We start from the raw sequence: 144,179 nt of genomic DNA on the forward strand, positions 1-144,179 counted from the left end.
CCCTTACACCTTAAACCTATGCCCCCTAGTAATTGACTTCCACCCTGGGAAAAAGCTTCTGACTATCCACTCTGTCCATGCCCCTTATAATCTTGTAGACTTCTATCAGGTCTCCCCTCAACTCCGTCGTTCAAGTGAGAACAAACCAAGTTTATTCAACCTCTCCTCATAGCTAATGCCCTCCATACCAGGCAACATCCTGGCAAATCTTTTCTGTACCCTCTCCAAATCCTCCACATCCTTTGGGTCGTGTGGTGACCAGAGTTGAACACTATATTCCAAGTGCGACTTAACTAAGGTTCTATAAAGCTGCAACATGACTTGCCAAATTTTAAACTCAATGCCCCGGCCAATGAAGGCAAGCATGCCATATGCCTTCTTGACTACCTTCTCCATCTGCGTTGCCACTTTCAGTGACCTGTGTACCTGTACACCCAGATCCCTCTGCCTATTAGTACTCTTAAGGGTTCTGCCATTTACTGTATATTTCCTATCTGTATTAGACCTTCCAAAGTGCATTACCTCAAATTTGTCTGGATTAAACTCCATCCGCCATCTCTCCACCCAAGTCTTCAACCGATCTATATCCTGCTTGTCCTCTGATGGTCCTCATTGCTATCCACAAATCCACCAACCTTTGTGTCGTCCGCAAACTTACTAATCAATCCAGTCCAAATCATTTATATGTATTACAAACAGCAAAGGTCCCAGCACTGATTCCTGAGGAACGCCACTTATCATAGCCCTCCATTCAAAAATGCACCCTTCCACTGCTACCCTCTGCCTTCTATGACCGAGTCAGTTCTGTATCCACCTTGCCAGGTCACCTCTGATCCCTTGCAACTTCATCTTCTGAACCAGTCTGCCATGAGGGACCTTGTCAAGGGCCTTACTGAAGTCCATGTAGCCAACATCCACTGCCCTACCCTCATCAATCATCTTCATAAATTGATCAAGATCCCGTTGCAATCCGAGATAACCTTCTTCACTGTCCACTACGCCACCAATGTTGGTGTCATCTCCAAACTTACTAACTTGCCTCCTAAATTCTCATCCAAATCATTAATATTAATGACAAATAGCATTGGACCCAGCACTGATCCCTGAGGCACACCACTGGTCACAGGTCTCCAGTTTGAAAAGCAACTCTTTACAACCACCCTCTGTCTTCTGTCGTCATGCCAATTTTGTATCCATTTGGCTACCTCAGCCTGGATCCCATGAGATTTAACCTTATGCAACAAACATGTCAAAAACCTTGCTAAAGTCCATGTAGACAACATCTCTCATCTACCTTCTTAGTTACCCCTTCAAAAAACTCAATCAAATTTGTGAGTCATGATTTTCCACTCTCAAAGCCATGCTGACTGTCCCTAAATGCCTGTAGATCCTGCCTCTCAGAATACCTTCTAACAGCTTACCCATTATAAATGTTAGGCTCACCAACCTGTAGTTCCCAGGCTTTTCCCTGCAGCCCTTCTTAAACAAAGGCACAACATTTGCCACCCTCCAATCTTCAGGCACCTCACCTGTGACTGTCGATGATTCAAATATCTCTGCCAGGGTACAGGCAATTTCCTACATGGCCTCCCACAATGTCCTGGGATACACTTAATCAGGTCCCTGGGATTTATCTACCTTGATGCGCTTTAAAACTTCCAGCACCTCCTTCTCGGTAAGATGTACACTCCTCAAGACATCACTATTTATTTCCCGACGTTCCCTAATATCCATGCCTTTCTCAACAGTAAATACTGATGAGAAATATTCATTTAGGATCCCACCCATCTCTTGTGGATCCGCACATAGATGACCTTTTTGATCCTTGAGAGGTCCTACTCTCTCCCTAATTACTCCTTTACCCTTTATGTATCTATGGAAGCTCTTTGGATTCTCCTTTGCTTTATCTGCCAAAGCAACCTCATGTCCCCTTTTTGCCCTCCTGATTTCTCCCTTAACTCTACTCCTACAACCTCTATACTCTTCAAGGGATCCACTTGATCCCAGCTGCCTATGCATGTCATGTGCCTCCTTCTTCTTCTTGACCAGGGCCTCAATATCCCGAATCATCCATGGTTCCCTACTTCTACCAGCCTTGCCCTTCACTCTAAAAAGAATGTGCTTACCCTGAGCCCTGGTTAACACACTTTTGAAAGCCTCCCATTTACCAGCTGCCTCTTTGCCTGCCAACAGACTCCCCCAATAAACTTTTGAAAGTTCCTGTCTAATATCATCAAAATTGGCCTTGCCCCAATTTAGAATTTTAACTTTTGGGCCAGACCTATCGTTCTCCCTAGCTAGCTTAAAACTAATGGAATTATGGTCATTAGTCCCAAAGTGATTCCTCACTAACACTTCTGTTACTTGCCCTTCCTTATTTCCCAAGAGGTCAAGTTTTGCCCCCCCCCCTCTAGTTGGACCATCCACACACTGAATGAAAAATTCTTCCTGAGTACACTCAACAAATTTCTCTCCATCCAGGCCTCTAATATTATGGCTGTCTCTGTCAATGTTGGGAAAGTTAAAGTCTAATACTATTACCACCCTATTTTTCTTGCATCGCTGTCTGTTCCCAAGACACTGTCATACCATTCCCAAACCTTCCGCACATTTCCAGGATGTTCAAATCCCTTGGCCACTGTCCATGAATCTTTACATATTCCGGAAAAGTCAGCCTTGCTTTTCCTCAGCTTAGGGACAATAACCTCCCAAATCATTGCACGTCAAGGACAACCTCTCATGCTTCTAGGTATGGTCCCAAATTTTCTATTTTATGATGAAGTATAAATGCAAATAATAATGGGCTGAATTTGTAAAAGGCTCTGGAGACGGGGCTGCTGGTGGATGGGGTGGCAATTTCCCGCCACCGACCAGTGAGCTGGATTGCCAACATGTTCCCAACTTGTTCCATCACATAAATGTGCACACGCCAATTAGACATTATCTAGGGCCAATTAAAGACACTATGCCAGTGTCAACTACAATCTCACTTTTTCAAAAAAATCTCCCATCTTGTTGCAACCTCTCTCTTTCCTGCTGACATTGGCAGCTGCCACCTCTGGCAGGCTGTGGATGCGGGGACAATTGACGTTTTCAAGGCTGAGATTGATTTTGTTTCAAACAAGGTAAGGTATCAAAGAATATGGAGCACAGGTAGGTAAATGGGATTGAATCACAGATCAACCACAATCTAATTAAATAATAGATCAGCTGAATGGCCTACTCCTATTCCACTGTTCTTGTCTGTGTCTATAGTAGAATAGTAGTGATTCAGTTAATTTTCAATTGTAAATTAAAATTAGTTTTGCAGGAACACTATTTTTATTTAAATACAAATTAAGATAGAAAAGTAAGTCCCTGCTAATATCATCATATATAATCCCTTCAGTGTGGATGGAGATCATTTTGCCCATCGAGTCCGCATCTGCAAGGAGTTCCCATTCTCCCGCCTCATTTGGGACTTGCGGTACTGGAAGCTGGTAGAGCTAGCGAGATAAGATGCATGGGTTTCTGACTGGGTGCAGGTGGGCCTAACTGTGCACTGAGGGATCTAGATGAGAGGAGTTAGCTTGAGGCATGAGAAATAAGTAAAATAACGCTTTTAAGAAAATTTTGTTTGGCTTCCTAATGAACTGGTTTGAAAGGTACATACATGGTGGCGGGTGTCTGGGGAATTCTCCTCCCCTGCTGCTAGACAGGTGCTTGATTTCCCTGTTGGAGGGGACGGGATGGCACCAGCCATGTAGCTGCCATAACCTCATAAAGAAATGTTGCCACCCTCCTCCGAAACCCATAAACTCGATCGAGGATGCTGCTGACGAGCATCAGTGAGTGCTGTCATAACTCAGGATCATGGTTCGCAAGTTGTCAGGGTCTGTGTGACATTCTATATTCTGTAAGCACTTTGAGTGGGCAGGAAGACCATCAAACGAATACAGGGAAAAATACACATATAAGCTGATGATAAAAATGTAGAAGGGAAAATGTTTTTGACCCAATGAGTTACTCGTTTCAATGAATTATATTTGTTTTGTATTGAGATTGCTCTAATTTCTGTAATCTGTTGCTGGTAAATAATGAGAGATAATAAGCGCAATTCTCCCAACTAGCCCACGGCAGGTTTGGTGGAGAATGTGGCAGGAACTAAAAGGCCAGCATAAAATCATGTTGCAATTCTCCAAATGGCGGGCTAATGGCAGGTGGGTCTTCCTGCTGGCGTGTGGTGTGAACGTCATTTGCATTAACTTGCATCCTATGAATGTTCAGTAAAATAGCTGCCCACCGGCATCCCATCAAGCCTTCCAATCTGTGTCACGCCAGCAGGAAATCACGTTGGCACCTAATCCGATTGACCATCCTACTATGCACACGATGGCCCATAGAGGCTTCAAGGTGAGTGCAACAAAACCTTTCTGCTGTGCTGGTCCTGATGTGCTGTACACCACTCTGCCAGGGCAGACCTGTTCAAGCCTCCATTTCCATGCTGAGCTAGAACCTTTGAACCGACCACCTGATGGCAGGAGGCAGGATCAGCTGCCGATCAGCCAGGAGAATAGGAGGGGAATGTGTCTGTGCAAAATTAGTGAGGCTCCAAGCACTGAATCTGGTGCAGGATCTCCCCATTCTAGTCATTGGGACAGGAACCGTTGGAGCCGCCTGCCACCACACTTAGTCTGAAAATGGTAGAATTCAGCCTAATACTTCCAAGGAGATGGATAGTCAAATTGGTTCTTTTAGACAAAATCAATTCAGCAAATGATACTTTACGACCTCCCTCACCCCGAAACTGTGAAATCCTGCCCGAGGTCAATGAACCTTCCCATTGTCCACTCCTCTCCCACTACGATTCCTATGGCAGGTGGGGCAGTAAAATTCTGGCCATAGTTCCTTCTTAACTATTGTATCTATAAATGACATTGCAATGGTTAGAACAGAATTGGAATATTTCTCCATAAATTAATCATCTGTATATACTTAACTCCACAAACTTCATGTCATATCAAAATTCTGCTTCTTTCTAACCCATGTCCATCTATTTTAACCCTATTCTTGCCTCCTTTTCAGAAGCCTCTAGCCATCCAGCAATCCTCCAGTTCTTCAACCCAAGTATGAGAGTCCAGCCAGTAAACTCTGATTGGCAATGCAATGCAGAGTGCATGACATTAGTCCAATTTTATTTTCACTCATGTTTAATTTCCTCTCTACCTGATCTTTAATGTATTTTTGATATATTTCCATAAACTCTTCTCTGCAGCATTTTGACAGAAATAGGACAGATTAGCAAATGTATAAAAGTTGCACCGACATAAATTTTTCTAAATAAGTTACAAGTACCGTAAAAAAAATGTATCCAAGAAATGAAAGCCCCTCTTGTTTACCCGTGTATATTTTTTTGCAGGAAGCTGGTGTTCAGGCCAAGAACACAAATGGATTTAGTCACTTTCGTGCCCTGGAGTCATTGAGGTGTTTATCAGAACACACCATGATCCAGATATCTCAGCACAGATCAAAGATTCATTCTGGTACTTCCTTTCTTGGCTTGTTTCAATGCCTTGCAATATGATGTAGTTATCCACTTAGCCAATGTAAAAGCTTTTGAAAGGAGTTCTTAGAATCCCTACAGTGCAGAAGGAGACCATTCAGCCCATCGAGTCTGCACCGACCACAATTCCACCCAGGCCCTATCCCCATAACCCCATACATTTACCCTAGCTAGTCCCCCTGAAACTAAGGGGCAATTTAGCATGGCCAATCTACCTAACCCACACATCTTTGGACTGTGGGAGGAAACCGGAGCACCGCAGACACGGGGAGAACATGCAAACTCCACACAGACAGTGACCCAAGCCAGGAATCAAAACTGGGGCCCTGGTGCTGTGAGGCAGCAGTGCTAACCACTGTGCCACCCTGAAATCATTTATTGAAGTCAGTTACTTAACAAACACCAAGGGTTGAATTTCCGCAGAGGGGCCAGGAATCAAAATGTATCCTATTGCAACAGCAAAAATAAAATTCTTCTCATCTCTATTTTTGCTTGAGGCTCACCACTCATATTCTGTGAACAGTTTATTTTTTAAAAAACTTGTTTGCTCCTCCCCATATTATCCATCCTTCCCAGCACATTGAAGGCGCAGAATCATATGTCTTTTCAAATATCTCTTATAAGAGTAGCGTCAAATAGTTCTGCAGACGTTTTCTGAATAAATGCACTTAAATCCTTTGCTGGTGTATTGCCTAGGAACTTACGTGTATTGTTTCTGATTTGACATTTATTTATAATAAATAAAAAGGAAGAATATTCATAACATAATAATCTTAGCAAACAAGGGTGGCATAGTTGGACAGAGCTGGATGTAAAGATAATACTTATTATATTAGTTTAGTGACAGGCATACAGACTGCTGAGCAGTTTATTTGAATGTTCAAAAATGTTTTTATACCAATCTGATGAAGTACACTTCTTGAAAAAGCAGAACTGTTAAATGCTTCTGCTGGCACCCAGAGACAGAAGATAAATGTGGCTCGCTGGCACAGCGATTAGCACTGCTGCCGCACAGCACCAGGGATCCGGGTTCAATTCCAGCCTCAGGTCACTGTCTGTGTGGAGTTCTCCATGTCTGCATGGGTTTCCGCAGGTTAGATTGATTGACCCTTAGTGTCAAGGGAGATTAGCTAAGTAAATATGTGGGGTTATGGGGATAGGACCTGGATGGAATTGTTGGTGCAGACTCAATGGACCAAATGGCACTATAACCAAAGGAATTTCAAAATTTACAGTATTCATCAATGGAATTTTTTGAAGCAGATAAAATTTCTGAAAAATGATCTAAAGTTTCAGTAATAGATTAACAAAAAGGGGGGAAAAAACAGCAGCTGTAGCTTTGAGCTGTATGGTGAGAACCATGGTGACATGTTGATGGATAAACTGAGGGAAGAAGTTACCAAATTCGATTTGACCCATTCTTTATCTTCCCTTTAACATTCAGTGCGAATGGTTGGATTTTGCAACTTATGAACTTGGCTGAAGGTGCTACCCAACAAGACCTTTGGTAGGCTCTGAATTTTACCAGCCCTCTCACGAGGGTCTGGAGGAGACAAGGGCCTGTAAAATGTCAGTGGGGAGAGTCAGGCGGGAAGCTTAATACTTCCCACCTCCACAGAATATTCTTGGAAGCAGGGATGGCAGCATCTTAGTTGAGTATAGGGAAGCAGCCAATTAGTCCCATTGACTGGCCATTTAATGGCCACTTTATGGCCCCACCAGTATTGTACCAGTACCAGGACTGCCCCAACTATCTGTTGAGGTGACTGTCACACAGGCAGCCTCCCAGTGGCTCCCAGAAGGAAGGGGTGTCTTCCTTTCTGGCCTCTGTGGTCTATACAGGGGCCTGTATGGTGACAATAGCTATGCTCATGTCTGTGACTCCACCACTGGAGGGTTCACCCATCCAATCGCTGTGGCCTGCCTGGCTCCAGCACATTAAAAGAATTCTCACCTGATCTTTTGGGACGCCTCAACATGAATGTACCATCTCCTTTTACCTTCAGCCTGAGCAGTGGCCATCTCCATCGGTAGCACTGTTGAGGTTTCCGAGTTGCTTGCCCTCTGATTGGGCTGGCAACTCAGACAGGTCAACATTTTTAATTGGATGGCACTTCTGGTGATGTCCCATTATTTGGCCGCTCCTCATAAAATCACCTGCTTTTGGTTCTTGAGGCAAGATTTGCATTCTTTAAAACGCTGGCCTCGATTTCCTGAAAAATCAGTTCTTCCTACCAATATTGGAATATCCTCATGCTGTAAGTGCAATGGATCAACTAATGGAATTAAAATTATTTCTTGTATGCAAACAACACCCTGTACAACAATTTTATATATTTTATTTCCAGCTTTTTTTTAAAAAAGGCATAAATCTATTATATCGCCCTATACAGGAAAATATTAAGCTATAAATATTTCCTTGTCTGTTAGTAGAGAATATAATAGTGTTACCAGAATATGTTCAGTATCAGCTAAAAATTGAGCAGTTACAGAGACCTTTTAAATGAAATTCAGTCAGATAACAAGTACACAGAAATGTTTCTGCTTGGTAGAAGATGAATGGCAATAGAAATAACATGTTGCTCCCCAATTGTGAGGATGTCAAGATATGAAAGAGAAATCCAAAGTATTCCTTTCTTTGAGCCTGTCTGACTCCTATAAGCTTATCAAATATACATCCATTCATGTGTTCCAGTGCAGACTACTGGAGTCGATCTCTGTTAGAATTGGTTGTATTTTGTTCAGTAAAGAGGAATTTATAAAATGCGTTTACTAACAAATGGCCTTGCATTTTAAAATGTTTCATGTTTCTTGCAGACATATCTACTTAAAAAGGTGAAAGAGGATGGTGCAGGAAAAATATGTTTTTTTTGTTCATTTTAACACGACAGTTTCAAGTACTCCCAGTCAGCTATGGCAAGACTCAAATGCAATGTAGAGCACCCTCTGCTGTACTAGAGTGGCATTTCTCTCACTGTTCTTTCAGAATGCTTCAATGAGATGGATGAATTGGTATCAAATTTTAGGATGCATTGTGCTACGGTCACATACCTACAAGAAATTAAACTGAAACAGGCCAAATTATTTCCACTTTGCTTAAAAATACAGATATTTCTTCTATAGTCCTTTTAATCATATGAATTCAGATCATTAGAATCATAGAATCCCCACAGTGCAGCAGAGGCTATCCAGCCCATCGATTCCGCACCAACCCTCTGACAGAGTATCTCACCAAGGCCCTCTCTCCCCGCCTTATCCCTTTAACTCCACACATTTATCATAGCTAATCTATACATCCTGGGACACTAAGGGGCAAGTTAGCGTGGCCAATCCACCTAACCTCCACATCTTCATCTGCAGATCATCAGCTTGCTATGAGGTAAGTTATTATTTAGGTTCATTTTCATTTCAACAACAACTGAAACCACGCTACATGGCACACATGAACAGTATTCTGGGCTAGTGTGGGAAATGAGATAAGGTCCTGTTAAATTTTGTTGTATTCATATATCTAAAGGTCAAGTAGGTGAATAATCTGTTTAAAATATTGTAAATGAATTATTTCCATACTAAATGCATCCTGTTGCAGGGATCAGTTCCAGTATTGCAGTGATCAGTAGAATAAAGGATTCAACAAAAAAATATAAAAATATTGCTGATCGGAAAACAAAAAGCAGAGAGAGTTGGTCAGGCCATCTGGGGAGAAACAGGAATCAGTCGGTTAGCATTTCAGGTCTAAGGCTCTTCTTCAGGGCTGCAAGATTATCACACCTGAAGCAGCATTCAGAAATGACAAGAAAAGAGGGAAGGGGAAAGAGAAAGCTCATACATAAGAAATAGCACGAGACAACATAAAGGAGACACAATGGGGGAAATCAAAGGAATAAAAGACAAATATGGGGCACAGAGTGTGTAAAGAGCAATCGGTGGAAAGGAATCGCGAAAAACTAGCAAAGTGGCTGAGGAGTCTGATAGAAGTAACAAGAATAGGATATGCGTGCTGGCATTTCTGTGGATGGGGAGGTGGGAAGGAGGGGATTGCCGCTTGCAGTGAGACTCTTGTCGGAGCACCACTGTGGCTGATATGCCCCATTTATGTCAACCTGCTTTTAATTTCCATCATACTCCAGGGCCATTGTAATGTGCTCAGGCTTGCCTCCTTTTTATGCTTCCTTTCCTATTTACATCACTTTAGCTATTCATGTATGTGTTCCTAATTTCAACGATTTCTCTCATTAAGTATTATTTCAAACTGTGATACCTCTCTTTTAATCATCTCCCAGTCCCAACCTAAGCACTTCTCAGATCATTCTATTTCTCTGCCTGTTTTTTTTTCATCCTTTCCACTACTTCCTTTGTTCTCTCCTATTTTGAATGCCGCTCATCTGATATCACAGAACCATTGTCATACTGTACGGAAGGAAGGGATTCGGTCCATTATGCCCCTGTCACCTCTTTAACAAAAACAATCCAGATAGTCCCCATAGCTGGAAAAACATTTCCAATTTAAGTATTTATCCAATTTCCTTTCGAATATTATTACTGAATTAACTTCCACTATCCTTTCAGGCAGTGCATTCAAATCATGAGAACTTGTTGCCTAAAACATTTTTCCCCATCTCCCCTCTGATTCTTTTTCCAGGAAGGGTTTTAAACTTTATTAATTGAACTGACTTCTGCTTCTTCACAAATACTGCCCGACCTGTTGAGCATTTAAATTTAAATTTATTTATTATTGTCACAAGTAGGCTTGCATTAACACTGGAATGAAGTTACTGTGAAAATCCCCTAGTCGCCACACCCCGGCGCCTGTTCGCATACACAAAGGGAGAATTTAGCATGGGAGAATTTAGCATGGCCAATGCACCTAACCAGCACATCTTTCGGACTGTGGGAGGAAACCAGAGCACCCAGAGGAAACCCATGCAGACATGGGGAGAATGTGCAAACTCCGCTTCTTTCTGTTTTTGTTTTCAGTGAACCTGACTTTGCCTATTTGTGCGGTCGCTAATACCATTTAACATCCGTTATACTGTCAACAAATTCTGTTACTAATTGCTATTGGTTTCGTAAACAGTGAATGTTGCCATATTAATGAAAACAAAGTAAGTTTAATTTGAAAAATCTGGTAAGTAAAAATGAATGTTTTTAATGTTTGACAAGTTGTGCATGGATTGATAGACATCCCCAATTAAAAATAAAATAAGTTTAATAGCTGATAATAATTAGGAATATAGGATAAACTTATAAATATAAACAATATATATTTATATGTTATTTCTATATATTTTTTATAAAATTAAATAAAATCCCAGGTTCGATTCCTATCTGTGTGGAGTCTGCATGTTCTCCCTGTGTCTGCGTGGGTTTCCTCCGGGCGCTCCGGTTTCCTCCCACATTCTGAAAGACGCGCTGGTTAGCTGCACAGGCCATGCTAAATTCTCCCCCACTGCCAGAGTGTAGCGATTTTCACAGAAACTTCATTGCAATGTTAATGTAAGCCTACTTGTGATACTGATAAATAAACTTTAAACTGAACTTAAAAGTAAATGTCTTGTTCACCAGTTAACGGAAAAACAACATGTTTATTTTCAGGTAAAAATGAATGTTTTTTTTTGTTTGACAAGTTGTGCATGGATTAATAGACATCCCCAATTAACTTTAATAGCTGTAATAATTAAGAATGTAGGATAAATTAAAATATAAACTTAAAAATAAATTCTGTGTTCACCATGTAAAGGAAAAGCATTATTTTCAGGTAAATGCTATGCAGAGGCTTGCAACTTCATGGCTGCAGTCAGCTCCTGAGAAGGTTCTGGAACAGAAACCCGAGCTTACCAAAGTGACCTCCCATGCTGCTTCCTGGGTCATGTGATCCTTACTCTGCAGATTGATCCTTAAAGAGACAATCACCACATCAATGTAGCCTTGTTGTCATAGTGGTACTGTTGGACTCCCAATAGAATATTTGAATGAGAATTCCAATCTCAGCTGTTATTGGCACTGGGTTTCTTGTGAGGATGATTTTATAAGCCTTTACTTCTCATGTAAGGGGAGGGAAAAAAACTGTCCAGGGAGACTAACTTCCTGTTGTGCTCAGACATTTATCATGGCAAGTCAATCAATTACGAAGCTGGTTTTAGTTAGTTCCAAAGTCTCTCAAATGGTGAGGATAATGTGAATGCGGAGCAGAGAGCAACCAACACTTAAAATAATAATTGATTATTCCTTGTCCTGAGAGGACAAGGTCTCTTTAAGTTTATTCATATCAGCTAAAGCATTACAGACAACTATTTTACAAGCGTCACTACTTTACGTTGGTCAAATAATTAGGCCAGAGCGATTACCCTGTGCCTCTTGGAACAGACAGCACACAAACCTTATGCTGCCTTCTCATCTGAATGAATTCAGAAGACAGCCCAGAGCCAAACACACTGCTGGCTTGTCACACGTTGAACAAAGTGGCAAGCAATATGTGTGGCCCACATTTGGTTCAGCTAACCTCCAAATCTTAAGGCAGCCTGCCCTTTTTAAAGGGGAGCTGTAATTATTGTACAGAAGTTGCTGCTGACCATTTGTCGAAGATACAAGATGAAGCACAACACATGAAGCAGCAGAGCAGAGAGGAGCTGCAGACTTTCTGCTCCAGTGCTAGAAGCACAAGAGATGCTAAGGATGAGAAAAGGGGTCAAGGTACAGACCGAGAAGTGCCTTGGTGCAAGTAGCCAGGTGAGTGAAGTCCTGGGAGTCTGGCAGATACCTGTCCTCACATGGATGGTTAAAATCAGTGAATCCATTTTCAAAGGACACTTCTTACCCACCACAACACCAACTTCTCAATGCACCACAGCCCCATCGTTCACTCAACAGCAATCAGGACTCATGCCTGACATTCAGTGACTCCACTTCACCCTCATACACACACCAATATTTCCAGTCTCATATCCACCTCTTGTTGTTTCCACATACCTCCAGCTATTGAAATATGACGGACACATCACCCAATATATTGCACTGCACTAACCGACATTCTTCCCTCTCTTTTGCAGGGTAATGTGGCTCATACCAGGAGGAAGCAGAGCAGAGCCAGAGGTGAACACACATGTCTACATCACCTGAGCCCTTTGGAGAAGAGGATACTGTACATCACAGGGGCAGTTGTGACAGAGGCCGGTGCATCTGATATCTCTGAGCACATTCAGGATGACAATACATTTCTGCCTTATCCTCATCTCAAATCCCCACCTATCCTAATCCTACTCTTCGGCATGAATAGAAAGTAGATAATGGCTGAAATCTTCCAGTCCTGTCCACCATAGGAATTGTCATGGATGGGACAGTAAATATGTAAGACAAGCCAAAGGTCCATTGACCTCGAGTGGGAATTTCCAGTCCTCGGGCAGGCAGGACCAGAAAATCCCGTCCGATATGACCATGGATCTCTTGCTCCCCACCCCACTTTCCTTTCCTCACATCCATCCTCCCCTTCTGCATTCCTGCTTTTAGATATCCAAGAACTCATGAGAAAAGTTGAGAGTTGCTCCAAATCTCCAAAGAACCACCATTGCTTGTTCTGACAACCGACAGCCATCAGCTCAGATGTTGGCAATGTACATGTCTCAGAGACCAGTTGTGATCCACACGTGGTGAGTCACTGAGTATGAGTGATCTGCATCCAGGCCAGGGTAAAAAGACAGTTTGTGTGCCAGTTCCCCAGAGGGTGGGATCACAGATGAGTTCTGTTGAAGGGGATGGCTTACTGGAAAACATTGATGAGAGCGCACACAGAGATGCCTGGGATACTGGCTAGACTATTAGCTAGCTTGTTGTCATTGTTAAGAGTGGAGGGAGTTCCGTTCCATCTTGGTATCAGGTCCTTGCACAGAGCTTGAAGACCAAACAACCCAGTGTGGAAGTGGTGACTAACTCCATGACGATGATGCAGCATCTGGTGGCTGAAGTCTCAGCTTCTATTGCTGCAAAGACAGAAAGCAACGAACACCTGAAGAGCTGCACTGGCAGCTCGGATGATCCTGAGACCTAAGCTTGCTGCCTTGCAAGCTCAGACTGCTGCCAGCGTGGGAGCAGATCTCAGTGTTTAAAGGATCATGCAGCTCTCATGGCAGTCCAGCAATCTGGCCTCCCAACAGATTATTAGGATTGCTGAGGTTTTGCCCCAGGGAAGCAGCGGTGGAGAACATGCACCCACTGTTCTCAGGATGACTGCTTTTTTGTCAGTGCCCCTGCTGTTGTCTATCAGCATCCTAGTTCAGACTGCTGTCACCCAGGCTGAGATTAAACCGTTCAAAGTCATGCGTTCTAGGCTTAGAACAAGTTGAGGTCATCCTGCAAAGCTGTCTATAGACTCCGCCACTGAAAAGCAGCAACTATCCAGCAGCCATGAATAATGCACAGCAAATAATATTGAGAGGGAATATTGGATAGCACTGTGTAGGAACACGAGGAGAGGCAAAAACATCCACAAGACTGGCACTAAGTGGATGCACAAGGGTGAATGGTTCAATTTTGTATGCCTAATTGGATAAAGTTGTTGTGGAAAAATGTTTGTTATTGGTTTCTACTTCAGGATCTTGGTCAAGTGGACGTTGTGATGGAAGATAGTAAATGGATGAAAGGTGGCGATTGTGGAACTATGGGGATGATAGGATTGTGTCTTAAAGAATCAGAGTCTGAGCGTCCATCGGAGTAAAAGCGTTCCGGAAGCCCACTTCATTTCTTCTCTTCCTCCTCCACCTCCTCTCCATGTGGCATCATGTGGACTGCGCTTTCATGATAGCAAGATTGTGGAGGATGCAGCAGACCAGCATGATGTTGGAGACATGCTCTGATGAGTACGGGAGGGCTCCCTGAAAAGTGCCCCTCTCACCCACACACACACACAGACACTGCTGAGTGCGCAGGCAATGGGTTTGTTTCTTCAGCATGCTGATGGATCACATCACATTCTTTCTGATGGCTGCATGTCTCCTGTCTTTGGCACCATTTCCTTGCATGGATGGATGACAGAGGAAAAGTATGAAGCTAGAGCAGATTTCCCTTATTTCCAAATTATCAGCCTATGGTTTGTCATGGGGGCCCACATGGGAATGACTGGCTGCCTCAGAATGGAGGACTGAAGGGATAATAGGCATGGTCCACAGTGCCATGGGCATGCAGTCGATGGCTTCCTGTACCATTTGACAATCCCATTATCCTGATGAAGCCACTTGCCTATTCATGATTCAAAAGTAGGCTCTGATGAAGAATCATCTAGACTTGATTCTATTCTCTCCCCACAGATGCTGTCAGACCTGCTGGGATTTTCCAGCATTTTCTGTTTTTGTACCTATTCATCCTGCTTCTCTCTTGTGAGAGAGATTATGAAGTCTCTTCTTTTGGTGTACAGGCCTGCACCACATCTCTGATACAGCAATAGACAGCAAACTGGGATGTACTGAAAATGTTGCTGCAAGAAAACTCTGCTTACCTAGACACTGAGGGTTTTGGCAACCTTGGCAGCTATTGGCAGTTCCATCCTCACCCTAGGCCGTGGCTGTAGGGCCTGTTGAAGGAGGTGGCACAGTTCAGTGGCCCAACTCCTTGGTGAATGGTAAGCTCTTGTCACATTGTTCTTAGCTGAGATCAAGGTAGCACAAGTGCTCCTTCAAAATTTTGGTGTGTAGGCCCTTCTGGGTGAGAGCCTACCTTCTTCTCCTTCTGTGGACAGCTTCCCCTCTCAGCAACGTGTGTTCCACATCCCTGCCATGTTGCAACCCATGGGAACTGCAACTACACCCCCATAATTACAGAAGGCTTTCTATCGACAGGGCAGAAGCTCACCTTTCATGCCTGTCAGGATCTAGGAACACTACATCCAAAAATTCTTCCAAAAACACAGTGCAGTACTTCCACTAACTTGCAGGGGCAAAAGCATATTGCTGCAAGTTGGCTAAATGGACCCATAAGGGGATTGAATTGGTCCCTCATTCAGATGAATCCATGTTTAAATGTGCATGATTAGGAAAGGGACCTGTACAATCTAAATTGCTAGAACATGCGTCAAATAGGTCGAAGTGCCCGAGTGAAGTCACAATCTGCCCATTCAGACTGATGTATATCAGGCATGCCAGTATTTACATTCTGTCAGGATGTAGTGGAGGTAGTCAAAAGTGTTCCAGCCACTATTATTTGTCTTCGGGGCTTCCTCAGCACTGGCATCATGGAGCCCAATTTCACAGCCCATATATTTGGAGCCTCAATGTGCTATTGTCACCTTTAAAACTTAAAACATTATGTGAGTTATAAATCATTAACATGTGTTTATTTTAAAGGATAACCTACTATATAGAGCCTGGGTCGAAAGAGGTTTATGGTAATGGGAATAGCTGGACTCCTGTTTACCCACACCAGCTAAAGTCAGCAGATTTGGATTTGCAATATAAATATTATCACAAATTCTATACCATACAAATCATTTTTAAACAGTCTTTGAAATCTCACTATATAGCCTAAGAGGCAAAGGAGTTAAGTGCATTTATATTTGTTAATGTTTTGGTCTTTTCTGTAACTTTGCTTTTCATTTCTCTGTTTCTTGGCTTTGAATTTCCTTCTGTGCTGTAGGAGATTTTCTTGGCTTTTTGCAGGCTGATTTATCTTTAACTTTTTGCCTGCAGCTGTTTACTTGGTTGCTGCCTGTTTTATTGTATTTTAGTTACTTGTTCCCCCCCCCTCAACTTTGCAAAAGAAAATACGCTTTCAATTTATTTTCAATTACCTGAACGCTCGTTTTGGACCTTGCACAGATATTAGTGATCATAGCTCATTTGTACTGTACTGAGAAACAGTAATAATAATGTTAGCCATTGAGATTTTCCATGATACTCCGAGAATTTCAACAGATATTTTGAATTCATCTGGACAAACGGTCTTATTGAATAGCAGGATTTGCTATTACTTTGTAGAACCCTTGGTCAGGTAATGGTCACTATTAATCAAATAATTCGCTGCACAAGGCAAAACTGACAACAAAAGCCCTTTCTAATTCAATTCATTTAAAATATTCTTATTAAACAAATATAGGTGAAGGTCACCATGGACCGCTCTCTCTTTTAAGGTGGAAAAGCTAATGGTGGTGATTTAACTTGAGGATCACCACACTTCAGGCAAAGGTGGGCCTTCATGAATAACCTCAGCCAATACGAGAATTGAACCTGCACTGTTGCCGTCACTCTGCATCACAAACTAACCATTCAGCTAACTGAGTTAAACCAACCCCCCAACAAAACCCTATCGAATTCAACTCATTTATAACATTATTTTTAAGCTAATATCTTAGCATCTAGGTAAAGTTGCCATAGTCCCCTTTGAGGGGGGAGAGCTGACTGGTGGTGATTTAACCTGAGGATAGGCAAGGGGGCAAGGTTGAGAAGGCAGGGCCTTCATGAATAACCTCAGCCAATATAGAAATTTATGGGTGGCATGATGGCATAGTGGTTAGCGCTGCTGTCTCACAGCACCAGGGACCCGGGTTCCAGCCTTGGGTCCCTGCCTATGCGGAGTTTGCACGTTCACCTTGTGTCTGTGTGTGTTTCCTCCGGTTTCCTCCCACACTCCAAAGATGTACGGGTTAGATAGATTGGCCACTCTAAATTGCCCTTTAGCATCAGGAGGGTTATGGGGATAGGACCTGGGTACGATTGTTGTCAGTGCAGGCTTGATGGGCCAAATGGTCTCCTTCTGCACTGTATAGATTCCGATATTCGAACCCACTTGGCGCCTGCATTACAAACCAGCCATCCAGCCAACTGAGCTAAAGGAACTCCCAACAAAAGCCCTTTCTAATTCAACTCATTTAAAATATCCTTCTTAAACAAATATATACATATATATTTTTACATTAGAATCATGTCAAATCACCCGCTGATCATCAGGATTTGCATTAGACTTTGTTCATACTTATGGAATGCAAACAACAGAAAAAATAAATACTAGAATGTGAAAGATGCAGAAAGGGATATGAATGAAAGTTGCTCAAAGTCTGGCTTCTTCTTTCCAGTTTATGGGTAGAATTTTTCGGAACAGGAGGAGGTCATAATGCTGTTCTCATGAAGGAACTCTTGATCTACTTTGAATAAAAGTATGATGCACACTTTTTCACCAAAGAAGAGATCAAGCCTACAAAACATTCTGCAAGAAATGATCAATGGTATGAGACGTTTAAAAAACTGGGTCAGACAAACAGTGTCAGGCATGATTGCCACCTCTGGGCAATAATGGCTATTAGATACAGTGGGGCAGGGGGAGGGCTAAGTGAGTGATTTCAACTTGTTATAAAACTCATCGAGCACACTTGCTCAGGGAGCTACCCGGGCAACCTAAATAAAGAAATGAAGATTCATGGGAAGTCTACGGGATGGTTAAAAATGTTACACAGGCCATGTGTTTGGCATTCCTGATTGTCTCCCTCCAGAGATGCATTTAATTGACTTTTGCATCTACATTTACAGGTAATTTCAACATTTTCTTAGTAACTATTTGACAGCTCTATTATTATTTTGAGGATAAAGATCTGCTTGACTTCCTTTCTTATTTATAATGGTGAACATTTGCGCTTCCGGTAATTAAATCCTTCACTGTAGTTGCTGATTGATTTGGTGCAATTTTGAATAACTATTTAAGACATAAAGTTAAGGACGGAATATTCAGAAAATGATTTCCAAGGTTGTTAAATAACTCAGAAAGAAGCTACGTCTTTTCTCGAACAATTATCTCCAAATTTGCAGAAGATACAAAGTTGGGTGGGAGGGTGAGATATGAGGATGATGCAAAGACGTTTCAGCGTGATTTGGACAGGCTGAGTGTATGGGCATCTGCATGACAGTTGCAGTATAATGTGGATAAATGTGAGGTTATCCACTTTGGTAGCAATAATAGGAAGACAGATTATTAGCTGAACGGGTGTAAATTGAGAGGGATGGATACTAAGCGAGACCTTGATGTCCTTGTGCATTAGGTGCTGAAAGTAAGCATGCAGGTACAGCAGGCAGTAAAGAATGTCGGGGTGCTGCCAGGCCACTGACTGGGCACTTCGTTCTCCCCTGGGGCTATACATTTATGCCCCGGGGAGATCCCTACAACAGGTTCACATTTAGGTTTGTGTGATGTTTCTGGCATACTTTCATACACATCTCAGTTAACTAGGGTTATGAGCATACAAAATAGGAGAAGAAATAGGTCATTTGGCCCCTCGAGCCGGCTCCACTATTCAATAAGACCATGGCTGATCTGTCTGCGTTTTGAATTCCACACTTCCATCTATCCCCAGTAACCTTAGATTTCCTTGCCTAACATGAATCTATCTACCTCTGCCTTAAAAATATTCAATGACTGCCGCCCACCACTGCCTTGTGAGTTCCAGAGTTGTACAAGCCTCAGAAAAAGATTCTCCTCATCTCTGTCCTAAAAGAGCAATCTCTAATTCTAAAACAATGCCCCCAAGCTTTGGACTCACCCGCAAGCAGAAACGTCCTTTCCATCTTGTCAAGACTATTCAGGATCTTATATACTTTAATCAAGTCACCCCCTCACTCTTTTAAACTCCAGTGGAAATAAACCCATCCACCTTTCCTCATAAGACAGCCCGTTTATTCCAGGTATCAATCTAGTAAATCTCCTCTGAACCATCTCTGAAGCATTTACATCCTTTTTTAAATGAGATCAAAACTGCACCTAGCATTTGAGATATAGCCTCATCAATACCCTGCATGACTGAAGCATAACACTCTTACTATTATGTTCAATTCCTCTCATATTGAAGGATAACATTTCAGTAACCTTCTTAATTACTTGCTGTACCTGTATACTAACTATGTTGGGCGGCACGGTAGCACAGTGGTTAGCACTGCTGCTTCACAGCTCCAGGGTCCCGGGTTCGATTCCCGGCTCGGGTCACTGTCTGTGTGGAGTTTGCACATTCTCCTCGTGTCTGCGTGGGTTTCCTCCGGGTGCTCCGGTTTCCTCCCACAGTCCAAAGATGTGCAGGTTAGGTTGATTGGCCAGGTTAAAAAAAAAAATTGCCCCATAGAGTCCTGGGATGTGTAGGTTAGAGGGCTTAGCGGGTAAAATATGTGGGGGTAGGGCCTGGGTGGGATTGTGGTCGGTGCAGACTCGATGGGCCGAATGGCCTCCTTCTGCACTGTAGGGTTTCTATGATTTCTATGATTCTTGTAATCCATGCACCAGAACACCTAGATTCCTCGGCACCTCAGAATTCTGCAGTTTTTCTCCTTTTAAGAATGTTTTTTTATTCTTCTTGCCAAAGCGAACAACATAACATTTTCCCACATTATACACCATCTGCCAGATTTCGCCCACTCATTCAACCTATCTACATCCCTGGCTTGATTGTCATGGTAAAGTGATGGGTATGTTGGACTATGAGGTGTATCGGACCTTGATTGTGGTGGAATACAGTTCTGGTGCAAAAGGCTTCCTTGTCCGTGCCATACCTGATGCCATGAGACTTTATGGGGTCTGGAGTCAATGGTGAGGATTTCTAGATTCACTCCCCACCAACTGTACACCACTGTGCCCCCACCTCTGCAGGGCTGTTCTGCCAGTAGGCAGGGCGAGCCTAGAGATGGTGTTGGAGGTGTCCGTGATGTTGGTTGAAATGAATCAGTGAGTGTGACTATGTCAGGCTTTAGCTTGACCGGTCTGGGGCACAGCTTTCTCTCAATTTTGACACATGTCTCGAGACATTAGTGAGAAATATTTTGCGGGGTCAGCTGGATTGGGTTTGCCACTGCCAAGGCTGGTGCCTAGATCCTTGCTGTTTGTCCATCAGACTTATCAAAGTGGTTTGATACAACTGAGTGGTTTGCCAGGCCATTTCAGCTGGAGGTTAAGAGCCAACCACCCATTGTTGTGGTTCTGGAGTCACAGGTAGACCAGACCAGGTAACAATGGTAGACCTCCTTCTCTAAAGATCATGAATGAATCTGAAGGAGTTTTAATGACAATTCTATGGTTTCATGGTCACCATTACTGATACCAGCTTTTTATTCCAGATCTGGAGAGATAATTTGCATTTAAATTCCCAGCTTCCATGTTGAGATGTGGATTCATGTCTACAGATCATCCGACCAGCAACATATGCCATTGTTTTCTAAAGGAGTATAGAGCTAAACTGGTCAATTAGAAAGTTTGCTGCTCAGCTGAAAAAAAGATCTAGGGGGCGATTCAAGCGGAGGCTGTTTAGCAGGCTTCCCGCTGGGCATCACAGCCTCTGCGAATCTCCGGGCCCCGGATTTCCAACACCATCTGCTCTATACCAGAAATTGGCGCGGAGCTGTATAATGTAGTTAAATTAGAATTTACATATCATTAGTGGGCCCGGGACTAAAGTCTCTGGGCCTGCTAGAGTCTCCCACCCCCCGCCAGGAGTGTTTCATTCCAGCGGGGTTTACAATAGCACCCCATCCAGTCATGAACCCTTCCCTCCATTTTTTAATGGCTTTTTCCATATTACATGGGATCACCACAATTTTGGTTGATCATCTTTGGAGGGTGTCAGTTGCCCTTCCTGCCAACAATCCTCCCCACTTATCCAGCCTGGGGACAGCTGCCAATGTAATATCGGCTTGCCTGTACCAGTGGCTGTGTTCTCTCATTGCCAATTAGTCTTGAAGTGGGACTTGAACCAAGGTTTTCTGGCTCAGAGCTACTGAACCACTCCAGCTCCCCAAGTCCAGTCAGGAATACTGGTGGATAATTAAATAACTAACAGGAGGAGGAGGTTCAATACACTGCCCCATCCTGAATGATCGTGGAGGCCTAGCACATCAGTGCAAAAGACAAGACTGAAGTATTTACAACCATCTTCAGTCAGGAGGCTGTGAGGCACAAGACAGGAGTGTGATGGAATACTCTCCACTTTTCCGGATGAGATCAGATCCAACAATATTCAAGCAGTTCAAGACCATTCAGCCCAAGAGCTCAAGTGGATAGAGCTGTGAAGAAGGCCTATAGTGTGTTAGCTTTTATTAACAGGGGGTTGGAGTTTAAGAGCTGTGGGGTTATGCTGCAACTGTACAGGACCTTGGTGAGACCACATTTGGAATATTGTGTGCGGTTCTGGTCACCTCACTATAAGAAGGATGTGGAAGCGCTGGAAAGAGTGCAGAGGAGATTTACCAGGATGCTGCCTGGTTTGGAGGGTAGGTCTTATGAGGAAAGGTTGAGGGAGCTAGGGCTGTTCTCTCGGGAGTGGAGGAGGCTGAGGGGAGACTTAATAGAGGTTTATAAAATGATGAAGGGGATAGATAGAGTGAATGTTCAAAGTCTATTTCCTCGGGTGGATGGTGCTATTACAAGGGGGCATAACTATAGGGTTCGTAGTGGGAGATATAGGAAGGATATCAGAGGTAGGTTCTTTACGCAGAGAGTGGTTGGGGTGTGGAATGGACTGCCTGCAGTGATAGTGGAGTCAGACACTTTAGGAACATTTAAGTGGTTATTGGATAGGCACATGGAGCACACTAGGATGATAGGGAGTGGGATAGCTTGATCTTGGTTTCAGATAAAGCTCGGCACAACATCGTGGGCCGAAGGGCTTGTTCTGTGCTGTACTGTTCTATGTTCTATTCCCACCAAAGCCCACTGATTACATGTCATCCACCATCTTAAATATCCTGGCTCTCCACTGCCATAGAGTGGTGGTAGGGTCTACCCATCTACAAGACACAGAAACTTGTCAAGACTCTTTCGACAGCACTTTCTAAAACACAATTTCTACCACCTAGCAACACAATGGCAACAGGCTCATGGCAATACTACCACCTTTTACGTTCTTCTCCAAACCACACCACATCCTGACGTGAATCTTTCTCATCGTTCCTTTGGTGTCACTGGGTCAAAATTCTGGAACTCCTGGATGGTCAACTGGTTGAAGAAGGCAGCTCACAGCTACCTTCTCAAGGGCAATGAATGCTGATCTTTCCAACAGCACTCACATCCCACCACAAAATTTAAAATCTGATAGATTCCTACAAAATATTGCTAAAGAAAAATTTGAAGTAATGTTTACAGTTCAAACATTACTGAATATTTGAATTGTAATGGAAAGGACGTTAAAGTCTCAGAAATAACGCAGTGCAGAAGAAAGCACATGATGATACCAGCAATGGAAAACCCATAGCTGCGAAGGGATACAAACATTCATACAAAAATACAAATTAGGATCAGGAGTAGGCCATTCGGTCCCTCAAGCCTGCTCCACCATTCAATAAGATCATGGTCGATCTAATTGTGGCCTCAACTCCATATTCCCCTACCCCCAATAAGATTCAACTCCCCTGTTAGTCAAGAATCTATCTACCTCTGCCGTAAAAATATATTTGGGATAGTGGGGCTATTCATAGCAGATCAGCAGTAATGAAGAGGAGATGGCACAGTCATTAGCACTGCTGCCTCACAGCACCAGGGACCTGGGTTCGATTCCAGGTTGGCCACTGTCTGTGTGGAGTTTGCACATTCTCCCCGTGTCTGCGTGGGTTTCCTCTGAATGCTCCGGTTTCCTCCCAAGTCCAAAGGTGTGCGGGGTAGGTTGATTGGCCCTAGTTTCGGGGGGATTAGCAGGGTAAGTATGCAGGGTTACGAGGATAGGATTGTTGTCGGTGCAGGCTTGATGGGCTGAATGGCCTCCTTCGTACTGTAGGGATTCTATGATTTAACATGAATTTTTTGAATTATAGAGTATTTTGAGTAGGGAAGGGCTATTTCATTCGATTGGGAGTCAGTGCAGAGAGTTCAACAATTAAAATTGGCACAAAGAAATTAAGGAGAGACGTTTGGAGAAACATCTTTATGCAGAACATTGTTGAAATATGAAATTATTTTTTATAGAGAGTGTTTTCTATCTTTTAAAAAGGAAACTAGTGAATTATCTCAAGTACAGGAAAGCAGGAAACTATAAGAAGAGCATGAGACAGTATAATTAGTCTTCTAGCAAAAAACTGGCATGGACATGACAGGCTTACTATCTTGTTTATTCCATGAATAAGGATTTACAACTGAATATAAGATTTCTAACACAAGAAGCATAATAAAAATTGTAGCACTTACAAGAACAAGTTTAAACTTATCTTTGCAGTAGCATTTCAAAATACTTCCAATAATTTTTCATCAATGACCAAGAAATCTGTGGGTACTATCAACAGGTCTTCCCACTGAAGCAACCTGGCTGAAAGACCATGCAAATTATGACATTAAAGAGATTGTTTCTTGAACAAATATATCAAGTTTTATGTGTTAACAACTCTTGGAAATGTTTTGCATTTTTGTTATGCTTTCTAATGTATTCTAAATAGTTATCGCAGCTACATTTTTTATGTTTATAACTGAGCAAAAATTCAAAGCAATCAGGAACAAAAATTGTTATAGGTGGCGATTTCTAGGACTGTACCATTCTTCAAATTTACAAGGAGAGCCCGAATAAAAATATTGCATTCAAGTATATTTGAACAGAGCTTTTAGTAACACTTACTGGGTGAAGAAGGAAAGATATTAATTGATGAAATCTTTTCTTAGATTTTATATTGCTTGGCTCTCACTATAAAAATCTGCATATTAAACAGATGAGATAGATATCGGAGGTCAGAAATTTTCCACCAAATGTAACATGCATATTTTTTGCATAAAATTACATGTTTATTTATGTAACTGTGGTCTGTGGGAATATCTGCTAATGTTTTCAGAAATGTAGTGAAAGCAGCTACTGTGCATTATACGAGCGGAACTACATTTAAAAACAACATAAAAATGCATTTATATAATGCCTTTAACATAGTTGAAATGCCCAAAGACACATCATGGGAGCATTATCAAACAAAATTTAACATCAAGTACATTAGCCGTTATTAGGACATATAACCAAAAGCTTAGTGCAAGGTGGAGGTTTTAAGAAATATCTTATAGAAAGAGAAAGAGAAATAGGGAGACAAGAGGTTTGTGAGGCAATTCCAGAGCATAAGGATGAGGCAGCTGGAGGCATTGCCCTCGAATGGTGGACTGATTAAAATCAAGAATGGACAAGTGGGGAAAATTGGCAAACTGCAGAGATCTTGGAGGATTATAAGCTTGAAGGAGGTTACAGAGACATTGAGGGAAAAGATCATGGATGGATTTGAAAAATTGTTGAGAATTTTAAGTGAATGGGACTTAGCACAAATTGGGGTGTTTGTGAATGTGTGTGTGCATACACACATATGCACGTGCATGTGAGTAATTTGATTAAGCGGGGACAGAGTGTCTACAAAGTTGAGGACATCAAACAAGTTGGGTGTGAAAGCCAGGCATCTGAACTGAATAGGTTTCAGTTGGATGTTCTACAGGTAAATAAGACATGGGTAGAAATTTGCATTAGGAGATAAGTGAGGAATTGAATGTTTTGCAGTTGAATTTCAAAAGTAAGAAGGATTTACAACTTAGAATAGGTCATAAATAAATAAAGCAAAGTAATTAAATTTTATTTTACCTGAAAATAGTAAACATAAGGAGAACGTGAAATATTTTATATCCTAGAAAGGTAATTTCAAAGAAGGATAAGGACAATGGGAAAAGGTGAAATGGAAAAAAACATATTAAAGAGAGGTTAAGAACATAAGAACTAGGAGCAGGAATAGGTAATTCAGCCCCTTGAGCCTGCTCAGCCATTCATGGCTGATCTTGTCCTGGCCTCAAATCCATTTTCCTGCCCATTCTCCATAACTCTTCGACCCATTACTAATTAAAAATCTGTCCATCTCCTCCTTAAATTAACTCAATGCCCCAGCATCTACTGCACTCTGGGATAGTGAATTCCACAGATTCCCTACCCTTTGAGAGAAGTAGTTTCTCCTCTTTGCTGTAAATCTGCTACCCCTTATCCGAAAACTAATCCTTTATTCTAAATTGTCCCACAGGCGGAAGAATCTGCTTCTTGTCTACTTTGTCTATATCTTTTATCATCTTACATAGCTAAATTAGATCTGCTCTCATTCTTCTAAACTCTCGAGAGTATAGGCCCAAACTGCTCACTCTCTCTTCATAAGACAAACCCCTTATCTCTGGAGTCAATCTAATGAACCTCCTCTGAACTGCATCTAATACCACCACATCCTTCCTCAAATTGGGGGACCAAAACTGTACACAGTACTCCAAGTGTGGTCTCACCAATGCCTTGTATAGTTGCAGCAACACTTCCCTATTTTTATACTCTATTCCTTTAGCTATAAATGCCAAAATTCAATTTGCTTTCCTTGTTGCCTACTGTACCTGCATACCAATTTTCTGTGATTCATGTACAAGGATACCCAGATCCCTCTGCACCGAAGCACACTGAAGTCTCCTTCTATTTAGATAATAAGTTATCTTACATTTTCTCACCAAAATGGATAACCTCATATTTATCTACATTAAACTCCATCTGCCACATTTTGGCCCACTCACCTAACCTATCTATAATCTATACAAGTTGGGAACTGTGTTGAAATGTTGCCATGCAAGATATCCTGAAGAGAGTGCTACGTACTGGGACAGAAGTGATCAATCTTTAGCAACCCATAGAAGTGTCTGGTTGCTCCAGAAAGCAGGGTTTTGGCTTAAAGTTTTGAATTTCAATTACCAATTGAGAGCAAGAGAGAGAGAAGCCCCATGAATTACTTTCCATATAGCAACAGTCGGTTGTGCCTTGTGGAGTTTTACTGGAATTTTATAGAAGAAATATCTATAAAGAACTATTGCCTAAAGAAGTGTTTATCTGGGAGGCTAGCCAAGTAAGAATCCTTATCCACTTGTCAGCAAAAACCTGGATATTGTTTGGGCTTTATTGCATTTGGACATGGACTGCTTCATTTTCTGAGATGTTGTGGATGGTGCTGAACATTGGGAAATCATCAGCGAACATCCTATTTCTGACCTTGTGATGGTAGGAAGATCATTGATGTAGCAGTTGAAGATGGTTGGCCCTGGGACACTACCCCGAGGGACCATTGCAGTGGTGTCCTCTTTATTTTATACATTTATGGGATGTGGGCTTTTCTGGCTAGGCCAGCATATATTGCTCATCCCTACTTATCCCTCAGGTGGTGGTGGTGAACCGCCTTTTTGAAACGTTGCAGCCCATGAGATGTAGATACACCCACAGTGCTGTTCAGGAGCGAATTAGAAGATTTTGACCCAGTGACTGAAGATGCTGGGGAGCTGTGGAGGAGGCCAAGATGGATCATCCACACCCCAGTAATGGTTGAAGTTTATTGCAAATGCTCAGATGTGCTGGGCACCTCCATCATGGATGGGGATATTTGTGTAGCTTCCTTCTCCAGCAAGTTGTTTAATTGTCCACCACCATTCACAGCTGCGTGTGGCAGGACTGCAGAACTTAGATCTGATCCTTTGGTTGTGGAATCACTTAGCTCTGTCTATTACTTGCTGCTTGGCACGCAAGTACCCCTGTGTTGTATCTTGATCAGGTTGACACCTCATTTTTAGGTATGCCTGGTGTTGCTCCTGGCATGCGCTCCTACACCTTTCATTGAATCGGGGTTGAACCCCTGGCTTGGTGCTAATGGTAGAGTGTGGGTATGCCGGGCCATGAGGTTAGAGATTGAAATTGAATACAATTCAACAGTTCAACCTGGAACATGCACAATGATCAAAGTACACTCACTTTCTGGTTTTTGGCTCAATATTTTACCAACAAACACATAAAAAGATCACAGGTACAAATGCACATGCCATGAAAATATGCATATTAGTGTACGCCCAACAGTGTGCATTGTTCGTTTCTATTTACTAATCAGAAATGCACTTAGATCCGGGTTCCTAATTATCCACAGGGCACTGGTGGCTAACATATTAGAATTTTTTTGGGTCAAGTACCCTGAACCAGTCAAAACCCATAATCATAATGAAAGCAACACCAGTTTCATTAAAAAAAAGTAATTCAGTTGAAAATTAGCAGTGAAAAATTAGCAACCACTACAAAGACTGGTTATTTTAACATTCCCTTTTCTCAAGTTGGTCCTTCATCCACCTCAGTAGAACATAAAGAAGTTCGATAATTGTAGGGAGGAAAAAAAAAATCATGAAAGCGTGCCAAAAACTTACCATCCCATCTTCCAACATCCAACACGTTTGCATTGCACAGGAGCTATGTTGCCTTCTGCTTTTCTGATCGAGGGAGTCAGATCGTTCAGCTGGACCTATATCAGGCATCTGTGCACACGAGTCCTCTGAGCCTCTCTGCATCTGGCATGTGTAAGGAAGGACAGCGATTTGCTTTTTTAAAAAAAATCTGTTTTGAAATGAATAAATCTGTACTAGCAGTGGCAGTAGCCAGCTGTGTCTCTGGAATGTCAGCATTCAATTTCCTATGTTCTGTGGCAAACGTAGGTTTGCCAATGGTCTACGCATACATGGTTGCATGCAAGCTATCTGCCCTCATCAACTTATTTAATGTCAATTCTTGTCCTAATGTTTTATTACGATATCAGACTACACAAAACACAGCCTGTTGTTTCATTCCATGAAACATTCTGCAATGTGCATTCATCTCCGTGATAACAATCTAAAATTACATTGTTCTCTGTTGCTGTATGATAAAAACTAATCACAAAGGGCATAAAAATTATTAATTCATTTTTACTGTGATGTGTCAGTTCAGATCATGTCTGCGAAAGACAATCTTTAAAAAAAAAAGAGAGACTGCTAAATTTGAATGTAAATTCCCCTGTAATCAATGGACTTCTGAATGATCTCTGGTTCTATTTACACGATTCCATATCAAAGGGAATCATTAGAGTTCCATACAAAATTAAGCTTATCTTTACATAATGTACTGTGCCCTTGCGGACAGGTGCTGCAAGCATTGTGAACATTTGGGTCAGTGTGCTTGCAGTGAGAAGCTAAGCTTGAAGGGAATGATTCCAATAGCATTATGAATCTCACCCTGGTTCTCCAGCCTGCCTTCTCTTTAAGCTGCTGGGATCACGTGAATTAGCCTGATAAAAGTAATTTAGCTTTGTGTTACAGTGCAAAATAGGCGACAGCGATTCAGCCGCCCAATGTATATCTCTCCTAAACATAGGAAGCTAAATCAATATTGTATATTTAAGGCCCATGCAGAGTTTACAATACTTCACTGTTTTTGAACAGTCAATTTAGTTTACAGAGAGTACAAGATTATTGTACTGGGAATATTATTATTCCATGTATTTCTGCATATTATTTTCATTTGTGAATAAATGTGCACATTCTCTAACAGCATGTCTTTGAGGATAAGAAAAGAATGCAATGTGACCTTTGCGATTATCTCTCTAATTTCTTCACCCTGCCGCTCTTCAAGATCATCTCAGTCCAAGACAAATTTCCTGCTCCCTGACCCCATTTCCACTAAACCTTTGATGAACCCACATGCACTTCAGGACGTCCATATTGGAAATTGGTTGTTTTGTCGCCACCTCCATATAGTCCAATCATTAAATGCCATCAACCCCAGTTTCTCCTCCCCAAGTATCCGCTTATCTCTATAATGCTCCAAACCCCAAGCAGGCAGCCCCATTTTTCCCCATGGCCTGACCACTCCGAAGAGATCACATGCAGCACTCCCAACATTCACTCCCAGTCCTGGCTCCAAATACTTGCAAGGCAGAGACCTTCTGCATGGTCTCTAGACCCTGACATCTAGTTCTTGGCATCATCAGGCAGGTACAGCAAGCAATTATAAAGGCAAAAGGTATGTAATATTCCAATTCCCTTGAAATATTAACTAATGTTGGGATTTTTAGGTCTCTTTGTGGAGGATACGGCAAAACATTGGCCCCCGGCAGGAACCTCTGGTCCAGCTGGAGTCTATAAGCTTTTGCATAGCTCGCACACCCCGCCACCGGGGAAACGCAGTGAGGGGTCGACTTCAGCGGGACCAGAAGATCCTGGTGGAGGGTGGGACCAGAAAATCCCACTCTAGGAGTAAAGAAGTCTTACTACAATTATATTGGGCCTTGGCAAGACCATATCTAGAGTACAGTATTCAGGGATGGTTTCTGTACTAGAGGAAAGATATACTTGCCTTCAAAGGAGTGCAATGAAATTTCACCAGACCGATTCCTGGGATAAAAGAATTGTCCTACAAAGAGAGATCGAGTACACTTGGGGTGGGGGTGGGGGAAGAGTTGTGATGGGAGAGCACCCGGTACAAAACACCCAGGGCTCAGGAGCTAAGGAGCTGATTGCTGCAAATGGAGATCTTGTCGTAGTCCAAACTGAGCAGCCAGAGTTTCAGACCTGAAAGACCAGTTTTTTAAAAAAAAGGAACTGTTAGTTCTGATTTTCTTTAAACTGTTCAACCACAAAGCTGCCCAAAGTTCAAAGCAGTGATTGGAGGAACAGGCAAGGGAAGGAAATAGCTACTCTTCCAATCACAGATCCTGTTACTTCTACTTTCGCACTGGCCTCCAAAGATTCTTCTGATAACCGTCAGTGAATATAGATTGTTAGGGAGCAGATCAGAAACCCCAAGGTATATCTTGAAGCGAGCCTAGAACCCAACTTTCTTTTTGAATTTGGCATTAGTGCGAACATATGGTGTTTGCTCCAAATGTGATTCAATTGACCCACTAGGTCACACAAACTTTATTTAACAACACAGTCAAGATATAACAAAAAGAATTATTAACAAAAAGCTATTTTACGCTTCATCTGGGGGTCAGAAATGGGCTGCGTTTGTAGGGGTGTGATGTACAAGCCTCCAGATGAAGGAGGGAAGAACATACCCAACATTGCCCCAGTCCTGATGGCCAGCTGTGTGTGCGGCTGCATCAAGGTATGCAAATACCAAGTGTCACTATGTACGCTGGTTCTACCAGTCCCCTGTGTTGCAAAGGATGGGTCTGGCCATGCTGTTCCAGAATGCTCCAAGTAGTTGGACCATGCCATACCACCTGTCCCTCGTGGAAATATTTATGTAGAAAAACACTTTTGACAACAAGTCCATCAGGTAGTGGTCAGCATGCAACATCCCAAGTCAGATGGGATTATATTCACTGGGGTTTAGAAGTGTGAGAGGGGATCTCACAAAATTCTAACAGGGTTAGACAGGGTAGATTCAGAAAGAATGTTCCAAATGGTGGAGAGTCCAGAACTAGGTCATAGTTTGAGGAACCTTTTAGAACTGAGGTGAGGAGAAATTTCTTCATCAAGAGGGTGGTGAATGTGGGGAATTCACTACCACAGAATGCAGTTGAGGCCAAAAGGTTGTGAGATTTCAAGAAGAAATTAGATATAGCTCTTGGGGCTAAAGGGATCAAGGGATATGGGAAGAAGGGGGGAATCAGGATATTAAATTTGATGATCAGCAATGATCAAAATGAATGGCGGAGCAGGCTCAAAGGGCTGAATGGCCTACTCCTGCCTCTAGTTTCTATGTTTCCATGTCTAGAGAGCCTATGGAAAAAGGAGGTGGTGGATCCTGTTGGATGATTCCATGAGCAGACTCAGAGTCATCTGGCAGAATGCCTCATCACCAGAACTTTCAAATAAGCACCAAGACCTAGCTTGGCTGCTGGCGAGAAAGGCCATCCCCATCAGATCCTTCCTACACATGTCTGGAATCTCACCCCATCTGCCCATTGCCCTTGAGGCAGCTGTGATGGAGAAGAGACTGTTGTCTATGGCCTTGTGGAATGTGCCTTTGCAAAGAAAGTCTGGAGAGAGAGAAATTAGGTGGTTTTTATTGGGGTTCATCTGTGACTCAGGACTCTGTGTGCTACGGACTGTTCCCAGGGACACACTCCGAGACAAACATCATATGTTGCTGGAGGATCATCAACTTGGTGAAAGACACTCTTTGGTTTGTCTGAAACAGTTGGTCTTCCAGTACAAAGATTTGTCCCTGATCGGGCATTGTAGACTGGCATTTTCCAAAGTTGAGGACTACGTGCTGATGGATGCACTAAAGCTTGGGGCAGCTATTGCAGAGGCACAATGGGGAAGGTTGCTGTCTAAGACCTTTCAACCACAGTGAACTGAGGGGTGCAGAACCACCTCGGACCAAATGATTCACCAAATGCATCATGAATATTGCATGTATCTCAGTTGCACTGAAGCACCTTGGAGTGCAACTTGTTCTTTGTGGACAACCTTTAACACCTTTGCAACATTTATAAGGAGCATTGTAACAATGTCTGTAACATTTGACTATATTGAAACATCTCAGTGTTGCTTAATGTATGTAAAGGACCTGAATTTGACTGCATTTTGTGTGATGGTCATTTTGGAATGTTTGTAATATTCTTGCAGATTTCTTATGAATAAAGTATATTTTTGGGGAAAAAACCCAAAAAGAATTAGTATTACTTTTACCAATTAAAATACTTAAGCACGACAGCTAGTTATCTCTATAGTTCCAATTTAAGCAATATCCCCATAGACTTAAATCTCTCTTCGGAATCAGCACCAAAAACATTTAGGCTTGTGTGCATTCTAGATTTCCAGCCTTTTAACGCCACTGGACAGAGATACAGAAAGACACCTGTCTTTTGGCTCCCATACAGCAGCCTCCAGAAAAAGATCTATCATCAAACAGCAGAACGTCAAAGAAAGACACTTATTTTCTGACAGATCCCAGTCTCCAAATTCAGAAAGACAAAGAGACAGACAGAGAGCTACTTCTCTCTAAAGATCCCAAGGAGCAACTGAGCTTGGTCTTTCTGTGAGCGTAGCCCTGCCCAGTCACATGCTTTTCCCATCAATCAACCTAATCAAACCCTACTCTGAAAAATCCCTGGGGAAAATACAAAATAACAACGCTGCATTAGCCCAGGTTAAAAGAAATATTGCATCAATTATGCTGCTGCAGCATCAAGAGGGGCTGTCAGGTACAAAGTGGCACCAGTAAATAGAAAAAACTAAAAACATCCTGCACAAGAAACATGACACAAATACATTTCTTAAAGACACAGTATCATCGCAAGATTATTGGTTTTTTAAAAAATCTATTACTCTAGGATTTGTACATTCAACATATGGTAAAAAGGAAACAAGGGTGATCAGACAAGGAAGGTGGGAGAGGGGGATGGAGGTGGGTGTGTGGAGAGAAAGAGAGAGAGAAAGATAGAATTGGAAGTAAAGTCTCTGTCTATAAACACACCAGCCACGGCAAGCTAGAAGCTGGATGAAGGTTAATATGGAAATTATGCAGAGAACGAGAGGAAAAACAGCAAGGATTTCTTGAGCTTTCAGATTGTGCAGGTATCCTTTGAGGCGGAGGGTAGTTAAACAGTCTAGTCCATTTAAGATTTCAATGGAAAAAGAGAATCAGATAAATAATTGCATTTTGAATTTAAAAATACATTAAAAGAAAATTAAATTCTTGAGGGACCAGCACCAGAGGAGATTCGCAGAATCGTGTTTCCGTTGGTGTAAGTATTTTTTTCACCTGTTGTAAATCATTTGGGTTTTCAACAGCATCAAGATCACAGGCCTAAAAAGGTTAAGAGATTTTACTCTGCTCTTTTTAATGAAGGTTAATGTAACAAAACAGTGACACTGTCCATCTGCACGCAATAGATATATTAAATAGGAACCAAGAGGAAATATTAGAGAGGAATAACAGGATGCACAAAATACTGGGAGGGTCAGAAAGCACTGGTATGGAGAATAGTAAGTTCATAGGTGCGGTTGGAGTAAGGGAGAAAGTAATGATGTCTAAATCAGGGTTACTGTGCATCTATGTGAATGCATGAATTATGGTAAATAAAATTGGGGAGTTACAGGTGCAGATTGCCATGCGGAAATATGATTTTGTGGTGATAACAGAAACTTCCAGGAAGGGCAGGATGGGATGTTAAACATTCCTGGGTACAAGGTGTTCAAAAAAGATAGGAAAGGAAGAAAAAGAAGGGCGGCAATATTGGTTAAGTCGAGCATTGCAGTTCTGGAGAAAGAGGATGTCCCAGAGGATTCAAGGACAGAATCAATTTGGCTAGAGCGAGGGAACAAAAAACGGTGCAATTACATTGTTTGGTGTAGTCTATAGACTGCCAACTAGTGAGAAAGATGTAGAAAAACAAATCTTTAGGGAAATTACAGAGAGATGGAAACATTAGAGTAGTTTTAATGGGGGCTAATCACCCGCATGTCGACTGGGACAGTGGTAATGTAAAAAGGGAAGAGCGTCAAAAATTTCTAGATACATGTTTAAGAAACCTTTTCATAGCAGAATGTGTCCGGTCCAAGGAGAAAAGATGCACTGCTGAACCTGGTTCTTGGAAATGAGGTTGGCCAAGTAGATCAAGTATCAGTGGGGGAACATTGAGGAGACAGTGATCACTGTATCGTAAGGGTTAGGATGATGACTGAAAAGGAAAATAGACAATCTGGAGTAAAAGTAATGAACGGGGGAGAGCTGACTGCTATTGGGTAAGAACAGAGCTGGGCTGGTTAGATTGGCATGAAATGTTGGTGGGAAAAACTTTAGCTGATCAATGGGTACCTTCAAAACAGAAATGGCAGATATGTTCCGTTAAAATGGAAAGGGAGGGGAAACAAATCCAGAGCTCTCTGGAGGAAAAAGGGAGATAGAAATTAAGATATGGAAGAAAAAGCGTGCTTATGACCGGTGTCAGGAAGAAAATACAGTTGAGAATTAAGAGTAATTCAAAAGGTTCAGAGGGGAGGTGAAAAAGCACATTAGAAAAGTGAACAGTGATTATGAGAAAAGACTGGCAACCAACATAAAGGGGAATGCCAAAGCCTTCCGTAGGCATACAAATAGCAAAAGACTGGTAAAAGGAGTAGGTCTGATTAGGGACTTAAAAGAAAATTTACACATGGAGGCAGGGGGCACAGCTGAGGTGTTAAATGCATTTGTCTTTACCAAGGAGGTAAATACTACCCAGGACATGGTGATGGATGAGGAATCTCTATCCCTAAAGAAACAGAAAATGCTGGAAAATCTCAGCAGGTCTGACAGCATCTGTGGAGAGAGAACAGAGCTATAGTGTCGAGTCTGGATGATCCTTCGTGAAATTTGATAAGGCACCAGGACCAGATGAGATACATCTAAGGATATTAAGGAAGAAAGAATGGAAATTGCAGGGGCGCTGGCCTTAATCTTCCAGTCTCCTCTAGACTCAACGGACCTGCCAGAGGACTGGAGAATTACGCCCTTGTTCAAAAAAGGATTGTAAGGATAGCCTCAGCAGTTACATGCCAGTCAGTTTAACATCAGTGGTGGGCAAACTTCTAGAAAGAATTATTCAGGATAGAATTAGTTAGTCACATGGAAAAACGTGGGTCAATTAGGAAGAGCCAACATGGATTTCTGAAGGGGAAATTGTTTTTTAACTAATTTTCTGGAGTTTTTTGAAGAGGTAACAGAAAAGGTTGATGAGGGTAATGCTGTTGATATGGTGCATATGGACTTTCAGAAGACATTCAATAGTGTCATACAATGGACTTCTGAGAAAACTTATAGCTCCTGGAATAAAAGAGACAGTAGGAACCCAGATAGAAAATTGGCTGAATAATAGTATTCTGGGCTTAATTGATAGGGGCACAGAGTATACGAGCAAGGAGGTTACACTGAACTTATATAGAATAAAAGCAAATTACTGCGGATGCTGGAATCTGAAACCAAAAGAGAAAATGCTGGAAAACCTCAGCAGGTCTGGCAAGCATCTGGGAGGAGAGAAAAGAGCTGACGTTTTGAGTCCAGATGACCCTTTGACCCAAAGCTTTTGACAAAGGATCATCTAGACTCGAAACGTTCGCTCTTTTCTCTCCTTACAGATGCTGCCTGACCTGCTTAGATTTTCCAGCATGTTCTCTTTTCGGAACGTATATAGAACACTAGTTAGGCCTTCTGACAGCACACCACCACCGCGGCTTTTACAGCAGCGAGGGGTACATTCAATGGAAAACCCCGTTGACAACAACAGGAGCAGAAGATTTATTTATTAGTGTCACACGTAAGCTTACATTACCATTGCAATGAAATTACTGTGAAAATCCTCTAGTCGCACTCCGGCGCCTGTTCGGGTACACTTAGGGAGAATTTAGCATGACCAATGCACCTAACCAGCACAGTCTTTTGGATTGTGGGAGGAAGCCGGAGCACCTGGAGGAAACCCATGCAGACACAGGGAGAATGTGCAGAATCCACACAGTGACCCAAGCCGGGAATCAAACCCAGGTCCCTGGCGCTGTAAGGCAGCAGTGCTAACCACTGTGTCACCGTGCCATGCTGCTGCTAAATGGCTAACCCTGTTTGGTGATAGGTTTAAAATACTGGACAATCTTATGGCACCAAAAAGTCTCACTTCAGTTTTCAAAAACGATACAGCATCACAACAGATTGTGCTTACATACAGGTTTAAATCATGAAGTGAAATTATTACACAAACATCACAACTGAATAGGAAAATTATATATTGACAACAAAACATCTTTTATCTAAAGCAATGACTAGACAGAATAATAAAGGATTGCAACCCTACGAGCTTTGGGAATATTATCTTTGTTTCTCTTAATTCTCACATTCTGGCTCCTAGGATATTTCACCTCATTCCGAATGGAGAAAAATCTTTCGCAGATCCTGCAAACGAGATTGTGAAAACTAGATAATCAATACAAACTGCCGAAATCACAAGGTCTGTCGGAGTGTCTGAAAATTGTGCATTGCTCAAGCCTGTTATTGGAGAAACTTCACAAGGTTGTGTCAGGGTAGGCTTGATACAAGACTTTTAGCTGGCTTCTAATTTTCCCCAAAGCACCAATACTTGAGTTTTAAAGAGCTGGTGATTAATCAAACTGCATCATTCAAGGCACCATCATTCATAGGAATGTCCCTACCAAATGAATTACTGATCCCGTCACCGGCCATTGGTGGTCCATCTCCCGCTGCCACGAAACACATAGCACATTGCTCAGTAAATCCCATCCAATGTGAGATATCTTTTCACGCGAGTGGGTTCGGGTCTGGAATGCACTGACTGGAAGTGTGGAGGAGACAGATCCAACGAGGCAGTCAAAAGGACTTTAGGTGATTACTTGAATAGAAACAATGTGCAGGGGCACAGGGAAAAGGCACTAAGTCATAATGCTCATTTGGAGAACTGGTGCAGAATGGCCTCCTTCTATGCTGTAACAATTCTGTGATTCAGTGAAATTTAACAACTCTGTGCCATTCCTAATGACCTTTTTTTTGAGTTGTAGCATTTTAATTTGGCCATTTTTGCAGCTCCTAACATTAGAATGAGCTTCTGGTCTACAATATTAATATCTTAATTTCTTTGGGAAAGTTAAAATAATACTTTGCCACAGCAATATGTTGCTGTATGAGTAATGGTATTCATTAAAAAGCACCAATACTTTTAATTGTTGCATTTTTAATCCTTTTGACTTTCCTGACAAGCCATTTCTAACAGTGTTGAACAAGGGATATACTTGTTTCATAGGACTTTATGTCTATAGAAAACCCACACATACTATTTGCTACTTGCATTTCCAATCCAATTGCCATCCCACAGTAAAGATGGAGGTCCTCAGCTCATTGGTAGTCAGAGTGCTTCCTTTCTGTGGAGGTAAACCTGTCAGTGAAGCAGGCGCCACAGTACATTCAGGAGGTCGTACAAAATACTGGTCACTGGGATCCCACTTAATCTGAGCAGCAGATTTATTCACCTTTACCAAAGTGAAACTGCATCTCCAGCCTTGGGAAAACTCATGTTGGATACACATGGGGCTGATAGTGGACTTAGTCAGGGCTGTAAAACTGGAGGAATTGTTTCAGCTTCCCTTTATAACCGCACGTCACGTCTCCTGAAAGGAAGCGGAGTGTATAATGGGTGATTCAGTGCAACTCTGTCCAAACCCTTCAAAGGGCGGCACGGTAGCACAGTGCTTAGCACTGCTGCTTCACAGCTCCAGGGACCTGGGTTCAAATCCCGGCTTGGGTCACTGTCTGTGTGGAGTTTGCACATTCTCCCTGTGTCTGCGTGGGTTTCCTCCGGGTGCTCCGGTTTCCTCCCACAGTCCAAAGATGTGTGGGCTAGCTTGATTGGCCATTCTAAATTGCCCCTTAGTGTCCCGGGATGCATAGTTTAGAGGGGTTAGTGGGTGGATATGTGGATAGGGCCTGGGTGGGACTGTGGTTGGTGCAGACTCGATGGGCCGAATGGCCTCTTTCTGCACTGTAGGATTCTATGATCTATGAAACTCTTCTCTCATCCTTAATAACAAAAGCAGTCCTTATCCAGTCGACCTTTGGGGAGCCACTTCTTAAAAAAAAGACAATGTTGTGAAATGTAACAAAAAAGAAGTGTAATGATATCCAGTGTAACCTGTTGCAGTCCAAATCATGGAAATAGTTATGTAGTCAAAAATACATTTATCTGGTCCATTGATGCAATCCCCAAGGCTTCCACGCAGCTGAAGTTGAGGTTGCTGTGTACTGAAATGATCTGCTGGATAAATGCAAGTTCTTCCTTTCAGAATTTGATTTCTGGTGATGTGCTTGCCAAGCTGGTTTTTCTGTGGCTGTGTGCGGGATGGTGCTGTCTCATCCTCTGTCCCTCATGCTGATTGGTCTGTAAAGGTCATCTAACAATGCATTTCATTTACGTATGAAAAATAAATGAGCACGTTATGATGTATGAAGTGATCTGCAGGTGTGAGTGTACTGCTGAGGGCTTCCTTTTGAAGCTCTCATGTTATCCTCCCTTGAAGTTGTTAAGACCTGTTGAACGCAATCTATTGGGGAACCTGCTGAGACAAGACTGTACATTCAGTGCTCAAGTATGTCATTGCTCCAGGATCCCTCTCTCCCAATCTTGTCGCTCCTCCATAGACAGAATTGATGATTGGAGGAGCAATAAGGGCAGGAGAGAGGGAATCTGTGATTGGATGAGCTGAAACAGTTACTCTGGCCATCATGCAGGACCATTCAGCTGTGCTGAAGGATTTTTGACATCTTGCCAAGGCCAAGAAGAAGCAGAAAATTAAAAAAACAGGAGCAAATCGCCGCCATTAATAAGGCTGGAGCAGGCCTGGCAGAGCAGTTAACAAGGCTGGACCTGGCTATTGACCAATTTGCAGCACAATCACTTCCAGGAAAATGAAATTTAGTGACATTGACTTACCTTGAGAAAGGTGTGAGCGAGTGAAGTGTCAGTGTCCAGGGTAGCTCAGACAGCAATAACTGAATGGGATTGTCCTGTCCCATCCCATCTCCTCCCTCTCCAACAATAAAACAAGACAAGCTGCAGCATTGAGACATTTTTCTTTTCTATATAGAACAGGTAGTCAAAATTTGGGTTACAAGTATTGCATCTTCCCCCAAATTGAATTTACTGTCACCATCCATCCATATTGCAATGTGCAGAACATACTAATGAGGCAGTCATCGAAATCAGTGTTCTCGTCTGCACAACGTCATAAATAACTCATGGGATATTTTCCTGTCAAATTAAAATCGTCGCACAATGTTGTTAAACTAAAATTTGTACTCTCTGGTTTGTTTAATAATCACTGAGATCACCAAGGGGGCATACACAATTGCATTATACCATTGCTGTTCTTGAGATTAATGTCATGCTACATAAGTATCAGATGATATTTGTAACCAGATGTCAATAATGGGAGTTATCATTTTACTCAGACCTCTCTGAGATGGTTTGCTGAATCTTGTAAGGGATCAAAATAGGGTGAAGGTTAAAGGGCAGGGAAGGGATAAGGGGCCCAGAAACTGGAGAAGCACACAGTCAAATGATTTATCTTCTTGGCCCTATCCATATTCGCTATAATTATCAAGAATGGCAATTCTCTAACCCAGAGCATGTGACTGCTTAGTCATCGAGTCCATGCAAAAGAGAGATCAATTGTTTTTTTTAACAAGGGGAATTAAACAGTGATAGTGTCAGATAAGTGGACTTGAGGTACATGGTCAACCATTATCCTGTTGAATGACAGGGAAGGCCCAAAGAGCTAAATGGCCTACTTTTGCTCACATTTCTCATGCAAGAGTGCGAGAAAGAGGAAAAAAATCAATATAGGACAGGCAATACACAGTGATGGAACGAATTGGAACAGCTAAGAACAAAATAGTCACTGGGAAAGACAGATTTTCTCCCTGTATAATAACAGTGAAATCAATGAGTTTATGTAACAATTTCCTTTTTATGTTTGGTCACTAAATAGACAATTAATTACTATTTTTTGCCTAGTTGGCTGATAGTTCTCAACTAACCTTTTTTGGATAAAAACCTACATTCCTCTTTTTGCTATTTCTTGCAACAGCTTAAACTGGTAGATTTATGAAAATGCAGTATTCTGATTAGATGTGTAGAGCCTTTTGTACTGTCAGAGCCAATAATCCAATTGCTAGATTGAATATTATGAATCTAAGAATGAGGTTTCTAATTCCAGATTCATTTGCTACAAGGTAGGGATGAAATGTTGAATAAGTTATTAGACTGTGGTACAAAGATCTGTCAATTGGTTATTTTTACCCGTAGCTGAAAGAAGTTCTGATCCAAATATAATTCAGATCTAGCACAATTCATCCCAACAGGCTGGTCATGTACTCATCAGGATTACTACATACTCAATTATCAAGATTCATTTCCCATCTAGCTTCCAGGTCAAAGGAAGATCAGTAGAAAGGATTATCAATTAATACCCATTCTATAAGTTTTCAATTCTGTAAAGAAAAATTTACCATACTTTATAGTCAGATTTTTAAGTTACTAATCTTCTTCAAATACTTTGCGAACTATGAAAAATATTGCATATGCATGCACTTTCTATTGTCATGATTTTTGGCAATGATTTTGCTAACATTTGTAAAGTTAAAATGCTATGCAAGCAATTTTCCTACATCAGGCTTTGGCCTTAAGATAGTAGCATGGCCCAAGTTGCCCAAATTAAGTCAGCATTTTTCTCTCTCATCACACCTTCTCACCTCCCCTTCCTCTACCCACCCCTAACTGCTCTCCTCATCCCTCCCAAAGAGAATCAGGTAAATTATTTTAAATTATTTCCAAATATTAAATTTCACATTTCCAGCAATTAAACTCCTGCCCTGTTGCAGTGTTCCAGAGCTCTCCCTGTATGTGGGTATTATAAAATTCCCTTTTTCTCTCTGGTGCCTGCTATTCACTTTCATTTTGCCCGTTTCTCCTCCAGTCCCTGATCCCTTTGTGATGCACGACAGGGCTCACTCACTCTCCTCCATGAAGTTATTACCTTCACCAGTTTCTCAGCTCTGTCCAATCTGTACTTTACAAATGTCCTTAACATATGGTGCTTTGGTCGATTTGGCCTTTAGTTTCCTTCTTAACATGCCTTGAACCACGAGTAAATCTGTGATCTTCAAATCTTATCCCCTTCTGTTGTGGACTTTGGTGTAGCTTTTTATTTGATCCCAACTCTACCCTTCAAGTAACCAGACCAAGTCACAGAGTTCTCTTCAACAGCAATTTTAATTGCAAGCTTTAGCAAGGATGCTGGAAAGCTACAGTTCACGTTCTATAGCTAGCCAGAGTGAAGTATTCAGAGATACATAAGCAATTATGGTTTTCAAATTAGATTACAAGTAATTAGCATATACCAATCACGATCACTTTAGGCTTGCTTCATTTTAATATCCAATCAGCGTGAAGACTTAACACATTGGTGTTTTTTTTTAAACAAGTTATCATGGTCCAGCTCATTCCTGTGTCTCTGGATCACACTTTTTTTTCTAGTTACAGATATTTGATTTAATGCGTTTTGCCCAGACTAATAGCCTTGGTGGGTGACCTAATTCAAGCTGGTGAAGTGTGGCAATAGATTGTTCCTTGCCTTGTACTTCCTTTTCTAAGAATACTGAAAATGCTTTCCATTTTTCTTGGCTTTCTTTTGAGTGGCAGGAGATCCAGACATCCTCCTTGTAACACAACTTAATAAGATTTCCTCTTAATTTCAAAATTAATAGCTTTCTGAATTGATTTTTAAATTTATGAATTAATGCATAAATTAAGGAATTAATTGAAAGATTAATTTGCAAATTTATTAACTCACTTCCAAATAATTTATTTTATATTGTTGAATGTTAACTGAGAAAATACATCATATTTCAGCACTTATCCCTTCACAAGGCAGGGTAAAATAGTGTATAAAATGATAATTTAGTTAAATTGCCAACTAAGAGAGAATATTCCAACAGCACCAAAAAAAAACCGATTAAAGCTATTCCTCTCTGACAGAATGCAATTTCTATGAATATAAAATTCAGCAATTCTTAATATAAATGAATCTTGAGAAAATGATGGCTGGTATTCAGTTAATGTTTGGCTGTATTAACATATAAATTCAGTTAAGCGGATGCTTCACAAGAGATTTTGGAAATAGAGAAAGTAGTTGTTCGAAGGCTGTGATACATAGTGGGCTAATATTGTAAATAAAGGCAAGACTAGAATTCCTACACCTATTCAGTGGAACTGTCAACTGAATTGTAGTTGGTCTCTTCTAATAATGTGAAGTCAGAGATACAATTCAACTGACTAAAGCTCTAGAAGCAGTTTAAGGCATTTATACTTCATAAAAACCATATACTTAAACGTTTGGTAACATGGTACAATCTAAAGTGTTGAGAAATGAGTATTAATTTTCCAATGCTAGAAAATGCAGTATCTCAAATGTTCCAGCTCTTAAATTCAAGCTCCTGGTTGTGGTTCAAATAGTTCCCACTTCAGGTACTTGTGCTATTCAGCATATATAAATCAAAAAAATTACACAAATTATTTATAAAAGTATAAAAGATTTTCTCACTACACCCAGTTTAATAAGAATAGTTCTAAAGGTTTCCCAGAAACTGTAAAAATGTTTTCCAGGGATTTGCACTTCTAAAAATTGAAATGCAACTTGTTTTCAACGCAAACATTTTTACATAAGCAACTTCTTGATTTTTAATCCTTTGTACAAGTGTAAAAAAAGTAACAAGAGGGATGATATTTACTACATTAAAGGCACTATACAAATCCAGACTGTTGACTGAAGCTTGAAAAGGTGACCTGGCAGGAAAATAGATCTCGAATAGGATATCTTCATATGTATAAATTCAATTTCTAGCTGTCATCAATCGCCATACAAAGGGATTACTGCTCTCTTCAATTGTCTCACGTGAAGTAGACACCCGCCTGTCTCAGGTGATGGACTGTGTCCAGGGTGTTAAACTCAGTTATTGTGGCTGTAGAGGCTGACTAAGTGGCAGCTTCTGCAGCTCACACAGATCAACAGCACTGGCTGAAGTCAAATTATGTTTTTGAATCTTCTGCCAGGCTCTCTTTTCTGTCAATTGGCAGTTTATTTTTTGTCATCTGCTTTTTCCCAGCCCTTCCCAACTGCTGGTCTCCAGGCACTCCTGTCAGTAGCCAGGACTTCCCATGCATTGACTCCGATCCCAGTCCACTTGAGAGTCTTGCTTCCAATCATCTTTGTATCACAGATGTTGGTCTCATGCCAATAGCAACCATGCTATTCTGTTCACATGACCCAGCCAATGGAGTCACTGCTGACTCAAGAGGGCAAACATGCTCAGAATCCCTGCACGCTAGTGTACTTCCATTTTTGGCATTGTCACCTGCCAGGAAATCCTCAAAGTTCACCTCAAGGCTGTGGAGGTGAAAGCTTGCTTAAGTGGTCCATGCTCAGCTACTGTAAAGGAGGATGCTGAGAACATAGGCCTAGTACAGGTATTATCTGTTAGATTGCTGTTGGTCCACACTTGCCTTCTCAACTTTAACATGACAGTTCCAGCCTTGGCAATTCAATTCTGATTTTGATATCAAGGTACAGGTTGCTGGTGATCCAAGGTATACAAAGCTGCCAACAACCTCCAGAGTGAGAGTGTCAACGTTGATGGAAGGTGGAGTCTCTACATACTGGCCCTCAACTTTAAAAATTTTTTTATTTATTAGTGTCACAAGTAGGCTTACATTAACAATGCAATGAAGTTACTGTGAAAATCCCCTAGTCACCACACTCCGGCGTCTGTTTGGGTACACTGAGGGAGAATTCAGCATGGCCAATACACCTAACCAGCACATCTTTCAGACTGTGGGAGGAAACCGGAGCACCCAGAGGAAACCCACGCAGACACGAGGAGAATATACAGACTCCACACAGACAACGACCCAATCTGGGAATTGAACCTGAGTCCCTGGCATTGTGAAGCAGCAGTGCTAACCACTGTCACCTTCTTGGATCTTCTTGACACTGATAGTAAAAACTTGTTGCAAAAAGAGACACTCTGTATAGTTCTCTTTCCAATTTCCATAAGAAGCTTTAAACCAAGAAATACAACTTCATATCTAGTGGTCTAGCCCTTACATCCGCAAAAGTGAACAAACGCCCCTCATCGACATTGACAACACCTCCTCCCCCACCTCCCTCTAATTTTAACTTTACTTTTAGGATTATAAAGACTCCAACTGTTTCTGATCACATATTCTGGACTTCGCTGTATTCTTTTGTCCTTCATCTATTATTCTTTAACGATACAATGTCATTAACTAACTCAGTTTTTCCAGGATAATTTCTTAGTTACAGTCAAAACCAGTGAGTCACATTCGTAAGGCAAACCTCAACCAAAACCTGAGTATCACAATGCCTTCATGTAAATCTTTGCTTTCCTATGATAGTCATCTAGAAGGAAATAGCAGCAATACCGTATCATGGTAGCTTTGTACTGAGCATTGTTTTTTCAACAGAATTAGATTCAACTGCTCCACCACAAAAGGTATTAGGGATCAGGGTGATTAAATAATAGTTCTCAAATCATCACTTTTCTTTTTGGTATTGTTATGTATGGTCAGAGTGTTTTATGGAGCCCGTCTGGATCATAAGTTTTGCATCTTGAATTTGGCTAGGATAAGCCCGATATGTTTCACTTCAGGAATGATTCTAATGACCCACTGGGGCCTTTTTATATAGTTAACATGTATAGAAAGAAAATTAGCAAGAACTCTCATCAATTACAAAGAAAAAAAACAAACCACAATAATGTATAACCCTTAACAAGTATACCTAATGTGTTTCAATCAAACCAATCCCAGAGACAAAAGACCCTTTTCACAGGTTTAACACAATAAAGACTAATGCTCACGTGATACTGGACTTGAGACCTTTGGATGAAGTCTGCAGTTCTCTGGATAGACTCAGAATAGTTAAGTCAGAACACCTTCCAAAAAAATGCCAGGGACTCTAGGCAAGCCACCAATAGCCAATTCCCCCTCTTCAGAAAGGCAAGACCTTGCTTTCAGCTAACTAGCAGAATTTCCAAAACCAGGGAGAGACTTTTCAGCTTGAGGCCCCTTCTAAAACTAAAACTCAAACCTGCAGTTCCAAACTGAAAATGAAAAAAAGACTATCACCTGACCTGCCAACTGTTTTTTCTCCCAACAATGCAGTCATAAACATCCAAGTAAAAATAAACAAACCCCTGTTTAAGCAGCAATAAAAAGACTCTTGTAGACAGCCCTACAACAATGAGAAAAACAAACTGAAAAGGTTTGCTTACAACTGCAGAGTATATGACTAAACAAAAACTTCTGAAAGGTACACTAGCGTCACAGTATAGCTACTGTATTCAGCTGTGCGGTGCAGCATAATTTCAATTATCACAACACAAAGCTATTTTTGCTGAATAAAAGTTTATTTATTCGTTACATTCAACACTGTAATTAAGTTACTGTGAAAATTCCCTAGTCGCCACACTCCGACACCTATTCGGGTACAGTGAGGGAGAATTTAGCATGGCCAATGCGCCTAACCTGCACATGTGTCGGATTGTGGGAGGAGACCGAAGCACCCGAGTAAACCCACGCAGACACAGGGAGAATGTGCAAACTCCACACAGACAATGACCCAAGCGGGGAATTGAACCCGGGTCCCTGGTGCTGTGAGGCAGCAGTGATAACCACTGTGCCACCCCAATATTTTAATGTCAAGGATATTTGGGTGATTTAAACAATATTTCCCCAATTACAAAAAAACCCACAAATTGCATGTTAAAGGATACATAGTACTGGAGAAAAAGTACAATAAAACAGAATATTTCTTTAATTTCTAAAAACAAGGTTTTTAAGAGATATTTACCTTCAATCCAGTACGATGACTCCAAAGGATAACTGCAAATTTGCACTAGGTAAAGGATAGTTGTTGCTATTCAGAATAGATTTACAGATTCACCATCAGTTGGACTGCTGATGTTGGGAATGAATCCCTGTTCAGAACCAACATGAAATAATAAAACGCTTGAAATCCCAATAGCAGATCAGCCACCAACTCAGTCAGCCTAACAGCAGCAAAGTGGAAATCAATATTGCCACTTGATGCAAACACGTTGTGTTTTTTTTAAATGCATGATGCTTGGGAGGCTTCATTCAGAGGAATGAACTTTGAATAATTTTCAGTCCCAAAGTGCTTTTGTAGAACACAAAACCACAAATTCTATTTCCAATGTCTTCAATAACATCAGGGAGAAATAGTTTATAGAAGGTAGGAACTTGTCCTCCTCTGCCCTCGATCAGAAAACCTGACTGATAAACAACTCAATAAATGGCTCTATAGGCCTCCCTTGCCCTCTTAATTACTGATGTTTAAGAGAAGCAGGTGGGAAAGAGAATCTTGAGAATAAGTAAATGTGATGAACCCCAATGGAATTTTTTTAAAAATTCATAATAAATCAGAGTTCAAAGACAGGGAATCTCCAGTTCCCAGCAGGCCTCAGGATTTCTGTGCAGACTGGAGAATGGCCGCACATGCACTGAATGTGGAACGGCCGCAGGCGCAATTCTTTTTTGTTATTTCAGGAAGCGTGCCCTGTGCATAAGAAAAAAAAACGAAACAGCCTGAAAGGAGGTCAGGTGACCTGAAAGAGGAGTGCCATTCCAAAGAAAGTGCCCAAGTGGCAGGACATGAGAGCGGGACAGGGAGAAAATCCCAAGCCAAGAAAATGGTTCCAAATCAGGAAGTGGGACAGTAAGGGGTCCCAGGAGGAAGTCATAGTTAAGGGACAGGAATCTGAAACAGGTACTGTTAAGTAAAGTTAAAAGTAAGGAGCAGAGCAATTGGTTCTGAGTTAAAGAGACAGAACTGGAGGGAGCAGACTTGGACCAAAGTAGATTTGGGAGAAGCTGGAAGATCGGAGGAGGGAGCTGAAGGCTGGTAACTCCGTGTTGTGGGCTGCAAGGAATAGGTACCCTTTGGAGCAGTGGTGTTCTGCTCCGCATGGCTGAAAATCTGAATGCGTGTGAAAGGTGAAGCTCGAGTGTATGTGTAGATCCAGGAACACCAGAAAGCGAAACTTAAATCTTGGAGAGGGATGCTTATTGAAGATGTCCGAGAGAATGCTAAGGCGAGTTCTTTGAATGTGGAGGTTGGAAGTCCTAGTGAAAGTTTCAGAGAGACCAATTGGCTCACGGTGTAAGAAGCCTCTGGGGAATTGTTGAGAAATCTATAGAATCTGCTTTGATCTCACCTGCCATTTACTTTGGAGTGTAGTGTGTTTGACCACAGTTCACCTATTAGTTCAGATGTACCACATAGTTACCCTGAACAGTAGAGTACAAGACAGATATTGTAAATTATGTTATCTTTACAAATTTGTATGAATCTATAAAGGGAGAGTTGGAGTGAAGGAATAGCATGATTAGACTCATTTATTGGTGTTTGTATTGAGATCTTTCTGATCTTCTTGTCTAGTCTAATATAATTCATTTTTCTTGTTTAATAAATTGTGTGTTAAAAGTACACTAGCAGAATTCTGTGAATATTTTCAGCAAACTGCCCTCCGTGATTTAAAGTAAATGTTAAGATCTTTCAACCCAGGTTCCACTCTGGGATCTGACTTGTCCAGTAGTATCAGCTGGGATCTCAACAGAAAATTGTCAACTGATTTGATATGACAAATAAGCATTACACCTTAAATTACAGCACCCATTTTATTTTAGCTCAAATTTTAGTTAAACCTAAAAAGAGCCTAGAAAGCAAACATCAGTTAAATACAGCAGTAAACAGTAGATAAAAATGATTTCAACAGTACCAACTCAATTCCTACTGTAATCTGTGCAAAACTTTCCTTTCACGATACCAAAAATCACATGCCCAGGACATTTGTTTCAGGATAAGATTTTGTAAAAATCATACAGAATTTTGCACAATAAACTGTTTCAAATTACAATTGTTTGCAGAAGTGATACAAAAGTTTTGCAGATATTTCTTTAACATGATATGAAGTAAACATTTAGTATACAGCTTCCTGCTGAGGAGTATTTTTTAAAATACAAATACATATTCAAAGTGGCATCTAATTTTCAATCTTTTTTTCCTATTGTTAAAAAAGTATGAACACATTAAATATAAACTATCACAAAGTGATGATACTGGTGCCTGCCAGTTCAGCCAGACTATTGAAGACAAAAACAAAACAAAGAGAAAAATTTCTCCTCTGGAAAGAGGGAAGCAGTCTCTCCTTCCCACCAACCTGTCTCCATTTATAAATCAGAACACAAGAGCCTGAGCAATGTTCTGATGGTGACACTGGCTGAGACCTCCAAGAGTTCGCCAGTGCATCCTCCCAAGTTCAAGAACACCAACAGAAATGGGAGGAAACAAAATGGTTTACTCTAAAGATGATTTAGAGTTAGGGTTAGTTGGGGCAGCAATTCAGGTTTCACCGAATTTTGTTGCATGTCAAACATCCAGCCAACAGGGGGAAAAAATGACTTTTGCACTTCTGGGCTTGCCATCCTACTGGAAAGTCAATGTGTAGACATAATCAAGTTCCACTGTAATGGCTGTTCAACTTGCTGAAACACACTACCTTGGTTTACAAATGAAGAACGGCACTTGAATGGGTTGCCAGAACCCGTGGATTGTACACCAGCATTAGCTACCTTTTTCATTAAAAAAGTGAAGGAAAAGAAAAAAGAGCAGTAACAATCTGTAGTTTGTAAATGAAATCCTGCACTAAGTTATCTTCTGGCACGTAGAATGTGAAAAATGCAGAAAAAAACCACAATTAATTTACATTGTTTAAAACTAACATGGCAATAAACATTTTTCTTTTCAATAAGAAAATGAAGACTTTTCTTTTACAAAAATTCCTAAATGAAAAATAAGTGATTTAAAACTATTTTAGTAAACAGTACATAGACTTCAATTCTATACCATAACACTAATGTTATCACCATTTATTTAAAAGTTATAACTTTTCAGAAACGTATCTTGGTGAAAAAAACCCTACTCTATAATCGTTTAATTTCCTCCGACTAGAAAACAAAGGTGTTCAGTACAACAATAAACATTATTTATTAAAGAATTCAAGTAAAAAAGGCAATAATGCCAGCTGTTTTCATTAGGTGAATGTAGGCCAAGCTTGAAATCAGTGACTTGTAATATAAAATTATTAAGCAATTTGGACTTCTCTTGTAGAATCTTCATAATGGCACTAAAAGCTCTTCAGTTTTGCATGATGGGTTATTTATTTTCTTTTAGCCAATCATATGATTAATATGACCCTGAAACAGAAACAAATTCACAAATAATTTATAAAATTCAACAGCATCACTGGCAGAACAAGTATGCTTTTCCTTTGAAACAAACAACTTACAATGTAGAAAATAGCACATAACATGTCAAGCAAAAGTTGAAAACCTGTTATCAACCACAATTGGAAAAAGATAGCCATGTTTTCTGGGCATGGCCAACACTTAGAAAAATGTATAGTGTCAATTTCATACTTTCATTGGATCCTGGTTGTTTACACTTCTGTTGAATTTTACATTGCGGCTTATGCTAGTGACATTTCAGAAACATTAGCAGTAAATTGATAGTTCCAAAATGTGCACAAGAACGGCATAATTTTAGCTGTAACTTTCTACTTATGCTCTCTCAGGAAATTCCACCCATGTTCTGGCCGTTAATTGCAATGCTTTGTGGGACAATCTAAATTGACTGCTGTATTTCCTACATTACAAAATGACTATACTTCAAAAATTGAAAAAGTACTTTGGGACATCCTGAAGTTCTGAACAGTATTGAGTTCCATCTTTACAGATGCATTTACGTGTCAACTTGGCTCAGTTTTGAACGTTCCTGCCTTTGGTGGAAGGGTGTGGGTTTAAGCTCTACTCTGGTTACATAATCGCTTTAGTAAATAACTAAGGAAATGCTGTCATCCATACAAAATATTAAACTAAGATTTGCTCAAAAGAACTAAAGATAATTTATGGCATCCACGGAAGAACAGGTAATTCTACCAGTGTCCTAACGCTCTTCCTTCAGCCAACAGACCAAAACAGATCAAGTATCCATGCATTTATTTTTATATATGGGAATTTGCTTGCCACATTTGTCTACATAACATTGTTATAAAGGTCATTGATTGTAAAGGACTGAAACATTGAAGATGTGATAAAGCAACACCTCTAGATTTTTGGCCCTTCCTCAAAAAGGGAGTTACGAAATCACCTGAAATAATTAACTTTAAGTATTATTTTAATTAGCACCTTTAATGTGATAGGAGCAATTATAGAACAGAGAATAGCACAGAGCCACATAAAATTAGGTCAGATGACCAAAAGCTTGGTCCAAGAAGTAGTTTTTTAAAAAAAATAGTATTTTAAAAGACAAAAGCACAGCAGAGAGGCAGAGAAGTGTAACGAGGATTATGTTGGAACTTTATAAACCAACCTTCACAAATTCAATAGCTTTTTTTTTACATAATTTAATTATAAAATTATGGAATGTTAACTTTGCCTTTGGTGGAAGTTTGCGGGTTTAAGCTCTACTCCAAGATCAGGTTACATAATCGCTTCAGTAAATAACTAAGGATTATTGTGCTACCCAAATGTAGTTGCAACTTTCAACATGTTCATTTAATATTTTCAAAATGTTATGGTAAATAATCTTGCATTTATGATTTACCTTAGCAACTAAAAAAAAAAGGGATTTTTCTGAAGGCTCAGGGAATTCATCCAATGAATATATGAGTCAGTCGGATCCAAAGTTTTCACCCCAATTTGTGCTAAGCTGATTGTTGGGCTTGGCATCCGTACATTGCCAGATTACTATCAAGCAAATGCCTGCTAGGAATGTGCAAGTATGTAGCTATCAGTTTGGTCAGTATCTGATTTAGCTGCAAAGTTTCCTTTGGTCAGGTAAAATTGGTCAACTGGGTGCTTAAATCCAACACCTAAACAAGGAGTCTGTGCCTTCAGGAAAACAAAAAAAGTGGCAAATGCACTTTAATTGATATAATTGGCAAAGAACATTAAAAAAAGATGCATAGATAAAAAAATCTATTAAGCAGATAATATGCTCCAACTTACTCACACGATTGTGAAAATTCTATTGTTGGAGATTAATGCCCAGGTTCTTGCTCTCCATCACAAATTAAGGGTGTGAACCATTCAGTAGTTACATTTGTCCATAGGCTTTCTATGCATATTTGCACTGGAAATTGCAGTGATTAGAAAGCAATCAGAAGAGTCGTGAATAGTGCTGAACAATGTGAGGAGCTGAACAATGTGTTGGAGAAGATTCTTAGAGATAGGATATATACACATTTAGAACTGAATAATCTCATTAGCAATAGACAGCATGGTTTTGTACGAGGGAGGTCATGCCTCACAAATTTGGTTGAGTTTTTTGAGGAGGTGACAAAAACGATTGACGAAGGGCCGTGGATGTCATCTATATGGATTTTAGTAAAGCTTTTGACAAGGTCCCTCATGGCAGGCTGGTGCAAAAGGTTAAATCTCACGGGATAAAAGGTGAGCTAGCTAGATGGGTGGAGAACTGGCTTAGCCATAGAAGACAGAGGGTAGCAGTGGAGGGGTCTTTTTCCGGTTGGAGGTCTGTGACTAGTGGTGTTCCGCAGGGCTCCGTACTGGGACCTCTGCTGTTTGTGATATATATATATATATAAATGATTTGGAGGAAGATGTAGCTGGTGTGATCAGTAAGTTTGCGGACGACACAAAGATTGCTGGAGTTGCAGATAGTGATGAACATTGTCAGAGAATACAGCAGGATATAGATAGGCTGGAACATTGGGTGGAGAAATGGCAGATGGAATTTGATCCAGATAAATGCGAAGTGATGCATTTTGGTAGATCTAATGTAAGGGGGAGCTATACAATAAATGGCAGAACCATCAGGAATATAGACACACAGAGGGACATGGGTGTACAAGTCCACAGATCCTTAAAGGTGGAGAGGGTGGTGAAGAAGGCTTACCTTTATTGGACGGGGCATAGAATATAAAAGTTGGCATATGATGTTGCAGCTGTATAGAACGATTGTTAGGCCACATTTGGAATACCGCGTCCAGTTCTGGTCGCCACACTACCAGAAGGACGTGGAGGCTTTGGAGAGAGTACAGAGAAGGTTTACCAGGATGTTGCCTGGTATGGAGGGTCTTAGCTATTAGGAGAGATTGGGTAAACTGGGGTTGTTCTCCCTGGAAAGATGGAGGATGGGGGGCGACCTAATAGAGGTGTTTAAAATTATGAAGGGCATAGATAGGGTGAACAGTGGGAAGCTTTTTCCCAGGTCGGAGGTGACGAACACAAGGGGTCACGGGTTCAAGGTGAGGGGGGCAAGGTTCAACACAGATGTCAGGGGGACGTATTTTACACAGAGGGTGCTGGGGGCCTGGAATGCACTGCCAAGCAAGGTGATTGAGGCAGACACGCTGGGATCGTTTAAGGCTTATCTAGATAACTACATGAACAGACTGGGAATAGAGGGATACAAAAGAATGGTCTAGTGGGCACATGAGCGGCGCAGGCTTGGAGGGCCGAAGGGCCTGTTCCTGTGCTGTATTGTTCTTTGTTCTCGGCAAACGCCCCACTTCGGACCTAATGATGGGAGGTAGTTCTTTGATGAAGCAACTGGAGATGGTTAGGCCTAGGACACTACCTGGAGGAACTCCTGCAGTTCTCCTGGAACTGAGATGATTGACCTCCAACAACCACAACCATCTTCCTTTGTACCTGGTATGTAGGATTCCAACCAGTAGAAAATGAAGCAGCTGAAGATAGTTGGATCTAGGACATTGCCTCTAGGAACTGCTGTAATAATATGTCAGCTTTGGCTCAACTTCAGGGTCAGAAGGCTATAGTTTCAGAGATTTGATCACAAAATCTAGGCAGAAACCTCAGTGTAGCACTAAGAACTAAAATGGAAGTCTGTCTGTCCTCTTATGGGGAAATTAAAAATCCTGTAGCACTCTAAGAGCATATTGGTTTTCCCAGTATTCTGTCAAAAATTTATTCTTCAAATAAAACAGATGTAAAACAGATGATTTGATCATTTATTTAATTGTTGCTTGAGGGAGCTTGCAGTGTGCTAACAAATCAGGTTTCCAACATTATAACAGTGGCTACACTTCAAAAACACGTAATTGGCTGCATAAAGCACATCATAAAGACTTTAAAGACACTCTGAAGTTCTTTCTTTATGGTCTCAAGGCAGAGTTCAATGCTTCTAACAACAATAACCATCTCCCATTGTTACATGCCTGGTATCTCACAACGGTAGAGTTCTCTTACAACAATTAAAAATTTAAATGCTTTGAGTTCAGCGAGAGTAACCTCATTGTTCTTTACACATTTAAATTTAGATAAGATGGGTTTTAGAAACGACTAGGAGATCTGGTAGGCTTCCAATGCACTTTGTAGATTTGATAACGCACTACATTTAGACTTGTTCTGCAGGCTCAGGTTCACTACTCCAGGGAGGCTTCCTTACTCTTATCCTTCCCCTCCATTACTTGTGTTCTGAAAGAGCATGTCATTTCCATTGATAAATAAGAGATGTTGCTACTAGTTCCTACATTTCAATTTGTAGCAAGTGAAGTGCTGATGATGGGAGTTCCTCTTGGAGTCTCAAAAACACTGCATGATGAGGAAAACAGGTTCATGAGAGGATAACAAATGCAGGGGCAATGAGACGTAACCATCCTTATGCCAAGACCTGCATTTCCTGGCTCATCTGTCATTTCTGAGCTTGTCAAAAGACCCACTGTTGATCTTTTTCTTTCACAAAGGGGAAAAACTAAGCTACTGTTTGGATGTCAGCCTGCAGGCAATCTGTAAGACAAACAGCTAATTCCATGGGAATACATTAGGCATGTACATTTCCCAAATAAGTCAGTTGTTTAGATGCATGAAGCTAGTAAGAGAAGGCTTGTTTGCAAAATGCAAGGCTCATCATTCTTCCTGAGGAAAGGAGGCAAAGCTAAGAATGTATCTCAGTAACAGGGTTACCAACATTACAAGGCATTTTGGATGATAGCCATGCATTGTACAGGGCCATAAACATAGCCTTCATTTTCCCACAGGCAAAGTGCAACACTATCCTCTGGCATTTTGGAACAGCATCATCCAACAGGTTAATCCTCTTCATTCCCAACTCATGCAGCAGCACATCCACTTTTCCAGCAATAAACAAGGATAAGCTACACTGCGCTGAGAGCTCCCCCTCATTTTATCTTGTTCTAGGCAGTTCGCTCCTTTACCCAACAAAAGCTGACAATATTTAAATTTGTGAAGCATTAGACGAACAATATATTCCCCCACCTACCTTCAAATCTGCACTTATTCTTGCTGTTTCTTAGCTGCTAATGGAAGGCAAAAGCTGTGCTAAGAGCCATATCAGTAATTCAAATAAGCTGACCCAATGAAATTGAGTAGCTACCTCAGTGCATAGTGGGATAGCCTTAACTAGCCATCCCAAAAGATTTTCTTGACCTTTTAAAATGAAGGTTTCAGTGCCATTTTATTAAATTGACGATTAATTTAAAGAAAATATTTGGTATTTGATGATCAGTTTCAACCTTCATTCAGGTATTCTATCTTCCAATTATAAAGACAGCGGGGGCCAGATTCTCCGACCTCGCCTGCAGCAGTGAACTGCCTGAGAATTATGGCCAAGATATTTACGGGTTCAGTAGTTCTTCGGAAATAAAAAAGTACTTACAGATTCACCTGCCAAACATCGGGGGCAAGGCTTTGATGTGCCCACTTGTTCCTGGTTTTGTTGCATCTTTGAAAAGAAATGCTAATGTAAATATTAAATGTGGTAAGATAACGTCAACTGTTCAACAATAATCATTAATAGCCTTTTGGGGTACTTCGTTAAAAAAAAAAATCACTAATTGCCTGGAAGACTGTACATGGACAGATGTATTATGATGAAAGCTTATAAATGGTTCCTTATGCATTAGTGTGCCAACATACTATTATAGAGTGATATAGTTGTGCTATCATGGAGATGAACTAAATAAACTAAATAATTTTCTGCAGGAGAAAAAGGGTGCTAAATAGAAAGAGTGAGGGAAATGAGATTAGGAACAAGATGCCTACCATCTCCTTAGCTGGGGAATAGTCTCTGCTCAATAAACCAATGAAACAATTGGAAATAAATACCAGTCATGTTCACTAGCAGATGTGTGATTGACTTCACTTGTTTACTACCCACATTAAGAGGGTGAAAATTATCCTATATCTTTTGTTTTTAATTATGGGGAGAAGAGAAAGACATCCCTTTTCTTTTAGATTAATAGCCCCCAATAGGAATGACAAAAACAGAAAACACTGGAAATATGCAAGTTTCATCAGTCTACAAAGCAGACTGATTAACATTTCAGGTATAGACTTGCATTTCCTGGCTCATCTGTCATTTCTGAGCATGTCAAAAGACCCACTGTTGATATTTTTCTTTCACAAAGGAGAAAAACTAAACTATTGTTTGCAATCTGTAGGACAGAAACAGCTCATTCCATGGGAATACATTAGGCATGCACATTTCCCAAATTAGTCAGTTGTTTAGATGCATGAAGCTAGTAAGAGAAGGCTTGTTTGCAAGATGCAAGGCTCATCACTCTTCCTGAGGAAAGGAGGCAAAGCTAAGAACGTATCTCAGTAACAGGGTTACCAACATTACAAGGCATTTTGGATGATAGCCATGCATTGTACAGGGCCATAAACATGGCCTTCATTTTCCCACAGGCAAAGTGCAACACTATTGGAGCATACTAAATGGTTTGCATTCCCAATAAATTGTTTCTATCCTCAAAATGAGAAATCTGAAATGAAGAGGAAAAATTGCAAATATTATAAGTGTGGCACAGTATGCTTGTCTCAGGTGATAAATGCATAAAAACATAACTAGACTGCAACAATATTTGTTTCAACAAAATTCATAATTTAATTTAAATTGTTAGAATTTGCTTCTATTTATTCCATCCTTAAATATATTCAGTGACTTGGCTTCCACAGCCTTCTATGGAGAGACTTCCATAGGTTCACCACCCTCAACGAGTGAACAAGTTTCTCCTCATTTCAGTCCTAAATGAGACTGAGACCCCTTGTTCTAGACACCATAGAATACAAGATGATAAAGCACAGGCCATTCGGGACGCAATGTCTGCTCTGCCATTTAATGACATCATGGCTGATCTGATAGTCTTCAATTCCACTTTCTCATCCTATCCCCATAACCCTCGATTTCTTTACTGATTAAAAATGTCTGTCTCAACCTTGAACATACTTAATGACCCAGCCTCAAGTGCTCTCTGCATAAGAATTCCATAGATTCACTACCCTCCGAGAGAAGAAATTTCTCCTTCAAATGGATGAACTGTTACTCTGAGATTATGCCCTCCAGTTTTAGACCATCCCACAAGGGGAAACAACCTCTCAGCATCATCTCTGTCAAGGCCTGAGAATCCTATCTGTCTCAATAAGGTCACCTCTCATTCTTCAAAACACTAATGAGTACAGGCCCAACCAACTAAACCTCACCTCATAAGAAAATTCCTCCATACCTGGATGCCAGAGGAAACAACATCCCTGCATCCAGTCCTGTCAGAATTTTACACATTTCAACTAGATCCCCTCTCATCCTTCTACATTTCAGTGAATGCAGGCCCAGCCGATCCAATCTCTCCTCGTAGACAATCCATAGGAATCAGTCTGGTGATCCTTCGCCGCTCTCCCTCTATGACAAGTATATCTTTTCTTAGCCAAGGAGACCAATACTGCACACAATAGTCTAGGTGTGGCCTCACCAAGGCTCTGTACACCTGTAGTTAGACATCCTTGCTTTAAGATTTTTGGAGTGAAACAACTGAGATGAAACAACTGTATTACAAGTCAAAGGTTATATAGTAAAACAGGAGTGAAACAATAGCTACAAGAAAATATTTATGTCAATATACTTCAATATTGCACAACACCCTTTAATCAGCACCTCAACTTGCTCCCATGATTACTGGGAAGACTGCAACTTCATCCTGGTATCATGTATAACACAAAAAGTTCTCCAAACAGAGACTAGGTTTGGATGAACAAAAATCTAAAAATTGTACAAGACAGCTCAACACAACACAAAGCTTTTTGCATCCATCATTACGCTTTGCTTTAACCCTAGTGGCAACTTATGAATGCTTGAAGCTGTTGAATATTCCTTATCATGAAGTATTCAAAAATGCTTCATTGATTATTGATTTATGTTTTTATATAACGCTGTTTGAGAAATCAAAAATTAATTGAAAATAAGTGTAGTATATAGAACATAGAACATTACAGCGCAGTACAGGCCCTTCGGCCCTCGATGTTGTGCCGACCTGTGAAACCAATCTAAAGCCCATCTAACCTACACTATTCCAATATCATCCATATGTTTATCCAATGACCATTTAAATCCCCTTAATGTTGGCGAGTCAACTACTGTTGCAGGCAGGGCATTCCATGCCGTTACTACTCGGAGTAAAGAACCTACCTCTGACATCTGTCCTATATCTATCACCCCTCAATTTAAAGCTATGTCCCCTCGTGCTAGCCATCACCATCCAAGGAAAAAGGCTCTCACTGTCCACCCTATCTAATCCTCTGATCATCTTATATGCCTCTATTAAGTCACCTCTTAACCTTCTTCTCTCTAACAAAAACAGCCTCAAGTCCCTCAGCCTTTCCTCATAAGACCTTCCCACCATACCAGGCAACATCCTGGTAAATCTCCTCTGCACCCTTTCCAATGCTTCCACATCTTTCCTATAATGCGGCGACCAGAACTGTACGCAATACTCCAAGTGCGGCCGCACCAGAGTTTTGTACAGCTGCAACATGACATCATGGCTCCGAAACTCAATCCCTCTACCAATAAAACCTAACACACTGTATGCCTTCTTAACATCCCTATCAACCTGGGTGCCAACTTTCAGAGATCTATGCACATGGACACCGAGATCTCTCTGCTCATCCATACTACCAAGTACCTTACCATTAGCCCAGTACTCTGTATTCCTGTTACTCCTTCCAAACTGAATCACCTCACACTTTTCCGCATTAAACTTCATTTGCCACCTTTCAGCCCAGCTCTGCAGCTTATCTATGTCCCTCTGTAACCTGCAACATCCTTCCGCACTGTCCACAACTCCACCGACTTCAGTGTCATCCGCAGATTTACTACCCGATCTTTCTACGCCCTCATCCAGGTCATTTATAAAAATGACAAACAGCAGTGGCCCCAGAACAGATCCTTGCGGTACACCACTAGTAACTGAACTCCAGGATGAACATTTCCCATCAACCACCACCCTCTGTCTTCTTACAACTAGCCAATTTCTGATCCAAACCACTAAATCACCCTCAATCCCATGCCTCCGTATCTTCTGCAATAGCTTACCATGGGGAACCTTATCAAACGCTTTACTGAAATCCATATACACCACATCAACTGCTTTACCCTTATCCACCTCTTTGGTCACCTTCTCAAAGAACTCAATAAGGTTTGTGAGGCACGACCTACCCTTCACAAAACCGTGTTGACTATCCCTAATCAAATTACTCCTTTCTAGATGATTATAAATCCTATCTCTTATAATCCTTTCCAAAACTTTGCCCACAACAGAAGTAAGGCTCACTGGTCTATAATTACCAGGGTTGTCCCTACTCCCCTTCTTGAACAAGGGGACAACATTTACTATCCTCCAGTCTTCTGGCACTATTCCTGTAGACAATGCGACAAAGATCAAAGCCAAGGGCTCTGCATTCTCCTCCCTAGCCTCCCAGAGAATCCTAGGATAAATCCCATCCGGCCCAGGGGACTTATCTATTTTCACACTTTCCAGAATTGCTAACACCTCCTCCTTATGAACCTCAATCCTGTCTAGTCTAATAGCCTGTATTTCAGTATTCTCCTCGACAACATTGTCTTTTTCCTGTGTGAAGACTGACGAAAAATATTCATTTACTGCCTCTCCTATCTCTTTGGACTCCACGCACAACTTCCCACTACTGTTCTTGACTGGCCCTAATCTTACCCTAGTCATTCTTTTATTCCTGACATACCTATAGAAAGCTTTAGGGTTTACCTTGATCCTACCTGCCAAAGACTTCTCATGACCCCGCCTGGCTCTTCTTAACTCTCTCTTTAGGCCCTTCCTGGCTAACTTGTAACTCTCAAGCGCCCTAACTGAGCCTTCACATAAGTCTCCTTCTTTCTCTTCACAAGAGATTCAACTTCTTTAGTAAACCACGGTTCCCTCGCTCGACCTCTTCCTCCCTGCCAGGTACATACTTATCAAGGACACCCAGTAGCTGTTCTTTGAACAAGCTCCACATTTCAATTGTGCCCATCCCCTGCAGTTTCCTTCCACATCCTATATCACGCCTAATTGCATCATAATTTCCTTTCCCTCAGCTATAACTCTTGCCCTGCGGTCAATACCTATCCCTTTCCATTGCTAAAGTAAACGTAACCGAATTGTGGTCACTATCACCAAAAAGTGTTCACCGACCTCCAAATCTAACACCTGGCCTGGTTCATTACCCAGTACCAAATCCAATGTGGCCCCGCCTCTTGTTGGCCTATCTACATACTGTGTCAGGAAACCCTCCTGCACACATTGGACAAAAACTGACCCATCTAAAGTTCCAATCAATATTTGTAAAGTTAAAGTCCCCCATAACAACTACCCTGTTACTTTTGCTCCTATCCAGAATCATCTTTGCAATCCTTTCCTCTACATCTCTGGAACTTTTTGAAGGCCTATAGAAAACCCCCAACAGGGTGACCTCTCCTTTCCTGTTTCTAACCTCAGCCCATACTCAGTAGATGAGTCCTCATCAAACGTCCTTTCTGCCACCATAATACTGTCCTTGACTAACAATGCCACACCTCCCCCTCTTTTACCACCTTCCCTGATCTTACTGAAACATCTAAACCCCGGAACCTGCAACAACCATTCCTGTCCCTGCTCTATCCATGTCTCCGAAATGGCCACAACATCGAAGTCCCAGGTACCAACCCATGCTGCAAGTTCACCCACCTTATTCCGGATGCTCCTGGCGTTGAAGTAGACACACTTCAAACCACCTTCCTGCCTGCCGGTATATATGGTAGAATGACAAAGTATTTCTGATCTTGAAAGCAATGATATCCTTTATAAAATATTTCATTTTCTAAATAGCAATCACCAAGTAGATATGAACTGTAAAAATAAAAATTGCTCCATACCACAAAAGTCAACTTGTCCACATTCGGGACTGAAATTGTTTTCCCCATCAGTCCTGTTGGATCAACATGTTTTGGCAGATTCCAATGATCCATGGAACTCCAGTTTAGCTGTGTATATGGTACATCATTCTCAACTGGAAAGCTACCATCGAGTCCTTGGCAAAACCGTTTCTGAAATTGAAAAGTGTATTATACCAGTTATATATGTGAATATAAGTGTGAGCTTTCTAATAGCAATTTTCTGTAAAATGTACGGAATCATAGAATCCCTATAGTGCAAAAGGAGGCCATATGGCCTATCAAGCCTGCATTGACAACAATTCCACCCAGGCCCCATACCTGTAACCCCATGTATTTACCCTGCTAGTGCCCCTGACACTAAGGGCCAATCAACCTAACATATACATCTTTGGACTGTGGGAGGAAAAGAGAGCACCCGGAGGAAACCCAAGCAGACACAGGGAGAATGTGCAAACTCCACACAGACAGCGACCCATGGCTGGAATTGGACCCAGGTCCCTGGTGCTGTGAGGCAGCAGTGCTAACCAGCATGCCACCCCAAATAGGGCCATGGAAAGTAGGCCAAGAAAATCTCTCAAACTATAATTAAAGGAAAATGTAGTACTCTTAATGTGGAATCATGCATTAAGAACGCACAGGTCTGAGAATCAGGACAGTGTTCTACCCTTAACTCTAAATGGCAGTTCGTGCTGGTAGCACGGAGTTTACCATCAATTTTATGATGCAAGATTTACTTTTTGGATTGATATTTTGACAATCTTGACTTGGCTGAAATGGTGGAGACAGGAATTTCAGGTGAGAATGTTGGTTACTTACATGTTGGGTAAAACACAGCATAATTTCAGGTCCCCAGTTTGAAAACAGAATATTAGAAATAGCTCAAAGTTAACATGCAAATTTGAGGTTACAAATGTAAAACAATCTTTGACTTGGAATGAACTTTAAAAAATTTTTTTCTCTCAACTTGTCTCCTCGCCCCTGAAGACTCCAGCTGATGCTTGCGTAAACACCTGGCACCTCAAACTTCAGCATTCTCAAGGATATTATACCTTAGTGACACCTGTCTCCACCAATGTGCGAATAAACGTGCTGGACAATAGAAAAATTGGGTACCGAGAGAGATTGATATTCCTCTCCCCCACCCCACTCAGCTTGTTAGTCCAAAGCATAACAGCAAAATATTCAGTTACTGCCAAAATGGTGTAGCAGATAAGACCATGATACTAGAATTAATACTACTGAAAATAATGGGAGCATAGCTGCATGTGTTAAATCACTGGACTAGTAGTCTGGATTCAAATGCCTCCACAGAGGCTGTGGAATTTAAATAAAGCTGGAATAAAAAGAAAGTAATCGGTAATGGTGACCATGAAGTTATCAGATTGTCATAAAACCCTATCCACTGTAGTTCTTCATGCCTTTTAGGGAAGGAAATAATCCTTTCTTACCCTGTCCGATCTGGGTGTCCTTTGAAACTGTCTAGTCACTCATTGAATTCAGGACAGCAGCTCATCATCATATTCTCAGGCCAATTAAAAATAATTATCAATGACCATATCCCATGAATATTTTTTTTAAAAAAGTAGGTAGGACCTCAACACAAACCCAGTTTTAAATAATATATTCACTGCTTAAGCATATCAGTGAAATAGGTCTAATGAACTCAGGTCATTGGAAATCATTATCGCAGCCAAATACACACACTGAAAAACAGTTATATTGTATCTTTCAACTAGACTCGGAATGGCTGGATTAAATGCTAATAATGTAGGTGCCATCTTCCAGTTGTCTAGAGAGTACTAAAGTTCCTCAAGCTGTTTCAAATATTAGGAAAAAAGGCCCCTTTTAAATTCAATAGAATACTGATACCAATGATTTCTAATAAGCCACATTATATCTGGCGTTTGGCATTACTACACTGGATGAAGTTAATGCTTTTGCAATGTATTGACAAATGGCTCCAAGGAACAATACTAAAACTAGACATGATAATTCATCAATTCAGATACTATATAATTTGTGTTACATCATTACCCACTGCAGTAATAGCAGTGATGATTTGGCTAGAAATTACACACGTAAATGGGTCTTCTGGGGCAATTGGAAACCTTATGACATATGAAAATTATTTATCTCAAATATCAGGAGACTTATATATTTAACATATATTGAATATATTTCTGTCAGTTAGAGGCTTGCTTAGTGATGAGCAAATCCTTCATTTCTCCTGAAGACATGCACAAATTATTATACTGATCTAAAGTTGGCAATGCAAATTGTATTATTGCCTGTTAATAATAATGCACAATGCATAGATAAAGAGTTAAACCCTTAGTTGAAGCTGAATTCCAGAGGTTTGGTGAGGGCAAAAGTCCGTGAAATCAAGTCAGCATTTTACCGAGGGTTGTACTAAGGAATCCTAATGAAATTGCAATCAATGGCAATCAGGCAACTGCTTAGTGTCATGTAGCACAAAGGAAAATGTTTGCAGTTGTTGGAGATCAGTCATCACAACCCCAGGATATTGCTACAGGAGTTCCTAAGTGTCCTTGGCCCAACTTCTTCAGATGTTCAACAATGATCTTCCCTCCATCAGTGGGTCAGAAGTGAGGATGTCCAGCGATGATTGCACAGTGTTTAGTACCACCCGTGACATATGAGATATTGAAGCAAATCAGCTACATGCAACAAGAGTTGGGCAACATTCAGGTGATAAGTGGCAAGCAATATTCGTGGGCAGGCAATGACCAATGTTATGGCCTGGTTAGCAGGGATGAACAGACTCCTCTCTTTGTCCTTACTGAGATGGTTATCAGAGTTTTAGTTTAAAAGGGAGGCAATATTGCCAATTTGAAATATATTTAAATGTATATAGCTCGGTGCAAGAAGTAAGCCAGCCAGGTTCCTTTAGTTTAAAAAAAATTCCTTCATGGGAAGTGGACATCACCGGAAAGGGTGAGCTGCCTTCTTGAACTGCTGCAGTGTTGTGGTACACCCAGTGGGCTGTTTGGGAGGGAGTTTCTGGATTTTGACCCAGCAACAGGGAAGGAATGGTGATATATTTGGACAGGAACTTGGTGGTGCTAGTGTTCCATGTGATAGAGGCCACAGGTTTTGGAAGATGCTGTTGAAGAGCCACGGTGAGTTGTTGCAATACATCTTGTAGATGGTATACACTGCTGCCACTGTACATTAATGATGGAGGGAATGGATGCTGGAGGTGGTGGATGGGATGTCAATAAAGCAGGTTGCTATGTCCTGGATGATGTGAACTACTTGAGCTGCGCTCATTCAGTCAAGTGAAGAATATTCCATCAGACACCTGACTAGTGCCTTCTAGATTGTTATGATGTGGAGATGCCGGCGTTGGACTGGGATAAACACAGTAAGAAGTTTAACAACACCAGCTTAAAGTCCAACAGGTTTATTTGGTAGCAAAAGCCACACAAGCTTTCAGAGCCTTAAACCCCTTCTTCAGTTGAGTGGGAATTCTGTTCACAAACGGCATATAAAGACACAAACTCAATTTACAGAATAATGGTTGAAATGCGAATACTTACAGCTAATCAAGTATTTAAGATACAAACAATGCAAGTGGAAAGAGCATTAAGACAGGTTAAAGAGATGTGTATTGTCTCCAGACAGGACAGCCAGTGAGACTCTGCAGGTCCAGGCAAGCTGTGGGGATTACAGATAGTGTGACATGAACCCAATATCCCGGTTGAAGCCGTCCTCATGTGTGTGGAACTTGGCTATCAGTTTCTGCTCAGCGACTCTGTGCCGTCGTGTGTCGTGAAGGCCGCCTTGGAGAACGCTTACCCGAATATCATAGGCCGAATGCCCGTGACCGCTGAAGTGCTCCCCAACAGGAAGAGAACAGTCTTGCCTGGTGATTGTTGAGCGGTGTTCATTCATCCGTTGTCGCAGCGTCTGCATGGTTTCCCCAATGTACCATGCCTCAGGACATCCTTTCCTGCAGCGTATCAGGTAGACAACGTTGGCCGAGTTGCAAGAGTATGTACCGTGTACCTGGTGGATGGTGTTCTCACGTGAGATGATGATCCGGCACATCTTGCAGAGGTTGCTGTGGCAGGGTTGTGTGGTGTTGTGGTCACTGTTCTCCTGAAGGCTGGGTAGTTTGCTGCGGACAATGGTCTGTTTGAGGTTGTGCGGTTGTTTGAAGGCAAGAAGTGGGGGTGTGGGGATGGCCTTGGCGAGATGTTAGTCTTCATCAATGACATGTTGAAGGCTCCGGAGGAGATGCCGTTGTCAATCTTGAAATACTCCTTATCAGGCTTGGCTTCGACAAAAATAGATTCAACTCCAGGTAACTAGTTAACTTCTTTATTCCCTTTAACGACGTCTGGTCAGCCTTCCGTAATGGTGCGGGTTACCGAAGCCTGCAGCCATCAGAGAAGACTGAACCCAGTTCCCGCGCTTTTTGCAGTTTAAATACTGCTTCAGAACCGGCGCCAAAAACATCATGTGACCGCACCAACCGCACATTCAAATACTAGAACAGGCGCCAAAACATCGTGACTTGAGCAACACTCTGCGTATTTACATCCACACCGTAGCTTCTCCGCTCCGGGGAAGTACTGGACGATGAAGGGTATTCTGTCTACCGTGTCTGTCTTCTGAGGAGGTCGGTGCGGTTTTTTGCTGTGGCGCGTCGGAACTGTTGATCGATGAGTCGATCGATGAGTCGAGCGCCATACCCTGTTCTTATGAGGGCATCTTTCAGTGTCTGGAGGTGTCTGTTGCGATCCTCCTCATCCGAGCAATTCATGTGTATACGGAGGGCTTGTCCGTAGGGGATGGCTTCTTTAATGTGTTTAGGGTGGAAGCTGGAGAAGTGGAGCATCGTGAGGTTATCCGTGGGCTTGCGGTACAGTGAAGTGCTGAGGTGACCGCCCTTAATGGAGATGCGTGTGTCTAAGAATGCAATCGATTCTGGAGAGTAGTCCATGGTGAGTCTGATGGTGGGATGGAACTTGTTGATGTCATCATAGAGTTGTTTCAGTGATTGTTCACCATGAGTCCAAAGGAAGAAAATGTCATCGATGTATCTAGTGTATAGCATCGGTTGAAGGTCCTGAGCGGTGAAGAAGTCTTGTTCGAACCTCTGCATGAAGATGTTGGCATATTGAGGTGCGAATTTGGTCCCCATGGCTGTTCTGTGTGTCATTATGGCCCAGGATGAAGCGGATGAGTTGTAAAATTGCATCTGGAAACTGGCAGTTGTCGGTTGAGTACTGAGGCAGTTGCAGCAATGCCATCATCGTGGGGGATGCTGGTGTAGAGTGCCGAGACATCCATTGTGACGAGGAGCGCTCCTGGTTCAACTGCTCCATGTGTGCCGAGTTTCTGTAGGAAGTCCGTAGTGTCACAACAAAAGCTGGGGGTTCTTTGTAAAATGGGTTTCAGGATGCCCTCGACATAGCCGGAGAGGTTCTCGCACAGGGTCCCATTGCCCGATACGATGGGACGGCCGGGTGTGTTTGCCTTGTGTATCTTCAGGAGGCAGTAGAGATCTCCAATGCGGGGAGTACGTGGGATGAGAGCACGGAGGGTGCTCTGGAGGTCCGGATCAAAGGTCTTGATCAGAGAGTGTTGAATTGACGGGTGTGTTCTTTGGTCGGATCTGTGGGTAACTGTCTGTAGTGTTCCTTGTTGTTCAGTTGTCGGTACACTTCTTTGCAGTAATCCGTTCTGTTCAGTATGACGATGGCCCCTCCTTTGTCTGCTGGTTTGGTGACAATGTTGCGGTTGGTCTTGAGAGCGCGGATGGCGTTGCGTTGTGCTTGGGTGATGTTCGGGGCTGTCTTGTGAGTGTGGCTGATGAATTTGGTGTTGACGCACCTCCTGATGGCTTGGGCATACATGTCAAGTAGAGGGCAGCGGCCTTCCGGAGGAGTCCAGTTCGGCTCTTTCCTCTCCGGATGCACTGCGGATCTCTCGGTCGGCTGTTCCGGTTCATTCGCTGTCCCATTGGCCGGATCATCGACACAGATGCCATCATCTCACGTAAGAACACCATCCACCACGTACACGGTACATACTCTTGCAACTCGGCCAACGTTGTCTACCTGATACGCTGCAGGAAAGGATGTCCCGAGGCATGGTACATTGGGGAAACCATGCAGACGCTGCGACAACGGATGAATGAACACCGCTCGACAATCACCAGGCAAGACTGTTCTCTTCCTGTTGGGGAGCACTCCAGCGGTCACGGGCATTCGGCCTCTGATATTCGGGTAAGCGTTCTCCAAGGCGGCCTTCACGACACAGACTCACTGAGCAGAAACTGATAGCCAAGTTCCGACCACATGAGGACGGCCTCAACCGGGATATTGGGTTCATGTCACACTATTTGTAATCCCCACAGCTTGCCTGGACCTGCAGAGTCTCACTGGCTGTCCTTTCTGGAGACAATACACATCTCTTTAGCCTGTCTTGATGCTCTCCCCATTCACATTGTTTGTATCTTAAAGACTTGATTAGCTGTAAGTATTCGCATTCCAACCATTATTCTGTAAATTGAGTTTGTGTCTTTATAATGCCCTGTTTGTGAACAGAATTCCCACTCAACTGAAGAAGGGGCTTAAGGCTCCGAAAGCTTGTGGCTTTTGCTACCAAATAAACCTGTTGGACTTTAACCTGGTGTTGTTAAACCTTTTACTGTATTCTAGATTGTTGACAGGCTTTGGGGAGTCAAGAGGAGAGGTACTCGATGCAGAATTTCCAGTTTCTGATCTGCCCTTGTAGCCATAGTATTTATATGTTGGCTCCAGTTAAGTTTCTGGTCAATGGTAACTCCCAGGATGTTGATAGTGGAGGATTAAGCAATGGCAATATGCCATTCGGTGTCAAAAGGGAGATTGTTGGATTCTCTCTTGTTGGAGAGTCATTGTCTGGCACTTGTGTGACATGAATGTTACTTGCTGTTATGTATTTAAAGTGGTTACATCTCTTCTGGTACAATGTCACATGATCTGTAGTGATATAAGCAGACAGATTTGTGGGCTTTTACATCATTGTTCCTTTCAGGACCATATCCATAACTGGATTGATTCTGGTGTGTCTTTGAACTTGAGATGAAGTCACCAGTACACTAACCACTTGAGAAATATATGATGTTAACAAAGAGAGAAGGGATCTCATAAAACTTATAAAATTCTAACAAGCTTAGACAGGGTAGATTCAAAAAGAATGTTCCCAATGGTGAGGGAGTCCAGAACCAGGTCGTAGTTTAAGGATAAAGGGTAAACCCTTTAGAACTGAGGTGAGGAGAACTTTCTTCACCCAGAGAGTAGTGAGCGTGTGGAATTCACTACCACAGAATGTTGTGGAGGCCAAAACTTTGTCCGATTTCAAAAAGAAATCAGATATAGTCCTTGGGGCTAAAGAGATCAAGGGATATGAGGGACCAGGATATTGAATTCAATGATCAGCCATGATCAAGATGAATGGCAGAGCAGGCTCAAAGGGCCGAATGGCCTACTCCTGCTTCTAATTTCTATGTTTTCATCAGGTTCTTGCTTGATTTGTAACGACAATCTTGACAAAGCTTCAGCATCTGCCTGTTTTGCTCCAACTGACGATATTTGATATCATAGGTATGTGCCAATGATATCAAAGACCAAGGAACAGAAATCGTCGTCAAGGATCTGTGGTCTGTCAAAAGTGTAAAATAACACCCCTAATGGGAGGGATGAAATCCTTTTACATTAAATATTAAACTCAAACCTTGTTTTTCCAGCTGAACATAATTTGTTTCTGCACTAGTAAAAGTGTTCATGAAGCAAAGATTATCAGTCGCTCTTCTCCCGAGGACATTATGTGCAAGACAACTTTGCCTACCCCATACAGCGATGCATTGCAAGCAAGTTGTAACTTCAATTTGAGATTGAAATGGACCAGTAAATCTGACTTCCTTAAGACTTCTTTTATGTCTTTGTAAGCTCTTTCACATTTATCTGCCCAGTGCTATGCCTGTTTGACACATAGCAAAGTGTGCAATGGCTTCAATAGCATTGCTAAATTTGAAACAGTTGATCAATCTTAGAAACAATCTCAAGTTCCGTCACATTTTGAGGATGTGGTGTTTCTAAAATCGCTATCATCTTTTTCGGTTCCTTATGCAAGCCATCTTTGTCAATGATGTGACTGAAGTAATTTATAGAAGTCTTGAAAAAGTCGTAGACATTCCAATGTAGCTTCCAAGTTCTTCAAGTGCTCTAGTTCACTAGAACCTGTGATGATAATATCCTGATAACACTGTACACCATTTTGCCCACTCATAATTTGATCCATGGACCTCTGGAATACAGCAGGTGTAGAGGTTATCCTGAATGGCAGTCTCCTGTATCAAACCAAACCTGTGTGTGTCAACTTACAACCATGTTTATTTGCAAGTATACTTTTGAAAGATCTATTTTACTGATTTCTGGCCTCTAGGTAGTCCAGCAAATAAGTCTTCAATCAGCAGCAGTGGATATTGATCAGTGCACAATACCAGGTTAATCGTCATCTTGAAATCGCCACGTATCCTTTCTGAGCCATCAGATTTTAGTACAGGCACAATTGGTGTAGCCCAATCACTTGTAGTAACTGGTTCAATTACTCCTTTTTGGACTAGTCTTTCTAGTTTTTCCTCAGACTTTTGGACTGATGGCATATGGTACTGTTCCGGCTTTCATACATTTTGGCTTACTGTCTGGCTTAATTTTGAGTTAGACTTCAATTCCTTTCATTGAGCCCAGTGAGTTCTCAGACACTTCTGTACTTTTTCAAAAGTTGCTGTCGGTCAGTCTTGCCATTAACTAGTTGATTTCTAGTTCTCCAGTTGAGTTTGATTTTCCCCAACCATGTTCTATAAATAAAGCTGGAAAGTTTCCACGAACAATGTGGAGCAGCAACTCCACTGTTTGTCCATTCATTTCCAATTTTAATGTTAATGTATCCTTTTAATGCTACAACCTCTTTAGCGTACAGCCTTAGGATCACGTTTGATGGTTTCAATGGTAAATGCTTTAACTTCTGCTTATAGATTGTCTCAGATATCAATGATACCATAGTCCTAGTAACTTACACTTCCATTTTGATTTGTTTACCATGAAGTTTTGGAAAATTGTCACCCCCAAGGCAATTTTGACTGAATATTTGAGCTTGTTCTTTCCATTCAATCCTATATTTCTCCTCCTGAATGAAATTTTCCAATTACAGTGCACTATTAGAAAAGGGAATATAGCACTACAACTTCCTTAAGTTCAGCAGCAGGGTTGCAATTGGACAGCTCCTGCTCTTCTCTTGTTTCTTACCCGTTTTTCCAAGGGACTGCAGACTAAATCCTGAATAAGGCATGTAGTTTGAATGCAACACATCATGATCCTGCTAGAGTATTCCAGCCTCTTCAAAAAACATCCTGGGGCAAATTTTCCTGTTCTGCCTGCCATGGGAATAGTAGTGGGCGACACGGACTATGGAGAGGTTTCGGGATGAGCGTGGCCAGAAAATCCGACCCCCTGCTTCTTTCCCTCTTTTCTGCTAAAAAATCTTATATTGAGTCTCCCAATATGTTTCCCAGCCAGTTACACTAATTCCAGTGTGAGTATACCCTTCACTCCCCAAATAAGTTTCACTTTTGACACACTTATAATTTAAAAACTTTTGTGGAATTGTTTTTGAAAGATTTTAGGCATAGAATAATAAACAAAGCAGTGATCAAGCGTGCAACAAACTGTTTTCATTCTCTATTGACTAACACTAATGAGTTATTCACCTCCTGTATCTATAACCGGCTACTTAATAGAGGTTTATAAGATGATGAGAGGAATAGATAGAGTAGACATTCAGAGACTATTTCCTTGGGTGAATGTAGCTGTTACTAGGGGGCATAACTGTAAGGTTTATGGTGGGAGATATAGGAGGGATGTCCGAGGTAGGTTCTTTATTCAAAGAGTGGTTGGGGTGTGGAATGGACTGCCTGCTGTGATAGTGGAGTCGGACACTTTAGGAACTTTCAAGCGGTTATTGGATAGGCACATGGAGTACAGCAGAATGATAGGGAGTAGGATAGCTTGATCTTGGTTTCGGACAAAGCTCGGCACAACATCGAGGGCCGAAGGGCCTGTACTGTGCTGTACTGTTCTATGTTCTATAACCAGAGGCCATGGTTTGATAAAAAATTATACATAATGTGTGTTTCTCTCCATGGAGTGAGAAAGAAAGACCTCAAAGTTACCACAAGAGGGCACTCAATCCACAGAAGTGTTTGCATTCGGCTTAAGGTTTTGATTTTTTTTCTCCACAACAATGGGAATAAAGGTTTTCTCTTTGTTAATAAACTCTGACTAGAATTATTCTCAGCTTTGACCCTGTCTCTACACGAATTAAATATTTTGAGAAAAGCTTTTCTTCAAACAAAATAGATACAACCTTCTCAATTTGTGGCAAATGTCATATTACAAATAGACGCTAGCTACAAGGTCACTTATCTCAGAATACAAAACAAGTTAAAAAAAAAAGCAAATCCTCCGACCATAAAACACAGAAACAGGCCATTCAGCCCGTCGAGTCTGCTCCACCATTCAATGAGATCATGACTGATGTGACAAGCCTCAACTCCACTTTCCTGCCTTATCCCCATAACCCACAAGACCATAAAACATAGGAGCAGAAACTGCACTATTCCTAGCTGCATTGCTCCATCATACAAGTAGTCTAGTAAGTCAATGATTTGGGCAATGAGCAAACTTTTCCATTTTTAAAAACAAATATACAGCTCCCGTTTAATTTAGGGAAGTGACAAATTATTATTTAGGTCCACCTAGAAGAAACAATTAATTTACTGTTCCTACAGATAGCAGGAGTTAAAAAACAAGTTTCACATTGATCTGAGGACTTCCACATTGCCAGACTGAGATGTCCTTGCATATTATCTAGCAGTTTTACAACTCTTCCCAGCTTTTTCATGAATGCATTCCAACCATTTCTTCATGACAGAAGTTAGCTTATCTGTCTCTTCAACTTTTAGCTACTCATTCCTTCACCCCCATTTACAGAGGTTACTTATTTTCCTGTTGTGACAAAGGGTTTACATCCAAAACGTTAACCCATTTTTCTCTAAGATCACGCAGGAAATGTTGGAAGCACACAGGTCAACGTCTTAACTTTTTAGCATTGAATTTTTTTTTAACATCCTCTGCATGCGAAAGAGTATTTTCCTCTCCCATTTTAACACATTTCCACCTCATGAGCAGAACATAGATTTTCATCCCACTTTTCCATATTGAATATTTGATCAGAGAACAGAATTATCAAATGGAAATTGCAACTGGAAATAATAGATTCTGTGGGATGGGGAGGGGAAGTGGATTGAAAGAGAGAGAGAAATCCACAGAATTGCAGAACCTTTATTGTGCAGAAGGCCATTCAACCCACTGAGTCTACACTGGCTCTCTGAAAGAATGTTGTACTCAATCCCACTCTCCTCCCATATCCCTGTAACCTGCACATTCATCCATTTCAGATAGCAATCCAATTCCCGATCAAATCCGCCTCCACCACCTCTCAAGAAGTTAATTCTGGACTAAAATTTTTCCTCACATCACTTTTACTCCTTTTGCAATTATTTTGATTCCGTGCTCTCTAGTTCTTGATGCTCTCTTTAGTGGGAATGGTTTCTCACTATTTCCTCTAGCTATACCCCTCAGGTTCTCAAATACCTCTATCAAGTCTCCTCTTAGCTTTACAGTCTCAACCTCAAGCAGTAGTCCTGGTACCAACTCCTGAAAAACCCCTTCCTCCAATCTGAAGAACAACTGCTCACCACCGCTCTCTGTTTGCCATCACATAGCCACCTTTGTTTTCATGCTGCCACTTTTATTCCACCGGCACTTTATGAAACACTTCTGGAAGTCCATTTACACCACATCACCCCCAACATTCTTCTGTTACTCAAAAAATTCAAATCAAGTTCGTCAACATAATTTTCCTTTAACAAATCCAAGCTGGCTTTCCTTAATTAATCCACACTTGCTCAAGTGACTGTTAAGATTAAACCGACTGATCGATAGTTGAGATTTCCATCACATTCTTTTTTGAACAAGGGTGTAATATTTACAGTTCACCTGTCCTCTGGCAACATTCCTGTATTCAAGGAGGATTGAAAGATTATGGCCAGTACCTCTGCAACTTCTACCCTTACTTCCCTCAGCATTCTTGGATCATTCCATCGGGTCCTGGTGATTCATCAACTTTTAAGTACAGCCAATTTTTCTACATCTCTATCAATTATTAATCCATCCAATGTATCAACTAGCTCCTCTTACACTATAACTTTGGCAATGTCTTCTTTCTTGCTGAAAACAGATGCAAAGTCCATATTTAATACCTCAGACATATCCCCTGCCTCCATGTGTAAATCCTCTTTTTGGTTATCAATCAGTCGCATGTCCTCCTTATCTAAAGAAGGATATTCTTGATATAGAGGGAGTGCAGCAAAGGTTTACCAGACTGATTCCTGGGATGGCAGGATTGATGTATGAGGAGAGATTCTCACATTCTCTCTGTGCCTTCAGTTCCTTTTTCACTTCCCCTTTGAATTTTCTATATTCAGCCTCGTTTTCCCTTATACTATAAAGTTGACATAGTTTTAATAAGGGGGCAAACAACCTAAGATATAATAGGAGTAGGTCAATTGGACCATCAGGCCTTCTCCGCCAGTCAACAAGGTCATAGCTGGTCTGATTGTCATCTTAACTCCAATTCCTAGCCTGTCCCACCTTTGCAATCAAACATATTTCTAACTCTTCCCAGAATATATTCAACTGACTCAGTCTCCTGTGGAAGAGAATTCCAAAGACTAATGACCCTCAGTGAAGAAATTCCTCCTCATCGCCATAGGAGACCCCTTATTTTGAAACGGTGTCCCAAAGGTCTAGATTCACCCACCAGAGGAAACATCCTCTCGGTATTTGCCCTATGTTGGGTTCCTATGACATGAGAAGAACACCAACATTGTTTATTCAAAATGTTATCCTTATTACTATTTTTTAAAAATGGATTTTTTTTGGCTGAACCAAAAAGATAGCTACTACAAATCACCTGAACACAGGGTTCACCCTTTATCTAAGAATAACCACCAAGGGCTTCAACAACAATATCATTCTTTTTTCAGCTTCTGGAATCTCTCAGCTCATTGTACAGACCCCTTGTATTCACAAAAGACCAGAAGACTCACACATCCAATCTCATTATGTCTAGAGAGCTGCTAACAGAGTAATATCAGACCTGGGACTGTCTGGAGCCAGTTCAAAGGTGATGGCATTTGATTTGATTTAATTTATTATTGTCACATGCATTAACATAGTGAAAAGTATTGTTTCTTGCGCGCTATACAGACGAAACATACCATTCATAGAGAAGGAAACGAGAGAGTGCAGAATGTGTTAAAGTCATAGCTAGGGTGTAGAGAAAGATCAACTTAATGCAAGGCAAGTCCATTCAAAAGTCTGACAGCAGCAAGGAAGAAGCTATTCTTGAGTCAGTTGGCAAGTGACCTCAGACCTTTGTATCTTTTTCCCAAAGGAAGAAGGTGGAAGAGAGAATGTCCGGGGTGCGTGGGATCCTTAATTGTGCTGGCTGCTTTGCTGAGGCATCGGGAAGTATAGACAGAGTCAATGGATGGGAGGCTGGTTTGCATGATGGATTGGGCTACATTCACGACCTTTTGTAGTTTCTTGCGGTCTTGGGCAGAGCAGGAGCCATACCAAACTGTGATACAACTAGAAAAATGCTTTCTATGGTGCATCTGTAAAAGTTGGAGAGAGTTGTAGCTGACATGCCAAATTTGCATCTGATAAGCTCGCTTTGCTAGCAGAGTCAGTGGGTCTGCCTAGTCAATGGCTTCCCAAACACAGATCCTCAACATTTTGCAACAACTAATGATGGGGATATTATCAGTCCTGACACCAAAGCCAATTCCAGCTTTTGAAGTAACTGCGGATAAGGTCACATGACAAGTGACCATTTTGAAATCCTAATATGCCACTGAGAACAGAAAGGCAGCGTGCTGTTTTAACATCCAACTGGTAAGCCACCAAGACACCAGTAAACCCCCTCCCCAACCAAGGAAGAACAGGTTTGTATCTCAAAACCCGTCTCTGCTGGAAAAGATCTACTACCACCGAGAGACCGACCCAGTCTCTGCATATCCAATTCATCTTACTGTCAGCACAAACTGAAAAGTAAGTACAACAACTACTGTCTTCAGCTAGCTGAATTCAAGCACCTACATGAAAGAATTCTCATTGGACTCTGAAAATCATGTGAATAATATTTCTGTGGTTCTTGGTACTTTAAAACTCCTTTTTTTCTGTCCTCCCTTTACTGTATGCGAGTGTGTGTGTTTGAGTGGGATGTTACTCCTGCCCCAGGTTTTTGAATGAGAAATAAACTTAACTTGAGTTAATGCTAACTTAAGTTTGCTGTGAATTATTAATAAATTGGATCACAAAAATGAAGGATTTGAAAAACACGCTACTGGCTATTTTTAAAAACTAATTCAAAAACTTGCTTACAGATCAGCATTGTTTGCTTGTCTCTCTCATGTCCATGACACCTGACAAGCTCCTCAGAATCTTTAAGTTTCACCTCACATTCTTCTGAACTTCAATGAGTTGAAACCCAATTTACTCAATCTTTCTTCATAAAGACAATACCTTCATCCCAAGATTCAGCCTTATAAACATGTAGCCTGTAGGGTATTCAAAAAGGCACCAGAAAAATGAAGACTCGAGCAAAGCCTAATGGTTAAAAGGGCTAACTCTATCAGGCTAAGGACTGTGGGAGCAGCAAGGAACAGGGTGTGCAGCCATAGAACAAGTACAGGAGTTGATTGGACAGTGGCTGTTGTTATGCCCTAACAGACAGCAATTGGACACAGGCCCATGTGCTGTGCTTCTGAGAGAATTATGACCCCAGGGCGTGCTACTATAGGTATTGCCCTCTGGTGGCTGGGAGCCCTCATGAGTGCGACAAAGACTGCTTTGTACTGTTATTTTGGCTGCATTAAAGTTTGACATTTTCACCTTAAGACTGTTTGTATTGTGATCCTGTGTCTGTGCCAATCTGAATGCAAAACATCCTACTGGCATGGCGACAGCATTGGAGCATTCTTGCATCCCTCTGAGTAAATTGGAGATTTTGCATTTATGCTTGAATTTTGACTTGGATTTAATCCACAATACTGGAAACTATGGGAGCTATGCATCAGGCACCAAGCAGCAGCATTTAGGAAAGATTGAGACAAATCAATTCATTTGATAATTTACAATTTTGACACTTGATCCCAACTTTGTCCCCTTCCTCACTGACAGTTTCACGTGGAAGAGGAAAACCAAGGATAACTCTCTCAGTGGAGTCAAGGAGACAGCTGAAAGGACATTGCCAGAACTCACCCCCACTCAACAAGAAAATAATTAACTAATTGGATCTGATACTAAGGCAAACAGTGAATTACTGCACTGTTATTTCACGCAACTCCATTGTCAAAACATCTAGGTCTGCTTTATCAAAGCAAGTGATGAACTGCCCACATTATGGTTTGCAAGCCATAGGCGCCCACCTCTTCAACCGGGCTGATTTCAGGTTGCATCAGACAAGAAGCACAAGTACCTGTATCAACATCTGTGAGATCTCCTAAAATAGAAGCTCTACAGTCCAGAAGGAGGCTATTCGGCCCATTGACTCTCCAAAAGAGCATCTTACCCAAGCCCACCCCACACCCTATCCCGGTAACCCCAAACATTAACCCCACTTATCCTGCTAACCTACACATCTTTGGACGCTAAGGGGCAATTTAACATGGCCAATCTACTCAACCTGCATATTTTTGGACTGTGGGAGGAAACCGGAGCACCCGGAGGAAACCCACGCAGACAGGAGGAGAACATGCAAACTTCACACAGTCATCCAAAGCTAGAATTGAACCCAGATCCTTGGTGCTGTGAGACAAAAGTGCTAACCACTGCGCCACCATGCTACCCCTTTCTGATTACCTTCTCAGTGGATAACCTCTTGCTGAAAGGTGGGTCAGTCATCATTAACAATGATGAGGTGATGGCACCCTCACTGGAGAACATAGTGGTCTTAAAACTGGCTACAACTCATTCACCCTAGTCTACCACATTTAGGTGAAGCAGAGGAATGGCACTGTGCGAAGGTCCTGTACCCTGGTATTCACCAAGCCAGCAATCCCCCAACTGTGGATTTGCTGTTAAAGGAGATCCTCACAGCTGCTGATGCCAAAGCTCTCCACGCTACCACCTCTTCATTCCAGGATCACCAGACTGTTTCACCTTTGCCTAACAAAATCAGACTCCGTAACTCCACACCTTTATGTACGATACAAGGTGTCTTGTCCATTATGTAAATAAGCAGTCAAACCAGATAAGCAATTTCTGCCAGATCAAGAGCACTATTACATGGCCAAATCTGTAAGAAAGCTTCTGTCTTCATCCTTTAGATGAAGTGGATGGGGCACCAACAAGACACCTTGATGGATGTTCTTCTCCAGTTGTGTATTGAATGGTCCATTAATTGTCATAGAGACTGATCCTGCCTCTTGGTTTTTCCACCCTGTTAGGAGACAAGCTGTTTCAGGAACAGTACATTACCACTGAGCATGGGACATCCAAGAACCCAGTAGCAGAGAAGGCAGTATGGGAATTGGATCAGCTCCTATACCACATGAAGACCCTATCTTGATCCTTGTCTTTCGCCACCAAACTGGACTTATGGGTAACTGTGGCCCCAAGACTAACTAGAAGCTTGCAAGCATGAGAGGAGATTATGCTAACTTCACCAAAAACAGCAGGACAGTTAACCACGAAAGGAAGAAGTAAAAACTAGACTGCTGACCAAGCACATGTGGTGTTAAGGGTCATTGGACTTTGGTAGTCACAATGGTCATAAAATAAGATTGATTAAAAAAAACAATGGAAACAGATGTCTCCTTTCTACACGACCCTTGAATAAATGCGCTCAGAATTGTGAGGGTCTTGAACAAGGGACATGTCATCAAACATCTTGGAAGGCTGGAGAAAACACAAAAAAAGGGGACATTGGAAGCATCAGCAGCAAGGACTCAAGACCCACCATCTCAAAGAGAGGACCCTGAGTTTGGAACTCAGAGAAGACCCGCACTCGTCAGAGTGAACCTGACCAGTTCACCATGCACGGGTAGTATTTAGATTCTAGTCATAAGGTTATGATGTAATGGAAACCATTTAAGAGTAATGTGTTAATTGTGCGCTTATCAAAGAATTAAAGATTACTAATAAAGAATAAGTTGTATTAGACTTTAGTTTCAGTATCTGTTCTTTGTCACACAAGTTCATGTCTTAGCATAAGAGGGTCAACAGTAGAATAATTTAAGAGCCATGAGGTCTTAATGCTACAAGGTCCCTTCCCTCTCTGCTGGTTCTGCGATCAGTTTCACTGCCAGCTATGGTCCTATCACCCATGACTAAAGCTCCCTGCCCGTCCAACTTATTCCTGCAAAACCTCACATACCAGTTGACCTATTTCTGCCTTCCATAGCCCCAGTGGTGTCAGAAGTGTCAGCTATCAAGTCAACCAGAACAGACACCACAATCCACAGGGGCGGTTCAGTGGCAAACACTGCCGCCTCACAGCGCCAGGGACCCGGGTTCAATTCCCAGCTGGATCACTGTGTGTGGAGTTTGCACATTCTCCCCATGTCTGCATGGGTTTCGTCCAGGTGCTCCAATTTCCTCCCACAGTCCAAAGATGTGTAGGTTAGGTGGATTGGCCATGCTAAATCGCCCCTTGGTGTCAGGGGGACTAGCTAAGATAAATGCATGGGGTAATGGGGAAAGGGCCTGGGTGGGATTGTGGTCAGTGCAGACTCGATGGGCTGAATGGTCTCCTTCTGCACTGTAGGATTCTATGATCCTGCCTCCATCACTGCCTTGAGATGGATCCCTGAGCTGACCTCCAATGTGGAGACACAAACATCCGATTTAGGGCCACTGTCTTTGTCTCCCACACCAGTCTTGCAGCCCCCAACTCAGGGTTCTAATGTCAAAGCACCAGCCTTTAGCACACTTAGCCAGACATTAGGTGTATAGAACATAGAACATTACAGCGCAGTACAGGCCCTTCAGCCCTCAATGTTGCGCCGAAGTGTATCATGAGCCCTGTTCCCTCAATTCCTGTTGTCAAACTCGCCACTAGTCAGAAAACTTCCACAGACCTGCCAGTGGAGTCCATATTTGTGGATTGATGCTGGTATTCAGATTCTGAAGGGACCCCAGTGATGGCATATGTGCACCATGTGTTATAATCCTGCGCATGTGTTGGGCAGACAGACATGCGCGTGCTCACACACACTTTAGTCTAAAGACTTTTCTACAACCCCTAGTTATTTGATACACCGGTACCCCTCTACCCCAGCCCAGCCCTGTTCAAGTGAAGACAAAATACTGCAGATGCTGGAATCTGAAACAAAAACATACATGCTGGAAAATCTCAGCAGGTCTGACAGCATCTGTGGAGAGAGAACAGAGCCAACTCAAAATGAGAGAATAGAGCCAAACGAAACATTGGCTCTATTCTCTCTCCACAGGTGCTAACGTCGAGTTGTCTCTATTCTCTCATTGTTCTTTCTCCACAGATGCTATCAGACCAGTTGACATTTTCCAGCATTTACAATTCAAGTGAATTTCCCTCATTCATCAGTGTTAAGGACTCTGCAGAAACCGAGCTATTGACTCCATGCATTAGGAAAAAGAAAGACCTAAAATCAGCCCCTTTGCTCACCAGTTCTAACTAGTCACCAAATTAACTGTGCAGTTGGAGCTGGCTGGTTTCCTACTGTCCAAGAGAGTGTGAAAACAAACAACCACATTTGGTCAATGTTAAACGCAAAAGGCGATTAGATTTTAGCAAGAGGTCAGCCCTCAAAACAGCCAGAATTCTCTCATTCTGGATGTTCTGCGCATGTCTAGGTGCGTTTCCTCCAGTTTTCTCCCACAGTCCTAAAGACGTGCTGGTTAGGTGCATTGTCTATGCTAAATTCTCCCTCAGTGTACCCAAACAGGCGCCGGAGTACGACGACTAGGGGATTTTCACAGTAACTTCATTACTGTGTTAATGTAAGCCTACTTGTGACAATAATAAGTGAACTTTTAAAAACTTTTAAAACTTTAAACATTCACCAAAAGCCCAAGTACAGAACCTAAACTTCACAAGTTTAGAAACTGCAAGACGTGAAGTGAAGGTAAACTCTGTAGGGTCTCTGCAAGTTTTTCAGTCAGAAACAACTCTTAACTGTCAATGATTAATAGGACATTGTTACCTGGATCTCAGGAACTCACCTGTAAAAGTTTCTCTCACCCTGCAGGATATTACACTATTCAGTGCGATCTACAAATACAATCTCCAGGATCAATGTCAGCCATAAAGTTTTTAAAGGTCGTTGTTCAGTGGTGAATAAGTGGTAACTACATCTGCGAGATTCTGTTTGAACTTACACCAGAACCACGGGAGTCAAAACTAGTTTGTTTCATCGATCACCCGCTAATTAAAACGAACATTCTCCACAGAACCATCCAGCAACACCAAGAGACGCTTCCTTTCCTTCGCTGGGTTCTACACTCCATTCATTATAATATTGCGCTAAAGTTGTGTTGTAGACTCACATTGTCCGCCTGTTCCCACACAGCCGCTTCCTGGCTCATGCGACGCTTTTGCACCGTGACCATGTAATCCATAGACATAACGCAGCAAGAGAGCGGCCCGCTCTCACTTCAACTTCCCCACGATTGTACCGCCGACTGTAGGGCTGTTGGTCTCGGTCGCACTCGACTCGGCTTCCCACTCGGGCCAGCTCTCGGTTCGGCTGCGCTCGGCTCCCCCCCTCGGGCCACCCTCGGCTCGGCTTACCTCTCGGCCCACGCTCGGATCGACTCGGCTTCCCTCTCGGTTGGACTCGGCTTCCCCCTCGGGCCAGCTCTCGGTTCGTCTGTGCTCGGCTTCCCCCTCGGGCCAGCTCTCGGTTCGGCTGCGCTCGGCTCCCCCCCTCGGGCCAACCTCGGCTCGGCTTATCTCTCGGCCGCGCGCTCGGTTCAACTCGGCTTCCCCCTCGGGCCAGCTCTCGGCCGCGCTCGGTTGGACTCGGCTTCCCCCTTCGGGCCAGCTCTCTGTTCGGCTGCGCTCGGCTCCCCTCTCGGCCGCGCTCGAGTCTCCGAGTGGCGGCGCGCGGGGCTGATTCAGTCGACCGGAAAGTCTGTTCATGCGCCGACGAAATGTCAATTAATCAATCAGGGCGCAGGCCGCGACCACGTGCTCATTCAAATCGCAAACGGCGGTTGGTGCATGTAGAGCGTGCCAGCCTGAAGTGGAGGGCAGGGCAAGGCAGAGATGGCACTGCGGGGTCGGAGCACTGACGAGAAGCAAAATTGGGTGGCAGTCAAGGCTGCTGTAATGAGATACTTTACAAGCGGACAAAGTTCAAGAATCAGAAATATAACGAATATGCCAATAAAGAAGCAGAATGATTGGAACCACAATCAGCTCGAGCATTGCTCTGCATGCAACCCCTAAACCCACTCTCCCAGTAACCCCAATCTTCAATCCATGCCAATATGTTACCCCCTATACCATTATTTAACGTAATAATCTCAGTGGGTTTCCTCCAGGTGCTCCGGTTTCCTCCCACAGTCTAAAGATGTGCAGGTTAGGTGGATTGACCTTGCTAAGTTGACCCTTAGTGTCACGGAGATTAACAGGGTAAATATGGTTGCCGGAATAGGGCCTGGGTATGATTGTTGTCAATACGGGCTTGATGTGCTGAATGGCCTCTTTCTGCACTGTAGGGGTTCTATATCATAGAATCATCATAGAAACCCTACAGTGCAGAAGGAGGCCATTCGGCCCATCGAGTCTGCACCGACCACAATCCCACCCAGGCCCTACCCCCACATGTTTACCCGCTAAGCCCTCTAACCTACGCATCTCAGGATTCTAAGGGGCAATTTTTTTTTTAACCTGGCCAATCAACCTAACCCGCACATCTTTGGACTGTGGGAGGAAACCGGAGCACCCAGAGGAAACCCACGCAGACACAAGGAGAATGTGCAAACTCCACACAGACAGTGACCCGAGCCGGGAATCGAACCCAGGACCCTGGAGCTGTGAAGCAGCAGTGCTAACCACTGCGCTACCGTGCCGCCCCAAATGCCTTCTGGAAATGTAAGTACAGTACATTCACCAGTTCCTCTTTATCCACAGCAAATATGACTCCTTCAAACAACTCCTGATCATTGACATTAAGATGGACTATATGTCAATCAATTTCCTTACATTAACTTGACCCTATCCACAATCCATGAACAAGTTCATGGTATGCGGAAGTATTTTTGATCTGATTTTCAAGGTGCAATTGTGCATTGAATGCTGAGTAAGCATCAGGGTGTGCAGTGCTACAAGCACGACAGAGCACATTATCAATCTAGTACTCTTTAAAATAGAAGCAATGTTGCCATTCCAAATGTCAGTGGTGACACTCTTACCTCTAAATGAGACATCATATGTTCAGCTTCTACTCCAGAGGCTTGAGCATGTAACTTTGGCTGCCATTTCAGGACTGAAGGAATGTGACACTATCGGAGGAGACAACTTTTACATGTGGTAAAAACTGAGGCACCAGTTATCTTCTCGAGTGGAGGGAAAAGAGCTGATGGAAATTTGTAAAAATCAGGCGTGTTTTCCTGGTTTTTTGACCTGCATTTGTTTCTCAACATCCAAACACAGGTTATCATATCAGATTAGTGATTGATCTCATTGAATGGCAAAGCAAACTCAATGGGCCGAATGACCTACTTCTGCTCCTACGTTTTATGGTCATTACAACAACACAAAAAGTGCTTAATTGACCAAAAGCAATTTGGCATGTCTTATTATTGTGAAACTGCTGTCTGAATAATGATTCTTTCTTTCCACTGTAATGTTGCAGCTCTCACATTACAGCTGAATTGTCAATCATGGTGCAGTTAATAGCACTTACATGCCTGAGTCAAGATTGTAGGGTCAAGTCCCATTCCAGAGACTTGCTATACTCTCATGAATGTACCAGCAGGTTCAAAGCCACCAGCATTTCAAAAGGTATTTCACAAGATGTGGATTCCATTAATGAGATTAGCAGTTGTAGACAGAGTAAAAGAAATACATTGTTCTGCTAATAGGAAACACTTTGGATAGACAATTGCACAAAGGGAGAGCATACAGAAACTGAGGGGACAGACAACCAAATGTAAAGAGAGTCTTCAAAGGGAAACAATGGTATAATTGGCAACCTTTTCGTGGAAGCAGGACACGGATTCCATCTGGAAGCCGGAGGTGCAAAAGTGCAGAACCCTTTGTAGAGACAGTTAAAACCATATCTTCGCTGAACCATGAGGAGACATTCCACTGCATAACTACTCAATCATGTACAGTGTGAAATTATTAGCTGGCTTTTTCTTATAGATCTTTTGAATTGGATATTGTTTGTGAAGAGGGAAGTCCTGAAAGAGTTCAGATCTTGTAAATGTACTGAGAAACAAAAAAGTAATTTCTACTTAACCTGTGTGGATGTGTTCAGTATTTTCTTGCACGTAAATGTCTTAGGTCATTAAAGTCCTGTTCGCATTTATCTTTTCTTTATTGTAATAAATAGTTTTTAATAAGTATTATACTATGACTGGGCTAGTTGCTGTTCTCACTGGGTCTCGCATGTACTCCTTACACCATTCCTGTAGACAAAACTATACACCACCATGAACTGGTGTTCCCAAGTTGGGACACTCTTGCAGATAACACCAGCCAGGTTTGTGATAGTACAAAATTTAGGCTGACAGTCCAGTGAAATACTAAAGGGAGTGCTTGTGGTGAACCATCGTTGGTTACCACTGGGGGTTGTTCTTAGGTTACTGTTGGGTTAGGGTGTTGTCACTGTGGGGGTTGTACAATGTTGTTGGGTTAGGGTGTTTACCTGTTGTAAATGTTATTATGGCACATCCCGGTGGGGCCCCGCCTCCGGAGGAGAGGTATAAGACCCTCTGCTCCGGCAGGACCCCTTCAGTCTGAACTGGTGTATTCGTGTTAGTAGTTCCATTGTTAGACAATAAAAGCCTTCGATACTGAAGCCTTGTTCCACGTGCTTGATTGTCGCGCATCAATTTTATTGTCTAACAGAAAACTCTCAGCTGTACAAAAAAAGAGTATGGAACAGATCTTGAAACCAGATCGTCTGGCGTTGGACCCACGTGCGGTCGGTGCCGCTAACACCTTCAACCACTGGTGGAAGTGTTTCGAAGACTACCTGGCTGCCTCTGTAGCTATTACTACAGACAGCGACAAACTCCAAGTCCTCCACGCAAGGGTAAGCGACACGATTTATCTCGCGATTCGTGCGGCTCCCACTTACCCGAGGGCCGTCGAGCTCTTGAAGAAACGATACACGAAACCACCCAACGAGATACACGCTCGTTACCTCCTCGCTACACGACGCCGGCAGTCGGGCGAAACCATGGAGGACTACGCCAATGAGCTCCTGCAGCTTGCCAGGGGTTGCGATTGTAAAGACGTATCAGCCGAACAATACATGTACGACCTCGCCCGAGACGCGTTCGTAGCAGGGGTAGGGTCCTTGTACATCCGGCTTAAATTACTGGAAAAGGGGAACCTCGACTTGACCCAAGCGATGGAGATGGCTGAGATGCTGGAAGCGGCGTCGAAAAGCTTGGCGCTGTACCCCGAGGACCACGTGGAGTCAACGTGGCAAGAGCAAGCTCAGCTCCCTCCTCGCCCCGCAAACCCGCGCTCCCAGATCGATCCGACGACGGCGGCAGCTCCAGGTGGCCAGCGATGCTATTTTTGCGGTGGGGCCAAGCATCCACGGCAACAGTGTCCGGCAAGAACGGCAATCTGCAGCCAGTGCAGTAAAAAAGGCCACTACGGTAAAGTCTGCAGGTCGAAGTCCAAAAACGGCAGTGCAGCTTGTAACCCTCCAGAACGGAGACAATCTCCTTCGGCGTCGCAGTACCCACGAGGTCCGACCACGTGCGAATCCAGGACGGCGCCATCGTGGCTGACGGAGGAGGAGGAAGACCACCAGGAGTCGCTGCGTTTGGCGCCCTCGCCCACGTGCGATTCATGGGGGCGGCCATCATGGTCCACGACGACTAGGAGCGACCAGCAGGGGTCCTCAGCATCAACATCGGCGGCATGCAGTGACGCCCAGGGGCCAACGGTGGCGTCGATCTCCCTGGACCAGACTAAGCACCACAGGCTTGAGAATTCAATGATGGATATAAAGGTAAATGGTCGAACTGTGAATTGTCTGTTTGACAGTGGGAGCACCGAGAGTTTCATACACCCTGAAACTGCTAAAAGGTGTGGACTCCGGGTTCTCCCTGCCAGGCAGACAATTTCCATGGCATCACGGTCCCGGTCTGTACCGATCCAAGGACGATGTATGGTAACTCTAGAGGTACAGGGCACAATTTACGAGCAATACAGGCTCCTTGTGTTACCTCACCTTTGTGCGCCAATTCTCCTCGGACTAAATTTTATGGTCCACATGAAGAGTGTGATCCTACAGTACGGTGGGCCACTCCCTTCACTGGCAGTAGGGAATCAGCCGCAGCCTCCAAATTGCCCAAAGCGCCCCGCATGCAATCTTTCCACTCTGAAAATCACTACACCATCCCTATTTAAGAATCTGGTACCAGGCTGCAAGCCCATCGCTACTAAAAGTAGGCGTTACAGCGCTGAGGACCGGATCTTTATTAGATCTGAGGTTCAGCGGCTCCTCAAGGAAGGGATCATACAGGCCAGTGCTAGTCCGTGGAGAGCGCAGGTCGTGGTAGTCAAAAGCGGGAACAAACCTCGGATGGTCATCGACTACAGTCAGACCATTAACCGTTATACGCAGCTGGATGCGTATCCTCTCCCACGCATTTCTGATATGGTCAATCAGATTGCGCAGTACCGAGTGTTCTCTACCATAGACCTTAAGTCCGCCTACCATCAACTCCCCATCCGTCCAGAGGACCGACAATATACGGCTTTTGAGGCGGATGGTCGTCTATACCATTTCCTCAGGGTTCCATTTGGTGTCACCAATGGGGTCTCGGTCTTCCAGCGTGCTATGGACCGAATGGTGGACCAGAACGGGTTGCGGGCTACCTTCCCGTACCTGGATAACGTCACCATCTGCGGCCATGACCAGCAGGACCATGACACGAATCTCCAACACTTTCTGCGCACCGCATCTCGCCTGAATCTGACCTATAACAGGGAGAAGTGCGTATTCCGTACGCGCAGGTTAGCCATCCTCGGATACGTGGTGGAAAACGGGGTCATTGGCCCTGATCCAGACCGTATGCGCCCCCTTACTGAACTTCCCTTGCCCGCTAGCACGAAAGCACTGAGGAGATGCCTCGGGTTCTTTTCGTACTATGCGCAGTGGGTCCCCAACTACGCGGACAAAGCTCGTCCGCTCATCAAGTCCACAACCTTCCCACTTACGCCGGAGGCCCAATTGGCCTTCAAGGCTTTGAAAAGCGACATTTCGAAAGCCACGATGCACGCGGTGGATGAATCCATCCCTTTCCAGGTGGAGAGTGATGCATCTGATTTCGCCCTAGCCGCCACACTAAACCAGGCAGGCAGGCCCGTCGCGTTCTTTTCCCGCACCCTTCAAGGCCCCGAAATTCGGCACTCAGCGGTGGATAAGGAGGCTCAGGCCATTGTGGAGGCAGTCAGACACTGGCGCCATTACCTGGCGGGGAAGCGGTTCACTCTGATCACGGATCAACGATCCGTGGCGTTTATGTTCAGCAACACGCAGAGGGGCAAGATCAAGAACGATAAGATCTTGCGGTGGAGAATTGAGCTCTCCACCTATAATTACGATATTATGTATCGTCCAGGGAAGCTCAATGAGCCCTCGGATGCCCTCTCGCGCGGAACATGCGCCATCATGCAGGAGGACCGCTTGAAGGCCCTCCACAATGACTTGTGTCATCCCGGAGTCACCCGACTCTACCATTTCGTCAAAGCCCGCAACCTGCCCTACTCGGTGGAGGATGTCAGGTCAGTGACAAGAAGCTGTCGGATTTGCGCAGAATGCAAACCACACTTTTATCGACCAGACCGGGCACAATTGGTCAAGGCCACTCGCCCTTTTGAGAGGCTGAGTGTTGATTTTAAGGGCCCCCTTCCCTCAACGGACCGGAACGTCTATTTCCTCAACATAATAGACGAGTACTCCCGGTTCCCGTTTGTTGTCCCCTGTGCGGACACGTCGACTGCCACCGTCATCAAGGCATTCAGTGAGCTTTTTACCCTGTTCGGGTACCCCTGCTACATTCATAGCGACAGGGGCTCGTCGTTCATGAGCAACGACTTGAGGCAATTCCTGCTCTCATTCGGGATTGCCTCTAGTAGAACCACGAGCTACAACCCTAGGGGTAACGGACAGGTGGAAAGGGAGAATGCTACAGTCTGGAAGGCTGTCCTACTGGCACTGAAATCCAGGGGCCTTCCAGTCTCCCGCTGGCAGGAGGTCCTTCCAAATGCGCTCCATTCTATCCGCTCCCTCCTGTGTACGGCAACCAATGCTACTCCCCACGAGAGGATGTTCTCATTCCCTCGGAAGTCGTCCTCGGGGATCTCATTACCAGCCTGGTTGACGTACCCAGGACCCGTCCTTCTGCGGCGACATGTGAGGGCTCGCAGGTCCGACCCCTTGGTCGAACCGGTCCAACTCCTCCACGCCAACCCTCAGTATGCCTATGTGGCATATCCTGACGGGCGAGAGACCTGGCGCCCGCAGGGGATGTAGCAACTCCTGTCGCTCCCATACCCCCTGTCACGAATCCCCTACTACTCATTTCTTCCCCAGACGTGGCGCGGTCAGCACCGGGACCAGTGCATAACAGTTCTACTCCCATGTACAGCTTGCCTGAGACTCGGAGATCGACGCCACCACCGAAGGTTCCAGGATCCCCTGCACCATCGCCTCACCAGGGCCAACCGGCCCGGGAGTCCTTGAGGGGACAGCCGGACGTTGTTTTGGAGAGAACGCCACCGCAAGCACCTGCTCCGGTTTCGCAACCGGTGTTGAGGAGATCACAGCAACGGTGCGGTCCTCCAGACCGTCTGGACTTGTGAATTTTGTACATATTACCTGTTTTTTTTTGCACCCCGCCGGCCTTGTTTTTAAAGGAGGGGTGAATGTGGTGAACCATCGTTGGTTACCACTGGGGGTTGTTCTTAGGTTACTGTTGGGTTAGGGTGTTGTCACTGTGGGGGTTGTACAATGTTGTTGGGTTAGGGTGTTTACCTGTTGTAAATGTTATTATGGCACATCCCGGTGGGGCCCCGCCTCCGGAGGAGAGGTATAAGACCCTCTGCTCCGGCAGGACCCCTTCAGTCTGAACTGGTGTATTCGTGTTAGTAGTTCCATTGTTAGACAATAAAAGCCTTCGATACTGAAGCCTTGTTCCACGTGCTTGATTGTCGCGCATCAATGCTACACTGTCAGTGATGCTATCTTTCAGATGAGACATTAAACTGAGTCACTGTTTGCATTCTAAGGATACAAAATACCATGGCGTTGTTTTGAAGGTGAGCAAGGGAGTTATCCCTAGAGTCCTGGTCTATGTACACCTCAATCAACATTATAGGAACCAATCAATTGATCATTATCGCATTGCTATTTGTGGGAGCTTGCTGTACACAAATTGGCTGTAGTGTTTCCGACATCACAGCAGTGACTACATTTCAAAAGTACATCATTATCTGAAAAGCACTTTGGAGGTCCAGAGATTGTGAAACTACTATATAAATGCAATTTCTTTTGGACACTTTACATTTGTGTAAAAAGTCACATCCCAAGAATGGGAGGGTTTGACGTAATTGGTGCTTGACCACCTTTATTATACAAAAAACAGGAAGTGGGGGGCAACTAGAAACTCAGATATTACTTAAAAGAAAAAAAACTGGAAAATTCTAATTTACTTCATTGGGCGGCATGGTAGAACAATGGTTAGCACTGCTGTCTCGGCTCCGGGGACCCTGTTCAATTCCAGCCTTGGGTGACTGTGTGGAGTTTGCACATTCTTCCCATGTCTGCTAAATTGGCCCTTAGTGTCCTAAAATGTGTAGGTTAGATAGATTATCCATGGTCCCACAGTCCAAAGATGTGCAGGTTAGGTTGATTGGCCATGCTTAAATTGCCCTTAGTGTCCTGGGATGCGTAGGTTAGAGGGATTAGTGGATAAATATGTAGTGATGTGGGGGTAGGGCCTGGGTGGGATTGTGGTCGGTGCAGACTCGATGGGCCGAATGGCCTCTTTCTGTGCTGTAGGGTTTCTAAGATTCTAAATGTTTGGGGTTACAGAGATAAGGCGGGGGAGGGGGCTTGGGTAAGATACTCTGTCATAGAGTCGGTGCAGACTCGATGGGCCAAATGGCCTCTTCTGCAATATAGGGATTCTATAATAAATGTTCTCTACTAAGAATTGTTTAAAATGTATTTGGTGAGTTATCAAAATTAAACTGTCTAAAATAGTCAAGTAACATGTCAAAGCGGTCCAAAGTGGAGCCATCATGGAATTGTGGATTGAGAATATGCATTGAGGATTCACTTAAATAAGCATAATGGCAGCCCAAGATGATATTTAATTCGTATAACTAACAAATCTATATGAAGAGGAAGGATAACCATTCTTTACAGCATCATTGTACAGCATCATTGTAAATAAGATTAAAAAAAACAGAGGATCAGGCTAAAATATGAACACTGAACAAAATATCTAGAGAATCAAAATGGAGACAAAAGAAGCAAATAATAGACCATATTATCCTCCCAGCATAGATTAGCAACATGTTTTAAACAAAAATCCTTGCTTTGCATGCACTGGCCATAAAAATCGGACTAAAAAGCAATTATCTGTCATAGTTAAATGTATTATAGATAAAAACTAAACAAAAAACAAGATGCTGGAAACTGAAAAGAAAGATAATTATTAGAAACACTTGGGCCAGCCGGCATCTTTGACCAATTGTGCTCCCTCTTCACATATCAAGCAAAATATAAATTATTCCGTTCTGATTAAATTGCTTTTCATTATATTACAAAAGGGAAAAAAAGTCTCTTCTGATTAACCATGAGCAACCCCGCTGCATATCAAGTAAAATGCATAATACTTAAAACACACGGGCAAAGGGTAGCATTTTACAGTGCACAGATTTTAAAATGTAATTAAAAAGTTGTCTGTAAACTTGTCCTTGCAGTAGGTCTTCGCGAGACCTTTCGGTTCAACAAGTTGGAGCCAGAGGAGCTGCACAATTATGCCCTCCGATTCCGCCTGTATGCGGTGGGGAGGGTGGGGCGGGGGAAAGGGGGCGGGGCGGAGGAGGGGGCGGGGCGGAGGGGGGGGCGGGGGAAGGGGGGCGGGGCGGAGGGGGGGGCGGGGGAAGGGGGGCGGGGCGGAGGGGGGGGCGGGGGAAGGGGGGCGGGGCGGAGGGGGGGGCGGGGGAAGGGGGGCGGGCCAGACAGCACGAATCGACCCACAGTCGCTGCGATCATTCGATGCGCCACTAGTGCGGTCTGGTAATCATGGCGGCAGAGATGGTGGTGGTGGAGACTGCGAGCCAATTCCAGGAGGTGCTGGAAAATGCCAAGAGGTAGGCCGGTCGGATGGCTGGGGTCCGGGGAGTGTTCGCATCCCGCTTATCGGGGTGATAGACGCGGCGGCGGAGCAGGGGTAGGAGGAGTTGGAGGCTGGCCGGGCCCTGCTTCACACTGCTGTGGGAGGCCTAGGGGCTCCTTGCTTGTCGGGTTTTTTTTCAGCTGAAGCCCGGGCGGGGTGTTAGTAGAGGAAGCAGAGAGCAATAAACGCCGAATAAACTCTGCAGGTCTGACAGCCTTGCTGGAGAAAGAAACAGAGTTAACGTTCGGAGTCTGTCTGACTTCTTCAGAGCTGATGAGGGGTGGAAACGTGATGGATTATATAGTTGGAGAGGGGAGTGGAGACGGTGGAGCAGAATAGCAGCAGCGATTGAGTGGCAATGATGGGGATATTTTTGGAGGAGTATATCAAATGAACTAAGTTAAATTCAGGGACAAAACAAGAAGTTGGTGCAGACTCGATGCGCTGAATGACCGCCTCCTGTATTGTGATTTTATTCTAAGGGCAGTTCCAAAAAGGCGACTGCCTGAAATAAAAGACAAAGAAAGTAAACTTACCTTAAATCAAAATGTGATTAAGGGGGTTGATAATACACCCCAGTCCCTGCGGTGCCCAATGGGCACATAGGGGCCTCGACGGTGCCCTCAGACACTGCATTTTCCCTCCCCAGGGATAACCGGCTGCGAATTTAGCCACAGTACAGGGGCAGACAGTCAGGCTGGAGACACTGATGGGGCATGGGAGGTGAAATCCAGATACACCAAGCAGTGCCTCTGACCTCAGCAAGTTGCTGTTTGAGGGAGGGAGGAGGGGAATTGAATAGAGCTTAATTGGAAAAAGCCCCTTCTGAATAATTAGTGATAGTCTTATTTTTGAAGAGAAGTGGCTCGTAGAGAAATTGGCAGGAACCATCAACTAATGATGTTTACTCAAGTTGTTCTCCTCCACCTCCACCTCAACCTGTTTAACTGGTTCAGTCAATTAAATTGTTTGTATAGGTAGATATTATTTTGTGTTATTAAAGATTGTTAGGAATGTTATGCAGACAGCATAACAGGGAAACCTGTAATTCAGTCATTCAGTTTGTGTCGGTATTTATCCTTTGCGCAAGTAACAGTGGTTCTAATGCCATCTGTACACCTTGATCCCAAGTAGGAAAGCATTTGAGGGGGACGAATGAAATGTAATTAGATGCTACTAACCTTATATTTAAAAACCTGTAAAATACAGGTTAAGGTCATGGAGGCAGATATGTTAAGCTGCTAGAGAAATTTGGCATGATAAAACTACTGAAATTAATTGCACAATTTGTGGATGATTTGCCAAAATTGTGGCCTCCTATGATTTTTTTCTTGTCTCATTTGGCTTCAGATTTTGCCCTATTTCAGAATGTTTCAGAGAGTCATTTGATCATATTCAACCATTTTCAGCCAAAACAAGATTAAAGTATTTAGGTGTTTATCTTCTCGTCAGCACGGAATATTCTCCACTTGCATGAATGAGTGCAACTCCAAAAACACTCAATAGCTTGACACTATCCAGGACAAAGCAATCCACTTGATTGGCACCCCATCCACCACCTTAAACATTTGCTCCCTCCACCACCAACACACAGTGGCAACTGTGTGTAACATCTACAAGATGTACTGCAGCAACTCACCAAAGCTGCTTCGACAGCAACGCTTCTGAAACTGCAACCGAAGCAACTTAGGACAAAGTTGGACTATATCTCCATTCTTTCACTGTTGCTGGGTTAAAATTCTGAAACTCCCTTCCTAACAGCATTGTAAGTATATTCACACTACATGGACTGCAACAATTCAAGTAGGTAATTCACACAATCTCGAGAGTGATTAGGAATCGACGACAATGACTGGTGAGCTAGTGACACTCACGTCTCACAAAAATAATTTAAACAAATGTTCTCAGCTCAGAGTACTGTTCAAAAATAGTTTGATTTACAATGTTAAGTGCAGACTATATGAGCAGCTATTACAATGACCAACTGGAAACTTTCATTACTCTGGCTCACAGATTATTGTCTTTTAAAGTATATAGATAAGTCCAGAAACTGACATAGTTGTAGGGTGAAAGCTATGGTATGGTACAACTGAAAAATATTTACCTTTGTCTTTATTCTTGATACCAACAAAATGAAGATGCAAAGAGGAGGTTGGATGGTATACTTACACTTTTTAGGTGAGAATAGCACTAGCTACAATATTGATAAAATGAAGTCAGAAAGATTGATGGGAGGCTGAAGCCCAAGGTTTGCTTTTTCTTAGCATTGGTTCTGAAATGAAAGAGAAATGTTGAAATACTCTCTCCAATAAAATGTTGGATCAGCAGCAGTTTACTCCAGTTAAACATTGAGAAGACTCAAGCTGTTGCCTTCAGCTCCTGTCATAGATCGTATAGCATTGATGGCAATTCCATTCCCTCCTGACCACTGTCTCAGGTTGACCAGATTTGTTTGCAACCCTGGCATGGTGGCACAGTGGTTAGCACTACTGCTTCACAGCCCCAGGGACTTGGGTTCAATTCCAGCTTAGGAAAACTGTGGAGTTTGCACCTTCTTCCTGTTTCTGAGTGGGTTTCCTCTGGGTGTGCTGGTTTTCTCCTACGGTCTAAGGATGTGCAAGTTAGGTGGATTAGCCATGGTGTGGGGTTACAGGGATAGGGTGGGGGAGAGGGCCTGGGCAAGATACTCTGTCAGAGGGTTGATGCAGACTCGATGGGTCGAATGGCCTCTTCTACACTGTAGAGATTCTATGATTATCAATATCCTTGAGCTAAGCTGCTGACTTCATATCCTGTCCATTGCAAAGACCACCTACTTCCACCTCAGTATCATTTCACACTCTGCCTCAAACCCAGCCCATCTGCTGCTGAAACTTCATTCATGTCTTTGTCACTTCCAGGATTAACGCTGTATGATCTTGCAGGTGCTAAGTGTTGTGCAAACCAAATTATGAAGGAAAGCTTGACAAGCTATCATAATAACACTTTTCTTTTTCTATTTTACCATGAGGAGATACATGTACTGAAGTCAGAAGCCACAAATTCCAGTAACACTCTTGAAGATTTTAAATATTAAATTTAAACATTTATTAAGAAAAAAAACTTAAATGCACAAGATTACATTTACACTGTTGCAATTAGTCTCTCAACATTCTGCCCCCAAAATTTCCCACTCCGTTAGACTCACAGATAAACACCCCTTTAAGCAACAATCCCTTATAGATATTTAATCTACCACTAGTGATATTACCACAGACAAAGCTCACTTTTGCTGCAAGAGGTATGTCACAGGCTTTCCCTCTCTCTCTCCCACTCTGCTATGGAATTCAAGAAATTTTGAAACAAAACCCTGCTTCCTGAAAGAACAGACACTTTTTGGGTTGGTTGAAGCTTATACTGCTTTCCCAGAGTTCTCTTCCAACACAGAGCATACTCCAGGAGGTATTACGTGGTCACCCCCCCACCCAGCCCTCTTATCTCAAGTATCTTATTCAATTGTCCTTATCATTTTTTGAAACTTAGTTTTCCGAGAATATGAAAATATTTTATGTTTTCCCTATTGCCACCATTTTCAGGTCAAATAAAATTTCATATCTTTGCCTTATTTATTATGACCTTTTCCAAGGTGTAAACCATCTTTATTTCCCATTGAAATTTAACAATTGAATACAACAAGTCTTCTTTATCTCCTAATGCAAATTTCCACCCAGGATTTATTTGCTTATAGACAATTCAGCTTGGCCATATTTACTTCCGAGTTTATGCCTTTGACACCTAGACTACTTTGATATCCTTATCCTGCAGACAAACTAACTTTAGTTTAATCAGATTAGTCACACGGCACAAGCCTGCTTGATGTGAACCCTAAAAATATTATCTTAACGTTCCAATGCTCTTGTCAGTTTCCCATCCTACCCTCCAAAATCTAGTGCAACCAAAACTCTTAACTGTATTCAATCCTGACCCAAGTTCTGCTCACACCAGTCCTTGCTAACATTAGCTTTTTGTCTCTCCAATAACTCAATTTAACACTTTCATCCATGAACATAAACTTCTTTGCAGTCTTGTTTTTCGTCATATCTGTAACAAATCTACAACCCAACCATATTGCTCCATCACTCTGTTTTTTTGTGCATCCCCATGTCCTTTTTCCCCCACCATCCGTGGCTGTGTTCAAATGTCTGGGTTCCACACTTTGCAGTTTCATCATTAAACTCCCTTTTGTCCTTTCAGACCCTCCTAAAACTATCCTGCTGGCTAAGCTTTTGGTCATCCCTCCTAATACTCGGTATTTGGGCGCAGCACTCATTTTTATCATTATGCCCCAGAGACACTTTTCAACATTGAAGCTGCTGTTCTTGATCTAAATTGTTGGAAGTTAATTCTGAAATTTGCCCCTGCATCCTTTGTTTATATAGGTTAACAATATATACGAGCAGACTGAGTATCCTATGACCAAAACAAGTGTCTTTATCGCAATTCACCCAAGTGTACTTTATAACTCTCAAATTATGTTACATTGATCACTATAGGTGACTATTAAGTTCTCCTGTAACCATAAATTATGGAAAATAAACATGGCTAGACTAATGCACGAGCTGCAACAATTGTTGGCATTTATTTACAAAGTAAAATGGTGAATTGAAATTAAAAGATTCTGGTGAGGAGCTTTGTATTCTAAACAGATTAAATTAATTGCTTTAGGAGTCTAGTTTTTCAAAGTTAATCGTGGCAAATGTTTACAAAGACACAGTATTTAATCATGACAGTGGAATTCTGTTTTATTATCCCCCTTGTCCTCACCTTCCACCCACCAACCTCTGCATTCGACAGATCATCTACCACCACATCTTCACGTTTAATATCCCAATACTAAATGCATCTCCCCATCACCTTTCAGCTTTCCAAAAAGCCATTCTTTCTATTCCGAGGAATGGCAATTGCTGTTGGATTGCCACTCAGCTTTCTTGTTTGCACTACGTTGGAACTCTGCATGTCTGGCTCGGACTTCTGAACTGGGCCTCTTCATAAATGCAGAGTTTATCTTTTTGAGTTTTTTGTAATGGTGCAGGATCATCTAGGAAACCAAGTCATCAGCTCCCATAAACTGGTCAACCTTCATTCACTAACACACTGAAAAGGTTGGGATATATATTAATGAATGAATGCGAGTGAGATAAGTGGATAGAGTGGTAAGGTTTGATCAGGTACAAGAGTTAAGAGGGTCAGGGAGCTACGGGCAAATTACATGGTGACATGCTTTTTCCCTGACCAACATTTCCTGGGTAACTCTCCACGTAACTTGAGTTGGAACTCTCTGAAATCTTTGACTCTAAGATCCTGATCTAGAGATCCTGGGAGAAGAGAAATTACCATTGGAAGTTTTAACTTCCCAAGCAGTTCCTGTGGTGTCCTTGTATTGAGATTTACGAGGGGTCCTGTAAAACGTCTGGTCTCCGACCATCTGGAGATCCAAAGATCTGGGCCACCATATTCTTGGCAGGGTGTTGAAGTCAGGTTGGTTAGAGATTTGGAGAGTTGGGGATGGTGTGAATTGGATAGTTACCCAGGAATTAGACCAGGATTTTGGCCTGTTTAACATTTCCTAGACAACTAGTCAGGTAAAGTTGGAATCTTCTGAAGTCTCCAGCACTAACTCCCAAGTTTGAGTCTTTTATCGGCGGTAATGCCAGGAAGAAGGGAATTTCCTCTTGTAAGTTGAAACTTTCCTGTCAGTCATGCAGAGGCCTTGCATTGGGACCCCTGTGTGGTCTCCACAGAAAGCTCCTCAGTGGGGGGAGGGGTCTCTGGGATATATCCATTCTCTGACTATCTGAAGATCCGGGCCACCATATTCTCACCTTCCTTTGACATCTTCCCACATAAGCATAGGAGTTGCAAACCTGCTCATTCACCAACTCTCACAACATTGCCCAGGTTTCCAAACAATTCTTGCAGGTGAAAACAATTGTTCTTCCTGCAGCTTAGTTAATATATTGTATTTGCCACTCACTTTATGCTGGGGAACCGAATGCAGCTTATGTGACTGTTATGCTGAACACCACTGTTTTCCTAAATGTGATCCCTGAGCTCTAATCTGTTGTTTTGTCAGTTCAGCTGTCTGTCCTATTATCTCTCTCTAACCATTGTTTTTGGTCTCCTACAATGTTCTAATGGCACTCAGCACTTTTTCTGTGGGCCATTTTATAGTCCTCTGGATTTAATATCAACATCAACAACTTGACCTTAACTATAGCTCCCACCTTGTCTAGCAGAAGCTGTTTGTTTTCCTCTCTGTTCCACTGCTGTGTCTCTCCTACATTCCTTCCCTCCTTTATCCTTGAGTCCAGTTATCCACTACCTAGCACAACTTGACTGGACTAGTAAAAATAAATCACTAAAACCTAGGTATATATAAAAAGGCTAACATCATATTAACCTTCATCTCAAATGGGCTGGAATAAGGAGTGCCACAGTTGTACAAAGCAGTAATAGCCCATGCCTGGAGTAATACATCAGCTATGGATACTGCACAATAGGAAGGATATTGTTAACCTTGGTAGGACTCTATGCAGTGCAGATACACCAGAATGTCAATAGAGCTAAAAGAGTTAGATTAAGAGGCCAGGTTACATAGACTTAGCTTGTATTTCTTTGACTATAGAGGATTAATGTGTGATATAATGGAGATGTTTAAAATTATTAAAGGATATAGATAGAGTGAAACCATCTTCTCTCTGGTGGAGCTCAGAACAAGGGAAGTTAATCTTAGTGTTAAAGCTAACCATTCAGATGTGATATCAGGAAGCACTTCTGCACACAGAGTAATGGAAATCTGAAACTCATCCCCCACTCCCCCCAATCAGAGAGTGATAGATTTCTGTTAAGCAAGCCTATTGGGATATAGAATTAATGTGGACGAATGAAGTTGATGTCCAGATCAACCATGATCTAAATGAAAGGAAGAATGGACTCAGAGTGGCACTGAATGGCTTGCTTCTGTTCCTGTGATCTTTGCTACCTGTGTCTTGGCTATCTGTTTTACAAAGATATATGGAGGTACAGGTAGTATTGAGGAAGCAGGGGGACTGCAGAAGGACTTGGACAGGTTAGGAGAGTGGGCAAAGAAGTGGCAGATGGAATACGATGTGGAAAAGTGTGAGGTTATGCACTTTGGAAGGAGGAATGGAGGCATAGGGACTTGGGAGTCATTGTTCAAGATCTCTTAAGGTTAACGTGCAGGTTCAGTCGGCAGTTAAAAAGGCAAATGCAATATTAGTATTCATGTCGAGAGGGTTAGAATACAAGAGCAGGGATGTACTTCTGAGGCTATACAAGGCTCTGGTCAGACCCCATTTGGAGTATTGTGAGCAGTTTTGGGCCCCATATCTAAGGAGGGATGTGCTGGCCTTGGACAGGGTCCAGAGGAAGTTCACAAGAATGATCCCTGGCATGAAGAGCTTGTCGTATGAGGAATGGTTGAGGATTCTGGGTCTGTACTCGGAGTTTAGAAGGATGAGGGGGGGATCTTATTGAAACTTACAGGAGACTGCGAAGCCTGGATAGAGTGGATGTGGAGAGGATGTTTCCATTAGTAGGAAAAACTAGAACCAGAGGGCACAACCTCAGACTAAAGGGATGATCCTTTAAAACAGAGATAAGGAGGAATTTCTTCAGCCAGAGAGTGGTGAATCTGTGGAACTCTTTGTTGCAGAAGGCTGTGGAGGCCAGGTCATTGAGTGTCTTTAAGACAGAGATAGATAGGTTCTTCATTAATAAGGGGATCAGAGGTTATGGGGAAAAGGCAGGAGAATGGGAATGAGAAAAATAATCAGCCATGATTGAATGGCGGAGCAGACTCGATGGGCCGAGTGGCCTAATTCTGCTCCTATGTCTTATGGTGTGCAATGACATAGCAGGTCAACTAGTACAGAATAATGAATGGTGGGAGTGCAATATAAAAATGCTATTGTCCTGATGGTAAACCCAAAATTATAACAGTTGGCAGATACAATTTGGCCATTTATATATTGCATAATTGCTGCTGGTTATGTTGAGGTTTAATGTAACACTAGATTTTAATAAGTCAAAATGACAAAGGCAAATCTATGATATTGAAACTCGTCATTAAAGGTCAAATAAAATATCCAGTTTTGGTGTGGAGCTGTTAAGCTTGGTTTATTCATTAAGATAAAACTTGAACCTCTGCACACATTTATGTGATGTCGATGGTAGTCATGATGTGATGCAGTTGAGTTTCAAAATATTGAAAAATGAACAAAGTTGCAAGATCTGATCTAATGTCTGGACATTAAAGTTTACTTTTTAAAAATCTTTTTTTTAGGTCACTGGTCATGGTCCATTTCTGGGCACCATGGGCTCCACAGTGTGGGCAAATGAATGAAGTCATGACTGAACTGTCCAAAGAATATCCTCATGTTATATTTGTAAAGGTAATTTTCCTAATTATTCTGCCAAGTTGACTGCAATGTAACCATCAAAGTTAGTGAATGACTAACAAAGGTTAGTAATATTTCCAAATTTGCTGATGACACTATACTTGGTGGGAAGGTGGATGTTAAGAGGTTTTAGGGTGCTTTAGACAAGTTGAGTGAGTGGGCAAAGACATGGCAAATGCAGTATAACATGAATAAAGGTGAAGTTATCCACTTCAGTCGGAGAAACAGAATGGCAAAGTATTATTTAAATAGTGATAGATTGGGAAATCTTAACATACAAAGGGACCTGGGTACACTAAAGACAAGCATGCAGGTATAGCAAGCAGTTAGGAAGGCAAATAGTATGTTGGCCTTCATTGCAAAAGGGCTTGAGCACAGGAGCAAGCATGTCTTAATGCAGCTGTACAGGGCCTCGGTGGGACCACACTTGGAGTATTTTGTGCGGTTTTGGTCTCTTTATCTAAGAAAGGATGTACTTGCCATAGAGGGAGTGCAGCGAAGGTTCACCAGACTGATTCCTGGGATGGCAGGATTGAGGAGAGATTGGGTTGACTGGGCTTGTATTAACTGAAATTTAGAAGAATGTGAGAGGACCTAATTGAAATGTATAAAATTGTAACAGGGCTGGACAGACTGGATGCAAGGATATTGTTTCCTTCGCTGAGGGTCTAGAAAAAAGAGGTCATAGTCTAGGATATGGGGTAGGCCATTTAAGACTGAGATGAGGAGAAATTTCTTCACTCGGGAGTTGGTGAACCTATGGAATTCTTTATAATCCAAAGCTGTGGATGACAAACTTCTGAATATATTTAAAAATGAAATAGATTTCTAGACTCTAAAGGTGTCAAGGAGTATGGGGAGAGTGCTGGAGTATGGCGTTGAGAGAAAGGATCAGCCATGATCATGCTGAATGGAGGAAAAAGGAAAGCAGGGGGCTTACACCTGCTCCTATTTTCTATGTTTCTATGAATTAGAAGGTGGAAAAATAAAATGCATCTGTTTTACTATGGAGTTCTTGCCAGGAAAATGGAACCTTTTGGTATAAAACATTAATCGTTATAGTTTTTGTGGAAAGCTCAGAAGACAACATACAAATGTTTAAACGAAGAGGCGTTTACAACTCTTAATGTAGAATGTTTATGGAATCATAAAGTCAATTCGGCTCACTTGTATCTGGCTGACAAACAGCTATTTGGCCTAATCTCAATTTTCAGCTCTTAATGACTAGTTTCTTTGGCACTCCAAGTGTATATCCAAGCCTGTAAGATTGAGAAACATGTGTGCAAGGAGTTTGAAGATTTACCAAGAATGTTGAAATAAAAATATGTCAAGTCTATTCACAGAAATACTGGCTATGCAGTGAACTAAATCTGTCAGTCAGCAAAAGATTAGACAGCTGGGCACATGGTTAGAGGAATGTTGCGTAGGGTTTGATTTTTGTGGGAAATTGGGACCAGCTTTGGAACAGGAAGTGATTATCGAGAGAAATAGCTTTATTAAACTGTCTCCTAAATTCCAGCATCAAGTATAGAATGCTATGGTTGTACATTAAAATAGTAAACTTAAAGAAATTGAATAGAGATACTTAAATGACATGGGAAAGTGGTTAAGAATAATTACTTGGAAGCACAAAATACTCTAAAATAATAAATGAGTGAGGAGGTAGAACTAATCTTAAGATTACTTGATAGAACTAAGGCAGATAGAACTAAAGTTAATGAGGAGCAAAGTGAAAAACAATAGCTGTGTGAGTGGTTTAGAGTTGGAATATTTATATGCAACTGTGTATAGATTTTAAAGAAAATCAAAACCAGGGAACTAGTGACGCTAATTAGGATGAAAGGATATAATATTGTAATCTGGGCTGAATTTGATTGGGGGGGGGATGTAAAATAGGGTGGATGCCAACCCCGGGAGGAGGGGGGTTGCAGGGAAGCGAGAGAGAGGGCTGAAATTGGCCATCTGTCCACCATATTTATATTAATAAAGAGTCAACTGAAGTTGTTAATAAGCCGGTTGAACCCGATAACACGCTGCCCATGCCACATTTATGGTTAAGTGAGCAGTTGGGAGAGGGCGAGCAGGCTGTTTTTTTTTAAAAAACATTTTAAAAATGAAGGGGAGTTACTATCTTTGGGCAATGTCCTTTATTTTATGTTTCTATGAATTAGAAGGTCAGCCCCCGAAAGATCGCAACCCCCACCTCCTTACTTGCCTGCTCTATAAGACACACCAACCCTTCCCTCCCCCACCCAAAGCTGGCCAAATCCTCCCTGCTCAAGACTCCAGATGATTCTTGCTCTTAGATTCATGGACTGCCTGCTTGTCCTTGCTCTATTTCAAGCTCTTGGAGTTGCAGTCCAAATGGAGTGACCAGAAGCTTCGGAGTGTGCAACGTCCTCCTCAGTGAGGGGTGGAAGTCCCAGAAACTACCGAGTTAGTCCACCCGCAGTGCTTTATGATTGTGGGCGGGCTGGCATGGAGCAAGTCCTCTCCAGATGAAAGCATGGGGCAGCATTTTACAGAGTAGGGTAGCTCCTTGTCTCATTCTGCCCCCTCATCGAGCTGGTAATGTGCTGTCCCATGCTTTAGCTGGCAAAAACGATCACAATTGTAGAAAGGAAAATTTGTATGGATGGTGATGGAGTCTTTTTGGATTCAGTTAACAAATAATGGATGGCATTATGTTTAGAGTGCACAGTAGACCACAGAATGATGGGAATGTAGAGGAATTTGCATTACTAAGTGATGGAATGCTGAGCATGCTTCATTACTTTATGCCTTTCTTCCCCTCCTTAGTGGTGTAAGAGTACTGTCCTCAGCAGGTGTGTACCCTTCATGATGTGGACTGTCTTATTTGGCTTTGCAACGAATAAGAATTTTCTGTATGCATACTGAATTTAACTACATCCTGTGTAGTAACACCTGCAGAAAATGTGAGATTAAATTTTTAAAATCTGACAATTTGTAGTCTGGCATCAGATTGTTGCAGAACCTAACTGTTCATTGACATCCTTTGATGACAGTAAGAAGTCTCACAACACCAGGTTAAAGTCCAACAGGTTTATTTGGAATCACAAGCTTTTGCTCCGAAAGCTCGTGATTCCAAATAAACCTGTTGGACTTTAACCTGGTGTTGTGAGACTTCTTACTGTGCCCACCCCAGTCCAACGCCGGCATCTTCACCTCATCCTTTGATGAAGAGAACCTGCCATCCCTATTGAGTCTGGGCTACACTTGACACCAGATTCACCTCCTGATTGACTTTTAATGCTCTTGGGGATGAGCAGTATATATGTGCTAGTGTCGCCCATATCCCAGGATAAAAGAAAATTAAAAATCAATCCTTTGATCATAAGATTTATTTCTTGTGTGGAAGTCTTACGCTGCCCCAAGGGCCAATAGAGCATGACATATATAACTACAAATGACTATTGAAGATGGCACTTATACAATTTAAAAGGGAATTGGATAAAACATTTGAAAAGGGCACATGTAAAAGGGCATAGGAAAAAAAGAGGGAAATTTGATTAGAGCAGATATTGCCAGTTGAAGAGAGTGCACAGGCACTTGGTTGAACAATGAACAATTTATCCCTTTGTGAAACTTGATAGCCCATTCTGTGGAGTTGTAATTAATGTTCCAACTATGATTTTTAAAATATTCATATTTCACATTCACAAGAGATTAGGAAAAGGGAGAGTTGTTCTTGAAATCTTTCTGTTCTCCGTTTGATTTTATTCCCTCATAAAATAAAATATTATAGAACCTTAATTAGATAAAATTGAAATCTGATACATGTGTAGCCAGGCTAATACTGTCTCAGTCTCCACAAGTATTTTGGGCTTTTCCAGCTGCTATTTTTAAAAATAAAGTAATGAAAGCAATTTTAAATTTGATTTTATCACTGCATCTTTAACTTATGAAATATGTAAATATTGATTACTTGATCAGATCAAACCCAAAATAGTTGTTAAATCTGCAAATTTACTTGGGAATTTATCTATATGCTAGCAGATAAGTGATCTGAACATCTAAAATTAATGTTTTGAAGCTTTAAAAATGTCCAATGAATAAACTATAAATTAATTAAAAGTTGGTCAAAACAAGACTTGTCAAAACAAGAATTTTTCAAATTCTCCTGGTCAGCCTCTTATCAGTCATCCTCTAGAAACTCTGAACTATTTACAAAATGGTGCCATATCTGCCTAATGTGCAATTTTGTTACCAAACCCACTATTTTTAGAATGATTTGGCTGTTTCACAATAAAGGTTAGCAGGTACAAAAATATAGGTGTTCAGTTATTGAAAGGAATTACAGTTTCATGCAACACATTACCTGGCTAATATTTTTAGCAGAGAGGAGAACCAACCAAATGATTATAATTGATCTGGCAGTTTTATCTTTAAAATGCTTACTCTGGCTGGGCTAAACTAAAATTTAATGTACACCTGCATTACTATGCTGCAAAGTTCCGTTATAGTATATGGCTCCTCTAGAATTTGTCAGAACAAAATATATTGCAAAAGGCAAAAAACAAGTCTTGCCAAATCTACTAGTCCAATTTACAAATCTTCAAGTGGTTATACCTGAGTGACAATTAACAGAATTGAAAGTTTAAAAGTTTATTTATTAGTCACAAATAGGCTTACATTAACAGTACAATGAAATTACTGTGAAAATCCACTAGTTGCCACACTCCGGCACCTGTTCGGGTACACTGAGAGAGAATTTAGCATGGCCAATACACCTAACCAGCACGTCTTTCAGACTGTAGGAGGAAACCGGAGCATCCAGAGGAAAGCCACGCAGACATGGGGAGAACGTACTGACAGTGACCCAAACTGGGAATCGAACCCGGGTCCTTGGCGCTGTGAGGCAGCAGTGCTAACCACTGTGCCACCATGCCACTGTGTTTTTCAGCCAAATTTCCATTAGTGGCCTGAAGACACTTGGTGAATTGTGTAAGAAAATGAGACTTTTGGGTCTGTTCCAACATCAAGAAATTTGTTTAAACTGAAAATCTTGGTGACTCTTGGTGTTACACCAGTTTGAAGATTCTTTACATTATAATTTGTTTTGCCTGTAAAAATGTTTAGCTTTTGTAGATATAGTATTGCCATTGGCATATAAAGAACATTTAGTTTTTTAACTTCAAATTTGATATTAACTTTTAGTTATGGTATTTTTATAGCTTGAAGCCGAATCTGTTCCAGAGGTATCAGAAAAATACGAGATTAGTTCAGTGCCTACTTTCTTGTTTTTTAAGGTAAGATTTTATTGTGTATGGAATCTAAAATATCAGACTCTTTTGAAGAAGCAAGACACTAGTTGGATTAATTCTATTTTTAGGTTGCCACAGAAACCAGATTTTAAGATGCCTGAATTTTAGTGACAAGAATCTTGACAAGGCTCGAAGTGTATAAATAATTTATTGTGATGTATCTGTCTTTGGAAATGTTTCTTGAAATCCAGTTTTATGATTTTAACCCCTTATAGTGCAGAAACATTTGCATGCTAACTAAATTGCTACAAATTACAATTGGCAAATGCTTCTTGTAAGAATGCAATGAGGTGAGAAATATTTACGCTAAACATTCCTGTATTTTAAATTGGATTAATTTTACAAATCTGCAGGATTTACTGACTGTCTCTTGTTTTGTATGTTTTTGAAAGGGGAATGTATTCAAGAAATCAATGGGTTGTGAGTTGATTAGTTTGAGTCTGTTGTTAGTACAAGGATTTCTGCATATTGTAGGATTTCTAAAAGCTGGGATTTAAAAAAAAATCACAGTTTGATTTATATGTTGATTGACATTCAGCAAAATTCAATCCAAAAATGCGTGGGTTAGGTTGATTGGCCATGCTAAAATGATCCTAGTCTCAGGGGGATTAGCAGGGTAAATGTATGGGGTTACGGGAATAGGGTCTGGGTGGGATTGTGGTCGGTACAGACTCGATGGGCCAAATGGCCTCCATCTGCACTATAGGGATTCTATGATTCTGAAATTTTTTCAATAGGTTAAAAGGATAATTCAAATATTTTCATTCCTCCTGCTTTTTCTTCCACACAATCATGACTGCATGATCTGGGTTAAGGTGATAGTCACAGCATTGTCATTCATGAGAACTCTGTTTAATATTGACTATTTTTCCACGTTGACCGTATGGCTAGCTTCTTTTGATCTGGCTTTTAAAGATGTTATGGGAAGTGGAGGCATTACAGATGAACATACAAAAATGACGAACAGCAAAACATAAGGCATTAGGTGAAGGTCATTTTGGTAATTTTGCCCATTGAGCCTGTTCTGCCATTTGATGAGATCATGGTTGATTTGGTTGTGCTCTCAACTCCACCTTCCTATTTGCCTCCCTTAACCCTTGACTCCCTTGTCTTTTAAAAAATCTAACTCAGTCTTGAATAAATTAAATGACCCAGCCTCCAATGCGTTCTAAGGAAGAGAATTCCACAGACTAATGACCGTCTGAGAGAAAACACTTATCCTCATCTATGTTTTGAAAAGAGACATCTTATTCTTAAACTGTGCCCTATTTCTCGTCTATCCCACAAGGGGTAATAATCTTCAGCATCCACCTTGTCAAGTCCCCATAAGGTCTGTTTCAATAAGATCGCCTCCCATTCTTCTAAACTACAATGGATATAGGCTCAATCTGCTGAACCCATTTGATAAAATAAGCCCTTCATTCCAGGGATGAGTCAAGTGAACCTTCTCTGAATTGCTTCTAATGCACTTGTATTATTTTCCAAATAAGGAAACCAAGACTGTACACAGTACTCCAGATAAGATCTCACCAAGGCCCTTTTTTTTGCTGCAGTAAAATTTTGGTACTTATATATTCCATTCCTCTTGCATTAAACACCAGCATTACATTTGCCTTCCCAGTCACTTGCTGTGCCTGCATACTGACATTTTGGGCAGAATTTTATGCTCCCCTCCCTGCAGATTTTGGGTGGGTGGGAGCAGAAAATAGCATGGACAGGATTTGGTCCTGCCTGCCTCAGGGCCTCGGGGGAAGCTTGCCCATACCCCAATTAAGGCCCTTAAGGAGCCACTTAACAGTCTCTTAAGGGCCTGTTTCCAGCTAGCCTCAATTTTTAGGCTGGCAGGCATCCCAATGACTAAGGGTGGGAAACAAAAAGTTAACATTCTCAATCTCGGGCAGAAAGGGGGGGCAAGATTTCCCTCACAGACCAGAGACCTCTGGCCCTCCCTCACCCCAGCCTACCATCTGACAGTGAACCCCCCACCTCCCCTCCCTGCCGACTCCCCATCTCCTATCTTCCTCAGGACCACTGGTATTTACCTGAAGTGCAGTTCCTTGGGACTTAGTCTCAGGCACAGCACTGCAGTACTTCTGGCCACTGCAGCAGTGCGCTGGATAGGCTGGAGAGCTGTTAGCCTATCTGATTTGCCAGAAGTCGCACCAGCTGCCAAGCAGATCTCACTTGAGCATGAAATGGCAGCGGGTCTCAGAGTTAGCAGGGATGCATTCCACACTGACTCTCCGGACGACGGGCACCGAACACTTGCCATCCTGAAAATTCAGGCCTTTGTGATTCATGACACTTGGTTCTGTCTTGTATCATGAAGATCTGCAATCTTTCTTCATTTAAATAGTATACTGCTTTTCTTCTCTTCTTGCCAAAGTGGACATGCTCACATTTTCCCACATTATACTCTATCTGCCAAATTTTTGCCCACTCCTTGTCTTAACAGCTTACCGTCCTACATATCTTGTGTCTTTGGCAAATTTAACTACCATACATTGGTTTCTTCATCCAAGTCATTGATATAGAGTATAAATAGTCGAAGACACGGCCTTAACTGATCCCTTTGACACTCCATTAGTCACAGCTTTCCAACTGGAAAAAGACCCATTTATCCCTACATTTTGTTTCATGTTGGCTAACCAATCCTTTATCCATGCTAATATGTTACCCCTAATGTCAAGTGCTCTTATCTTGTGTAATAACCTTTGATATGGCATGTTATCAGAAATCCAAGTGCACCACATCCACAGGTTCCCCTTTATCCATCTTGTTTGTTACCCTCAAAGAACTCTGATTAGTTTCCCTTTCACAAAACCATGTTAACTCTGCTTGATCTAGTTATGATTTTCTAAATATCCTGCTGTAGCCTCCTTTTTAGGTAACATCCTATAGTTTCCTGCTTTATGTCCCCCTCCTTTCTTGAATAAAGGTGTTACATTTGTTAATTTTCAATCCATTGGTATCCTTCTGGAATGTAAGGAATTTTGGAACATTATAACTAATGGTTTTTCTGTCTCTGCAGCCACTTCTTTTCCAACCCTAATGTGCACGCTAATTGATTCTGGGGATTTCTCAGCCTTTGGGTCTAATAGTTTTCTCAGCACCTTTTCCCAGGTGCTGGTGATTGTTTTAAGTTCCTCCTTCCCTTTTCAAGTATCTTTGGGAAATTTTCTAAATCTTCTATATTGAAGATTGACTCAAAATACCTGTTCAGCGCTTCTGCCATTTCCTTGATTTCTACTATCAATTCCCCAGATACTTTCTCTGGGGAATTGAGAAATCCTGCTGAATTGGGAAACCCTGCTAGGCCATTGAGTCAATTCCATGCACTCCTGGTACAATTAAGCAGTGTGATTCTCCATGCTTCTCTCATGCCAGAAGTCCTGCTCAAAGTACTATTTAGTTTGGAGCTCTGATACTACCAGTTTTTCAAGCCTTTAGAAAATTAAATAGAGAATGTGTAGTTGAGATAAAAATGCTCAGATCTGATGATGAGTTCCAAATTAATGTTTTAATTTTATTTTTTCTTTGGAGTTGATGGATCTTCCATAAATTACTATCTTTTTTTTGTTTTAATACAGAATTTAATACAGAACTAGAAGTATCGGGGGTCTGTGCTGATTCTACTTGAAATAGTTTTCCTTGCTCGAAGTATAACCCTAATTATTCATGTTTCAGTGTCACTGATTTTGCCGTACTCCATTTGTGGCTTTGATTTAATCAAAATGCATATGTTTGCTTCAGAACTGTCAAAAGATTGACCGAGTAGACGGTGCCCATGCTCCTGATTTAACTAAAAAAGTTCAGCAGCATGGTGAGACTGCCAAACAAGACCTGAATGACCAACTGAAAAAACTTCTAAATTCTGCACCCTGCATGTTGTTTATGAAGGGAACTCCTCAAGAACCTCGGTGTGGTAAGGGTTATTCTGTTTTGAAATTGTAGCTCAGGGGTTTCATTACTTTAAACTTCAAATGCCAGAAATACTGTTTAAGTTGTATAATAAAAGGATTTAAAAAACTGACTACATATTGGATTATACTACATGTAAAATTGTTAAGTACTACTAAAAAATAAAACCTTAGACAAGATTTCATGTAGCCAGTACTAATTAACATAATGCTGCTAAGTATAATTTGAGAGTAAAAAGCAGTCATTGTTTATATTCAGAAATAGAATTTATAATCAAAAAATGCTACCATTCAAATTTTAGCATTTGAAATGGCATTTCATTATTGTACATATAAAGAAACACTGCATTTATATAATATTTTGCATGACCACCAGAAGTCTTTCAAGTTATTTACAACCACTAAAGTTCAGTTGAAGTACAGTCACTGTTGTATGTGGGGAAATGTGGCATAGCACATTCCCACATTGACTCTGTCTGTTTGCTCATGTAGAATGCATTATCTAATATTGTGTTTGGTCTAATGAGATGGATTTTTTTTGTTTCAAGTTATCGTTGGTTGCTCAGTTTATTTTTCTGAAAGTCTAAGTAGAGTAAAAGTTTATTAGTCGCAAGTAAGACTTACATTAACACTGCAATGCAGTTACTGTGAAATTCCCCTAATCGCCACAGTCCGACACCTGTTGGGGTCAATGCACCTAACCATCATGTCTTTCAGAATGTGGGAGGAAACCGGAGCACCCGGAGGAAACCCACGCAGACACGGGGAGAATGTGCAAACTCCACACAGACAATGACCCAAGCTGGGAATCAAACCCGGGTTCCTGGCGCTGTGAAGCAGCAGTTCTAATCACTGTGCTACCGTGCCGCCCCCAAAAGTTTGTTCCTCCCCGGCGAGGAATTGAACCCCGGTCTTCCGGGTGACAGGCAGGGATACTAACCACGATACTACCAAGGAACAAATAATGCTGACTGTGTTTTAACTCCATATTTCTAATTCAATTTATCAATGAAATAGTGCATGCGTACTTCAATTTTGCCAAAAAAGAATGAAGAATGTCTTTTCCCTGTAACTCCCAAAATGTCAGCAGTAAAACAATTCATAACTAAATCAAATTTGGGCAAGTTTTTAGCTGTGACTGAAAGTTTCAGGGAAGAAAGTGAGAAAATGAAAATCCATTGCAACCAGTTTCCTACATAGATATTTTGTGTTTACATATCAAATGCAAATTTTCCTGTAGGAAAAAGTACATTTTATTTATAAAGACAAATGCCTTAATTCCCTGAAATATAACACCAGCAATCTCCTTCTGATATTAATGTAAATTTTTAATATTTTGTGTGTGCAGCATTGGCAGCCTAGTGCCAGCTTGTTAATGATTCACATAGAATTTTTTTAAATGGGTGTTGTGTTAATCAGATTAGTTGCAAAGTGAAAATGGAGGTTCTTTGATCTGTTCATTGGTTGCAGAATGTAGCTAGCATCTGTTGGAAATAATGAGATTGATTTTAAGGTAAACTCGTGACTTATGAGTGTCCTAGTTAAGTTATTTTAAGAATCATTGAATGGTCACAGCACAGAGGGAGGCCATTTGTATGTTTGTTCTGAAAGAGATAATGTTATATCAAGATAATAAAATGCTACTTTAAAAAATATTCACTTTAGTTAACAAATTATCCAGAAATATACTTTATTTTAATATGAAAGTTTATTTTCTTCAAAATTGAAGCCAATAGGAATGGAGAAATTGCTCCACTGGTTGAAATCATATTTAGCAGAAATGAAAATGGTTGTGGTTGTTGGAATCAAATCATTTCAGTCCCATGAATTCATTGCAGGAATTCCTCAGGGTAGTGTCCTAGGCCCAATGATCTTCAGCTGTTTCATCAATGACCTTTCCTCTGTCATAAGATCAGAAATGTTCACCAAGGCTCCTTGGACAACTTCTTCCAAATGCATGAAGGCCGCTTCTAATAGAAGGGCAACAGACACGTGAAAACACCACACCTGGAAGTTCTCCATCAAGTCACTCACCAGCCTGACTTGGAAATATATCATCACCGTTCCTTCACTGCCACTGGGTCAAAATCCTGGAACTCCTTCCTTACACCACATAGATTGCAGAGGTTCAAAAAGGCGAGATGCAAGAGTTGAGCTAATTCTAACCAGGTGGCCATCTTGATCCTACATTACCTTGCTGGGTCATTCATGGTGGGTGTGATCCCAGTATTGCCACCAGGTCATGACCCCAAGTAACTCCAAGCCAATAATGTTTATGCATCGTAATGCTGTAAATTATAATGCTGCAAAAATAGGCCTGAAAAATTTCCTTATGACTGCATCAATCCTTATCTATTGTATCTTGTTTTATTTGGCAGGCTTCAGCAGAAAGATTGTGGAAATTCTCAACGAACATAATGTCCGTTTTTGCACCTTTGACATTCTTTCTGATGAAGATGTGCGTCAAGGACTAAAAGTTTACTCTAACTGGCCTACATATCCTCAACTGTACGTGAACGGAGAACTGGTGGGAGGGCTTGATATTGTAAAGGTTAGTATTGTAGTATTTGGGCGATGTGAGAAAAAATATAGAAGCTTTGTAGCTTTTTACTGAAACCAAGGGAAGAGCTGATGCAAGAATTATTTGTGGGATAAAGTGTAGCAACACCCCTGAAGGGATGATTAGCCGAACAATGAAGTGTGTGCTCTGCAAAGCATTTCTGAAGTCTTTAATTCAGAACAAAATATCTTGAGCAAATCATACATATGTTCTTTAAAATAAATTACCACCTGTTCAGGAGGGTAATTTGACAGAAATGTGTGTATTGCAAGGTTATCAGTTGTTGCCTAAAACGATGATCACGGTTTTAGACAATAGGCAGGCTATGACAAGAATGCAGCCACGATGGTTGTGCATGTTCAGCAATCTGTCCAATGACCCAAGGGTCGTAAGATACCCACTGAAATTCAGCCTAATGCCCTGAGATTCGCAAGCTAAAACATGGTGCCATAAGTGAACTGTGAAAGTAACAAGGATGACCGTGTATGGCCAGTACAATTACCATAAAAGGTAAAATAAACCGCTCTGGCCCTTTGTCACTTTAGGCAGCAACATCTTAAATAAGTATCCCATGAGTGAGTTTGCAGTCGATGCTTAATTACAGCTTGTATTAAAATAGGTAAGATTAAACACTTAACTGTATTAATGTAGTGTCTAATTAAAGTTGTCTTTTGACTATTGAAGCGAAATGATACCTAACAAGGTATATCGAACCAAACCTTAACAGCTACAATGCATTTTCCTTTTTAAACATCAGTATTAATTGCCTAACTCTCTTCTAGGAGTTAGCTGAGACTGGCGAACTAGAAAAAACTTGTCATACAGAAATGGGACTGGAACATAGGTAAAGTAATAAACATAGGTAAAATAATTTTTCCAGCATTTATTTTTTTAAATTATAGTTTAATGTTTGTTACTGCAATGGATTTGCTGTACCTTACACGGCAAGGAATACAATGAGCACAAATAAAATGAACCTGTTTAGATTAAAATATTCACCCAGAATATGATATAAAGCTTGCATAGCTGCGTTCTGCAACAGCAGTTGGTGTTCAGCATCTTTGTATTTGTAGGTTGAAAGCACTGATTAATAAATCAAAAGTCGTCCTGTTTATGAAAGGCACCAAAGCGGTAAGTACATTTTATTTTGTTAAAAAACAGCAGACATTCAAATAGTGGTTTGTATCATACATAAATATTTTGCATAAATATGTATACTCTCTCAACTGATGGATGTTAGTGGCAGCATATGTGGAACCCATGTAAACTATGCCTGAAGAAAATTTAAATACATGAATAATCCAGCCAGTGGATCAAACACTCCTTAGTCCTGCTATGCAATTTGCTGCTGTGAAGTAATCAAAAAGGACCTTGAATCAACAATCTTGGTTTAAACTTTTGCCTATTCGGGAGACTTTTATCTCCAATATTCTTGATGGGTGCTCTGCCTGGCACGACCTGAATACCACCCATATTTGCAGCTTCTATCCATTTATGTGGGCCTGATGGTGCAACCTTGGTTGCGGTTCCAAACCTGAACAGGTAATAGAGATACAGTCGTTGCTACGTCTGAGAAGTGTGCATCGGCATTCAGAATGCTTCTAATAAAGATTGGACTTGAATGCCTGATGATTCGGGGGGAGGATGCCTGCAGGGATGGGCAGGGGTCAGTGTCTAGGGGAGGCGGCATGGGGCAGTGGAAACTGCGACTTGACTTGTTGGACTGCCTTTGCCTTGCTGCCTACATCTCTAAAGTCTCCTCCAATCTAAAGGGAAGCAATAGCAAGATCTACTACCAGCTTTGAGTGCCTAACAAGCATTTCAAAAGACGGACCATACATAACCCTATTCACATTGTAAATGTTGCTTATAATTTTGTTCTTAGTTGGCAAAATGTGGATTCAGTCGTACTATTGTGGGAATACTGAATGAAACTGGGTACGTATCAATATTTAAACTAAAATATTTTGTATGAATTTAATTTTCTGTTTTGTTTAAACTGGAGCTTTACATTGTACTTTCTTAATATAGTGTGGAGTATGAAACATTCAACATATTGGAAGATGAAGAAGTAAGTTCTGTTTCAATTCTAAGCTATTGTGTATAAAATGAAAAGTAGTGGAGATTTTTATATTCTTTCTCAGTTCAGTGCATCAAATTTGCCACTCTGATTGAAATGCTTCTTGTGTATAGAAGGACAAGGCATTTAAATGTTTGTTTTAGCTGTCCCTCATCCTGCACTGACATGCGTAAGATTGCCCTGTTTAGTCATCTAAAACAACAGTTGCATCACAATAGTGTGTAATGATCCAGATTGTACATAAAGGTTCCCTGGTCGTCTATTCATTAACATTCTAAAATCGTTACTGAAATGATGTGTGATCTGCAAATTGCATCCCATTACAAACAATGAATGGATTGCAGTTTGCCATCTCAATGAATTGGAAACTTCTCTGTCAGGCGTTGTCAATGGGAAACCCATTTTAATGTCAGCATTTACATGTATAACGTGTTATACTTTTGGTGGTGCCCTGATAAACAGTAGCGTTGGGTGCAAAACCCATCACATGTACTGTGTTTTGACCAGAGTCACCTTGCAGTTTTTCTGCAAAACCACCAGGTGTCAGCAAAGAAATGTCATAATAATTATCACATCATCTGTGTGTGGCAGAAAACAAATAACCTCATGCTATCAATAACCCTAAAATCTAAAAGTGTTACAAAAACACACCCTCAGTTTTACTAGGATTCCAAAATAAATCGAGTTACTAATCAGTTTAGTCAACTTTCAACAATTACATTTGATACAGTTGTTACATTTTTGATGTGGCCATTATAAAAATTGAAATTCTGTGCCTCTACTCTTGCCCTCACCCCTCCACCATGATTTCCTTCATTAATAGGTTTTCTCTCATGAGATGTGAATGGCTTGGGCTCCTTGGTAGGTATTTTGTCTCTGCCAGAGGCCTTAGTAGAATTCAAGGTTAGATGCCTTTGATTCTCCCCTCCACCTACCCCCACCTTGGTCTAAGTGCTCCCACTCTCCAGCCCTTTATAAGCCGAATACTGCAGTTGATCTTGTCTCCTTGCGCATCACAGGTCATTGAGTATTTTAAAACTTTAATTTGGGTAATACAGGTACACATCGAAATAAAATGCTTAGGAGAAAGTCTTTCTTTGTACGGGTGCTGAGCTTTTGTGTGGCATGTAAAAGGAGGATCCTGAGTGAAGACTAGACTAAACTGCTTTAGAATAAATAACAGGTTGCCATTCTGAGGAAGCTACAATCAGCAGCGGATTCTAATTCTAAAGTGCCCGTCCCACCCGACCTTCCTGACTCAGGCCGGTTGAGACTCGAGCAGCAAAGCCCACTCCCCCGGCTCTAGTGGCGAAGTCTATAGGAGTGGAGTGAAGGAGGACGTGCTCCCTTTTTACAGAACTAGCTGCCGTATAGTTTAATGGTTCAATTGAAAATAGTAGGGTAGGGGCAACTTGGACATAGGTTGGGAGGGGAGGGGGGGGGGGTGATAAGGTGAGGAGCTGGCATCAGGAGCCATGAAGGAGGGAAGTCGGCTATGTGGGGGGGGGGGGGGGGGGGGTGCAGTGGAGAGTCGGACATCAGGGATGGGGAGAGGGTCTTTGCATCATGGGAAGGTTTCGGACATCAGAAAGGGGGTTTGGCTAGGGCTCCTTGGTAGGTATTTCCCCAAACTCTGTCGGAGTAACTACAAGTGTGAAATTGGCAGAACCATCGAACATTAGCAATTGAAACCATTTTGCCTGATAGTTCCCAGCCTAATGCAATTGTCCAGGGAAGTTAGCCCTTCTAGATAGTTGCCGGGTAAACCCTTACCTGGGAACTTCTGAGGGGGATTCTCCAGTGCACCTTTGGGATGCCCCCCTAAATCCGACGCTGGGGAAGCAGGATACAGCTTACTGTATAAATAAACAATACTTCTGTAATATTTCAACTGATTCAACTCCGTAATCATCAATATAAGTAACTCCTCATGAAAATCTTTGCCAAATTTTATTACCTTTTATAATACACAGCAAGTTATTAAAAATAGTTGAAACCAAACCTAATTCAATACATAGTTCCACACCCCTATGCTGTAACTCAGCATCAGGGAAGTCAGGCTCAGTCATCAGAAGGAATACCACATTATACAACAGTGCACATCAAAGACTGACACAAACTCTCTCTCCCTCCCCAGTTTGTGTTTTTCTGTTTCTCACACTCCCCAGTTTGTGCTCATTTGCTGCATCTTGACCAGTCAGTCGCACGTTGCTCCCTTTCCAGCTGATTTAGCTTAACCCCTATGCCGTCATCCTCACAACTGGCAATGAAGTGATGTGTTCAAGTAGCAGGAGATCAGCAGGGCTTGGACAGTGCAGGTTGGCTGCATGTCCTGTCAGCCAGGGTAATGATGTTGAAAAAAACTCTGCATATAAGGGCTGTTTTTCTTGAACTCCATTCATTCGTCCATGTTTTTTTTCCCCACAGGTAAGGCAAGGATTAAAAACATTTTCCAACTGGCCAACATACCCACAACTATACGTGAATGGTGAACTTACTGGTGGACTTGATATTGTGAAGGTAACTTACTATATTATTAAATGTAAACTGGGAAGAGCTGCCCAGAATATTGCTTGCTTTATTTTTCTCCCTCCAAGTGAGAAAGGAAGAACCTGCATTTATATAGTACCTTTCACAACCTCAATGTTCCAAAGTACATTGTAGAGGCACAAGGCAGGCATTGTATGCACAGTGTGCCACAAACAGCAGTGAAATAAATAACCAGGTAATCTGTTTTGAGTGATATTGGTTGAGAGATAGGTGTTGGTCAGGGGATCTTTTACATCAACTTGAGAGGGCAGATGGTCCCTCAGTTGTCACCTATGACAGTATAGCACATTCTGCCACAGAAAATATTTTTTCTTACTGGGAGAAAACCAACCCCCTCTCCCCTTCGCCAAAAGGTACGAGATAATTGATCTGAGGTATACGTTTCCATCATAAAACGTGAAGAACCTTGCTCCTGAATAATGGAAGGATCAAACTTATTGTAGCATTGAGGCTGTAGGATTTGAACTATTACTCTGCAAATGGACTTGTGGGTTGTGACCGCTAGAGGAGGGTAGATGGTGAGTGAAAAGATAGCAAAAGAGTGATAGGGTGTAGTGATGAGCACGGAGGATTGGCAATGAGAAGGAAATACAATGAGAAAGAGAACATGTCAGGTGACCCAAAATTAATGGAAATAGAATGAAAGACTAGACCGACTAGAGAATTTATTCAAATGGATTTTGTCTTTTGTCAAAAGCTCGAATGGTCCAGAGCAGAATTTAATATGCATAATGTTTCAGACCTTTTTTGCATTGGCTTGAACTGATTTCTTAATTTTGTTTTTGCAGTAAAATTAAAATTTCATGCGCAAGTTAAATGTCTGGCCAGGGAATGGGCAGAACAGTAAGGGAACATTGAACAAAATAAAAGCTTTAACTGTTTGGAGATTAGACTTTGAGATGAAGAACCAAAATGGCATACAATTGTGTGCTTCACTGTTCTGATTTAATGCTTATGGAAGACTTTGTACTCCAGTTAACACACAACCTGTGCAAATATGAGTACTGAGTTGTACTGTTTGAGGTTCTATTCCATGTGGAATAGAATTAGTGAGACCTTCAAGATACTTTTCATCAAACATTAGTATTGTATCCTTGGAGTTGGAATTAATATCATATAATGGGGATGATTTGCGGCACAGTGGCTAGCACTGCTGCCTCACCGCGCCAGGGACTCCAGTTCGATTCCCGGCTTGGGTGACTGTGCAAACTCCACACAGACATTCTCCCCATGCCTGCGTGGGTTTCCTCCCTCAGTCTGAAAGACGTGCTGGTTAGGTGCATTGGCCATGCTAAATTCTCCCTCCGTATACCCAAATAGGCGCTGGAGTGTGGCCACTAGGGGATTTTCACAGTAACTTCATTGCAGTGTTAATGTAAGCCCACTTGTGACTAATAAATAAACTTTAGCTTTCAAACTTTTATTCCTACGTTTAGCAATCCAGGATTCACTTTTTCCAGGATCCTAACAATGGGTGCTGGATGTTGTGCATAATGCTTTGGTATTTCCATGGTTGCAGTTGAACCGGGCAGCTTGCTGTAGAAGGGAAATTTGGAAAGTGGAGCTTAAACCACTGATTCCCACAGGAATATGTTTCTGATGAAAAGTAGGATAAAGGGCTATGGGGAGCAGGTAGGGAAATGGAGTTGAGGCCAGGATAAGATCATGTTAAATGGCGGAGTGGGCTCGAAGAGGTAAATTGCCTACTCCTGCTCCTAATTCCTATGTTCCTATGAATGCTGTTTGCCTGGCACATCATAGTCAATATTAAGGTGTTAATGGATGTAATCGTTGACGTATTCTCAGACAATGTAACAAACATGCAACTTTTTTTTTTAAACAGGAATTGGAAAAGAGTGGAGAGCTGCTTTCAGTTTTAAAAGGAGAAAATGCCAGTTAGAATTTTACAAAACAACTGCCATCATCTTATAATATTTGTCTACTTTAAAGATTGATCATTGGCGATAGTGTGGTCTAAAATCTGGTAACAGTGTTGGATATAAATCATTTTTGATGTTCAAGCTTCTCTAATAATTTGCGAGTAATGTTAAAACACAAGGGGAGCAAAATGCAAATAGATTAGAACAAAAAATATTATACTACTTTTATTACGATAATAAAACATGACTGCTATTTATGGTGTGGCTTTTTATTGCACTGTGACTATATGGAATCCTCATCCAGCTTTATATTATATTTATAGGTAATCTAACTTGCTATCAAATATATTTGTGTGCAAATTAAGTATGTGCCTTGGCCATTTATCCATAAGTTTGATTTATTTGATAAATAACACAGGTTATTTTTTAGTAGAAAGCAAGTCAATCACCTTGAGGCACATGTATCTCAAACGTTTGTGAGGATTTGGCATAGCTACTTGGGGATCATACCACCATACATGACATGCTCATTATGTTGCCATATATCATTATAAATATCTTGAATAACCATTCTTCTTTTAATAAAACACCATACTTAAAACATGAATACAGTACATTTTAATTGTTTAAATTCAATCGAGAATTGAATCTTAATTGTGTCCATCAAACGACTACCTCCTAATCCTTCACTTTAAAGGCATCAATTTCTGCAACCAATTAAATTATCATTTTTGTAGAAATACAGTAGTTTCATTTTCATGAATCTCTAGCCTTGCAACTAAGTATTTACACATTATTTGAGACATATTGGCCAGGAGCTTCCAGTCCTGCTGACAGCGAGCCCACACTGCGTGTTCCCCAGCAGTAGAGGGTGTAAACAACAGGAAACAATGGGGCGGCACAGTGGTTAGCACTGCTGCTTCACAGCGCCAGCGACACGGGTTCGATTCCTGGCTTGGGTCACTGTCTGTGTGGAGTTTGCACATTCTCCCCGTGTCCTCCGGGTGCTCCGGTTTCCTCCCACATTCTGAAAGACATGTTGGTTAGGTGCATTGACCCAAACAGGTGCCGGAGTGTGGTGACTAGGGGAATTTCACAGTAACTTCATTGCAGTGATAATGTAAGCCTTACTTGTGACTAATAAATCAATTTTACTTTAAACTCCATTGACAGCAACGGGACCCACTGACAGCCAATGGCAGGCTACCTCTGCCACCTGAAAACATGCCATGGGGATGTGGAAAATCCTGCCCATATAGTGTTGTTAATGTGCTATTGATAATGTCTCAGTTAAACCATATGAAGCTCCTAAACTGCAAGTAAAATAAAATCTTAAAACACCTTTGTCATTGGCAATAGCAATAAAAAGTGTTGGAAATAGAAATTGGATGTTAGTATCTCTGTGACATTGTTCTATTTTGAATTTGGGTTAAAAAAAAGTGAGACTGGACTTTGGAACTAATTTCACCAGGACAGATACCACTACAAGTGTCTAGTCAGGAGGAGGATATCACATACAAAACATGTAACACACCCAAACTAAAGATGCGTGTTTTGTGTATTGGGTATAAATAATGAGGCTTGACTTCGTTTAAAATGTTATAAAAGATCTGGAAAGAATAAGAGGAAGGGGGTGCCAATGTAGCTTTGTTCAGGGGGACTTACTGAGATAGAGAACATTGGTCTGCAAGGTGGCGCTGAATTAGATTAAACAGTTGAAACTGAATCAATCATTGATATCTGCCATTAATCTCAAAATCAAAGTGCTCTTCAGGACAAGTATTTTTGAACATAAATTAAAATTCATAGGGCTGCAGAACTAGTCTGTTTTGTGAAGGATTTTAAATTGCCCAATTTTTCAGGTCATTCCAAGTATTGAGATGAAAGGATTGGTGGATATAATGATTTTCACACATGGAGGATGATTCTGCACAGAAGGAAGCCATTTGGCTCACCTTGCCTGCGCCAGCTCTTTGTAAAAGCTGTCCAATTATTCCAATCCTGTCTTAATCCCCCCCCATCGACCTGCAAAGCCTTGCACCAAATATATATTTAATTATCTTGGAAAGTTTTTATTGAATCTGCTTTTACCACCATTTCAGACAGTGCATTTCCAATTATCATCATGCACTGCCTATGGAAAAAATTGCCTCTGGTTCTGTGGCTAATTACTGTAAATCTATGTCCTCTAGTTATTGACCCATTCTGGAAACAGTTTCTTTTTATTACTCCATCAAAATGTTTCCTGACTTTGGCCACCTCTATTTAAAAATCCAACTTCCTGGGTCTCGCCACATATTTAAGAACATAAGAACTAGGAGCAGAAGTAGGCCATCCGGCCCCTCGAGCCTGCTCCGCCATTCAATAAGATCATGGCGGATCTTTTTGTGGACTCAGCTCCACTTACCCGCCCGCTCACCATAACCCTTAATTCTTTTACTGTTCAAAACTTTATCCTTGCCTTAAAAACATTCAATTTGAAGTGCCGCAGCCTGGTATCTTTCCAGTTAATGTTTTAAAAATATGTATGTATTTAAAATATTTATATAGCATTGTTAAAGTTATAAAACAACCCAGGATGCTTCACAGGAAGGTCACCAAGCAAAGTTTGACAGCCAGTCCATAAGGATTTATAGGGACAAATGACCAAATGTAACCTTGGTTAAAGAGAGGTTTTCACCAGCATCTTGGAGATGAAGCAGTTGAGGAACGGAATTGGATATTAGAGTCTAAGCAGTTAACAACATGCCACCAATGATGATGTGACAAAAATATATACATCCATCTCCAGCCCCATCTTCAGATTGTGCTACATTTATATTGCCTTTTCTCCCTTCCTACCAAAAGTGCATCACTTCATATACCTTTGTTGAATTTAATCTGCCATGTGTCTGCAAGTCCAGTCCATTAGTAGGTAGATATCAAAAAGAGCTATTGTCAACCTCTGAGAAACACCACTGTATACTCCCCAGCCACCAGTCCGAAAAACAGCTTCACTGCTACTATGCTTTCTAAACCATAGAACATGTAATCAAACTGCCACTACTCCTTTCATCCCATTGGCTTCAATTTTGATAAATATGTTGTGTGTTACTTTATCAGATACCTTTTGAAAATCCATATATACACCACACTACAAAGAACAATACAGCACAGGAACAGGCCCTTCGGCCCTCCAAGCCCGCGCCGCTCCCTGGTCCAAACTAGACCATCATTTTGTATCCCTCCATTCCCTCCACTACCTTCTTCAACTCCTTCCTATTGCATCAAAGAGTTCAACTAAGTTTGTCAGTACAGTTTCCCTAAACAAATCTGTGCTGAGTCATTATAAATCCATATTTTTCAAAGTGTTAATTTTGTCTTGGATTTTTTTTTTCCAAATAGTTTCCCACCACTGACAGGCTGACTGGCCTGTAGTTTCTGAGTTTCTACCTTGCTTTTGCTGAACAGGAATATAAAATGTTCATGCCTCCCAGATCTATAGTGGATTGGCAGATAAAAAACAGAAAATGCTGGAAACACTCAACAGATTAACAAGTGGAGAGAGAAGCACAGTTAATGTTTCAGGCCAATAACCATGAGAACTGGAAAAGTTAGAGAAATGCGAGGTTATACACTTTGGAGGAAATAATAACAAATGGGATTACTATCTCAATGGAAACAAATTAAAACATGCTACCGTGCAAAGGGACCTGGGGGTCCTTGTGCATGAGACGCAAAAGCCCAGTCTGCAGGTACAACAGGTGATCAAGAAGGCAAATGGGATGTTGGCCTATATTGCGAAGGGGATAGAATATAAAAGCAGGGATGTCTTGATGCACCTGTACAGGGCATTGGTGAGGCCGCAGCTGGAATACTGTGTGCAGTATTGGTCCCCTTATATGAGGAAGGATATATTGGCATTGGAGGGAGTGCAGAGAAGGTTCACCAGGTTGATACCGGAGATGAGGGGTTTGGATTATGAGGAGAGGCTGAGGAGATTGGGTTTGTACTCGTTGGAGTTTAGAAGGATGAGGGGGGATCTTATGGAGACTTATAAGATAATGCGGGGGCTGGATAGGGTGGAGGCGGAGAGATTCTTTCCACTTAGTAAGGAAGTTAAAACTAGAGGACACAGCCTCAAAATAAAGGGGGGTCGGTTTAAGACAGAGTTGAGGAGGAACTTCTTCTCCCAGAGGGTGGTGAATCTCTGGAATTCTCTGCCCACTGAGGTGGTGGAGGCTACCTCGCTGAATATGTTTAAAGCGCGGATGGATGGATTCCTGATCGGTAAGGGAATTAAGGGTTATGGGGATCAGGCGGGTAAGTGGTACTGATCCACGTCAGATCAGCCATGATCTTATTGAATGGCGGGGCAGGCTCGAGGGGCTAGATGGCCTACTCCTGCTCCTATTTCTTATGTTCTTAAGTAACTGATTTAAAGCATAACAAGTAAATGTCTGCAGACAATTCTACCTACTGTGGAACCGTGTTTTGTGAAATTGTGTTTCGAATCCATTTTGTCATTAAAGACAGTTCCTTCAGAAATTTTCTGAAGCAGATAGTGACTGGAACGGTATCAACAGGGGCTTTCGCAAAGATGGTGCTGTCACTAATAGACAATTTTGTGATTCCTAGTGTTCCTACCTTCTGATTTATCTAACCGAACTCTTTGACAACCAAATGTTTACCTTTTCTGTACACATAATGAGACAAGTCAGCTTATGTTCTTCCTGACAACCATTGTGGAGCTTTCACCCTCAAAACCACAAGGCAGAAAGTCTCTAGAATGCCAATCTGAGATTGATAATGTGTGGGTAAAGGTTATGGAAGAGCTATAATGTAATGACCTATAGCTAAGAGTGAAAGCAATACTGTGTGATACAAGTGCAACAAGATCGATGCTTAGCTAGTCTACTGAACCCAGCAACCCAAGGGAAGGCAATGGCCTAGTGGTATTATCACTAGACAATTAATCCAGAAACTCAGCTAATGTCCTGGGGCCCCAGGTTCAAATCCCACCAGGGCAGATGATGGAATTTGAATTCAGTAAAAATATCTGGAATTAAGAATTTACTGATGACCATTGTCAATTGTCAGAAAAACCCACCTGGTTCACTAATGGCCTTAAGGGAAGAAAGTCTGCTGTCTTTAGCTGGTCTGGCCTACATGTGACTCAGAGCCATAGCAATGTGGTTGACTCTCAACTGCCGATGGGCAATAAATGCTGACCAGCCAGCGACACCTATGTCCCACGAATGAATAAAAACCATAACTGCGTTCTTTGCATTGTCATGTTTTTGTGAATATAATTTCTTCCAATTAATCCAGAACTCTTACTCCCAGTTAATTCCAAGTTTCTCAGTGGTATTTATCAAGACAACCACCACAATATTGTAGCTTTCCCTCACTGAAATTCACAATTGCATATTTGTGGCAGGATCCCAAGATAGCAATTGAAAATTAAGGTGATTTTTCCAATCCTGTTTGAGTTATTAGATATCTCTACATAAACTGGGCATTAAATCTGGGGCACTACTACCATAAATAGCTCAGTTCCTAAGTAAATTAAGACATTTCAGGACCTTTGAATCCTTTACCTAATGTTAACCCAACCATGTCAAGAGGGACTGTAGCAGATCTTAAGCTACTCTTGTTCCCAAATGAATTTACAATGTGAGGTTCCACATAGCTGACATATAGGCTGGATTCTCCCAAAACAAAACTAAGTGCCCAATGGGCGGGAATATGGGAGAACTTTCTGCCTGTTTTTGGGCGTACCTACCAGAATGAATCTCGGACACTCTGGTCAATGCAGAGTGCCTCAACATGCTTCACTCTGAAAAGCAAGAGGTGGAGCCTATTACTGCCCGAGACACCAGCAGCATAGTAATGAGCAGGCCACTGCACATGCACTGATCTCTGCACTGACAGATCGGCACGTGCACTGGCCCCGTCATTGCCGGCCTCCTGATTGTTGGCCTACTGAACCCCCGGGGCCAGACTTGATCCCCCCACCCCCCCTGGCCAGCCCCAATCTCTCTGCCCCCACCCCAATGGCCAGCCCCAATTACCCCCTCACTTCCTCCCCTACCGATCCCACTTGTAGAGTGGCAGTGGGTGTCTCCCGCCCCCCCCCCCCCCCCCCCCCCCCCACTGATCGCTTCCTTGATAGAAGCCCCACCCATTTGCACTGCCCGGTGCATGGTGGGCAGTGTCAAAATGTCCAGTGGGCAATACCTATTTGCCCTTTGGGGTGTGCCAGGCTGGCATGCCCAAGGGGCACCCTCCTTGCTCCCAACCTCCCGGGGCGGGGGCGGGGGCGGGGGGGGGGGGGGGGGGCTCAATCGCCACCAGTGGGATGAGGCCGCCTGTTCCCTGTTAGTGGGGAGCAGTTGTAAGTCACTCCCGGCAGGGTGAGGGGGGGATGCTAGTGGGCCCAATTTCTGATGCAGAGCTGATTGCGCCAAAAAAGAAAGCACTTGGGAGACTTGTGACTGGTGTCCATCTCTCCTGCTGATGTCTCCCGGCCCGCTGCATTAATCCCAGCCATAGACTGTTAATTGGTTGAAATTAAATTAATTTTATTTGTTTAAAGATAATCTTGGTATAGTTTAATATCTGATTATATTCTGTATATATGTAACAAATCATTTTTTTTGCCAAGGTCAATAGACTGGGACTTTGATTTGTAAATAGGGTAGGTTTTCTGTAGCTGTAGTTGACATAAATATACTGCTTTCTTAACAAAAGTAAGTTACTGATGATCAAGTTGTCAACACTAAATTGTGCAGCCAGCAAGTGAAATGTTTAAATCCTTTGCAATACGAACTGCCTGAAAAATTACACGGCTCGTTGCAGAGTAGAGGCATCAGAAACACGCGTGATGCTGATATAATAAGAATGTTGGGTCATATGAATGAGAAGTAAGAGACATCTGGAAGGAGGAGAAGCTCCAACTTCATGTAGAGGTTCAAATGTGTAAATACTTGTTACAACTAAAGAATAATGATTTTGAGAAACTACAGATTCAAGCAGCATATTTTGGGAGAATAGATAATCCCCAAAACCTCTGTCTGAACCCCAAACACACAAGAAAACACCCCAGTCAACCTGTATTTAAACTGAATACATTTTATGTTAAGAACTAGTCCCAGCCATATTACACCTTACAAGAAATTACAACTGGTGAGGGGTTGTATAATTTATATTTAAATTTATTTAAATGTATTAAAATCAGGTTCACACCCATTATGGGTGTGAAACTGATTACATTGCTGTTGAGGGGTGGCGAAAATCAGAAGTCATGAATCTCGCCAGCGTTCTGCAGATGGAGAGTGTGGGCTCAAGATCTCAGCCACATCTACAAGGCACGAGTATGACTGTCAGGCTGTTGCTTGACTAGACTGTGAGACAGCTCTCTCAATTTTGACACAAGCCCCCGGATGTTAATTAGTAAGGAGGACTTTGCAGGGTTATAGCTGAATTTGCCATTGTCGTTTCTGGTGTTTAGGTTCATGTCGGGTTGTCCATCTGGTTTCATTCCTTTTAATTGACCTTGTCGCAGTTTGATAGGCTATTTCAGAGGTAATTTAAGAGCCAACCACATTAATATGGGTCTGGAGTTATGTGTTGGCCAGACCAGGAGAGGATGGCAGATTGCCTTCCCTAAAAAGCCTTAGTGAACCAGATGGGTTTGACAATGTTCATCATGGATATCTTTTAAGAAGCATTTAGACAGGTACATGGGTAAGATTGATATAGAGGAATATGGGAGAAACGCGAGCAATTGGAAATAGCTTAATGGTAAAAACTGGGTGGCATGGATAAGTTGAACATCTATTTCCAAGATGTAAACCTCTGTGACTCAATGAGACTTTTAATTCCAGATTTTTAGCGAATTCAAATCCCATCACCTGGGTCCCCAAACCATTACTCTAAATCTCTAGATTATTATTCCAGTGAAAAACCCATTATGCTACACCTCCTTTATTACTTTCCAACATCTTTACCTGAGCTGGTAAGCAAGGATCGTGTCCTTAAGGTGGTTAACTGAAATATCAACCTCCTCCTATGTCCAGTATTTATTAGTTTTATGCTTGCAACCAACATAAGGATGTTAGCTTTATGGTATATATTAAATGCTCAGATCTCAGATATGATTTTCAACATAAAGGGCCGTAACCTCCAAGCCCCAGAGCACCCTATTGATTGTGTACCCCAAAGATCTACTGGGGAATCCCTTTTGGAAGGCTTTGGGTACAGTTTGCACGTCAATTGGCCAGAAGTGCAAAGTTCCCCTGGGCAATTACCCTGCATTGGGAACCATCCGAAAAATTAGATTTTAATCACAAATTCGGATGGTTCCAACTGGGTAACGTCAACAGTTACCCAGAAAAGGTTAGAAGAATTAAACCTCTTCTAAATGCTAGATAACTATTCCATAGAACCATACCTGCTTCCCCTACCCCACCTCCCCACCATGCCACAGGACTCGCCCCACACCCACGAACCCATAGGGGACTCCCCTTCCCACCCACATCTTCAAAATCAATTTCTTGCCCTCATAATTCTCAGCTTTCTCTCATTGCAAGAAAATAGAGAGCAGAATCCCAGGGAGAGGCAAAGAATTAAAGAACTGTTTAAAATGTATTTATTAGTCTCACAAGTAGGCTTATATTAACACTGCAATGAAGTTACTGTGAAAATCCCCTAGTCACCACACTTGAGTGTCTGTTCGGGTACACTGAGGGGGAATTTAGCATGACCAATGCACCTAACTAGCATGTCTTTCAGACTGTGGGGGCAAACTGGAGCACCCGGAGGAAACGCATGCAGACACGGGGAGAATGTGCAGATAATGTGCAGACTCCGCACAGACTGTGACCCAAACTGGGAATCCAACCCAGGTCCCTGGTGCTGTGAGGCAGCAGTAATAACCACTCTGCCACCATGCAGAGTGGTTCTCCAGCAATCACCACGTGCTGTGAAGGAAGCAATGCAGATCAATACCGTATTGGAGTGCGTGACCATTGGAAATGAAGAGATGAGGGTCTCCCAGATTTTTGGTGACACAGTTAAGGGCACACACCAGTCACTTCTTCAATTGATATCACCGGTTACTGATACATGATCACTCGCACAATGAGAATCTACAAGGAACAAGTCAGGAATGATCATCGCTTGCCTGGGTAAGTGCAGTCCAATAACACTCAAGAAACTCAACTCCATCCACGACAAAGCAACACGTTTATTTGATATCCAATCCATTACTGCAACATTTAATCCCTCCACAACTGATGCATCGTGGCAGATGTGTGTACCTTCTACAAGATGCACTGCAGCAACTCACAAAGGCTCCTTCGACAGCACCTTCCAAACCTGGGGCCTGTACCATATTGGGCACATAAACACTTGCAAGTTCCCCTCCAAACCACACATCATCCTGACCTGGAACTACATCATTATTCCTTCAATATCGCTAGGTCAAAATCCTGGAACTCCTTCCCTGCATGTGGTGTAGATGCACTGTGGGTGCATCTACATCACATGGACTGTAACATTTCAAGAAGGCAGCTCACCATCACCTCCTCAAGGGCTATTAAGGATGGGTCATGAATGTTGTTAGCTGTACCCACATCCCTTGAAAGAATATATAAAACAAATACCAATATAACAATGAATTAATGTAGAAACCATACATAAAATCTAGCATTCCGTCTAATAATATTATGCATAGTTAATAGTTGATTAGCCAAACAGTATACAAAGAACAAAGAACAATACAGCACAGGAACAGGCCCTTCTGCCCTCCAAGCCCGTGCCGCTCCCTGGTCCAAACTAGACTATTCTTTTGTATCCCTCCATTCCCACTCCGTTCATGTGGCTATCTAGATAAGTCTTAAATGTGTCTGCCTCCACCACCTTGCCCGGCAGCGCATTCCAGGCCCCCATCACCCTCTGTGTAAAATACGTCCTTCTGATATCCATGTTAAACCTCCCCCCCCCAACCTTGAACCTATGACTCCTCGTGAACGTCACCACCGACCTGGGAAAAAGCTTCCCACCGTTCACCCTATCTATGCCTTTCATAATTTTATACACCTCTATTAGGTCACCCCTCATCCTCCGTCTTTCCAGTGAGAACAACCCCAGTTTACCCAATCTCTCCTCATAACTAAGCAGGCAACATCCTGGTAAACCTCCTCTGCACTCTCTCTAAAGGCTCCACGTCCTTCCGGTAGTGTGGCGACCAGAACTGGACGCAGTATTCCAAATGCGGCCGAACCAACGTTCTATACAACTGCAACATCAGACCCCAACTTTTATACTCTATGCCCTGTCCTATAAAGGCAAGCATGCCATATGCCTTATTCACTACCTTCTCCACCTGTGCCATCACCTTCAAGGATCTGTGGACTTGCACACCCAGGTCCCTCTGCGTATCTACACCCTTTATGGTTCTGCCATTTATCGTATAGCTCCCATATTTCACAATACATGCTATAAAGTAAATGGATCCCTGGACTAAAATAGTTAACAATTCCATGATTTCCTCCAAAGATGTGGATGACTTGGAGTTAGTTTCTTGTATTATATATTGCTCTATTATTCCCAAAGAATCAACACCTCCAAGAGTTGCAGATTTGCCAGCATTTTATCCAAGCTTCACATATAACAAACAGCCTACCAATGAGAAATATTCATTCTCAGCACCAAATGTGTTCCAGTACATCTCAGATAATATCATCATTGTTATAACATTTTCCTTTGGTGATTGTGTTGGATGTCACTGTGTTTCTTGCTGCCCGGTGGTCAGTTATCAGTCAATGGCAGTTATCTGGCTACCAAAGCAGCAGTCAGTCATCATTAATCATGACCACCAACTGACAAAAATGAGCTGGAAGGTAAGCCACCCTGAAATGCAATATATGTTATGAGTTTCTCTTGTGTTGTTATCCCTGAGTACTTTTGATTTTTCTTCAGTTTTACTATCTGATCTTAATGGATTTTTAGTGAGTTGAAAACTTAGAACCAAATAAATGTATGAGGTATTTGAGTTTTGTGTGTAATGTATCAAGAGAGAGATAATGTTGGGATTAAGCATTTCCTTTATGTATGGAAAATATCTTTGCCTCTAGAAAAACGGCATTGAATTGTATTTTGAGATGGTAAACAGGGTATTTCATATCTGCTATTGTGCAAATGTCACCACCTGTCATCTTGGCAATAGCCCAGTATAGTCTACTTTTATTAGCCCATCCACACAGCAATTACTCCTTAAATGGGTACAGAGCATAACAACATAAAAGAGCCATTTTACCTCAAATTCATTTCAGTCAAAGGATTATATGGAAAATTAGGAAAGTTTGAGAGCTATTATTGTTTAATGGACATCACCATAATAGAATTTTTTGGTTAAATCTATGCAGATCACACAACAACAGCTGAAGGTTCTGCTTAGTTGATGCACCTCATGACCATTCCTATCCCTCCCTCCACTTGTCTCCCATCATTCCTTTGTCTTCCTCCCCCACTTCCTTGGTCTCTGAGTCTACCTTTTATCTTATCTCTTACCTCAGGATATCAACCATCCTCTGCCTTGTCTCCACCTTTCCACTCTGTCTTCCTCACCAGCTCTACCTTTACTTTCCTCTCTGCTAACTAACCCACCTCCATTTTCCCTAATTCCACTGCCCCTCTGCCTCAAATCTTATTCTTCCTCCCTCACCGAACACAACCACTAAATCATAGAATCCCTACAGTGCAGAAGGAGGCCATTTGGCCCATTGAGTCTACACCGATAACAATCTCACCCAGGCCCTATTCCCGTAACCCCATGCATTTACCCTGTTAATCCCTCTGACACTCAGGGACAATTTTACTATGGCCAATCTGCCTAACCCGCACATCTTTGGACTGTGGGAGGAAACTGGAGCACCCGAAGGAAACACACGCAGACACAGGGAGAATGCAAACTCCACACAGACAGTCACCTGATGTCGGAATTGAACCCGGGTCCCTGGCGCTGTGAGGCAGCAGTGCTAACCACTGTGCTACCGTGACGCCCCCTCATTATCTTCCATATTCTTTTACTACCCCTGTTCCCTGAACTTAAAGAGTCATAATGAAGAAAGAATTTTAGAAGTATTATAATGTTCAACTATTTTTTTCTGAGATTTCTAGTTTGGCCTCTGGAGAATCTATTTCTATATTGAAACAAGGTGAACTAGATTTACTGAATGGAGTTTTGCAGACAACCTAAAAGTAAAGGAAGTCTGTAAAATGTCTTTCATATTATTCTGCTAAAGGTGGACCATTGCGTCATCTTACTGGAAACTACATTAATTGTAATATCCTTTGGCAAGATGCATTTTATACCATTGCTGGAGAAGGCTCAGGAAGCAGTTATAGAGAATACACAATAAATGGGAATTTACTAAAAGGAGTAGATGAAATAAGAGATCTTGGCATACAAGTACACAGGTCCCTAAAGGCAGCAGTTACAAATAGACAATTTTGTAAAGAAAGCATATGGAATGCTCTCCTTCTTTGGAAGAGGGATAGAATATAAAAGGATATAACACTGGTTTGGCCACAACTTGAGTATTGTGTACAGTTCTGGTCACCACATTACAGGAAGGATTTAATTGCTCTGGATAGAGTGCAGAGGAGGTTTACAACAATGTTGCCAGGGGTAGAAAAATGGAGCTACGAGGAGAGATTGGACAGGTTGGGGTTATTTTCCTTGGAACAAAGAAAGTTGAGGGGTGACTTGATTGAGGTGTACAAAATTATGAAGAGATAGTGTGGACAGAATAACATTATTTCCTTTGGCGGAGAATTCTGGAACCAGGGGACATAGATTCAAGATAGGAGGTAGAAGGTGTAGCGGGGACATGAGGAAGAACCTTTGTATGGAGGGGGTGGTGGGTGTCTGGAATTCATTGCCTGAGTTGGTGGTGGAGACAGAGACCCTAAACTCTTTCAAAAAGTACCTGGATCTGCACCTTACGTCATGTAAGCTACAGAGCTATGGGCCAGGTGCAAGAAGATGGGATTAGAAGAGGCACCTCGGCTGGCATGGACAAGATGGGCCAAATGGCCTCCCGTGCTGCAACCATTCAATGTTCCTATAGCCTATGATAGAGCAGAAGACAGGAGCAGAGCCAAAAGGACTGGTAATGGGACAAGTAAAGAAGCAAAATGCAAGTGGCAGAGGAACAAAACAAAATTAAGACCAAAACATGCAAAGAAAAGGAAATAAAATGGGGTCAGAGATCGTAACCCAAATTTATTATACTTGATGTTGAGTCTCAAAAATGATAAAGTCCGAATTGACAGGTGAGGTGCGGTTCCTCGAGCTTGCTTTGAAAGCTTCATTAGAGCACTGCAATAGGTTAAGCACAGAGAGGCCAGAGTGAGAGCAAGGCAAAAAATTAAAATGACAGACAACCAGAATCTCAGGGCCATGCTGGCAGACTGAGTAGAGCGGATTCACAAAGCAGGTATCCAAGTTGCTTTTGTTCTTCCCAGTGTAGAGCATACTACATTGTGAACAGCGAATGCAGGATACTAAATTTAAAGAAGTACATGTTAATCGCTGTTTCAGCTGGCAGGAATGTTTGGGGCCTTGGGCAGTGAGGATGGAGGAGATCAAAGGTGTTGCATATTCATGCACTTGCATGGAATGTCCTCTGGAAAGGTTTTGGGTTGTTTGGGGTGATAGAGGAGTGGACCATGGTAATATGGAAAAAACAGCACATTTGGAATGGTGGAATGTGAGAGGTGGGAAAGATGTCTGGCGGTGGCATCATGCTGGAGGCGATGGAAATGGTAGATGGATGATCCATTGAATATAGAGCTGGTGGAATGGAAGGTGAGGACTGGGGGATGTGATCATGGTGCTGAGAGGGAGGGGAAGGGGTGAGAGCAGAAGCTCGGGAAATGGGGGTGTAAGTGGTGGCCTTGCCACCAATTTCATAATTTGGAGATGCCAGCATTGGACTGGGCTGGACTTACCTGATGAAGGAGCAGCGCTCCGAAAACTCATGATTCCAAATAAACCTGTTGGACTTTAACTTGGTGTTGTGAGACTTCTTACTGTGCCCACCCCAGTCCAACGCCAGCATCTCCACATCATGGCTACCACTGACACTGCAAATCGCCGGTTCCAAAGTGGAGAGGATCTCGAAGAAGATCGTGCATATCACTCACCTGATGAAGGAGCAGCACTCCGAAAGCTCGTGATTCCAAATAAACCTGTTGGACTTTAACCTGGTGTTGTGAGACGTCTTACTGTGAACAATTTCGTAGAATCACTATAGTGCAGAAGGAGGCCATTCAGCCTGAGCCTGCTCCAACAACAATCCCGCCCAGGCCCTATCCCCGTAACCCCATGTATTTATACGCTGTTAATTCCCCAACACTAAGGGGCAATTTACCATAATCAATCAACTTAACCCGCACATCATTGAACTGTGGGAGGAAACTGGAGCACCCAGAGGAAACCCACACAGACATGGGGAGAATGTGCAAATTGCACACAGTCAGTCACCCAAGGCTGGAATTGAGTCCCTAGCGCTGTGAGGCAGCAGTGCTAACCACTGTGCCACCATGGTGCCCTTATTTCCTGCCATCCCAACCAGCTATCTATCGAGGACTCAATCAGCACCTGATTAATTTCCAAGAGGTCCACTGATCTCCTGCTGTAACTTTGGCAAATAATTGGAGGAAATTCAAAGAAACTGTGCAAGTGGCTAAAAATGGCCTTTCCTGATTCAGGCTCTGCATGCTTCAGCAAGAACATCTGCGGTAACAGCAGTAACATTTGATAAGGAGATGTTTGCTCTGTTCACACAGGTCAAGATCCCCTGTAGAAGGAACCCCACTGAAATGGATTTGTAAGCATTGCAAATTCCAATGCAAATGCCAATAAAATGTTTGTGGGCAAGTGTAATGAATGGCTAGTGTCATTCATTTGTCGATAACTGTAGAATCTGGCCATTATGGCCTGGAACATGGAGAAATTGTGCATGGACGCAAATGATGAGATGAGTTCTACACTGCCTCAATATTTGTGCAGCCAAAGGATGTGACAAATTTCATAGCCAAGTGTTGTGGCCTCAGTGAGCCAGTTATCAGTTAATGCAAAAACTTAGGCTAAAATTTTGGATGAGAGGATGAATTGTAGTCGTTCTGCAGACAAATAGAGGATGTGGATGGCTGTGAATTTGCTGAAGGTAGGATTGATAGGCGTACGGAATGTTTTCCTGGGGATATTGCAGAGCGAGCAACATGGAATACAGGCAAATATGGTTAGTTTACAATCGTTTCTGTGTCTCAACTATCCACTGTTCTTTTTATTATACAGTTTCACCATACATTTGACAAGATAATTGGTGACAGTTTACTTTATTACAGGATAGTTTCAGAGACCAATTTACAAGGTTATTAACTATATCATTTTGCAGCTCAACCGGGTAGTAGAATAGTGAGATCAGATTTTAAAACAACATATTTAATATATATTTGATCAGGTAACAGCTGCTGGTTGAGCGGTTGAGGAATGTAATTTAATATCGCTGTTGTGCCATGTTTATAAAACCTCAAACTTTTGTGTCTCAATTTACAATATTATTTGAACCTGTAAATTGGATTTTCTACTTGGTGAAGGACTGATTTGAGTCAGCTATTGAAGTGATGATGCAAATAACAATAGCGGATCAAACAATTGTTTTAGAAAAACAATACCACTAGAAGGATAATATACCTTATCAAGGAACAAAGTTCTATCTTGCCACTTTAATCCAGAGTTAATTTAATTATTTGATACTTTCTCAAATGAATTCCTTGCACATCTGAAAGTTTCAAACTCCACTAACCAACTACCGCCAGTGAAGCTATTTTAAACAAGGAGCCCCCCCCTTTATTTTTAAACAGCAACCCCTAGTTCTAGACTCTCCCACAAGAAGAAACATCCTTTCCACATCAACACTTCCAAGGCTCCTCAGAATCATATATGTTTCAATCAAGTCACCTCTTACTCTTCTAAACTCCAGTAGATACAAGCTGAGCCTATCAAAACTTTCCTCATAAGATAGCCTGCCCATTCATGGTATTAGTCAAGTAAACCTTCTCTGAACTGCTTCAAATGCATTTATTTCCTTCCTTAAATAAGGTGGCCAATATTGTACACAATAATGTCCTTTTGTATTCAATTCCCCTCGCAATAAACAATATTCTGTTAGCTTTCCTAATTACTTGCTGTACCTGCGTTCTACAGGTTTTGTAATTCATGTACTAGGACACCCAGATCACTCTGCATCCCAGAACTCTGCAATTTCTCTCAATTAAATGCTCTTTATGTTAATGCATGTGGCATTCATATGAAAGCAGATTTAAGTTACATTAACTTTTTTTAAAAACTCATCGGAAGACTTTTCCACATTTTCCAATGCTGATCTTTCACTTGACAACTCGCCAGTTAACAGTCACAACAATCATATTGTTAAAGGGGTAGTTACAGTTTCCAATCACGGCACTGTCATAACTCATAATATTGAACACAGATATAACTCATGAAACAGCATCCAACGATAAACTGTAAAGGAGGCAAATTCCTTTTACTTACCTTTTAAATGCTTCCTGCTTCCAAACCATGGTTCATAACTCCATAAAGCTGGTATAAAATCCAGCAGCTGCTAAAATCTGTTGCTTGAAAATTAAAATGGTACCTGGGAGTGGGTTCTCAATGAGCTCACAACACTGTCAGTTTTATCTATGATATGAGCTTCTAGGTTCTAGGGCCCAATCCCTCCCTCACCCTAGTGAAAACAGCCGAGGACATTAACAGAGGCCGGACATCTGACCTCCCCACTGGTTTGTCTTTTTTTTTGGTCCCGCTTCTGTTTGGCCCTGATCAGGACTATGAAAATTCAGCCCTCAAATGTGCCAGATTGCAAAAGGTTGTATATTCTTAGCTCCAAAGTACTAAAATTGGCGTAACAACAAACATGACAATGAACTACATAGAAATTAGATGGCTTCCGCTTCCCTTTATTCAATTTACTAAATTCCACCTAAAATTCCCAGGTCATTTTCATGGGATTCTGCCAATCATTGTCTCTAACTGGCTAATAAGAAATACACCAGAATAACCTGAGATGACTTTGATTTTTTCATGGTTGGATCCCACTGAGCACATCTTCTTGTTACCTCAAGCAAAATTAGGAGTTAGTTGAATTGCGAGTCATATAAGTGCACACTTCAATTGCTCCCTTTCAATTAAAATGCATTAAATAGACTGTGAACTTAAACAACAACCCCTAGCAAAACAAGGCATCAGTTTTCAGTAAATTCTTTCTTATATTAAACACCAATAGAAAAATGTTTTAATAAATCAAAGTCCTATCACTTTTTGATGGTATCAGCTAAAGCAAGATCATGATTAAGTACCCAAAGGTTCAATATTCATGAACCAAAAATTATTCAGCTGTATCATTATAGATGGCATTTTTAAGTAGAATTGTGCTTGATTATTTCATGAGATTGTATCAAATGTGATAAATGTTGTTCTTTATTCCTCAACAATATTGAACTCTAATAAATTATTCTGGTATAAAATGTTATTTTTAATTATATTTCTATTTCTCCAGCTACAATGATGATTTTATCAAGCCTCAGTCCTATTTTATGCATTTTCTAGTAAGTATTTTGAAACATTAAACACCAGAATTGTTAATGTACTTCAATTTTGCATCTAAATATTATTTTATGCACTCTTAAGTATTTGTAGGCAGAGAAAAAGCTTGCCACATTGTTAGTATTCATCATATTTTTACCAAGCGCTTTGATTCAATTACATTTAATGTCCTGACCTTTACAAAAAGGATTCGTTGCACAAAAATTGCATACATTTTTGATTTGATTTTGATATCGAAACATCTGAACTGCAGCAGAAAAAGGGAAATGCTTGTGCCTACCATACCTGGCAAAACCAGGAGAGGACAGTGTGTACCACAGAAACCAACATTAATGGGGATTTTGAATTCTCAGTCTGACCTCTAAGGGTACAGCTGTAAAATTATTCATATCAGGTGGATCTATTTTACTTGTTTTCTGCCACAAAAAAATGACTTCAGAAAAAAGAAACTAGATGCGACTGGCCATGTAAAGCTTGATTGCTCCATAAAATATAATTTTAGAAAAAACTGAAAGCACCATTTAAATTGTCTTACCTGAAAGGCAATGGGCATTTCCTCAGAGAATGTCTCTCAAATGCATTATATATTTTGTTGGGTTTCAGGCTAGTACTTTTATTTCCAAGGCTGTAAATACCTTGCTCAATTTTGTTCCTGCCACTACTTCAACCCATTTATTTCTTTTTGTATTTCATCCATGACTACCAGTTCAAGCAACGCGTGGAACCTAAATAGCAGCCAAGAACAGAATGGACAATAAAGGCCCAATAAAAGATATGCAAGTGCATTAAATATTTATTATGAACTTAATCCAAGACTATTGATTTATTGTTTATACTTCAGTAAGAATTTCTGAATTAGATTATTCATCCTTTCATTTCAGGCTTTTCAATACATCCTTATTCATTTTTTGATGTTAAAATAGAAACAACTAATAGAACATAGAACATAGAGAAATACAGCACAAACAGGCCCTTCGGCCCACAAGTTGCGCCGGCCATGTCCCTACCTACCTAGGCTTATATATAGGCTTACCTATAACCCTCAATCCTTTTAAGTCCCATGTACTCATCCAGAGGTCTCTTAAAAGACCCTATTGAGTTTGTCTCCACCACCACTGACGGCAGCCGATTCCACTCACCCACCACCCTCTGAGTGAAAAACTTACCCCTGACATCTCCTCTGTAACTACTCCCCAGCACCTTAAACCTGTGTCCTCTCGTAGCAGCCATTTCAGCCCTGGGAAAAAGCCTCCGAGAATCCACCCGATCTATACCTCTCAACATCTTGTACACCTCTATCAGGTCACCTCTCATCCTTCGTCTCTCCAAGGAGAAAAGACCGAGCTCCCTCAACCTATCCTCATAAGGCATGCCAACCAATCCAGGCAACATCCTTGTAAATCTTCTCTGCACCCTTTCAATCATTTCCACATCCCTCCTGTAATGAGGCGACCAGAACTGAGCACAGTACTCCAAGTGGGGTCTGACGGGGTCTGATGATATGACATTGGACACACAAGTAATGTGTTGTCCTATTTTAACAGCCATATATCTATTCATTTTGACTGAATTAATGTGTTATAAAATAACAGAGAAAGGAATGTGATATAAAGGTGTTAAATGTTCAGGATAATAATGCCATTGTCAGGAGCAGGGGGAAATGTCATGGCGCTTCTCCTATTTCCAGGCTCCCTTTCTGCACCATTCCCCAATACTACCCCCACCCCCCACAAACCTTTTACATTTCGATAGCTTACATCGAGGATCTTTGCGATGCATTTTGCGTCCTATAGAACAGACTAATGCAGCACAGAATAGGCCATTCAGCCCATCAAATGCGTCAGTTCAAAGGGAAATCCAGTCAGGTCTACCGGCAGAGTGGTTAGCATTGCTGCCTCATAGCGCCAGGGACCTGGGTTTGATTCCCCCAGCTTGGGTCAGTTGTCTGTGTGGAGTCCGTACATTCTCCCCGTGTCTGCGTGGGTTTTCTATGGGTGCTCCGGTTTCCTCCCACAGTCCGAAAGGTTAGGTGCATTGGTCATGCTAATTTCTCCCTCAGTGTAATCGAACAGGCACTGAGTGTGGCGACTAGGGGATTTTCACAGTAACTTCATGGCAGTGTTAATGTAAGCCTACTTGTGACACTAATAAATAAACTTTTACTTTAGCTCTGTTTCTTTGAACCTGGCCCTATGCAATAACCAGACAGAAGCACCCACAAGACTTGAATCTCATAAGCACTGTAACCAAGAATCCCATGAGTAAATGAGGATATCTTGAATCAACAGGAGCATATTTGATTAGTGCATGTCTCCTAGTTTCATTTCCAAGTTTAAAAATGGCTAAAGTTTCCAGTAATAAGCACCAACCATTTCACCTGTAATTATGTGCTATTTCTATCTGGTCGGATTGTTAACAGCAAAAATTACACTTTGCATTGAGTGATAAATATTTTCTGATTATAAATGGAAACTATCCACACTTACAAATGTCCAGCATGGAGCATATAATAGAGAGCAAAGTACTGCCAATGTTGGAAATCTGAAATATAAACAGAAGATACTGCAAATACTCAGCAGCCCAGGCAGCAGCTGTGAAGAGAGAAAAGGAATCAATGCTTCAGATCTACAATCTCCGCTAGATTTGAAGAAGGGTTACTATTCTCTGTTTCCCTTTGCATAGATGCCACCAGATGTTCTGAGCATTTCCAATACTCCCCATTTCTTTTGAAGTAAAAACAACCCCTTTTGAAGCCCTCCAAAAAACGCTCCAGACTTCTTGTGATCTTCTCATTCCCCTTCAGCGTGAAACACAGAGGGAGCTGCCTGACTTCTGGTGTGTACGCATGCATGTGCGTGGGTGTCCAACTCACCCCCAGTCTCAAGGCTCTCTCTCTCTCACACATGTTCAATAGTCTCACGGTGGCATAGTGGTTAGCACTGCGGCCTCACAGCGCCAGGGACCTGGGTTCGATTCCAGCCTCGTGTCACAGTCTGTGTGGTGTTCGCATGTTCTCCTCACGTCTGCGTGGGTTTCCTCCAGGTGCTCTGGTTTCTTCCCACACTCCAAACATGTGCAGTTTAGCTGGATTGGCCATGCTAAATTATCCCTTAGTGTCCTAAGGTGTGTAGGTTAGATGGATTAGGCATGATAAATGGGTGGGGTTATGGGGACAGGGAAAGGTACTCTGTCTACTTTCTCAGATGACTAAGGAAATTTGGCATGTCAGCTACGGCTCTCACCAACTTGTACAGATGCACCATAGAAAGCATTCTTTCTGGTTTGACTCAGAAGGAGCTTAAGGTTCCGAAAGCTAGTGGCTTTTGCTACCAAATAAACCTGTTGGACTTTAACCTGGTGTTGTTAAACTTCTTACTGTGTTTACCCCAGTCCAACGCCGGCATCTCCACATCAATCTAAGCAATCCAGCATGTTTTATAACACTTTCCATTTACACAACAACATTTTATATACAAATAGTTTCTACTTCATTTTGGATAGCAGTTACTTTCAAGTTATCTGATAATTATTTATTAAAGCTGTGCACTTCTTTTGAGAATACTTATATTACTTAACTTTTCCTTTCATTGGGTACATGGAAGCCATTAAACTTTCAATTGCAAGTCCTTTCTTTTTTGAATAAAAAGCTGCCTGAATGTGAAGATGCCCTGGGTTCATTTAGAGTTAATAGATTGATACAACACAGGAGGAGGCCATTCAGCCCATTGTATCTGTCCTAGCTGTTTAAAAGAGCTAACCAATTAGTGACCTCCCTCCTCAGCTCGTTCCCCAGAGCCATGCAAGTTTTTCCATCATACATCGTAGTTTTCCATCAAATGTCTATCCCATTTTCTTTTGATAGTTATTACTGAATCCACTTTCACAAGACTTTCAGGCAAATAATCATTTGGTTGTGGAGAACTTGACTATTGCTGAAAAAAGAGAAATGTTGTCTAAGCTTTCATTCATCAGGACAGATTTCAAGATTACCAACAGTAATGGGAACAATTTAGAAAGGAATGCTGATTGGTTGGCAAGTGAACTCTGCTTGGTTGATGCGTTGTCATGGAGAATGTAGCAGGGAACAGTTAACTGCTGAGTTATTGTTCAAATTCAAACCAGCGGGTAAATTCTGATTGGTCAAGGCATTGCCACGGGGAACACACTCCTTCTGTATGCAAGAGACGAGGGGCCAGATTCTCCAACCTCACCCTCAACTGGGATTCTCCAGACCAGCTACAGTGAACAGAGATTTGGTTGAGCGCCAAATTCTCTGTTCTCGCTAACAGTGGTGGCGGGGTGTGAATGGCTGGAGAATTGTGGCCGAGGTCCTGTGTGTGAATATATATTGCAAGCATACATAAGTGAGCCACACTGCCAGCTTGACTGATAATCTAAAATTAATATTAAATTATATTCACACACAAGGCCCTGTTCTTTGCACATTGACTTGAAAGTCCATATACACAACATTAACCACATTACACTTGCCAACCCTCTCCATACATCACCAAAGAACAGTTAGTGAAACACAAATTGCCTTTAACAAATCCATACTGACTTTTACTGGGAATTTATTGACCCATATTTTTACAAGTGTTGAAGTGGGAAAAATATACAGAAGAGTACACTTTAAAAATGACTGCCTGGCACATAAAGAGTTAAGACCACAAACAGGCACTGATTCTTAGCCCAGACAATTACTTAGGATTAAAGACACTCAGACAACTACTTGTAAATTAAAATATGCAGGAATTAGATACTGCAGGAAGCCAGTGGAAATAGGGACAAAAGGGTCTGGTAAAGAGATTAGCTCCAGGTGGGATCGGGAATACAAAATGCAGGAAAACCAATTACTGTAAACTACTGTATGAATAGACCGAAACTAAAGTCATTGATAGTCACTGATGTAGGAAATGTATCCATTCATAGAACAATGCGATGTTAACATGCTTATGTCTGTATCTGTCTGTATTTGTCTATAACGATGTGTTTAACAATCGATCACCTACTTGATTACAACGATGTAATAATGGCTAGATGTCCGGTCCATCTATTGTGTAAAGGGTATAAAGATGGACTGCTCCTATTGTCTCATTGAGAGAAGGTAGTTGTCTAGAAGCACTGCGGAGTGCCAGTGCCTTTTCTCCACGAAGCTTCATTAAATAAAACTGTATTGTTGAAACCTTCAAGCCTGACTCACAAAGTGGCATTTTTCCCACAACAAGTGTCAGTTAATATTTTCCCTGAATTAGTATCTTTAACAATTTCCCACAAGTAATGATGTGCTGACTGCCCTGTAGTTGCCAGGTTTATCCCTCTCATCCTTTATGAACAGGAGTGTTCATTTGCAATCCTCCTGTCCTCTGGCACAACTCATATATTCATGTGGATTGGAAGATTATTGTCAGAGCCTCTCGAATTTCTGGCTTACTTCTCTCAACATGCCTTCTGGACAAGATGAGTTTTTAACTTTTTGAACTGCCTATCTTTTAACTATCTCTTTTTATTTAATTTTATCTTATCAATTTCTCTACTCCCTCTGCCCTTATTGTAACATGAGCAGGATACACTTCTTTAGTGACGATACATTTTGTACCTCAGTCATGTTTTCCGCCTCCACAGGAAGACTTCCTTTATCATCCCTGATTTTCATTTGAAGACTCTTTTACTATTAACATGTTTATAAAATAACTTTGGGTTCCCTTTTATGTTATCAGCTAATGTATTCTCTTAGGGTCCCTTTACTGCTCTTATGTCCTTTTTCAAAGCTTGTCTGTACCTTCTGTATTCTGCACATCTCTCCATTAAATTATGCACCTGGCATTTATCATAAGTCTGCCTTTCTTTATTATTTTATTCTCCATATCCTTGGTCATCAAGAGAGATCTGGTTTTGAATGCGCTTCCTTTCCACGCCACCTCCCAACATCCCCACCCATTACAACATATCCAGTCGATAACTGAGCTATCTCCCTTTATAAGGCCTTCCATTGCTGATTGGCAGTTAATCTTTGATTTCTTTCCAATTTCCTCAATTTAGCCTCCCACCCCTTCACCTGAGCAGTTTCACATTTGACTGTTTCTTGTCCTTTTCCAAAATCTACTTGGAACCGGAGTCAGGATTTTACACCCCTCCTGCCCAGCGAGATATTGCAGTTCTATTGAACTGAATGGAGATCCAAAGGCTCTCTGCATTCATGGGGGAATGGGGGAGCACAGGAAGACACGCCATGGCAAGACTGTTAATTCTTGGCTCTAAATATATAGTGGCCATTGTTTTCCTTAATGTCCCCTGCTGAAACATGACTCTTTAGCCATTGAAAGAAGTTCTCTTTCGCATGTTTCAGAGATTTCTTCCTTCTTTGGTTTTTCAAGTCTCAATTATCACTATCGTTCTTGCATCTATACCTTGCCTGTAAAGTTGCTCCTCTATCTCCTTCCTACAATATACACCCAACAGCAAAGTAGCTCCTCTATTCTTCCTTAATTCCAACCAAGCAGATTCTGCTTTGAACTCTTCACAACAGCATCCCTTTCCATTGCTATAACAGTGGGCAGAATTTTACCAATCAAGCAGATGATCCGACACACCGGGTAGAAATGCGTGTTGCTGGTACGCACGGGTGACTGGCAGGACAACCAGAGGGTTAGCATCTCAACAGGCCACTGCTGAGAGAGGCCCTGCAGCTTTCATAGGCGAAGGAGGAAAAATCCTTAAAATAATTGAGGAACCAAGTCCTGGAGGTAAACCCCCTCCAGGGATATAATTGGATCTGTGGTGGTTCCTTTCCCTACATATCCTTTCAGCATCTTCTCAGGATTTTATGTGTTTCAAGAAGAACACCTCTCAGCCTCCTGAACTCTAATGGACGCAGGCCCAATCTGTCCAACCTTTCCTCATAAGCTAACTCCCCATCCCAGGTACCAGCCAAGTGAACATTCACTGAACTGCTTCTAATGCATTTATATCCTTTCTTAAATAAGGAGACCAAAACTGTACACAATATTCCAGATGTGGTCTCACCAAACCCCCTCTTGTTCATATTTGAATTTTCCATCCATGTTTGAGGGAGGGAGGAGGGGATCTAAGACTACTGCTTTCAATTTAAATAAGGGTTTTTATGAGGGCATGAAGATAGAACTGATGAAGTGAAATGGAGAATTTGGTTCAGGGGTAAGTCAGTAGATATGCAATGGCAGATATTTAAGGAAATATTTCAGAATATTCAAAAAAGATACATTCCAGTGAGAAAGAAAGACTCTAAGAGAAGGAAGCAACATTCTGGATAACTAAGGAAGTTAACCAAATTGAAAGAAAAAAAACACACAATTCTGTAAAGATGAGTGGCAGGTCTAAAAATTGGACAGAATATAAAGAACAGCAAAGAATGACTGAAAGATTGACAAGAAGGAAGAAAATAGAGTACAATAGAAAGATAGCTGGAAATATGAAAAAAGCTAATAAGAGTTTCTACAGGTATTTAAAAAGGAAAAGAGTAAACAAGGTGGTTCACTAGAGAATGAGAATAGGGAAATAATAATGAAAATGAAGGAAATGGTGGATGTATTAACAAATATTTCTTATCTGACTTCACTATAGAGAAGGGGATTTTCACAGTAATTGCATTGCAATATGAATGTAAGCCTACTTGTGACTAATAAATAAACTTTAACTTTACTTTAACTTTATAACTTTACTTTAACTTTATAGAGAATAGAAACAATATCCCAAAAATAAGTGATACTAACTTTAACTTCCATAGTTAGCACGTTGATGCATCCTTTCCTTAGAGTCTTTCTTTCTCACTGGAATATATCTTTTCTAAGAATATTTCCTTAAATCATAGAATTCTACAGTGCAGAAAGAGGCCATTCGGCCCATCGAGTCTGCACCAACCACAATCCCACCCAGGCCCTATCCCCATATCCCTACATATTTACCCGCTAATCCCTCTAACCTATGCATCCCGGGACACTAAGGGGCAATTTAGAATGGCCAATCAACCTAGCCCGCACAACTTTGGACTGTGGGAGGAAACCAGAGCACCCGGAGGAAACCCACGCAGACACAGGGAGAATGTGCAAACTCCACACAGACAGTGACCCGAGCCGGGATACGAACTCAGGTCCCTGGAGCTGTGAAGCAGCAGTGCTAACCACTGTGCTACTGTGCCGTATGCTACAGTACGTTGTGGAAAAACTCCTATGCTGCAATCAGGTTTAAAAATCTGTGTCACTGTCACGTTTTGTTATGCAACTATAAATAATATCAATTCAAAAGTATGCACAATGTATGAATTGAAAACAGTGATTGAATTACCTATGTCATTCTGGTCCAATTCCCTCCTACTTGTACCCAGGGAACATATTTAATCCTACTTGCCTGGAGAAAATGGCAGCATGATGGCACAGTGGTTAGCAAGTACTTCACAGTTGCACATCCAACTATGCTACCTTACTTTTTCTTTAATTCATTTGTGGGACATGGGTGTCGTTGGCTGGCCAGCATTTATTGCCCATCCCTAGTTGCCCTTGAGAAGGTAGTGGTGAGCTGCGTTTTTGAATTGCTTCGGTCCATGTGCTGTGGGTTGACCCGAAATGCCATTAGGGAGGGAATTCCAGGATTTTGACCCAGTGACTGCGAAGGAACGGAGATATATTTCCAAGTCAGGACAGTGAGTGGCTTGGAAGGGAACTTGCAGGTGGTGGTGTTCCCATGTATCTGCTGTCCTTGTCCTTCTAGATGGAAGTGGTTGTGGGTTTGGAAGGTGCTGTCTAAGTATCTTTGTGAATTGCTGCAGTGCATCTTGTAGATAGTACACAATGCTGCTACTGAGCATCTGTGTTGGAGGGAATGGATGTCTGTAGATGTGGTGCCAATCAAGCGGGCTACTTTGTCTTGGATGGTGTCAAGCCTCTTGAGTGTTGTTGGAGCTGCTCCCATCCAGGCAAGTGCAGAATATTCCATCACACTCCTGACTTGTGCCTTGTAGATGGTGGATAGGCTTTGGGGAGTCAGGAGGTGAGTTACTTGCTGCAGTATTCCCAGCCTCTGACCTACTCTTGTAGCCACTGTGTTTATGTGGTGAGTCCAGTTGAGTTTCTGGTCAATGGTAACTCCAAGGATGTTGACAGTGGGGGATTGAGTGATGGTTACACCATTGAAGGTCAAGGGGTGGTGGTTAGAATGTCTCTTATTGCCTGGCATTTGTGTGGCGCGAATGTTACTTGCCACTTGTCAGCCCAAGCCTGGATATTGTCCAGATCTTGTTGCATTTGAACATGGACTGCTTCAGTATCTGAGGAGTCATGAATGGTGCTGAACATTGTGCAATCATTGGCAAACATCCACACTTCTGACCTTATGTTGGAGGGAAGGTCATTGATGAAGCAGCTGAAGAGTGTTGGGCCTAGGACACACTCTACTGACCTATCTATCCCTTAACCAAATTTCCCATATCACTCAGTCAGCTCTCTCTTCATGCCCTCATAATTACCCTTATTTAAATTTAAAGCACTAGTCTCAGATCTCCTCTTCTCTCCCAAACATGACTATGAAATTCAATCATATTATGATCACTGCTACCTAAGGGTGCCCTCACTATGAGGCTGTTAATTAAACCTGTCTCATTGTAAGTTACCAGATCTTGTACAGCCTGCTCTTTGGTTGCCTCTAGAACAAGCTATTCTAAGAAACTGTCCCAAGACACTATGAGTTCATTATCCAGGTTGCCTTTATCAATCTGGTCCATCCAATCTATATGTAGAATGGAATCACCCACGATTATTGGCA

General features: G+C 41.9%; 2 protein-coding genes across 2 annotated transcripts; one reads left to right on the top strand and one right to left on the bottom strand.

The window, feature by feature from the left end:
• Positions 1 to 47,545: 47,545 nt before the first annotated feature.
• On the bottom strand, positions 47,546 to 80,446 carry LOC144500478 (uncharacterized). Its single transcript, XM_078223465.1, has 4 exons — positions 79,903 to 80,446; positions 60,152 to 60,322; positions 54,608 to 54,673; positions 47,546 to 49,140 (listed from the first exon to the last, which is right to left on the bottom strand). Exons 1-4 carry the CDS (start codon positions 79,978 to 79,980, stop codon positions 49,114 to 49,116), a joined length of 342 nt encoding a protein of 113 aa, XP_078079591.1. The 5' UTR covers positions 79,981 to 80,446; the 3' UTR covers positions 47,546 to 49,113.
• A 9,338-nt stretch (positions 80,447 to 89,784) lies between these two features.
• glrx3 (glutaredoxin 3) lies at positions 89,785 to 116,954 on the top strand. The gene is made up of 11 exons (XM_078223464.1): positions 89,785 to 89,941; positions 98,312 to 98,420; positions 103,622 to 103,696; positions 107,465 to 107,636; positions 110,010 to 110,182; positions 110,974 to 111,035; positions 111,265 to 111,322; positions 112,077 to 112,129; positions 112,223 to 112,262; positions 114,699 to 114,791; positions 116,665 to 116,954. Exons 1-11 carry the CDS (start codon positions 89,874 to 89,876, stop codon positions 116,719 to 116,721), a joined length of 960 nt encoding a protein of 319 aa, XP_078079590.1. The 5' UTR covers positions 89,785 to 89,873; the 3' UTR covers positions 116,722 to 116,954.
• Positions 116,955 to 144,179: the final 27,225 nt, after the last annotated feature.

Source organism: Mustelus asterias, chromosome 11 (genome assembly GCF_964213995.1).
Source record: "Mustelus asterias chromosome 11, sMusAst1.hap1.1, whole genome shotgun sequence".
NCBI lineage: Eukaryota > Metazoa > Chordata > Chondrichthyes > Carcharhiniformes > Triakidae > Mustelus > Mustelus asterias.

Bases quoted from the DNA above. Each gene is read 5' to 3' on its own strand.
- LOC144500478 (XM_078223465.1), bottom strand. From the start codon at position 79,980: ATGTCTATGGATTACATGGTCACGGTGCAAAAGCGTCGCATGAGCCAG. The intron at 60,323-79,902 runs GTGAGTCTACAA...TTTCAATTTCAG, and splicing joins TGTGGGAACAGGCGGACAAT to AAACGGTTTTGCCAAGGACT. The intron at 49,141-54,607 runs GTAAGTACTTTT...TTTCTGTTTCAG, and splicing joins GATGTTTGGCAGGTGAATCT to GGTCATATTAATCATATGAT.
- glrx3 (XM_078223464.1), top strand. From the start codon at position 89,874: ATGGCGGCAGAGATGGTGGTGGTGGAGACTGCGAGCCAATTCCAGGAG. The intron at 112,263-114,698 runs GTAAGTTCTGTT...TTTTCCCCACAG, and splicing joins ACATATTGGAAGATGAAGAA to GTAAGGCAAGGATTAAAAAC. The intron at 114,792-116,664 runs GTAACTTACTAT...TTTTTTAAACAG, and splicing joins GTGGACTTGATATTGTGAAG to GAATTGGAAAAGAGTGGAGA.